General features: G+C 33.9%; 21 protein-coding genes across 33 annotated transcripts; 7 read left to right on the top strand and 14 right to left on the bottom strand.

Annotated features, from left to right (window-relative positions):
• The first annotated feature begins 2,030 nt into the window (after positions 1–2,030).
• Positions 2,031–4,934, top strand: LOC124832276 (G2/mitotic-specific cyclin-2-like). The gene is made up of 11 exons (XM_047306448.2): positions 2,031–2,145; positions 2,262–2,320; positions 2,431–2,533; positions 2,631–2,679; positions 2,782–2,937; positions 3,020–3,142; positions 3,464–3,553; positions 3,644–3,865; positions 3,944–4,042; positions 4,122–4,300; positions 4,413–4,934. Exons 2-11 carry the CDS (start codon positions 2,275–2,277, stop codon positions 4,549–4,551), a joined length of 1,206 nt encoding a protein of 401 aa, XP_047162404.1. The 5' UTR covers positions 2,031–2,145; positions 2,262–2,274; the 3' UTR covers positions 4,552–4,934.
• Positions 4,935–9,804: 4,870 nt separating this feature from the next.
• On the bottom strand, positions 9,805–12,908 carry LOC124832265 (uncharacterized). The gene is made up of 10 exons (XM_047306430.2): positions 12,764–12,908; positions 12,631–12,689; positions 12,517–12,557; positions 12,329–12,360; positions 12,069–12,097; positions 11,594–11,630; positions 11,115–11,171; positions 10,838–10,914; positions 10,622–10,695; positions 9,805–10,080 (listed from the first exon to the last, which is right to left on the bottom strand). The coding sequence occupies exons 1-10, from the start codon at positions 12,845–12,847 to the stop codon at positions 10,061–10,063; spliced, it is 510 nt and encodes a 169-aa protein (XP_047162386.1). The 5' UTR covers positions 12,848–12,908; the 3' UTR covers positions 9,805–10,060.
• Positions 12,909–13,114: 206 nt separating this feature from the next.
• On the top strand, positions 13,115–18,286 carry LAZ1 (organic solute transporter ostalpha protein (DUF300)). The gene is made up of 7 exons (XM_047306426.2): positions 13,115–13,276; positions 13,397–13,658; positions 13,747–14,040; positions 14,120–14,208; positions 15,495–15,756; positions 16,490–16,738; positions 17,615–18,286. The coding sequence occupies exons 2-7, from the start codon at positions 13,458–13,460 to the stop codon at positions 17,969–17,971; spliced, it is 1,452 nt and encodes a 483-aa protein (XP_047162382.1). The 5' UTR covers positions 13,115–13,276; positions 13,397–13,457; the 3' UTR covers positions 17,972–18,286.
• Positions 18,287–20,827: 2,541 nt separating this feature from the next.
• HCF244 (NAD(P)-binding Rossmann-fold superfamily protein) lies at positions 20,828–24,394 on the top strand. The gene is made up of 8 exons (XM_047306445.2): positions 20,828–21,050; positions 21,148–21,407; positions 21,608–21,706; positions 21,790–21,984; positions 22,070–22,162; positions 22,252–22,347; positions 22,419–22,559; positions 24,026–24,394. Exons 1-8 carry the CDS (start codon positions 20,948–20,950, stop codon positions 24,200–24,202), a joined length of 1,164 nt encoding a protein of 387 aa, XP_047162401.1. The 5' UTR covers positions 20,828–20,947; the 3' UTR covers positions 24,203–24,394.
• A 3,117-nt stretch (positions 24,395–27,511) lies between these two features.
• Positions 27,512–28,661, top strand: LOC124832263 (endochitinase). Its single transcript, XM_047306425.2, has one exon. It carries the CDS (start codon positions 27,610–27,612, stop codon positions 28,579–28,581), a length of 972 nt encoding a protein of 323 aa, XP_047162381.1. The 5' UTR covers positions 27,512–27,609; the 3' UTR covers positions 28,582–28,661.
• A 1,898-nt stretch (positions 28,662–30,559) lies between these two features.
• Positions 30,560–36,360, bottom strand: EMB1030 (Alanyl-tRNA synthetase, class IIc). Of its 3 annotated transcripts, none has more exons than XM_088107509.1 (12): positions 36,172–36,360; positions 35,791–36,077; positions 35,549–35,727; positions 35,385–35,463; positions 35,121–35,255; positions 34,875–35,027; positions 34,628–34,738; positions 33,576–34,493; positions 33,202–33,474; positions 32,415–32,624; positions 31,612–31,769; positions 30,560–31,227 (listed from the first exon to the last, which is right to left on the bottom strand). In XM_088107509.1, exons 1-12 carry the CDS (start codon positions 36,284–36,286, stop codon positions 30,891–30,893), a joined length of 2,955 nt encoding a protein of 984 aa, XP_087963635.1. In that variant the 5' UTR covers positions 36,287–36,360; the 3' UTR covers positions 30,560–30,890. The 3 variants fall into 3 exon arrangements, with proteins under 3 accessions (XP_087963635.1, XP_047162380.2, XP_047162379.2); XM_047306424.2 differs by having other exon boundaries at positions 34,875–35,024; XM_047306423.2 differs by having other exon boundaries at positions 34,875–35,024; positions 35,121–35,463.
• A 5,208-nt stretch (positions 36,361–41,568) lies between these two features.
• LOC124832261 (coiled-coil protein) lies at positions 41,569–44,245 on the bottom strand. 3 transcript variants are annotated; one of them, XR_015784478.1, is made up of 5 exons: positions 43,619–44,245; positions 43,431–43,550; positions 43,224–43,320; positions 42,952–43,073; positions 41,569–42,831 (listed from the first exon to the last, which is right to left on the bottom strand). XR_015784478.1 is itself a non-coding variant. In XM_047306421.2 (3 exons), the coding sequence occupies exons 1-3, from the start codon at positions 44,174–44,176 to the stop codon at positions 43,309–43,311; spliced, it is 690 nt and encodes a 229-aa protein (XP_047162377.1). In that variant the 5' UTR covers positions 44,177–44,245; the 3' UTR covers positions 42,922–43,308. The 3 variants fall into 3 exon arrangements, 1 of the variants encoding a protein (XP_047162377.1); XR_007028335.2 differs by lacking the exon at positions 41,569–42,831 and having other exon boundaries at positions 42,922–43,073; XM_047306421.2 differs by lacking the exon at positions 41,569–42,831 and having other exon boundaries at positions 42,922–43,320.
• A 1,045-nt stretch (positions 44,246–45,290) lies between these two features.
• LOC124832259 (RING/FYVE/PHD zinc finger superfamily protein) lies at positions 45,291–60,268 on the bottom strand. Of its 3 annotated transcripts, none has more exons than XM_047306420.2 (8): positions 59,879–60,265; positions 56,184–56,332; positions 55,099–56,082; positions 53,489–53,549; positions 53,302–53,408; positions 46,759–46,849; positions 46,061–46,108; positions 45,291–45,725 (listed from the first exon to the last, which is right to left on the bottom strand). In XM_047306420.2, the coding sequence occupies exons 3-8, from the start codon at positions 55,938–55,940 to the stop codon at positions 45,666–45,668; spliced, it is 1,209 nt and encodes a 402-aa protein (XP_047162376.1). In that variant the 5' UTR covers positions 55,941–56,082; positions 56,184–56,332; positions 59,879–60,265; the 3' UTR covers positions 45,291–45,665. The 3 variants fall into 3 exon arrangements, with proteins under 3 accessions (XP_047162376.1, XP_047162375.1, XP_047162373.1); XM_047306419.2 differs by having other exon boundaries at positions 55,099–56,066; XM_047306417.2 differs by having other exon boundaries at positions 55,099–56,332; positions 59,879–60,268.
• A 6,088-nt stretch (positions 60,269–66,356) lies between these two features.
• Positions 66,357–71,489, top strand: SIG2 (RNApolymerase sigma subunit 2). Its single transcript, XM_047306416.2, has 7 exons — positions 66,357–66,652; positions 66,735–66,892; positions 68,625–69,224; positions 70,145–70,375; positions 70,490–70,630; positions 70,731–70,931; positions 71,033–71,489. The coding sequence occupies exons 1-7, from the start codon at positions 66,574–66,576 to the stop codon at positions 71,312–71,314; spliced, it is 1,692 nt and encodes a 563-aa protein (XP_047162372.1). The 5' UTR covers positions 66,357–66,573; the 3' UTR covers positions 71,315–71,489.
• Positions 71,490–71,643: 154 nt separating this feature from the next.
• On the top strand, positions 71,644–75,329 carry LOC124832257 (chromo domain-containing protein LHP1-like). Of its 2 annotated transcripts, XM_047306413.2 has the most exons (6): positions 72,092–72,447; positions 72,574–72,599; positions 72,680–72,769; positions 72,865–73,488; positions 74,838–74,898; positions 75,034–75,329. In XM_047306413.2, exons 1-6 carry the CDS (start codon positions 72,211–72,213, stop codon positions 75,079–75,081), a joined length of 1,086 nt encoding a protein of 361 aa, XP_047162369.2. In that variant the 5' UTR covers positions 72,092–72,210; the 3' UTR covers positions 75,082–75,329. The 2 variants fall into 2 exon arrangements, with proteins under 2 accessions (XP_087963634.1, XP_047162369.2); XM_088107508.1 differs by having other exon boundaries at positions 71,644–72,447; positions 74,838–75,329.
• A 1,346-nt stretch (positions 75,330–76,675) lies between these two features.
• ROL5 (repressor of lrx1) lies at positions 76,676–78,732 on the bottom strand. The gene is made up of 6 exons (XM_047306411.2): positions 78,062–78,732; positions 77,897–77,989; positions 77,777–77,817; positions 77,632–77,698; positions 77,434–77,545; positions 76,676–77,293 (listed from the first exon to the last, which is right to left on the bottom strand). Exons 1-6 carry the CDS (start codon positions 78,652–78,654, stop codon positions 77,141–77,143), a joined length of 1,059 nt encoding a protein of 352 aa, XP_047162367.1. The 5' UTR covers positions 78,655–78,732; the 3' UTR covers positions 76,676–77,140.
• A 1,229-nt stretch (positions 78,733–79,961) lies between these two features.
• Positions 79,962–81,325, bottom strand: LOC124832251 (Ribosomal protein L3 family protein). Its single transcript, XM_047306408.2, has 2 exons — positions 80,689–81,325; positions 79,962–80,400 (listed from the first exon to the last, which is right to left on the bottom strand). Exons 1-2 carry the CDS (start codon positions 81,200–81,202, stop codon positions 80,111–80,113), a joined length of 804 nt encoding a protein of 267 aa, XP_047162364.1. The 5' UTR covers positions 81,203–81,325; the 3' UTR covers positions 79,962–80,110.
• A 687-nt stretch (positions 81,326–82,012) lies between these two features.
• On the bottom strand, positions 82,013–91,271 carry LOC124832253 (UTP--glucose-1-phosphate uridylyltransferase-like). 2 transcript variants are annotated; one of them, XR_015784477.1, is made up of 20 exons: positions 90,588–91,271; positions 90,401–90,507; positions 90,207–90,297; positions 89,531–89,591; positions 89,298–89,375; positions 89,170–89,220; positions 89,035–89,087; positions 87,129–87,201; positions 86,911–86,968; positions 86,743–86,789; positions 86,597–86,647; positions 86,168–86,200; positions 85,949–85,986; positions 85,791–85,866; positions 84,549–84,632; positions 84,349–84,447; positions 84,176–84,280; positions 82,880–82,951; positions 82,311–82,495; positions 82,013–82,216 (listed from the first exon to the last, which is right to left on the bottom strand). XR_015784477.1 is itself a non-coding variant. In XM_088107507.1 (19 exons), the coding sequence occupies exons 1-19, from the start codon at positions 91,208–91,210 to the stop codon at positions 82,469–82,471; spliced, it is 1,827 nt and encodes a 608-aa protein (XP_087963633.1). In that variant the 5' UTR covers positions 91,211–91,271; the 3' UTR covers positions 82,013–82,468. The 2 variants fall into 2 exon arrangements, 1 of the variants encoding a protein (XP_087963633.1); XM_088107507.1 differs by having other exon boundaries at positions 82,013–82,495.
• Positions 91,272–92,054: 783 nt separating this feature from the next.
• Positions 92,055–97,561, bottom strand: LOC124832249 (MLO-like protein 1). Its single transcript, XM_047306407.2, has 13 exons — positions 97,251–97,561; positions 96,851–97,116; positions 96,648–96,764; positions 96,479–96,539; positions 96,139–96,233; positions 95,586–95,660; positions 95,381–95,469; positions 95,215–95,264; positions 94,727–94,767; positions 93,006–93,215; positions 92,842–92,909; positions 92,662–92,722; positions 92,055–92,567 (listed from the first exon to the last, which is right to left on the bottom strand). The coding sequence occupies exons 1-13, from the start codon at positions 97,432–97,434 to the stop codon at positions 92,337–92,339; spliced, it is 1,548 nt and encodes a 515-aa protein (XP_047162363.1). The 5' UTR covers positions 97,435–97,561; the 3' UTR covers positions 92,055–92,336.
• Positions 97,562–98,943: 1,382 nt separating this feature from the next.
• Positions 98,944–104,269, bottom strand: LOC124832277 (replication factor C subunit 3-like). Its single transcript, XM_088108080.1, has 11 exons — positions 103,274–104,269; positions 101,216–101,329; positions 101,097–101,129; positions 100,845–101,016; positions 100,579–100,757; positions 100,368–100,504; positions 99,862–99,957; positions 99,715–99,784; positions 99,559–99,636; positions 99,365–99,491; positions 98,944–99,285 (listed from the first exon to the last, which is right to left on the bottom strand). Exons 1-11 carry the CDS (start codon positions 104,252–104,254, stop codon positions 99,224–99,226), a joined length of 2,049 nt encoding a protein of 682 aa, XP_087964206.1. The 5' UTR covers positions 104,255–104,269; the 3' UTR covers positions 98,944–99,223.
• Positions 104,270–106,004: 1,735 nt separating this feature from the next.
• Positions 106,005–107,938, bottom strand: LOC124832272 (histone chaperone ASF1B-like). Its single transcript, XM_047306444.2, has 3 exons — positions 107,692–107,938; positions 106,670–106,785; positions 106,005–106,573 (listed from the first exon to the last, which is right to left on the bottom strand). The coding sequence occupies exons 1-3, from the start codon at positions 107,798–107,800 to the stop codon at positions 106,223–106,225; spliced, it is 576 nt and encodes a 191-aa protein (XP_047162400.2). The 5' UTR covers positions 107,801–107,938; the 3' UTR covers positions 106,005–106,222.
• Positions 107,939–109,669: 1,731 nt separating this feature from the next.
• Positions 109,670–114,212, bottom strand: FRS2 (FAR1-related sequence 2). 3 transcript variants are annotated; one of them, XM_047306404.2, is made up of 8 exons: positions 114,058–114,212; positions 110,824–112,940; positions 110,674–110,730; positions 110,502–110,570; positions 110,293–110,358; positions 110,152–110,217; positions 109,990–110,064; positions 109,670–109,907 (listed from the first exon to the last, which is right to left on the bottom strand). In XM_047306404.2, exons 2-8 carry the CDS (start codon positions 112,897–112,899, stop codon positions 109,833–109,835), a joined length of 2,484 nt encoding a protein of 827 aa, XP_047162360.2. In that variant the 5' UTR covers positions 112,900–112,940; positions 114,058–114,212; the 3' UTR covers positions 109,670–109,832. The 3 variants fall into 3 exon arrangements, with proteins under 3 accessions (XP_047162360.2, XP_087963631.1, XP_087963632.1); XM_088107505.1 differs by having other exon boundaries at positions 109,670–109,903; XM_088107506.1 differs by lacking the exon at positions 114,058–114,212 and having other exon boundaries at positions 110,152–110,358; positions 110,824–112,939.
• Positions 114,213–115,128: 916 nt separating this feature from the next.
• Positions 115,129–119,635, bottom strand: LOC124832245 (DEA(D/H)-box RNA helicase family protein). The gene is made up of 7 exons (XM_047306402.2): positions 119,045–119,635; positions 118,713–118,907; positions 118,420–118,607; positions 117,987–118,200; positions 116,136–116,267; positions 115,856–116,031; positions 115,129–115,762 (listed from the first exon to the last, which is right to left on the bottom strand). Exons 1-7 carry the CDS (start codon positions 119,594–119,596, stop codon positions 115,537–115,539), a joined length of 1,683 nt encoding a protein of 560 aa, XP_047162358.1. The 5' UTR covers positions 119,597–119,635; the 3' UTR covers positions 115,129–115,536.
• A 1,098-nt stretch (positions 119,636–120,733) lies between these two features.
• LOC124832244 (uncharacterized) lies at positions 120,734–124,739 on the bottom strand. Of its 2 annotated transcripts, none has more exons than XM_047306400.2 (6): positions 124,579–124,739; positions 124,461–124,492; positions 122,948–123,136; positions 121,650–121,697; positions 121,099–121,166; positions 120,734–121,010 (listed from the first exon to the last, which is right to left on the bottom strand). In XM_047306400.2, exons 1-6 carry the CDS (start codon positions 124,653–124,655, stop codon positions 120,951–120,953), a joined length of 474 nt encoding a protein of 157 aa, XP_047162356.1. In that variant the 5' UTR covers positions 124,656–124,739; the 3' UTR covers positions 120,734–120,950. The 2 variants fall into 2 exon arrangements, with proteins under 2 accessions (XP_047162356.1, XP_047162357.1); XM_047306401.2 differs by having other exon boundaries at positions 120,734–121,007.
• A 2,469-nt stretch (positions 124,740–127,208) lies between these two features.
• LOC124832278 (RPA-interacting protein A) lies at positions 127,209–129,353 on the top strand. 2 transcript variants are annotated; one of them, XM_047306451.2, is made up of 5 exons: positions 127,209–127,369; positions 127,448–127,712; positions 127,985–128,076; positions 128,471–128,581; positions 129,149–129,353. In XM_047306451.2, the coding sequence occupies exons 1-5, from the start codon at positions 127,259–127,261 to the stop codon at positions 129,308–129,310; spliced, it is 741 nt and encodes a 246-aa protein (XP_047162407.2). In that variant the 5' UTR covers positions 127,209–127,258; the 3' UTR covers positions 129,311–129,353. The 2 variants fall into 2 exon arrangements, with proteins under 2 accessions (XP_047162407.2, XP_047162408.2); XM_047306452.2 differs by lacking the exon at positions 128,471–128,581.
• An 807-nt stretch (positions 129,354–130,160) lies between these two features.
• Positions 130,161–132,249, bottom strand: LOC124832243 (glutamate-1-semialdehyde 2,1-aminomutase, chloroplastic). The gene is made up of 3 exons (XM_047306397.2): positions 131,970–132,249; positions 131,714–131,887; positions 130,161–131,444 (listed from the first exon to the last, which is right to left on the bottom strand). The coding sequence occupies exons 1-3, from the start codon at positions 132,141–132,143 to the stop codon at positions 130,377–130,379; spliced, it is 1,416 nt and encodes a 471-aa protein (XP_047162353.1). The 5' UTR covers positions 132,144–132,249; the 3' UTR covers positions 130,161–130,376.
• Between the last annotated feature and the right edge of the window lie 3,894 nt (positions 132,250–136,143).

Genomic DNA, 136,143 nt, shown 5'->3' with positions numbered 1-136,143 from the left:
TAAAAAATGGCAACAACTTTTGGTGAGAGAATTACAAATTTGACTCGTTTCATTGTAGTAAGTTGAATCAAAATGAGTAAAATTGACCTACCACTCCTTATTATAAAAGAATTTTACACAAATAACAACTTCATATCTTAAGCAAAAATCATATTACATTAATGTCTTTTAGTTTACTTAAATGAAAATATAAGACTCATATCATACTTATCTATTTTATACATAAATTACTCTTGACCTTAAATATACCTTAACTATCATAAAAGAAATAAAAAGTAATACAAAAAGTGAGATTAAAATAGTAAAAAATGTAAAATTATTTCAAATCTACCATAGGATCCGGAGAAAATAAATTATAATTATTTATTTTAAAATAAAAATTGAATTAAATAAGACAAAAATATAAAAATGAAAACGAATAAAAAATTTAAATATATATACCAAATTAATAATTAAATCTAAAATCATGGTAATTCTATCTTTGTTTCATCTTCTAACTACTGTAAGAAAAACTGACAGATGTATGTTTTAAAATTAATATGGTTTTCCATCTATTTTATAGCAGAGAAAAATGATTTCTTTGCATTTCGTCATCCAACAGACTAAAACATATGCTCGTTAGTTTTTTATCCTTCAAATAAAATATTAAAAAATTTGCACATGTTTTCCTCCCCAACTACTCACATGCTCATTTAATTGAGAACTTATTGCTTGTAGAAGGTTGACAAATAGCGAGAACTAAATAAAAAAATAAAAAAAATATTAGAATGGACCAAGTAAGAAAAATAAATGTAGTTAGGACCAAGAACTACTAAATTTCCATATTTATAAGACATCAAAATAAAAAACAAAAACATGTAGAATTACTTTTCTTTTGTAAAATTTTCATCTCAACTAAAATAAATAAATAAACAACAAAGACTATAAACGAATTCAAGAAGTTTAAGTATTTCTTTTAATTATTTTAGTTTGTACTGAATTTTAATTTTTAATTCTTATAATATATTTTTTAACACATTATTATCATTAAAAAAAATAGAAGTTATCAAACACTTATCTTTTGTGAATAATCATTAAATTAATTTAATTAATATTAATTACAAAAAGTTATCTTTAAAATTAAATTTAATTGAATGAAATATAGTTGACATTTTCAAGTTAATTTTTGTTGAATGTATTAATGAGATGAACTGAATATATTTTTTCTAAAGTGAGTAAATAATAATGTTAAATGAAAATATGATATTCAACATATTTACATTTTTATTCTTTAAAACTAATATAAATTCCTTATATTTTTAAAAAATGTTTTGGGGTTAAATATTTAATCCTTAATTACGGTAATATTTTTATTGACTACCTGTTTGACTATTTATTCTTTTTAATATATATTGATATTATTGAATTTTATTCACATGAAATATTTTTCTTAAGAGTGTTTTTCTAAAACGGTATTTAGTTTTTTAATATTTTATCTTTTATAATTAATATTTAAAATTCGCAGTTAATATTATATAGAAACTATCTTCAAAAAGTTAATGGGAAAAGTACTCAAAAAGAAAGTTGAACGAAAATTTTTCTTTTTAACTGTTATTTTTATCCATAATTTGTAAACAAAAAAATTGACAGCAAATATTACTCAGAAAAGGATAAGTTAATGGAGAAAATTATAAGTTTTAAAAATGTATATTTTATAATATTATCACACATCGTTAAAATAAATTTATGTTAGTAAAATAAAATTGACTTAATATTTTTAGTTCCCTAATTTTTTCATGAAACGAGACAATTAATCTTAAAGAAAATTATTTATAAATTTTTAATCGAAAAGGAGAGTTAAAAGTGAAAAAGAAGAAGTATGAAATAACTTGTATTTTGTGGTTAAACCTTTAATTTTGAAGTAGCAGTAGATTTTAAGAAAAAAGGGTGAAAGTTAACCTTAATGTTTTTAATTTTTCAAATTTCAACAGCAAAGTAGCCGTTATTAAGATAGGCAACGGCTAGGAATAGTGACACGGCGACATCACCGTCTGAAATTCGCTTTTCATCATTTCTTTTTATTCTGAGTGTTGGCTCAGCTGTCGCCTCCCATTTTCAGATTTCATTTTCTTTTTCTTCAGATTCATACAAGCGTGAGTTAGCAGCGTAAGGGTCTTCCATGTTATCTTGATTTTCGTTTGTGTTCTTTCAACGGATCTTGCTTTTCTTCATCTTCTTCCGACTTTTCTGATTCATGTTTATGGCACTGCACGCACACACAGTATAGCAAAGCCAATGGACGCCGCAAAGGAAAACCGCCTGCCCTCTTCAGATCTTCAAGGTTGGTTCCTTCCTTATCCATTCTTTTCATTTTAATAATAATACTTGGATACGAGGACGAGATTGAGGTTTCGTTGTTTTTAATGTTTCTCCTTTCCTTGAATCACAAAGGGCATCCAAGAATGGAGGAGAATCTGAAGGCCCTCCATCACCGGTTGCCTCTCCGTAGCATCAATCAGAATCTTATGCCTAACAGAAGCCCTGTTCATTCCCGGTACACTTCGAAACCAATCTGTCTCTCTCTGTCACTTTAAAAGTTTGTCAACACTTCAATATACATTCATCTTTTTTGAATTTCTTTGATGATGCAGCAAGAGCAAAGGACACACAGTTCTGCATCACCAACCCCCTCAGCCTCATGTACTCTTCCCTCTCCATAAACCAGATGTCGATCATTTTATTTTTCTTTTATTTTTTAATTTGTTTACTCTCTTGTCTTTCCTATCTATCCTGTTATGTCAGGCAACTAAGAAACAGAACATGTTGGCTCCCAACCCAAGCTACACCTTAGATTGTGAAATCATAGCTATCGACGACAACGATGAGGATGCCAGTGACAATGCAGTTCCAGAATTCGTCAAGCATACTGAAGCCATGCTCGACGAAATAGACAGGATTGTAAGTCTTTGAACATTTTAATCTCATTGTCTGTGTTTTTTGGCACAATATCAATAATGTCGTGTGCTCCTCTGTTTCTCAGGAGGAAGTTGAAATGGAAGATGTGCAGGAACCTGTTTTAGACATCGACGCCTGCGATAGGACAGATCCACTTGCAGTTGTTGAGTACATCGATGATATCTACAGCCTCTACAAGAAAATCGAGGTAGGCTTATGAGCATGCTGCATCATCAACTGTTCAAAATATCTCCGCTGGTTGGTTCTTGTAATAAAAATCTGTTCTTTAAAATTACAAATTAAGTAGAATTTTTCTTGTTGGTTTTGGACATTCATCGGATCCTCTCTCCAAATAATTAAAAGAAAACCTCCCTTGTAGATCAGAACATCATACGGGTAAGAGCTTTCTTGGGGCTTTTGTTTTTTCGGTTGGAAAATGTTATAAAAGGGCCATGATTTCTTAATTACTTGATTGGAAAATCTGGTGCAAGGACTTATATATGATGTTGACCCATCAGTTATTTCGCAGGATTCGAGCTGTGTCTCTCCAAATTACATGACTAATCAATTTGACATTAATGAGAGGATGAGAGCCATTCTTGTTGACTGGCTTATTGAGGTGCATTATTTACATTTCCATGTTAATGTCCTTTTCAAGGGTTGAAATTAAGCTTCTCAAAACTTAATCAAGCTTTACGGCTTCTGACAGGTTCACTACAAATTTGAGCTTTTGGAGGAGACATTGTTCCTTACTGTCAATCTCATCGACAGGTTCCTGGAGCGTCAGTCAATGATCAGAAAGAAACTTCAGTTAGTCGGCGTAACAGCTATGCTAATAGCTTGTAAGTACGAGGAGGTCTCAGTCCCAACCGTTGAGGATTTTATTCTGATAACAGACAAGGCATATACAAGAGATGAAGTTTTAGCTATGGTAACTCAGTTTATGCTTTTTTCTTTTTTTCTTCCTTTAATTTTGGAAAATGCATCTAATCAAAACATACGCCACTAGGAGAAATTGATGATGAACAGTTTGCAATTCAACTTGTCTGTGCCTACTCCATACATGTTCATGAGAAGATTTCTAAAGGCAGCTCATTCTGATAAAAAGGTGAGTAATGCAGCATTGTTTTACGATGATTTATAATACTAAAGTAACTTAACGAGTATGATCTGTAAAACTGTGTCAGCTGGAGCTCTCGTCCTTCTTCTTGATTGAGCTTTGCTTGGTGGAATACAAAATGCTGAAGTTTTCACCATCTTTGCTAGCTGCTGCAGCCATTTACACAGCTCAATGTAGCATGTACCAGTTTAAGCAATGGACTAAGACCAGTGAGTGGTATACTGATTACTCAGAAGAGCAGCTTCTGTAAGTTATTTTTACCAGAGATGTCTTTATTATTGTCAATTGTCAGTGTCTGTCAGTTGATATTGCTGAATTTGTGAAGTGTATAGTAAATATTCCTTCTGTGTGATGTCAGAGAATGCTCAAGGCTGATGGTTACTTTCCATCGGAAAGCTGGATCAGGAAAACTCACTGGTGTACATAGAAAGTACAGTACATGGAGATATGGCTGTGCCGCAAAAGTAGAGCCAGCTCTGTTTTTACTGGATAATTAACGGGAATGGGAACCCGCATGGAGCTTCTGGCTTCTGGGTAGCAATACTTTTGGAATTTCGGAGAGCTTTTTTGGAGGCTTCGCAAAGACCTGGCAACCTTTCAGAGAATTGTTACCTTAACCTTTCAGAGAAGGTTGTATTCAAGGCCTACCTTACTGGTTGTATAGAAACAGCCCTGTTTCTGCTGGATAATTTGAGATTGTAGAATGCAAGTAAGTAGTAGTAGAATCCAACTACCAGTACCGGTTTTTCTTTCAGGTGTTGTTGACAATCACTAAAAGTTACTTTGAGTATAATGTGTGTAGAGTGGATATTCAAGGTATTGTAATAATGGTTGTGATAGTATAATGATAAGATAAAATGAGTAGGATAAGATTATTGCATTAGGCCTTCAAATTACATTTACTATTTCTAAATGGTCACAGTTTTTCAGATTACATTTCCGATTCTTAAATGATCATAGGTCTTCAATTAGTTTCTTTTAGGATCTGTTTGTGCTGTTAGGATGAAAGGAAAAAATGTGAGCACACAAAATTGCACTTGCAGAAGTGAATAAGCACAAAATTATCACCAAAAAGATTTAGTCATATTCTTAAATGATAGAAGTTTTATGTGTGGCTTTCCAAAATGATCCTCTAGTGGTGGGACATGCACCCATGGATGAAAATCAGTGCAAGTAAAATTATGGTCATGGGATTAAGATAAGGAGTTTTCAATTGGAATCGTAGAAGTAATTTCTTAACTATTTATGTAAAGAAGGATTAAAACGAAGAAATGAAGAGAAAACACAAATAATAATAAATAAAAAATGAATACCTTTTTTTAATTTTTCTTCTAACACAATTTGACCTTTTTCATCTAAAATATTGTTTAATAATGTTTAAAATTTTATTTATTTGTTAAGTTATATATATTGATATTTTAATCTTCAATTTCAATCTTTATAATAATATTTGAAGAATTATTTATTTTGTTTTCATTATTATAGAAAAATAAACTAGTTATTAATTTTCACATTATTGTTAGGGATGACAAAAAAATATGTAGCTTACATTGGATAGTTGCTATTTGCAGGTACCGAATATTTTAATATCCATTTATAAATGGGTTGGGTATACGTATTATACTATCCAATCTGCGAGTATCCATTACCCTTAAAAAATAAAATAAAAAATTAATTTATATTTAATTTAATTTAAAATATAAATTAATTTTATATTTAATTTAACTTAATTTAATTGAAATTAAATTTTAATATTTATTTTATTTTATTTTTATTAAATTATATATATATATATATATATATATATATTTTAATTTTATTTTAGAATTGTATAAAATATATATGTCTTAACATTTGTGGATATCCATGTGTTTTTTTGAAACGAATATCATATTCATTTTTGCGAATGAGGTACATTTGTAAGTGTAGCTCTCCTAACTCCTTCGGATATAAAGAAAAAATAAGTATTTTTGTATTATTTATTTCATAAAAAAGTTAACTTTGTACGGTCTCTTTGTATTATTTATTTCATAAAAAAGTTAACTTTGTACTGTCTCTGTAACATCCCGATTATATAGAAAACATATATAATAAAGACGTCATCATGCATAAATAGGAAAGCAGTTAGGAGTAATTAGGATTACAGTCATCCTCAAAAGGGTCTTCAGAATTTAAAACTTGACATACTAGAGTGTTTTGAAAGATAAGGAAACACTTAAATTCCTAATGAACTAAGCAACAACATTGTCTTCCTCCAAAGCCTGCTCTAGAGGCATCTCATCCACCTCTGCTCACATCCAAGTGGATGATCATTGCAAAAGAAAGCATACCCAAGCAAACACAAACACACAAGCAAGGGTGAGCTAGATATACAAAATTAATGTTATACCAATCACACACAATATGCAATTAAAGGCAGATATATTAGACCACGCAACATAACTTCTTACATTTTACACTTGACTCGTCCGGACTAGAATGATTGCCGAGCTATGGCGGGTTATGCACTCGTGGTGGCCTCTACTGCTTTGCAAAGCCATTGCCAATGGGTTTCACCCTACCACACTCACGAGGTTAGTCCGTTATCACTCACCTTGGACCATACTGGAAGCACCCAAGACTAGGACCTCCTGCTACTTCTCACCACATGGATCAATCCTCTCTACTTGAGAATGAAAGACCATTGGAGCGTCAGGAAAACCCCCAAAACTGAGCTACCATGCATTCATTCCAAACACTGAGGGCACCACCATGTGACCTCCCTTGAGATCCATGGAATTACATCCATTACACATACTTGTTACATTCAACCACCAAACATGTCTCATACATTCACATACTTTTAGTATAATAACATTACCACGATCATACTATGCATTTCAATCATTCCGCACACTTAACTCAAACCAAAACAAGAGCAAATGAGCTTGAACCGAACGCATGAGCTTTGGCCGAGCACCGAGAGCTTTGGCCGAACGATATGAGCTATGGCCGAACACCTAAAGCTTTGGCCGAACACTTAGAACCTTAGCCGAACGCTTAGAGCCTTGGTCTAACGCTTAGAGCCTTGGTCGAACGCTTAGAGCCTTGGCCGAACACCCAGGACCTTGATCGAACACCTAAAGCCTTGGCCGAACGCTTAGAGCCTTGGCCGAACGCTTAGAGCCTTGGCCGAACGCTATCAAGACCACCACTAAGACCGATCGTTACCAAGACCACCCACTAAGACCGAACGCTACCTATGACCGAGCGCTACCTGAGACCGAGCACCATCAAGACTGAACACTACCTAAGACCGAGCACTATCAAGACCGAACGCTACATATGACCGAGCGCTACCTGAGACCGAGCACCATCAAGACCGAACACTACCTATGAGACTGAACGCTCAACAGCGCATGGCCGAACGATTATCAGTTCACTTTCGATGAAACTGCATAATTCTGCAGAATTATGAACAACACCTGACATAACCATTCCTAACCATTTTTACTAACTTCTAACACCCTTAATTCTTGTTTTGTACTTAATTAAACTTATCTAAATGATTCTAAACATTCCTACTACCATTCTAAAGTGGTTAAGACTCAAATTCAACTCTAAAACACCAATTTTCCCAACTTAAAGATTCAAAATCCAATCCCACGGCTTTGCACCTAGTTTGATCAATTTAGTGACTCAAACAAGTCACATTACAGTGGCTAAGACTTCCCCAACAGCTCAGTTGCGCTTTAGACCCCAAATGCCCAAAATCACTACCTCACTTCCTCTCAAAGTGACCTAAAAACCACAAAACTCCAAATTTCTATCCAACCAAAAATATATCAGATTTCACACTTAAATCACTTCCAATTGGTCAATTTTAGCAATTCAAACCCATCCAAATCAATTCCAAACAGCTCAACACAGTTTCATGGATTTCACGTATCAACACATACAATACAACATACTCAAAACAAAATACAACTCCAAACAGTGCACCAATTCAGAATCCAATATACATACACTTCATCCAAGCAATTTAAAGAAGTATTCTAGCTCCCCTTACCTTGAAACTTCTTTGCTCAGCTCAAAGACCCGCAACTACAGTACCTCACACGCGAATAATCTAGACAACACCCTACAACCCGCAATGCGGTGATTAAGAACAACTCTTAGAGCTAGAATGAACGGAAGAAAACGTAAATGAGGGTACACTAGGCACATGCAACTTGCCCTAGGTCCCAAACAACGGATAACAGTGAAGAGCTACTTACTCGCTGAAGAATGAAAATCTATTCCGATGGTTGCGAAGGTCTCTATGTCGTGGTCACTTGAGCACCACCTAATCCAACATGCAACCACTAAATGTGAGGGAATGGTAGAGAGAAGGCAGAGAGAAATGGAAGAACAAACTTTTTAGAGAGAGAATGGGAAGCTGAGATAATGAACTCAGATTTTGAAAGATTCCTTCCTAAGGTCATAGTGCCCTTAGCCTTATGGGCCTGGCTGTCCCAACATAAGGCCCAACTGCCATAAAATTTCAGGCCCAGTAAACTTTTGAATTGCACAACTTATAAATTATTTGATTTCTAAATTGGGGAATCCGAAAACTTTTTCCTATAACATTTAGATTACACAATGTAAAATTTATTTTTAAGACAACAATTATTTTCATATTTATATGGTATAGAAAGAAAATATGGAGGTGTAAAAAGAAATCTTCTTTATTTCTTTTTGTTGGGCACAACATTCTCGAACGATAAGTCAAAACCCACATTTAAAATACATTATTAGAAATGTTAAGAAAAAAAAAAGAATGTAGTATGTAGTAGTAACAAGAAACCTTCAAGAACTCAAAATCATAATGACAAAGAGGATCTATCGAAACTCACTTGGTTATCCTAATAATACCAATAAAACTAGGTAGATTAACTAACTATACTCACAATTACAAGGGCTTCAGTCAATCAAAGTAGAATAAGAAATAAGAAATGTAGACGTTAAACAAATTTCCTAATTTGTGAGTTTGTGAGTTTTGGAATATAAGGTTTAAACTGAAGAAGAAAGGGATGGATAAGTCAGGGAGAAAAATTATAAGGTCGGGTTATGTTTTTTTTAACTTATTTAATTAGTGCGTTCTTGGGTTTGTCTATCTTAACCTAACTCAACATTATTCGCAAAATAAAATTTGAACTAAAGAGCACAACATAAATAGTTAATTAGCCTTTTTTTTTTAAAGAAGTTAATTAAATAAGCAAATAGGATACAATGATTGATATGTAATTTTACTTATTTTGTTCTAAATGTATAATTTTTTGTTCTAAACATCTAAATCAGCTAGTTGTTAGTTGAGTTCGGTGTACGAGCTGTTGTAAATTTAGTAATGAACCTTGAACAAATGTTGTAGATAATGATTTTAAACAAAATGAATATTAACCTTGGGCATTTTTTCTAGCATATTATATATAAAATTAACACTATTTAGCTATGAATTAATTCAACTTTTACTAGTTTCCTAGCATGGTGTAGTGATGAAAAGCAATAACCGTCTTATAGTAAAGAGAACAAACCAATTCCTCTTCTGAATCAATGTACAGGTCCTCAAGTACTTAAAAACCCAGTCTGGAAATCAGTCTGTTTGCCTTTGAAGTACTTTTGTTTCAAACGTAATCCAAACAAACTTTTAATTCATCTTCAATTCTTCTTTCTTCGATCTTGTTGTTCTATAACTATTCTAGTTTATCCAACCTCGTTAAATAAACATGCGATACATCAAATTTTATCTTATCATCAAGACATACTTTTGTGGGTGGTAACTGAGTATGTTTCATAACGACTTCGTTTTAAAATGAAATTACATTATAAAAAAAACTGTATTTTGCAAACAGATGACAAGTAGCGTTCCAAACCCAAAATGTTTTCATCTTATTCGTGATCACAAATTACCTCCCTCTAAGATGACTTAATGGTAGTTGACAAAGTGAAGTACTCGAGAATCATCTTCCCAAGCCATCATATGTTCAATCATATTCTGCAATTGGCAGCTGGAGAAGTTGTAAAAGAGAAGAGAGAACGAATCAGAAATTAATATGTCAAATTAATACAATAGCAATGTGCCAAGTAAAAGAAAATGTAATACATTAGAAGCAGCCCAAAGAGCATGGGCAGATGTAGTTCATCTAAAGCAAGAATAAATTACATTACTTTCTACTTCTACCCCTCAACTCAAAATCTTAAATTAGCCCGCTTGATGTTTGTAGTATTAAAATGGAAGTGAATAATTGGATAAATGCAAGTCAATCATAAGTTATTCAACCCAGTGAGATTGTTTTCGAAATTTTTCTTTCCAGTTCACGTGGGCATTGGAGCTAGACCATGTCAACAAAGAAAGTGCATCGTGCCATATTTAAGCAGAATTGCAGCAGAGCAAACACTTTTATATAACTTCATTACTTTAAGGACTTTAAGGACAATTTAAATACAACTCCACTGAGAAAAATATTTTCTAAAACAAAAGTTATTTGGTAGCTAACTCTGATTAAACCGTGGATACTAATTATATAAGGCAGTTTAGTGTGTACTTACTACAATACACAAATTGATTCAGATCGAGAGTAACTCTGCCTTGTTTTGCTGTATCAAAAGAATTAAACAGATTCCTGCAAAAAAAAAATAATAATGAAATATCATTATTATAATATTGTAGTGGATAACAAAATAAAAATTCAATGAGGTTGGAAAAAATGGTGTTAGAAATCTGTGGCTTTCCTTTCCCGGACTTTGTATAAAATGAGAACATACCGTGCTGATTGTAAGAATATACAGATTGATATGAAGTCGTCCAGCCGAAACCTTCCATTTTTACTTTGATCAAAGCTCTAAGAAGGATAGAAAAGAAATAATTTAGCATGGTCTTCTATATTGCATTAATGTGCAACAAGAATTCCAACTAAAATTAAATTTAGATGTGAAAATAATGAAAAATAATTACAAGGCTAACATAACATTATAGGATTCTCCATCTCTATTATACATTCAAGCTATCATTCCAAGAAAGGAACAAAAAGAGATGTTTTACCTCACAGACAGTGTAAAAAGCAGGAGAATCCAGCTTGAAACCAATTTTTACCAAAGCCTGGAAACATTTAAAATTCATCAAGATCAGTCGCAAGAGAGAATGTTATGTGAAATAAGCAGAGTCTTGTAGTCTCTCAACACTGGAGAAAGATAAAGGCTAGGACTACACACTGTAACACACTTTCTCACTGATAGGAAATGATAAAACTGGTAGGTCTCACATCTTATTAATGGCTCTCTTGATTTTGTAGTTTTTAATAATCAACAAAAAAGGGTGTGTCCCTAGAACTCAAGGTAAATACAGATCATGCAAGGACACCACTGTAAGAGGAGAATATGAACATTACACCAACAAAGGACCTTGATATTTTGTTTCTACAACTTGGAGATCAGTTTTAAGAACTATAAGCTCAATTGGATGGAATAAAATAGTTGCAGTAAGTACACGGTATAACTCACAGAATAATATATAAAATATACCTCAAATACATCATCAGGCACAAGAAAACCACGACCCCTGCATCAACGAGAGCCTAACAAATGTTACGACTCATCCATCCATTCTTCATGGAAAGCACACAGATAAAAAAATTACGTAATTATTTAAATTTCAACCAATGAGCTTTACTCTCTAACGCGAATCCCTCACTTTAGGGAAGCCAAAGCGACTACTGCTCTATTTTGCGTGATTCAATAGTACTATCCAGCAATCTACTGATTGGCATTCTATCACATAAAAGGTACTTAGACTTTAGAAGTAACAGGTCAAAAAAGTATTAAGATTCGTACCACCCACAGTCGCATGGTTTACGAACCTTCACATTAATAATTTCTTTCGGAAAAAGGTCGTCCGTCACTTAGTCTAAGTAGATGTAAGGAGAATAGTTTATAAAAAGAGACATGAGGCGACATTGCATAAACTTATAACGGAGGTTAAAATAAATAAAACGATCACCTCTCTAGGTCCGAAAATGCATGTTGAACCTGCAAAGACATTTATTTAAGTGGTATAAGAATACATTGGATGAATATCAATGGATAATTTGAATTTATCGATCGTAATGTGATGCACCTGCAGATAAGGGACGACATGAGTTAGGAGGACAAAAGATGATAATTGAGGTAGTCTTACAAACATGTGATGTGATGTGAATTGATATGATGAGGTGTAGAATGTAGAGTGATTAGCACAAGTAAAAGTAAGTAAGTAGTAACCTTAAGAAGGAAGTTGTTGAGTGCAACAAATTCTGAGAGAAAGAAGTTGTTTGAAGGTTAGAGAGAGTGGAATGTCGGAATTAAAAGATAAAATAAAAAAGGCATGGACAGAGTAAGAAAAAAGGTGGAAATTTGGCGGGACAATGGTAAGGGGATAATAGGGTATTGAGAATGGCGTGTGTATGTACCTTGAAAGCTCATGGTACCATTCCTGTCGAAATCGTACATCCTACGGAACGGAATAGAATGAATCACAGCAGTAAGGAGAGGAATAAAAACGGAGAAGAAGAAAAAGAAGAAACCTGATCATCTGGTGAACCACTGAGAGGGGGAATTGCAGGTTGCCCACAGCCAGAGCTGCCTGAAAATGAGAATGATAAGAGAAAAGAAAGATAAGATCGCATCGCCGCCGCAACCAAAAAACACTCTTTTTACCTTCAGCTGCACCGCCGTAATGCTTCCACTTTTCTCCGAGTCAACGCGGTCAAACCATTCTTGTAATGTTACCCTGTTCTCCATCCTCTTTCGTTCCCCACAAACTTCTTCCTTCCTCCACGCAACTAACAAATGCCTTTTCAACCTAATAAAAACGCCGTCGTTTCATGTTTATCAATTAATAAATGAAAACAATTCCATTTCCTTTTTTATTTTTTGTAATTTATAATTTATAAAAAGAAGAGTAATAAAAACATGGAACAAAAAGAAAGGCAGGGCAGTGGAGAAGAGAGACGTGTAATAATTAAATTGATTCTGATATTATTATGTTACCTATTTTTTTATTTTTTATTTATACTTTAGGAGGGACGAGGGAGAGAGAGGTTGTTGGGAGGATTGGGATGCGAGATGGACAAAAAGGGTTTCCTTTGGTGAATTGAATTGCTTACTTGGTTTGCTATGCTATGCTGTGCTGTGCGATGCTATGGTTCTTGGCATAAGGAGACGATCCAGGTGAGGTGACGCTTCGAATTCACCATGCGTGAATTCAATCCATCGTTCTTGAATTGAATTTATTTAGCCTGTTATCATTGTTGTCATCCACTGATCCAATAAATCTGGTGAAGAGAACAGGTGATGTCTGAGTTGAATTGAGGTATATATAGTGGTGCGTGTGTGTGGGAGTGATTGGTCAATGAACGACACCAGCATTCTCATCCAATTGGTTTCCTCGCCTCCCACATGGGCAACTGTAATCGCAGCCGCATTTCTCCTCACTACCCTCACCCTCTCCATGTATCTTCTGTTCGAGCATCTTTCCGCTTACAAGAATCCCGAGGAGCAGAAGTTTTTGATTGGGGTTATCCTAATGGTTCCCTGCTATTCTATTGAATCGGTAAGTCCGCACTCCCCTCCCATCCCTCATATCACGTATTACATGTTATGTCCCTGCTCACTTTCCGCTTCCCTCCAACCTCAACCAGTTTGTATCATTGGTCAATCCATCAATCGGGGTCGATTGCGAGATTCTCCGGGACTGCTATGAATCCTTCGCCATGTATTGCTTTGGAAGATACCTTGTTGCCTGCCTTGGCGGCGAGGAACGGACCATTCAGTTTATGGAAAGACAGGGTCGTCTCTCTGTTAAAATTCCTCTTCTGCAACATTCTTCTGACAAGGCCACTGTTAACCATCCCTTTCCTCTCAACTACTTCTTTAAACCCTGGAAACTCGGTCATCGCTTCTACCAAATTGTTAAATTTGGCATTGTTCAATATGTATGCTATGCTTCTCTTCTCTTCTGTCAATCATTCCTTTCTTTTTCCTTTATACTAATACTCTCACCAAAACTTTCAGATGCTAATCAAAGCTTTCACTGCTATTCTCGCTGTAATCCTTGAAGCCTTTGGAGTCTACTGTGAAGGAGAATTTAAAGCAGGATGTGGGTAAGATACTCTCAAATTGCCTTGTTCAACCATATCACATAAAAATGTTCCATTTCTTTTTCCCTCTTGCTTGCTTCTTTTGCTGTCTTAAAATAACTTTTTTTCCTTATTATTGCCATTCTTTATTATTCTTTTAAATGATTATTAATGTTCCATGGAACATTCGACCTCTTTATCTACGAAATCATATATTTATATTAGGTAGAGTTTTGTGAAACTATGTTCTGCGATCACCTTTCTCTGTACGGTCGTTGACTCCTACATCTATGTTATATTTTATGGTCATCTTCTTCCAAGTACATATGCATTTTCTATCACTTTTTCCCTTAACTACTTTGCTAGTATAACATAAAAAGAATATTCTGCTTGACAATTCAGAACCCAAATTTCTAAGGAGCTATTTATTAAACTACTCCAATTTCACATGAACAGATAGCCGAGAAGGGAAACAGAATTTTTGAAATAAACACTAAAATCTTGAATTGGAGGGAAACAAGAGTATCAGGCAAGAAAAAGAGGGGAGGAAAAGAAAGAAACTATCCAATCATGGGATATAGATTGTGGATTATTAGATTACATTTCCATTTATATACGCCGTATGAATTTGTCCTTTGACACCTAAACAACTTTAACATAACCTGGTATACCAGAATGGTGGCTTAGATTGTAGTCAGTAACTTGCCATTCAAAATTGTTTCTTCTGTCTTAAAATATTTTTAACTAGAGAAATGCCAAATCATCTTTAAAGATTATCTCAGTAATCCTACTTCCTCCTAATTACTTTTGGAGGAAAGGGATGACGAAAGGGAAGTTTTGAGACTCTCTAAATATTAAATGCACGTGCATTTTTTGTCTTTCTTCACTCTTTATGTAATTAGAAGGATTATCATAATAATGTATTCAAACTCCTCAGATAATCTTGTCATAAAATCTCTTAATTTGGTCTTTAACCAAACCAATGGCATCATGTGATCCATGTAAGCTGGCCTCATCTAGTGCGATAAGGTTTTTGTTGTTGTGATGATGTGTTTAGAGGATTTAGCATTTCTCTTTTGACTATATGTTTTGTACTAGATTCTAAGAAATCTTCCAGCAATTATCACTGAAGCTCTGTCAGTTACTTTCATGCATAGGTGTTGAACTTATTATGTTTATTTCTAGATTTGGTTGTTAAAATTTCATATTTGGTATCTTCATTTTAAAGTTTGTGTTCTCATGCAATTCTAGTGACAGGTTAAGGTTTTCAAGTTATATATAACTGCATGAGCTTTCTGCTACTTTTGTAGGTATCCATATACGGCAGTGGTTCTGAATTTTAGTCAGTCATGGGCTTTGTACTGCCTTGTTCAGTTTTATACTGTTACAAAGGATGAACTGGCTCATATAAAACCATTGGCCAAGTTTTTGACATTTAAATCAATTGTGTTCCTCACTTGGTGGCAAGGTGTGGCAATTGCTCTCCTGTGCACCTTTGGTTTGTTCAAAAGTCCCATTGCTCAAGGCCTGCAGTTCAAGTCAAGTGTCCAAGATTTCATCATATGCATTGAGGTAGACTTCGTCCTCTTATGTTTGCCTTGCTTCATTTTGTTTGGTAGTTGCATTAGGAACTGGGACAGCATTTTAATTGAATTTCTTTTGTATCTATTATATCTTACAGCTGACTGTTGTAAGGAAGCATTTTGTGCAACCATTAACCATGACTAACTCAGTTCCTGGTCCTCCATGGTCCAGAATGCCTGGTGAACATGGTCTGGGAAATGAATTCTCTCTTTTAATCATAGCCTTGGTGGGAAGTAAATTGTGCAATTTGAGCATGAAAACTTATTTTAGTTTGCTGCTAATCGATCTGTCTAAAAGCCTATAGATTCAAGACACAATTATCTGTGTTGGATTAATAAACGGTGTGCTTTGATTGTTTTCATGGAACTAGGTATTTTTTGGTAAATCCAACTTTTAAACTGATGTAGTTTGGTTGATCAGTAGATTGATCATTTAATTAATTTTGATAATAATAACCAGGCATGATGCTGTGGGATGACAATACGCCGCAAGGTGTTAGTTTGTAATTTATATTTTCAGTGTTCTGTTACATTTTGCATGTAATTTGTCAACACTCACGCTCTTAGGCCTCTAGACACTGTTTCTTGAACTTGTACTTGAACCTTTTTGGACTCTTAAGTACATGTTCAACACTTCTTATCTTCATGTTTTACATTTTTATGACTGCTTCAGATAAGGGGAAGAATAGAGTTTAACAGCACTTTGTATTCATCAAGCACAGATGGGAATTGCTTCCATAGTTCACCTGTATGTGTTTCCAGCCAAGCCTTATGAGTTAATGGGAGACCGCTTTCCTGGAAGCGTTTCAGTTCTGGGAGATTACTCTGCTGACTGTTCTCTGGACCCTGATGAAATTAGGGACAGTGAGAGACCCACAAAGCTGCGTCTTCCTACACCAGATGATGATACCAAGAGTGGGATGACGATTAGAGAGAGTGTTCGTGATGTTGTTATTGGTGGTGGTGGATATGTAAGTATGCCGAAGTTTGCTAATCTTACAACATTGCTTCTTTTTCTCTGGGCATGTGGTATTAATTAACACCGGGAAAAATTCCCTACTAGCAAGGGTGAGGAAATAATATTATTCCCTCATTCTTTTGAAAAATGAAATCCTAAGTATTTATGAACTTATCATAAAGGGGCTAATTCGTGGTTGATAAAAAATGAAACAAACTATCTTCTTTTAAATTATTCTAAGGAGAATAGGGTCAAATATTTCCCTTTAGTAGGCCAGGTTCCAGCACCATGTAGAAGAAATTACTTTTAATGTGTCCAAAATTTCAGTACTGTGCATATTTTGCCAAGGGAAAATAAAATAAAAAATTGGCTAAAATGTCCAACTACTTTGCACGTTATTTTTATTTATTTGAACCTGTTTGTACGGTTATTTCCTAATATGTCTGCCAATCTGCAGTTTCTGAACGGAGTCCACAATTCACAATAGGCAGCAAATGTTGTTGTATACAGATACATATGTCCTCTTAATTGAAAACTTGATCGGGAAACACAACAAATGTGCATACCGTGATATTTTATAAAAGAAAATAGAGAAACACTAGATAGGTAATAAGATCTTGGATAAGATTAAGACGGAATCTTAAAGTGAGCTGCATCTATCTGAAGTTTCTTTTTTCGTTTTTTGTTTACTTCAATTTTCAACTCCATTCTTCAGTATTAATTTATTTTCTAAACATGCCAACAAATATGATTTATTAGGAAACTTCAGGACCAGAAAAGATTTAAAAATTCCAAAGTTATTTTTATCAGTAGTAGAGAAATATTGGCTTATTAATTTCAAGTGCCTTTTTTAATATTGTATCTGCTTCACCCTTTCTTTGACACTCAGATTGTTAAGGATGTGAAGTTCACTGTTCATCAAGCTGTGGAGCCCGTGGAAAAGGGGATTACTAAATTCAACGAAAAACTACACAGAATCTCCGAAAATATTAAGAAACATGACAAAGATGGAAGAAGAACCAAGGATGATAGTTGCATTGCCTCATCATTACCTGCAAGGAGAGTGATTCGGGGAATTGATGACCCCCTCTTGAATGGGAGTGTCAGCGATAGTGGCATATTGAGGGGGAAGAAACACCGAAAGAAATCTGGATGTGCAAGTGGAGAGAGTGGAGGTGAGAGCAGTAGTGATCAAAGTTTTGGAGGCTACCAGATTAGAGGCCGTAGGTGGGTTACTAAAGAGTAACCAATTGTTAGGGAACAGCTTATGAGTGGGAGGAATAATTTGTTACATGCTCAGACTGGCTTTTGAAACATGTTTGGTGCATGAGAATTCTGGTTGATATTTTCTTGTATATTCTTGTGCCATTGTATTAGGGGTCTTTCTGTATTTGTATAGAGGTTACTTCTGGCAGCTTCTAATGCTTTGTACCAAACTAGAAATTTCCTGCGGCTGCCAGAATAAGCCATTGTTTCTCGGGGACAATATTATTTGATACTGGCTGGGACGTTTGGAATTTATATTTAAATGATAATGTTAGTTTTATTCATTTCAGATAAATGGAGTATATTTTACTGATGTAAGGAGAGTTGATGGATCAGGTTGGCGTTGTATGTGGTTTGAGCATAGGAGATGAACCAGAGAAAATGAGACACAAAAAGGTGGATAGATACATTTTTGCTGTTTGATGGTGGGTGGGTTGCAAAGAACATGTGGGAAGGAGAGGAAAGTTGATAATCCAAATATATATTTTATTTTCTTCTTTCTTGTCCATTTTGAGATTGAAAAACACATCTAAGTCTCGTAGAAAGTGTTTCATTAGATAATTATCAATCTTTTACTCTAGATACATTTCATTAAAAAGATAATGAATTTTGCCCTTTGTTAGCAATTTATTTGCCAGTGCATTAAAATCATGTCCTGTAGACTTTAAAACATTTTAACCAAGAATATTTAATGTCTATTATAATAGTAAAATTTTAAAAATAATAAAAGATGTGAACAAGTATAAATGCAGGATTTGCTAAGAATAAAATATCCTCTTTTACTATATCACATCACCACTGTCATCACTGTTCTGGCATTTGTGCCGTAGAGGGAGAACGCTGAGGAGTACAAAAAGAAAATACGTGGAACAAAGTTCATTCTGGAAAGCTCTTTCCAAAAGTGCATTTTATGTGTTTCAAAAAATTTATTTTTAAAAAGTTTATTCTGAAAACTTGTTTCGAAAGATATTATATATGTTTTGGAAGACTTATTTTAGAAATTTTATTTCGAAAAACTTGTTTCATTACATTTGATGTGTTTCTATTCTAAAATCTTATACAAAAAGTTTTATTCTTAAATTTCATTCTGAAAAGCATGTTCTACAAAATTCAGGACATTTTCAGAACAAATAATCTAAGGATCACTTCTACACGTGTAAAATATAATTTTGGAATCCGGTGAATAAGAAGATTTTACAAGAAAAATTGTGAAAAGAATATCTTGCAGACATCTGACATAAAAAGAAGTTAAATGCTAATATAAATACTTCAAATTAGAATATCTGTTATGAAACAATTATATGTCATTTAAATAACAATATAAAATACTAAACATTGAAAGTTTGTTTTCTAAGTCTTTCATTAAATGTAATAGAATTATACTGCGAAGTAATTGATAATGTAAACATTTCTATTAAAATTAATCAATTTTTAGCTAATATACTAAAAATGAAAAATTATTAAAAAGTATCTAATTAAAAGATATTATGTAATTTTATTATCACGTTATATGATCAACATAATGAAAAAAAATATTATAAAATTCTACTTTAATTAAGTTTCGAATTCTTCAAAACTTATGAATTTGATAATATGATTGATGTAAAATGATAAATATCTTTTATTGACAATAGTGGTGAGGGAATACTCCTTTGATTGTTGTAGATGATAAATGTTGACCAAGATTTTGAAAAACTAAAATAACATATATTTAAAATTTATATATATTATATTCTTACTAATACAACAAAAACAATACATAAATTAATATAATTATAACTAAAGAAAACATACATGTTAAAAGAAAATGTTCCTTGGTTCAAACTCATCACCTCTCATTAATAATTGAATATAAACTAAAATATTAAGAAATATATTTGCCAAAAAAGAAATTATGATATATGAGTGAGAGTTAAAATCTAGTTATAAAAAAAAAAACTTGTAAAAGTTAAGATTTCATTTTATATTCCTACAAAGAAAATTTTCATAAAATAATTATAAGAATACTTATATTACTATAGTGTAGTAATTTGAAAAATAAAATAAAATACAATTATTCAAATTCTTATATTATTTTTCGTATATTTTAAACAAAAATGTTTTTAATGAGAACAAGTAAAAACTCATTCATAAAAATTCTATAAAGCTAATATTTCATTGTATTTTTTTTTTCAAAAATAAACATAACTAGTGAGCCATGATTAAAAGCAACGAGTTTGTATTCTACTCATTTTTGTTTTCATTTATTTATAGACTATATAACATACGAGTAGAACTAATAAGTTTTATGTTTTACCGCAAAAAAAAAAAAATTAATGAATGGGATGGAATTAATTTTCTTCTCTACACATCTCATCCGATCCTATTTTTATTGTATTAATTTTATACTTTAACATTTATTAAAACTAAATAATGTATGTTATAATAAATTAGAAATTATTCTAATTTAGTTATTATTATATTTATATATTTAATTTTAAAATATTTAAAATTTATCATCCCAATAGTATTTTATTTCAATATTAACACATTAAATCAAGCAAATAAAATAATGAAAGTAAACTATAATGAAACCATTCATTTAATAAAAAAGTTAAATAATAAGAATTTAATTAAAAAATATAATTCTTTTTATAATAATTGGTGAAAAACGTTTAAATTGAAAATATAAATTTATGAAAAATTTAAAACTTAACTAAATTTAAAATTTTGTATAAAAATATATTTAAAAAAAGTTGAAAGTTGTTATATTTATTTAGAATGAAAGGAAAAGAAGAAAAGAAAATAGAAAAAGGTGGATAATGTAAGAGAACGAAAAGAGGCAGTGGAGAGGAGTAGTGATCCTGGAAGCATCCGACGTGGAGGAATTGTGATCAGACGGGGGAGAGAGAGAGAGAATAAGGGAAGTTCTCTTCTTCTCTTCTACTCTTCTTCTCTTCTTCCACCGTTGACAGAAATGAAGATGGCGCTGCTCAAGGCACCCACACCCCAACTGCAATGGCGCTGTAGTGTTGCGCCCACCACGCTGGCGTTTCCCAATTCTCATTCCATTTCTACGGGTGAGTCACTGTCTTCCTTTACTTCCCCCAAATAATCACAAACCAATGGCAATTAGGTCAGCTACTGATTTAACATCAATGCCTATGGAACTGACAGGAAGGGGAAAAGGAAGAGAGTGGAGTTGGAGGGTGAAATGCAGCAGCAGTGCCGGTGCGGAGATTGAGAAAGGGACTGCCAATTTTGGGTCGGGGAGCCCAGTGAGGCCAACCAGCATTTTAGTGGTGGGGGGCACCGGAACACTTGGAAGGCAGATTGTGCGACGGGCACTCGACGAAGGCTACGACGTTAGGTGTCTGGTCAGGCCCAGGCCCGCTCCTGCCGACTTCCTTCGCGATTGGGGAGCAACCGTTGTCAATGTAAATGTCTTGCCATTCATCACCACTTCTATTTCTGTTTTTCAGTTGTAACCTTTATCTTTCTTTGATTTGTATATAAACACTGTTATGCTTCCGCTTTGGAACTACACTATTCTCTTCAATGATAATGAGCATTTTTTTCTCCTGGGCATTTTGTCAAATTCTAGCACTCTCTTCACTTTCTTCTTCCCGTTCTCCAGGCTGACCTCAGTAAACCAGAGACCATTCCTGCTACCTTGGTCGGCATACACACCGTCATTGACTGCGCCACTGGCCGTCCCGAGGAGCCTATCAAAACCGTAACCAACCCCCCTCCACTCACCTTTTCATTTCATTTCCTTTCCTTTACACACATTTATACAATTCATACATACAAACATAGGTAGACTGGGAAGGAAAAGTGGCTCTCATACAATGTGCCAAGGCAATGGGCATTCAGAAATATGTCTTCTACTCCATCCACAATTGTGACAAACATCCCGAGGTTCCCCTCATGGAAATCAAGTATTGCACTGAGAAGTTCCTCCGTGATTCTGGCCTCGATCACATCGTCATCCGCTTATGCGGTTTCATGCAGGTCACCGCCACCTTACTCTCCCCTCAATCCATTCCTTTAATTTCTACCCACTTCCGTTTCATTCATTTACAATCTGTCCTTGCAGGGTCTTATTGGTCAGTACGCAGTTCCCATCCTTGAAGAAAAATCTGTTTGGGGAACTGATGCCCCCACCAGAATAGCTTACATGGATACTCAGGTAATTTATGTACTATAATTCATCTCCTCCCTCCACGCTTTCTTTCCCTCTTTATCTTTCATTTCTAATCGCTCTGCCTCCACCCTTAGGATATAGCTCGCTTGACATTTATAGCCATACGAAATGAGAAATTAATTGGTAAACTTCTTACATTCGCTGGTCCCCGTGCTTGGACAACCCAAGAGGTAATCAACTTATCTTCTTCTGCTGCTATTCTTTTTCTCTACCTCCTCCTCATTCCTCCTTTTACTGTCAGGTAATAACCTTGTGCGAGAGGCTCGCTGGCCAAGATGCTAATGTCACCACAGTTCCAGTCTCCATTTTAAGATTCACTCGTCAGTTGACTCGCGTTTTTGAGTGGACAAATGATGTTGCTGACAGACTCGCATTTTCAGAGGTACTTATTTCTTTGCCCATTACACCTTTAGTAAATTGATATACTGTTGCAAGGAATTGCTCCGTTACCCCCTTTTCCCTTTAGATCAAGCACCCATCCAGTATTCATTCACTGTTGGTTGGTTGGTTATGTTTACGGCATTTTCTTAAAATTATTATGAAACCAAATACACTTTTAATATCCACCAGTGAGCCATACCCATTGGACAATTCCCACAGGGGCTTTACTGATATGTGATGACTTGTTGTAGGGGGTATCTGAATGTTCTTGTTGCCTTATTACTAGCATCTCATAACTAGAATTTTTCACATTCTTCCACTCCACATATACGTTGTCTTTTAAGTGGCTGCCTCTGGTACATAATAGTGGGTGGATGATTCACAAAACAGATAAATGAGTGATGCATGTTCGGTATGCTCACAAACTCGACTGAAATTCTGTTTAGTTCATAATTTGACTTTTATAGAAGATCCTCTTGAACATTTTCAACAAAAATGTATGAGATGATTTTAACTTTTGAGAGAAGTTTTAAGATGAACACTTGGATTAAATCGGGTGGAAAGGAAATCCAATCTGATCAATCTTCGTTAGTGTCTCCATGCAAACTAAAATGAATGGTTGTATTTTAGAAAATAAAATATGAAATTATATCTATTGTTTTAAAAAAATAATGACGTGGATTCTTGCAGTTTTATAGTTTATTAGATTACAATTTAATTGTTGATTTTTTTAATATACTGTTATGATTTCCTCAAACATATTGTTCATTTCATGTAAGTCAAGTTCAAAAATTTAAAATCTTCCAATGATTTAATTGTAAAATTATCGGTTTTATTGATATAGAATGGACACATTTTTTCATGAAGTATTTTTTTTGAGAAAAAATAAACAGAAAATATGAAATAAACCTTTCATAAGATAAATTTAACTTTATGTATAAATCGAAAAGAAGCAGCTGAAATATATAATATTTATAAATTAGTCTATACATAAGTTAATTTTGGTTTATGAAGAAGTTTATTTTACCTTTTTATTTTTATTTTTATTTTAAATACGTTTGAGAAGAAGATGGTCTAAACTTTATCTTTTTGTTAGAAAGAAAAAACAAAATGTGTAATTGACAAAATTAAGGCATATGTGTATCATTGTTCTTCTTGATTAGTACATGTGATCACTCTCTATTTAATTTGATTATGGGTGTTTAATTTTATCTTTTTGGTGTATTGGCTTTTTAATTTTTAATTTTTGGGTTTCAAATTCAAGTGTGTATCTTTCATTCATATGATTTGTTATATTCTCAAAAGTTATAATTTATCATTAATCTTTGTTCAGCAATCATGTATTTATTTGACTGGACAATCACGATTCAATCAGCGAGCCGAGCTATTATGTTCACTAACTTTTCTGTCAAACATTTGTATTTCCTCGTAGTGGTAATAAATATAATTAAATGGGAAAATATGCAGGTCCTTAGCAGCGATACTGTGTTTTCTGTTCCAATGGCGGATACATATAATCTTCTTGGAGTTGATTCAAAAGACATAATTACACTGGAAAAGTATTTGCAAGACTACTTCAGTAACATATTAAAGAAATTGAAGGATCTCAAGGCTCAGTCAAAGCAAACAGATATTTACTTCTGAAAGATTATTTGTAACATAAAACCACTTAAGGGATGTAGATATCTAGAAGTCTCGTTTATATATATTAATTTTTTTTCTTCCGGTTGGTGTACCTAAGAAAGCTGAGGATGTACAATAAAATTCAGACATATTATATGTTTACATAAGTTAAATTATCTTGTGATAAATATAAGAGACAATGCTGTTTCTTAATTGCCAGATTATCATATTTGCATTTAACAGTGAAAGTAAAAGGAAATGAATATAAAAATATAACTCATTTTAGTAAACGTATTATTTTAAACAGTTATGAAATATTAGATAGAAATATAAAAGCAGGTAAGAACAATTTATTTATAAATAGACTAAGGTTGTTAAGGCAAAGTATATAAGTAATAATAATTATAACATGATTAACAAAATTAATAAATATTCGTTAAGACATATTCGTTTCTCAATAAGAAGCCTTTTGGAGTAGTACCAAAAGCAAATCTGTGAGGACTTAACCAAAAACGGACAATATCTTGATTGACAGTGGTTGCACAAACCATATGACCTAGGGAAAAAGTTTTGCTCTAAATCCATTGGAGGAAGAGCAAGTTGCCTTTCTTGTCAAGGAGAACATCACAGAAGTTTGGCACAAGAGGCTTGGGTATTATCATCACCAAAAGCTGCTGAAAATGTAGGCCCTCACAGAACACCTTCCTTAAAAGGTAGTCTCTATTTTATTACCTTTATTGATGACTTCACCAGAATGTGCTGAATTTTTTTCTTGAAGTTTAAATCAAAAGTAGCTCAAGTTTTTTGGAAGTTTAAGACAAGAGTTGAGAATGAAAAGGAGTATACTTCAGCAAAATTTGATAGGTTTTGTGAAGATTCAGGCATACAACATCAACTTACATCCCCTTACACACCTCAACAAAATGGAGTTAGTGAGAGGAGAAATAGATACATCATGGAGATGTCAAGATGCATGTTGCATGAGAAGAAATTGCCAAAAAAATTTTGGGCAGAGGCAGCAAATATAGTTGTGTTTCTTCAAAACAGGCTTCCAACAAAGGCACTGCGAGAAATGACATCATTTGAGGCATGATATGGTTATAAACCATCTCTAAAATTTCTTAAAGTATTTGGTTGTTTGTATTTCACTCATGTTCCACATAGTAAGCGTGACAAGCTTGATAGAAAAGCTTCATCAAGCATTTTTATAGGCTACAATTTGTCAGTAAAGCCTATAAAATTTTCCAGCCACAAATTGGAAATATTATTGTCAGCAGGGATGTTCACTTCATGGAGGATGAAGAGTTGAACCTGGATGATGCAGAAAAGAAGGGTCAGAACATGGCATAACTGAAACTCAAGTTTTCTAGTTCAAGCATTGAAGAAGAATAAGATGATTGACAGAATCAAACAGTGGATGATGCTCCTGTGTGAGGAACAAGGTTGCTCTCAAATGTTTATGAAAGGTGCAATATTGCCATATGTGAACCTGCTGTACAGAAGCAAAAAAAGGATCAAAGGTGGATAGATGCAATGGAGGAGGAGTTGTCAAAGATAGAGAAAAACAAAACTTGGATCCTAGGAAGTAATTGGAGTCAAGTGGGTGTTTAAAACCAAACTTAATGTTGATGGCTCAATCAACAAACACAAAGTTAGGCTGGTGGTTAAAGGGTATGCCCAACTCTTTGGTATTGATTATTCTACACTTTTGCTCCTGTTGCTAGATTGGACACAATCATGTTACTCCTTGCAGCACAAAAGAGCTGGAAAGTGTTCCAATTGGATATAAAATCAACCTTCCTAAATGATATCCTACAAGAAGAAATTTATGTTGAGCTACCCAAGAATTTGTGAAGGAAAGTGAGGGAGATAAAGTCTATCTTCTCAAGAAAGGCCTTTGTGGTCTAAAACAAGCTCTAAGAGCTTGGTATAGCAAAATTGATGAATATTTGCTAAATTTTGGATTTGAGAAAAGTCTATCATAAACAACCTTGTATGTCAAACACAATGACACTAACATTCTTATTGTTTCATTGTATGTTGATGAACTACTAGTTACAGGAAATAATACAGAGCATATTCAAAACTTCAAACAGGAGATGATGAATGTGTTTGAAATGACAGATCTTGGAGTTATGTCCTACTTCCTTGGCAGGGAAATCAAGCAAGGGCAAGCTGAAATTTTCATATGTTAGAAAAAGCATGCAAAGGAAATACAAAAGAAATTTCAAATGGAAGAATGCAAGGCAGTAAGCACTCCAATGAATCAAAAGGAGAAGCTACATAAAGAAGATGGTGCTAACAAAGTTGATGAAGGATATTTTAAAAGCTTGATTGGTTGGTTGATGTACCTCACGGCAACAAGGCCTAATATTTTAAATGTTGTAAGTATTATGTCTCGATTCATGCATTGTGCAAGTGAATTGCATCTCAAAGCTTCCAAAAGAGTGATTATGTATGTGAAGGATACAAGTGATTTTTGTTTTAAGTTCACATGGAACAAAAAATTTAAGTTGGCAAGTTTCTTTGACAGTGACTGGGGAGGTTCTATGGATGATATGAAAAGTATTTTAGACTACTGTTTTACTCTTGGATCAAGTGTTTTCATTTGGAGCTCAAGAAAGCAAGAAATTGTGGCTCAATCCACTGCAGATGCTGAGTTTATTGCAACAACAGCGACAGACAATCAAACTTATAGTTAAGAAAAATTTTAATGGATTTAAGTCTGGAACAAAAAGAAAGTATTAAAGTTTTTCTTGACAACCAAGCTGCCATCGCTATTTCCTATAATCCTGTATTTCAAGGAAAAACTAAGCATTTCAACATCAAGTCCGAAAATCAACTTGTAGATTTATTTACAAAACTTGTAGATATATATATGAGATATGGGAGAAGAAAGATGAATATAGAAGATGAAGATGTGTCGGAAAGGTCAATATGGATGACATACTTTTCTTTTTTAAGAGAAGCACGAGAGAAAAAGATGTGTCAGAGTTACTCTTCTTTCCTAAAATGATTTACTTTTTATAAATTATAGTTATAATATATTAAAAAAATTATTGATTTTGAATGTAATTATATAGTAGATAGAATAGTAATTAAATAGAATGAAATAAATGCATGATTATCCTTTGGTCTTGGTCTTCCTGGACATCACCCTTAGGAAGCCGCCGGGCTGGGCCCCTAACACGTTTCTTTATTTATGTGGTAAACTTCTCATCAGCGCTTTTAGTAAAATAGAAATTTTTTTGCTGAAAACTTGAATCATTGAGTAGAAGGAGAAAACCAAATGAAATAGAAATTTCAAAAAGTGATAATGTATTTTATGTATAAAAAGTAAAGTTAGGAATATGATTTGAATGAAGTAAAAGAAAATGTGGCTATAAATAGATTGATAGGGAAGGAAGGGAAATGAAAAGTATAGAGAAATGAAGAAGAATAGAATGATATGGAGCGTAGGAGTGATGCTGTGGACGCTGTTAGTCGGAGGAAGCTGGGGAGAGCAGTGTGGAAGCCAAGCAGGGGGTGCGCTGTGCCCAGGTGGTCTCTGTTGCAGTCAGTTCGGCTGGTGCGGCTCCACCGACGACTACTGCGGCCAGGGTTGCCAGAGCCAGTGCGGGGGAGGACAGCCGGCTCCGGCTGATCTCACCGCTCTCATATCCAGGGCCACCTTCGACCAGATGCTCAAACATCGCAACGACGGAGCTTGCCCAGCCAAAGGCTTCTACACCTACGATGCCTTCATCGCCGCTGCCAGTGCTTTCCCCAGCTTCGGCAACACCGGAGACACAGCCACTCGAAAGAGGGAGATTGCGGCCTTCTTCGGGCAAACGTCTCACGAAACAACCGGGGGATGGCCCACTGCACCGGACGGACCGTACGCATGGGGATACTGCTTCGTGAGAGAGCAGAACCCAAGCGATTACTGCTCCCCAACTCCCCAGTTTCCCTGCGCTTCTGGACAACAATACTATGGCAGGGGTCCCATCCAGATATCTTGGAACTACAACTACGGTCAGTGCGGAAATGCAATTGGGGTGAATTTGATCAACAACCCTGATCTCGTCGCCACTGACGCCGTCGTCTCCTTCAAGTCCGCCATCTGGTTCTGGATGACCCCACAGTCCCCCAAGCCTTCCTCCCACGACGTCATCACCTCTCAATGGACCCCCTCCGCCGCCGACGTTGCCGCCGGGAGGCTTCCGGGCTACGGCACTGTGACGAACATCATCAACGGAGGCCTGGAGTGCGGCAGAGGACAGGATAGCAGGGTGGAGGACCGCATCGGGTTCTTGAAGAGATACTGTGATCTGCTAGGAGTTGGTTATGGCAACAACCTTGACTGCTACTCTCAGACCCCATTCGGAAATTCACTGCTTAATCTCCATCCCTTCGTCTGAATCTCTCATCCCATCAAAATAAACAACTTATTCACTTTTAAATAAAATTGCACTTGCTGGAAAGCTACTTTCTGTTCATAGATCAGCTGCACAATGGAACTTCTTCTTCGCTCAAATCGTCACTGATTTAACACAATGGTCCGGAAGAAAGTGATGCATGCATAATAAATTATGACAAAACATGTATCCAAATCAGCCTTTTCTACTTCAAATTATTGAACCGTTACTGATAATGCAATATTACACACAGAACTATTCTAAACTAAACAACTACTAAAAAAAATCAATCACAGTTCGTAATGAGCACGGCAACGCGAGGGGAAGATTCAACCTGCATTGGTATATGTCTCTGTCAACTGCAACAACAATCGCTTGAACTTGCAAGTCCTTTAAGTTGTCCATCTCAGTTTTTCAGAAATATTTAATGACTTTTTTAATCTATTTTTGACATAAATTTTTTAACATTTTGATACAATAATAAACTGTCTTAAAATATTGTAAAAAATTTGTCTAAAAAGATATTTTTTCCTTACTTTTTACTTCATCTTCAAAGTTAATATATATTTTAGCCACTTTACTTACAATTTTACATGATAAAGATCAAAACAAATTAATAAGTATGTCCACAGAAAGTAAAGAAAGTAGTTTATGAATATCGGAATCAAAATACAGAATTTGTATAATTTTATCTAGAATTAGTGTCAACAGTCTTTAATATAATTTGAATTCTTTGTTTTATATTTTACAGCTTTTTTCATCTACTAATTTTAAATCTTAAATTCTATCATGCTAAAATTGCCTAACTTTGTTAGTTTGACTTTGACATTCAAACTTTAATACAGTAAAATTCAGAGACATCGATCACTATTTTCTTAAAATTGTAACGAATACATTTAGGATTATCAGATAACAGATTTAAAAATAGATGATGAATGAAAATTGTATTTTCAAAATTTATTGACTATCAATTTAAAATTCTAAACCTCGTAATTTACTTTATCTTCTTTATGTGATACCTAAGTTTTTATTATCTTTTTCACCAGGTAGCTATTAGTGTGCTGATAATAATCAAATTCTACCAATTAGAATTTTGATTTCAGTAGGTTTTCCCTTTTCTTTACATTTTCTTTTTTCTTTTAATATTCTCTTGCATGCATGTAGTGTTTTGGGGTATTTTTGTATATAATAACATGGGAATAACGATTCTTATCTAAATCTGGAATGATATGTTTGGTTTTTTGTTCAAGTTTCTTAAGTGATATTTAGAAATACACCAAAACCCAACCAAGTAGATGATCTAGAAGTGATATTTAATAATTCCTTATGATTTGTTCATGAACAACTCGTGATGAAATTTATTATGGAAAAGATGTAAAACAATTTAAAAACAATGTTCTAGAATTATTTTTGGTAGATTTCTGCAAAGTGCTTGATGAAGAGCGACATTGGGAGACTGAACAGGCTCTTGTACAGGGCAGATTCTGGGTGCTCTGTATTTTATTTATTATGTTGAGGATGTTTACGTTATCAGCAACCCACCATTGTTTGATTTGGGTTTAAATTTTTAATTCAATGCCAACTTCTTAGTTGATTTCACCTGTTTTAATATCTCCACTCATCCTCTTTGCTTCACCGTCTGATTTTCTTGGTGAATCGGATTCCCTTGTTCAATCTTCATGACGGTGCTGTAAATGTGGTCCAGAGTCTAACATTCAGCTTCAGGAGACCTATTAGAGTCCAACAACATTCAGCTATTTTCATCTTAAACAACGTTTCACCCACAACAGTGGTTAGACGTAGAATCACTCATGTACTTTCTTCAAACAGTTTAACCTTTTAAAAAGTTGATTTCGTCTAAAGGCATAATTGGTTCATGACGCAAGTCGGTCTTTCCCATCACCATCACAACGCTTCAGTTCTATGTGATCCCAACATCTTTCAGAGCAATCAATATAGAAAGGAGTGAATCACCTGATCGTCGTTCACTATCAAAACTATCTTTCATGTATATAGTGTTTGCATTTACATCCTGCACCCAATCTTAGATGCGCATGCCAAAATTTACAAGTTGGATTGTGTGAATGCGTACCATACCAGTTTGTCAGAAGAATAAAGTCACACTAATAACCAACATTTTACTAGCTCTATACTATTTTGAAACTTCCATTACATGCCACTGGAATTGCCAGAATACTTTTACTTACGCTTCCAACCCTTTAATCTTGTGATTTGTGATGTATTCTCGAGACAACGAGAATCGATATATTCTGTTGCTTTAGCATAACAAGATTTGGTAAGCGTATAATAATTCAACTCCCTTTTTCACTTAGAGTAGCCATGAGTTCTGACCGAGCCTTATCGAGGGCACTTGACAAATTTTCAGGCTTCCTCCCACCTGCCTGAGCAAAATTGGGCCTTCCACCTCCTCCACCGCCACATAATTTTGCAATTTGTCCAATAAATTTACCTGCCTGAATCCCCTGATCAACCACCCCTGGAGAAAAAGCAGCAACTAGGCTAACCTTCCCCTCACCTGGGCATGAGCCCAGTATCACGGCTGCTGGATCTGTTAGTGTTTCCAGTAAATATTCTGCGGCACTTTTAAGTGATTCAGCATCAACATCATCGAAGGACTCAACTAGCACCCTGCAAATTTTGAACAACAAATAAATAAAAAAGGATACATCTACTTAATGTTTAACAGATTTCTAAAGATAATTTTTTTAACAACATACGGAATATCTGGTTAAAAAAACAAGAAAATATACATACAAGGGACATCCTTTCAACTTAATTTCACATAATTTCTGTAGCAATCACAAAACTATATATTCAAGGGACTACCAACGATGTGATGCAATACCTCTGCTTCATAGTTGTCAGATTTGTTTGGTTTTGACAATAAAAACTTCAACTGAGAAAAGGTTGAAAGACTTAGATATCAAAGAAACATCTTCAGGTTGCTAAAACTGAAGAAATCACTCTCCCCCATATTAGGGCAACATATAATATCACACTGAGAACCATTACCTGTACTGTTTTGAATTCCCCACCAACAATGCTTTGCTCGCAATACCTGAAGCTTTGTAGATTGCTGCCTTTGCACGCACAGCAGAGTTTTCATTTCTAACTACCCGTAACTCCTCCAAAAGGTTTTCGATCCTTGTTGTCACTTCTTCTGGTTTAACCTTAAAAGTATGATAATATTATATAAATTATAACACGTAATTTCATGCAAAAATCAATATTGCAAAGCATAACACATGCCCAAACAGAATTAGAAGTGCTTGAAAGAAATGGTGCAATGTGCTGAAATGACCAAGCCAACAACACCCCTGGAATTTTTATTTTATTAAAAACACTAATTAAATATTATACGCATAAAGGACATACATTATGTATTTAAGAAAGTCCATTCGCTGATATGTTTGATCCATTGCGGAAGAAACTAGACAGGAAATCCTATTAAGGCATACACAAAATGAAAGTCCCAAAGCCAAGTGATAAGCACCCAAAACACTCCCTTCTTAAAACGGAGTTGTTAAAGGGGAAAGAATCAAGCTACTTAAGTATTTTATCGAGTATACCCTACTTCTGAATGTGGGATTTAAGCACCTCATACGGTCCCTGAAAGCCAAGGTGTTGCATATAATTGAATATAATTGACCCAACAAGGTGTATATAATTAATAATTGATCACAATAATTGAATAACGCAGAGATATTGACCCAACAAGGTGATTTTATAATTTCGGTTAATATAGATAAAATGAAAATTAACTGGTTCCCCCGAGGGCAAACTATAACTTTTCAAGCCAAGATCATGGAACATACTTTGAGAGTGGAACATAGCTGCTTTAGATAAAAGTCACGGGCATTGATATATTCAATGAAGGCTTCGCCAGCTACAGCTTCAATTCGCCTGATTCCAGATGCAATACCCTGTTCTGATATTATTTTAAAGCCACGAATTTCAGAAGTATTATTTACATGAGTCCCACCACATAGTTCCATTGATACACCAGGAACCTCTACCACACGTACCTGCAGAACGCCAAATTAGAAACCAAAATAAGCTGCATAAGCATCAGCTTGATAAATACTAACACAAACACAGATTCTTAATCATTTCCCTGATTGATGAAAGGTATAAATATACACGCCTAGATCTGGAACATATAACTGTAATCTGTCATAGAAGTGATGAGCCATTAGAATTTAAACTTTTCTTTTAGTTTCATTAACAGAATATTCTCTTAATAGGATTTACAGAACCTAGTATCTTAACTGTACATGATTTACTACTGTGGTCCATGTGCATGCGCTTGACAGAAATACGTGGATAACTACTAGTATATCATAAATGACAATTGTAATTGGATGTCTTCCAAATTTGCACACTTTTTTTGGAATGAGTAGCAATCTAACAATAGTAAAAAGGGAATTTCAGTCAGAAGTATTGTTTTGAGCATTTGCAGTATTGTAAACCTTCCCTGAAGGTCACCTACTTTGAATACACATTTCATGATAAATGTAATCTACAAGCTTAGAACTACTAAAACAGAAGTAATACAATTAAACTTTAAAGGTCACTACTAAAAGTGTTTGAAGCAAATCCTACCTCTTCTCCATATTTTTCTCCAAACATTGCAATAGCCCCAGCACTTTTTGCATCAGCAAGGGGCATCACTTTGCTTTGAAGTAGCGTTGCATCCTCAATCCATCCATTGATCAGCAGTTCAATTTCAGCAAGCTCACTATCACGAAGTGGTCGGTGGAAGTTGAAATCAAATCTGAGACGATCAAATGCCACCAACGAACCAGCTTGTGAGGTCTCCTGACCAATAACCTTTTTAAGTGCAGCTTGTAGTAAATGAGTAGCAGTATGATGAACCTACAAAACCCAACTATACTTACTATAATCTTGAACAACGTGTAAGTTTGAAAACTGGAAATATACATGACTATAAATGAGCAAATTAATAGTTCTTGTACCTTAGCTCGCTGCCTCAGCTTCAGATCAACTGCTGCTTCCACTTCTTTGCCAACCTCTACAACACCCTTTTGGACTGTACCCTTGTGCACAAATATGTTGCCTAAAGATTTCTGAACATCTATTATCTCCACAACAGCTTTTGGTTGATTATCACCCTCTGAAATATATAGAAAACCATGATCGCCAATTTGACCCCCTGATTCAGCATAAAATGGAGTCTTGTTCAGTAAAACTTCCACATTACTCCCTTCACTGACCTGTACAGCTGGATTTCCATTCACCATTAAGCTTTCTATCATTGCTTTACAATGAAGTCTGTCATATCCAATAAATTCGGTGTCACGTACATTCTCTGCAACATTTCCCCCATTTTCAATGGCAAGTCTGACAGTATTATGAGCAGCTTGAGATTGACGCCTTTGCTTCTCCATCTCAATATCAAAACCATCCATATCAATACTCACACCACGTTCTTCAGCCACTTCTTTGGTTATTTCCATTGGATATCCATAAGTATCATACAACAGAAACACATCTTCGCCAGCCAAGCAAGGAACAGTTCCATTTCTTTCTGCATTTGATAAAGCATCAGAAAGTTTCTCCTCAAGCAACTTTTCTCCTCTCTCCAGTGTATGCACAAACCGAAGCTCTTCTCTCTTCAGCTCCTCAAAGATACGAGGTGCTTTGTTCTTCACATCAGCATCAATCTGTGTACTTAATTCCACTACCTTCTCAGCAATAATCGGTGAAAACGCTCCTTCAAGGTCTCCCCTACCATCACCCTTTATACCAAGCAACCTGCCTGTACGAACAACCCTTCTAATAAGCCGCCGAACTACATAACCTCTCCCAACATTTGATGGGACAACTCCATCAGAGATGAGAAATACAATTGCACGCATGTGATCTCCTATAATCTAAGATAAATCAGAGAAAAAAAAAGCAAAACAAAAAAAATGAAATGACAGATTAAAAATAATAAGAAAGACAGATATGAGTTAAAATAAAGTAAGATTGTACAGCAGCATGTATGAAGAAAATCATTATTTACTTTCAGATTCCTCTTTGTCTGATCATCAGCAAAACCATAAGAAACATTTGCTAACTTAGAGGCCTTCTCTATGATGGGGAAAATCAAGTCAGTTTCATAATTGTTTGGAACCTGCAGAAAGCATTGGCTATATATAAGATGGACTTTAGGAGCATGTGAAATGATAGTTCTAGTGCCCCAGAAATACTTCTTAAAATGTAAACGGTACCTATTACAACAACAAAAAATCAGCATAGTGAACATATACCTGTTGAAGAATACGAGCCAAACGCTCCAGTCCAAGACCAGTGTCTATGTTCTTCTGTTTTAGAGGTTCAAGAGAACCATCATCCTTTTTGTTGTATTGCATGAATACTAAGTTGTAGAACTCTATAAACCTTGTATCATCATTGAGATCCTGCTTTCATCCCCCAGGTCCCAACCACACAACAAAATATAAAATATTGTCCCTGAAATGATACTGAATCCTTCAATCTAAAAATGATATACTTACAGCATCTACATATCCCCTCTCAGGATGAAAATCATAATAAATTTCTGAGCAAGGACCACAGGGACCTGTCACCCCACTAGTCCAGAAGTTATCTTCTTCTCCCAACCTTTTTATGCGTTCAACTGGGACACCAACCTGCACGGAAATCAAGTAAGCAATAGGAACAATAATCCAATGCGCTTTGTCAAATGTTCGCCAGTCAAAACAGAAGTTAGTTACGTAAGCAAATAAGATGACGGTCGAGGAAAACAATTTATAGCTAACCTCATTAGACCATAGCTGAAAAGCCTCATCATCATCTTTATAAACACTAACCCACAATCGGTCCGGGGGCAAACCAAACCTAACAAGGTAAATGAAAGAGAAGAAAAATCATAATATATTTTGTCATAAGAAAGAGGTGGGGTGGAGGGATAAAATGTACTGACTCTGAGGTGGAAAGCTCCCACGCCCATAGAATAGCTTGTTTTTTGAAGTAATCACCAAAGCTGAAGTTTCCAAGCATTTCAAAGAAGGTATGATGTCTGGCAGTCAGGCCAACATTGTTAATATCATTAGTACGGATGCATCTCTGTGCAGTAGCAGCACAAGGTACTTGTCTTGGAACCTGTAATTAGTAAGTTAGAGAGGAGAGTTCGTGATACTGATTGATGGTGAGGCACAGGCATACCTTGCCGAGGAAGATGGGCTTGAATTGGAGCATCCCGGCGATGGTGAGCAGAACAGTGGGATCATCGGGGACGAGAGAAGCGCTGGGAAGAAGCTTGTGACCGCGGGAAGCATAAAAATGAAGAAATCTCTGACGTATGGAATCCCCACTCACAGAATTGGGATTCACCGTGACTTGTTGCTGCTGTTGTTGGTGGTGTTGGGGAAGAGGAACACCATGTGCCTTGGAAAACAATGAAGCGCGAAAACGAAACCCGCGTCGACGGTGCGGTCTGAGAGACAGAAATCCTGAGCACAATGGCAATCACGATTACTATTACAAACACAATCCGAAGCAACTGCGTAGAGTAGAGAAAGCTTAAAATTGAAGGAAATAACGAACCATTGGTATTATTATCATTAGTGTTACTATTGTGTGGACTGGGAATGGCGGCAACCTTTGGAAGCGGTAAGAGGAATTGTGACTGTGCAAATGGAAGAAGCGCCAACCCTTCCATGGAAACGTCGATGCCAACGCGAACTCTCAACGGATAGATAACTCTTCTTCCATTCACTACGCTCCCCACCACCACACCACACAATATTATGTAATATATATATATATATATATATATATATATATATATATATATATATATATATATATATATATATATATATATATATATATATATATATATATATATATATATATATATGTTTATTTACTCTAAATTCATCAAATAAGAAAATAATAAAATAATGAATCAAAAGGAGTATTTAAATCTCGAAAAATTGAATTCTCATACAGAAAAAAGTCAAAATTGTTCATGTGATTGAATTTTTTTATAGCACTAAAGAATAGTTTTTCACAAAAACAAGGTACATATATTTTCTATCACTAATTTTAGGATCTTGTTTTGATTTATGAAACTATTTGAAAACTCATAAATTCTTACAATATATTTCTTACATTAAAAAAAGTTATGTGGTGAGTCATACTTATTCCAGGAGGAATATTGATATTATAAATGAGTTCATCAATTTGAAAATTCTTATTAAGAACAAAATTTTAAAAAAAGAATGAGAACAAAAGTACAAGCGTGGAGTGAAATTACAGAACATATAGTGAATTTATAAATTAGATACACTAGAAACCAATTAAGAAATTTTGTACAATGGGTTTAAAGATGGAAAGGGAGACACTATTCAGAAACAATTCTAAGAATTGATTAAAAAAATTCTAAAATGATTATTTGTACATGTTATAAAAAGAATCTCGTAAAAAAATTAAGTTTCAAAAAGAGTTCTCATGTAAAACATTTCCAATGTAGAGTTGTAACTTATAAACTTAAAATTTAAATCTTATAATATATTTCATTAAGATGAATAAAACTCTAGATTTTAAATAAAATTATGATTTATAAAAATCAAAAATTATTTTTAAAATTTTGAAAAACAAAAGTATAATAAAAAAAAGCATAAGTTTTATAAAACTATTGTAATAAAGTAAAAGTTATAAGAATAGCTTAAAACTAATGTAACATAAGTAAAATTCAAAATAATGTTAGGATATTTGACATGATTGATTTATAGAATATCAATTTAAAAAATAAGTTTACGCTGAGTTTGGTACGCATAGTCCATTTTAAAGCAATAAATATGAATTATTTATTCTAATATTATAAAAAAAATATTATCTTACATACTAAAGCCTTATTTAATAATTAATATAATTGAATATTAAAAGTGTTTCTTTTATTAGTGTAGAAAAATAACAGATCAATATTGTTTTTAAAAAACCTAATTGAACTGCAAGTCTCTTTAAACCACAAATTTAAAAAATACAAATTAAAAAGGACTCACTTCAATTTAAAATATTAATTTTTTAACTTAACCCAAACTAAATCTGGCCCATTTTAATGAATTCATACCGATAAAAAATCTTTATAATGTAAACCAAATTGAAACTTCAAATTCTCACATAAAGTCACCTTCGAATGGAATTTGAAATATAATCTATTTAAGTTAAGCAAAATAAAAAGAATATAACTAGAAAATTAATTATAAAAATGAAAATGAGAAAAAAAGAATCGATGAAGTTAAGAAAAAAATAGTATAACAAATTGTTTTCAATTGTTTGGATTAATAAAAAAAAAAGTGAATGAAAAGATAACAAATAATGTTCAAAACCTTATTTTTATATTAATTGAAAACAAGTTTTAATATAGTGAAAACGAGAAAAGGAACCGAGAACTTTTTTCTTTACTAAACAAATGGTAAAAAAATTAATATACCTACACATTTCATCCCTTTACCATTTTTTTTTTCATTATTTCATAGAAAGAAACCATTAGAGAATTAAAATGAAGCAATTTGAAAATTCTTTCATGAAAGCATTAAGCGATTTGGAGCACAAAATCTAATTATATAACTGCCTGATTTCTCATCCCTTAAATCAACCCCCCAAATTCAACAACTTCAATCTTAAAATCTTTACATGATAGATCGGCAAAATTCTTAATGATACACATTCCTTCAACAAGAACATGAAACTTAAATTTAAAGTCCGAAAAATCACTCCCAACACATACAATCTAGCAGTCTCTCGGACCAACAATACGATAATAAGGCTTAAATTCAAGGTCAATAAAATCTCTAACGATACAAATACCAATAAAAACAATCAAATCAACTCGTTACTTTGTGCTAAAAACAACAATGAGCTATTTGTTAATAAAACCTCAACATTAATTTAGAAATAATCAATGCTTTATTAATTAATTTTAAAATCTTAAATATTCTTCAAATATTAATTATTTATTAATAATTTTATTTAGAAGCCACTGCTAACAAATTCATATTTCTAGAAATGGCATTAGAGTGGCAATCTTTTTCTATATGCTCACAGAATTGTCATCAACCTGTAGCATTAAGTTTAGTGTCAAATTTTCATAATAGGGATATGATCCTAAAATATTTAAGAATATTGCGAATTGCCAAATCGCCATTATTGGACCAAACTGAGATTGAAAAATGTGTGATCATGAGTAGTAACTTTGGAAAGAGAAACCCTATCACAAAATTAGACAGGTTCTGAGCCTTAAAGGACACCCACCCACTTTGCGTGGGTCTTCCTATTCCTGGCCCCAGGTACTTGATTCAAGTGTTTGTGACATCTCGTAAATACTATATTGATTTCAAACAATATTTCCTCAGTGATGTTCCACTTGTTACTGCAACTTATGCCACTATCCTTGCATATGTAAAGCATGGCACTAGTTCCCAAAGAGTTGGGAAGTAACTCTGATCTTCCTCACATAGTATTAAAAGACCGAGAGTAGGAACTGTTTTAACTTAATCCAATATAAATGAACAATATTAACAAAGTTGATATTGCTACACTACATTCAAACAAAAACTCGACTACTTTAACATAAGATCAAAATTCTATCCATATTAAAACCATAGTAATGATGCCTAATGCAGTAAAGCAAATACCTACTACAATCCATGACAATAAGCAACTATGTGCCCATGTTCTCTATCTTATTATCACCTTCATTCCAAGACTTGAAGTTCCTAGCTGTGTAAAGCAACTTTCAAATAAGACACAAACATACATAGATTCTCTGACCAAGTTGATGATGCATCTTAATTGATGATCGAACCCTTTGTTGCTTGATTATCTTGGGGTTGTGCTATCTAGACTTTATTCAAAACTCAATCAAGAGAAATACGACGGTTACATGTCAAACAGATTGGGATATGAACAGGATTTCTCATTTCTTACCACATGAGAATCTTGTTCATATTATATATTCATAAATAGTTGTTAGGGAAATCCTGTTTGACATTAAGCTATCATAATTTTCTTGCGTTGGGTTATTGAACAAAGCCCCATAGTAGCACAATCCAAGACGATCAAGTAAATCAACCAATCGTCAAAATCCAACGAGATGGACCATCAATTAAGACACAACCCAAGATGATCTCGATTGAAAGTTGCTTCAATGTAGTTATCGCTGCAACATCAAATTGTGGACTGAAGGATGAAAACAGAACATGTACACTTCAAAAAGCCTACATAAGTTACCCTAAATTCTAAAGATTACAAACTTCGTTTGTTGTTGCACTGCAAGCAATGCGCAACTTACAAAGGCAGGGATAGTCAGACAATTTGCAGGGACTAGTGAGAAGATCGATAGGATATAATAACTATTTGTTTGAAATCCATATTCAGTATCTACGAGATGCCACAAACCCATTTGTTTCTGCAAGCATCAAGCATCCAGTACCCACGCTAAGAATCAGCAGCCTTAATTAAAGGATGTAACTGTCAAATTTTTTGCAACTTGTAAACCCTAGATCATGCTAGGATTTCTTGCCAAAACATTATTGCAATCTCAGGTTGACCATTGATGATAATTTATCCATTATCGACACACTTGAATGCTTTAATCAAGTTTCCCCAGATGTCTTTTTACTAGAATAGTAACTTCGAAACACAAGAAAAGAGAAATGACAAATATTCGTTCATCTATTCCTTGTACTAATAACTATGAGATCAAAATAGAACCAGCGTCTGTTTCGATCTGGCCTCAAGGTAAGGAACAGTGATACTAACAAAAGCTATTCTGATGTCAAAAAATTCTTTTCTGATGGTCAAGGTTGCGTGCCTCTTAAATGATAGGATTAAGTGAAGGGGTGTAATAGGTAAGAGAATCATTTCATTCAATACAATACCATTTTCACATGGTATCAGAGCAGGTTCTCTGATCTACCTCTAGGGTCTCTACTGTCTGCCGGCGGCCGGCCGCCATGGCCGCCGGCAGCCCCTACAGTTTCCGGTGACAGCCCTCAAATTCCATTTTCTCTTCTTCTCTGCGCACCCGTTCAGACCGAGTGTGCCACTGCTGTCGCCGCCACTTTCCGCTGCCATCGCTGCTGACTCCGTCGCCACCGCCGCCGCCGCTGCCGCCGCCGCCGCCGGCCACCGTCACAGTTTCGACGGGTGACCATCGGATCTGGACCGTCTCCTTGAGCGACGGCCAACCCTACCGGAGACAGGACCAGAATCCTCCGAACGCGCCGCCACGGAGCTCTTCTTTCCGGCCAGTCCGCCGCCGGCCGTCACCGTTTCGACCGGTGACCAGCAGATCTGGAGCGTCTCCTCGAGCGACGGCCAACCCCGCCAGAGACAACACCAGATTCCTCTCAACGCGCCTCCACGCGGCTCCTCTTTCCGGTAGATCTCGGACGCGTATAGCCACGCGCCGCCTTGTCGCCGGCCACCGTCACCGTTCCGACCAGCGACCACTGGATCTGGCTCGCCTCTTCACGCGACGACCAACCCCACCGGTGCCGGCGTCCGAAACCTCCGCACCAGCTGTCACGCGCCGCTTCTTCTCGGCCAGTCTCGGCCGCGTGTTCTGCACGCGCCGCCTTCCCGGTGCCGGAGTTTCCCCGCGACACCTCCATAGCCGTCGTCGGAGCTCCCTCTTTTGTTTCGACCATCAGAGCAGCCGTTGCTGCCATCTTCGTCTCTGCCGTTGGTGTCCAGGCGCCGTTTTGCAACTGTCCGACGCCGTGTGCCGCTGACCAGGCGCCGTTTGCCACTGTCCAGTCATTGTTTGCCGCTGTCCGCGCCGTCTGCTGCTGTCCAGGTGCCGTTTCCGCTGTCCGCGCGGTCTGTCGCTGTCCGCGCGGTATGCCGCTGTCCACGCGCCGTTTTTCTGCTTTCCGATACCGTTTGTCGCTGTCCAGGCCCCTTTTGACCACTGTCCAGCCACTATTGACCGCTGTCCAGGTGCCGTTTCCGCTGTCCAGCGCCGTTTTGTCGTTGTCCAAGCGAAGTTTGCCGATGTTCTTGCACTATTTGCTGCTGTTCGGCACAGCCGCGGTTCGGTGCTAGAGTTAGCCCGATCTTCTTGCACAGTTTGCCGCTGTTCGGTGCTAGAGTTAGCCCGATCTTCTTGTGATACACTGCTACGTATCACCACTTGGGAGTTGTCCAGCAAAGAATTTTGGACCTCCAATTTGGATCTTTGATGCCTTTGTTTCAGTATTATAGCTTAATATTTTGTTTCTATTTTAGTGGTCCAGCAACTGTGATATTCCACATTTCCGCCGTTCACACTAAGGGGGAGTACGTTTCCAAGACACTGCAAGTCACATGTATATGGGTGTAGTCCCTGCAGTTTTGTAGATTTCAGCTACTACTGTTGATCCCGTCACCCAGCCATCATTGATGAGGATTTAGTGTAGTCCCTGCAGTTTTGTAGCTCTTAGCTTTCAGCTACCACTGTTGATCCCGTCACTCATCCATCATTGATTGGAGAATCAGTCCTTGCAGTTTGTCATTGGCCACCAATGCTTTCCTTCATCCACTTTTGAAGTTGAAGTTTCACAAGCTGCTGTTGTCCATCTATGTTTGCCTCACACTCTTGAAGACAAATCATCTAGTTCAACACCGAGTTCATCTATTCCAAGCTTAGTACATACAATATGTATGCTCTAGCTTGAGGGGGAGTGTTAGAATTATTGTATTTGTATTTAGATGTGAGTTGTGAGTGTGCTGTATGTGAGTGTGTGTGAGGTGTGTACCACTCACTTACTCCTATAAGTATAGGATTAAGTGAAGGGGTGTAATAGGTAAGAGAATCATTTCATTCAATACAATACCATTTTCACAGAAACTAAGGAAAAAGTTTTTCCTTGTACAATATCTTTGGTGAGAATATACATTAGAAAAAAGCTTAGTCGATGTATTCTTCTGCATGAAGTATACAGTCGATGCACAAAAAATAAGGACAGTTAGACCAGTAGGTTATGAAGAAGAATATGCTAAGGTTTAGAGCCTAAGTGACAAAGACAATGATCTTAATGCAGTTCAAAGTGTGACTTAGCTTTGCTAAGGGTTGTTTCACAGGCATGGGAGTCATGAGGATCATCAGAGGTAGTGAGGCCAATGCGTACTCTATGGACCCAGTACCCAATGGCTTTGTCAACACCATCATTTGCAAGTTTGTTGGCATTTCATTGCAAGCTTTGTTTAAACATTCTGTTCAATTATTTCCAATTGAAAAATTAAAAATTCTGAGAAAATTATGTGAGATTAAAATCGCACGTGAGAGAAATTAGAAACTGTGTGTAGGTGAACGTACACTAAAGGGAGATATACCATAATTTGTTGAATTTAAATACAATGTAGTTTAGAAACCCCTTATCCCGAGCAGAGCAGTCCGATTCAAAGTTGATGGCAAGAATGTCTGTGCATGTCCAGAAGGTGAACTATTTGATACTCTGCATGCAGCGGGATCAAAACAAGAAAGGAAATGAAGCCTGTGATAACATGTAAGTTTAAGAGAGACAGAGGGAAGAAAGGTACACTATTCCTATAGCCTAATTGGGAATTTGGGGGGACATGTAGATGAGCAGGCATTATAATTTTACCAACTAGAAATGGATCCACCACGCCATGAAAATTCCCACTCGAAGAGGGTGTTGCATCGGTTACAATCCAGCTGCAGCTGATCATTCACTCTGCAATCTGTCCATATGGCAAGCAATTAAAAGTATAAACAAGTAATTTGAAATAGAGTCACTATCCAAAAGAAGACGCAAGGCTAATCGCTGATAAAAGAAAAAAAGATGACTAACTTGATTAAGAGGATTGTCAGGAGATTTCTTCCATAGCTTCCATATCAAGTCCTTGTACTGATTATGAGTAAGACCCGGTTTCTCTTCTTTCAGCTTAGGGAGTTCGGCTTCTTCGAATGCCTGCAAGGTATGGTTAGCGGATCGAATCAAATAAATGATAAAAAGTGAAAAATAGAATGAATTTATACCTTGAAGGAGGCCTTGAGGCGCCTCTCGGGATGGCGATCGGGGGGCAAGTTGTCGGCAACAGTCATCTGAGCGATGGCATCATCCAAAGATCTCGCTTCGATGATAGAATCGTCGCGATTAGTGTTGGACACGAGAACCATTCTTTCGTACTCATCCTCTGCAGCAGTGCGACTCTGCCGCTTCTTCACCTCCTCCGCCTTCTTCTCAGCCTCCGCCTGCTCCTCTTCCCGCCGCCGCCTCAGCTCCACTTCTGTCACCTTCGGCACGGGTATCGACACCCGGTTCGCCTTCTTGTCCACCTTTTTCATCGCCTTTTCCAGCTCCTTCTCCTCCTGCTCCGCCAACCTACGCGCCTCCGCCCGACGCGCGGCTGCTTCGGCCCTCTTTTCGGCCTCGTCCTCCTTCTTCTTTGCTGCTCGTGACTTAGAGCCCTCTGCCTCTTGCCAGTACTGATCCTCCTTTTGTCGAGTCTCCTTCTCCTTGCGATCCGTTTCCGCCGCGCTCTTACGCGCCCTCGCTGCCTCCGCCTTGGTGTTCACCCCCATCTTCTTCGGCATCTTACTTAGGGTTTACTTTTCTTCCGGTGCTGATGCTGCTGTATCAATAATTTGATGCGTGCCGTGACCACATTATATATTCACGAGGGACAGGTAGCTGACGTTCAGTTCCGTTCCTTCCTTCTCGATCATTCTTTATTTCTAGGCCATTTCTTTTTCCACATGTACTTTGCATCTGCACCCATTGGAGGCTTAAAAGACCAAACTATCCCTTTGTCTTTTGCGCAATTTTTTACCTTGTCCTTTACCTTTTACCGTGGATGAAATTGGATTCTGCAGTTTAAAATGTTTAATTAAAAAGAAAATTATGAAGAAAATTAATAAATAAAGATTTTTTAATTTATACAATTTGAAAAACATGTTTAAATTATGTAATTTGAAAGTTTTTTTCTTGAAATAACTACTTTTATAAGCTGTATTTAATTATTTTTATATAAAATATATTTTTAAATCGTGTAATCTACATTTTTTTATACAAAAAGTAATTATTGAGAGTAGAAAATAAATTATGAGTTATACAATTAAAAAAATATACTATTTGATAATATAATTTAAAACTCGTCAAGATAAAATAAGAATTTTCACATGGATGCATAAGAAAAATAAGGAGGTGCAAAAATAAATCTTTTTATTTCTCCTCTTTTTTATGTTATTAAACGCGTTCCGAATTTTTTTTTTTTTTTTGAAATTTCCATTCAGAAAAGCGTGTTTCAAAATATATTTTATGCGTTTCAAAAATTGTTATGGAAATCTCATTTTGAAAATCTTCTTCCAAAAACTCTGTTTTAAAAAAATTATTCCAACAATCTTATTTCAGAAATTTTGAAAAACTCGTTTCAAAAAATTTCCAATCTATTTAGAAATTTGAGGGAGTGGGCGAAGAAATCGAGAAGCTGCAGTTAGTATCCAATACCTTTTCTCATCAGTTTCAATCAAAACTTAGACTACAAAAATTTTGTCAGGCAGACAGCAAATAGAAGGGATTATCCAATATCACAAAATTCGTCTTTCTTACCATAAAACTTGACAAATTTAAAATCTTCGAGAATTACTGACTTGAAGATATTTTTTTCTCTATATTTCAGGTAGTGTTTTAGTCAGATTTCCTTCGGAGTTAAACCAAAAATAGGACATTTTTTTTCATATTTGAATTGGGAAGGAGTACATAAATCCAAATTCTTGCTTCCAGAAAGACAAACAAGTTGGCATAGAAAAGTAAAATTGAGCATCACTCAGATATGGAGCCCCTCAGATGGGCGAAATTACACCCAAGGTTCATTGCACTGTCTCCGCTACCCGCAATACACATGTAAGCAAAAAAGAAAAAAAAAATGGAAATATTATATTGGAAATCCACTATCATCATGTCATGCCTTAAAAACAAAAATAACAGCGGAAGGCATGAGCATGGAACATCGAAAATTGCGTTTGTATGGGAAATAGTAGCATGTACAAGAACAAAATGTCCAGCTCTCTCACCCAAGCGACTTCAATCCATATCTTGTGTGCTATCTGATTTCTTCCGTTTAGCAGAAATTCGTGGCCGTAGCTGTATGAGCATGTAAGTAGGTAAACTGTAAGCAAATGCAATATAGTATGGCAAGTGAGGAAATTAAAAAGAAAAATTTATGTGGACTGTGTTTAAGCATGTAAACAAGAACTTCCATGGAAGCATGTTCAATAATTCTGTAAAAAATTTTAACTATGATCCATTTTAAAAGCCTTTCCTTTGTCCCTTACTAATCTAACCAATTCAAGTCTCGTTAAAATATTAACCCTAATTAGCACACAAACAGAAGTATAAAAACGCAAACTGCCAATCAATCACCAAATATTCCTTTGACATAAATACAATAATGAAAGTTATGCAGTTTGCATACATACCACTTCCACATACTTCAGTTGCTTCAATACTTGATCTGTTTCAAGCTCCTGCAGCAAATAACGGATAGGATTCAATGAAAGATGATAATATTTGAAGTGATCAAAATAAAGGATTTAAGTTGTCGAATTTATTATACGAATACAATGAGCTAAGACCTTGTCCAGATCCATATTCATAGCGAATAGGCACAAAATACTACTCACTGTACCCTCCTATAATTTAAATTGGATTTCAGTATCAACTATTTCAAATATATTTTTATTTATTTGAACATGTCTGACAAATGCTAGCTGTTTTATGCTTAACATCTCAATATTATGTTTTATATAAAATCTAATACTCGTTGATATATTAGTTGTGATGGTATTGTGTCTTGTACTTTTGCCATATATGTTGTGTCCCCTGTACTGATTGCTCTGAATACTTGTATCTGTGTTATATTCATGCACTCCATTGAACACAACAATATGTCTGTGCGAGAGCATAGAGATCTGACCATATTCAACCAAAGTAAAAGGAATACTCCAATCATAATAAATGAAATACTTCAGCATAATATTTCATGTTCACGCTTGGTTAAGCAAATAGGTAGAAAATGAAAAGAAAATGAGTTTTTCAACTCAGAATTAAAAAGTAACACCTTCATGACAAAATAATCAACAGCAAGGAGAAAGATGAAGAGTTAAATATATTTCACCTGAGGTACAGCACAATCAGCATGAGATGGATCCCAATGGATAGCACAAAAGCACTCCCAGGCATTAGTTTGAACTTCAAAAAAAGGTGCCCTGCCAAACAAAAAAATTGGCTAAATTAATGCAATTTAAACACAAACAAGAGACTCTCTCACACACACTACTCCTTTCTCAAGCTTTATTAATTTCTCCCTTCTGCATGTGAAATAAGTAGAAAGAGTACGATTGTGCAACGTCTAACTCTCACCTATTGACCACCTGAATCTGTCAGTCCATTTGATGGTGATAAGTCTAACTATAAAGGAGTTTAGCACAAGCTAAGTTAAAGAAATTTTCCCAGAATAATGGATAAATATCTGGTCAAATCAAGGTGGGAAACGCTTGCAGACACACCACTCTAAGAAACACCTCAGCAGACTCCTTTGGTTCGAAAGGGTGAGTCATTGTAATGAAATGACAATATTTCATCAACTATTCGTGACCACGAATTTTCTTCCAAGCCCTATAGCAGCACTACCTATCCTCCAATCAAGTCCTCTATTACATCAGACCCAATACGAAATACTGCACCAATCTCCTTGGCAGTAAAAGGGTGAGCCATTGCAATGAAATGGGCATATTTCGTCAACTATCCATCGCCACTAATAATGTTTCGAATCCTATAGCACTCGCTATCCTCCAATGAAGTCCAATATTACATTGGACCACACTTATGATAGACTTGGATATGTTGAACATGGATGTACTCAGTGAACTCAATGATAAACTTGGGTAGAATCACGAGCTTAAGTGTGAGTTTGTGTTTACATTAAATTTTTAAATTTGATGACTTCACCCCAGAATTGTCATTGTTCATCGTAATTTTAAAGCCTTTTTCTCTCACGAAACTGTGACACACTCATGCAAAATTCCCAAACCATTATCCTCTGTTATTGTTTGATGAATCCATCATACTACAGTCTGCAAACTCACTGGTGCTGATACTGCTGTCTGCAACCTTGTCAGATGACACTACTATTTGACCACTAGTACCCTTTTCACCTATATAAGATATATTGAAACTCATGGAATATTATATTTTCACTATTTTGATACTATGATCATATATGGATAGTTTTTAGTTAAAAACTGTATGATATTTTGTTACTAACTCCTTATGGTATGCATGAATTTACAGGCCCTTCACTACCTTACCTAAACTCTCAAGTTTAACAATATTGCTCGTTGTTACTGGGAACGATCATGCTTTGATCGAATTCTCACTACTCAACTCAATTTGGTATTTCATTGATAAAGTTTGGTGTTTTAATCTATTTTCCTGGAATTAAAGTCAAGCCTGACTCCATGGGTCGCTTTATCTCACTCAAAGCATATACATAAGAGATATTTCAGAAAAAACCAATATGACAGAGGCCAAACTCATTTCTTCTCCTATGGTAGCCACAAACTTCGAAAAAGGGTTCATCCTATATTTCTTATGTATCCTCTTAGAATTTTGATGTAGACCTCACCCAACTACATAAAATCAACTTGTAAAGTAAGAGTGACCTTCACTCATAATACCATAATTTGGTTATATTATACATATAGTCCACTTAGATCTTCATCACACACCCCTCCCATCAAGTAGTAAATATCTTGTCAAAATTCCCTTATTTGTGCTGCAGTTAATATTTCCCTCTACAGTTTTAATTACATGATTAGGAGACTTTATTGCATTGCATATTTAAGAGGATTAATAGGTTGACAATATATTTTATATTAAATTATTATACAGGATCACTAATCCTGAATTGTAGGGATAAATTATACTCATCACAAATTAGGATTTTCAGTTATTATGTCTTTGTATTCTATTTAAGAGCAACTGCTCCTCTACAAATAATATCAGAAACAGTTTTTCTGACATGGTAGGAGCACTCTAAAATCCTTGAGAGTCTATGTAACCTCTTATGTAGCCTGCACTGCTGCAACCCCACAACCCTTTCTCTATTCTACTATTTTCCTTCTAGGCTTGCATTGTCATACTTCAAACCTTTTTAAGGGGAAAAATTACCTAAAATGGTCTCACTTTGTCCAAACCTTTTTAAAAGGGAAGGGTAAATCAGGTCATCTCACGGACAACCTTCCATAGTCTTTAGATCCCAAATTTGCAGAATGGGACAAGACAAATGCGGTTGTAATATCATGGTTGTGGAATGCCATGACACTAAAGGTTAGTGATGCTTACATGTTTATGAAGATAACTAAGGAGGTATCGGATTGTTGTAAAGCAAATTATTCCAAAGTTGGTGATGCTGCCCAAGTATGAGATTAAGATGAGAATCTCTAATGTAAAACAATGGAATTACTCGGTGAGTGTATGCCCACAAACTACAAAATCTGTGGCAGGAGTTAGACCATTATGAACAATTTGATGCAAAAAGTAATGAAGATGCTGACCTACTCAAAAGCTACAAGGAGGACAGGATCTGCAAGCTCCTGATAGGATTAAACAATAAGTTTGACCCTATTAGAATTCAAGTGCTAGGGAAGGACTTGTCCTCCCTCAATGAGACAATGGTTGTGTTTCAGGCAGAAGAAACCGCAGTGGAGTAATGTTAAATCCCCCATCAAATGAAAGTTCGACCTTGCTTGTACAAAACAAGGGGAAGAAAGTTGGACAAGGGTAGATCACTTCATCTAGAAATGAAGCAAGAGGAATAGATATACCTAAAGGAGATAATAAAGACTCCCTTTGATGTACCTACAGTAAGAACTCACGACACAATCAAGACAAGTGCTGGAAACTTCATGGGAAAGCCTCCAAATCCAAACCAGAATTGGACACTTCATAGATGAAACTCGAGCTTCTCTTCTCCATATGTTCCAAAAGAATATTGGGGAGATGTTGTTCTTCCTGCTACTTATTTGGTTTATTGTCTACCCTCCAAAACACTGAAAATAACATTCTCATTCAACTATTCTACAAATTTTTCCTGGACTTTTGGACGACAATCATCTTGTACCTTGAGTCTTGGTTTGTGTATCCTTTGTCCATGTTCATTCTAATCATAGGGGAAACTTGATCCTCGGTTAAGTGCACTTTTATTGGTTACTCAACTACCAAAAAGGGATACAAATGTTACCACCCTCCAACAAAACGATTCCTTGTGTCTTTTGATGTCACCTTTGATGAAAAGATGTAATATTTTCAACCTTATCTTCAACGGGAAAGCTCATGCATTGAAGATAAGGATAATTTACTCTTAACGGCCCAATATTAAGTCCCATTAATACTCCACCATCTATTGAGTCTAATACTTCCCCATCTACCGAGTCTAGTCTGGTTCCTTCTCCTATTCATTCTCCTTTTATGTCAAGTCCATAGATAACTGGGGAACAAACTCAAAATGCCAACCATCCACTGCAAGTATACTCACGAATGACAAGGTCTGTTATTCAATCACCACAAGTCTATGAATCTGAACCTATACTCAAAATATCTGATATTGATGAAGAACATTATATGTCAACCATTGAAATTCAAGATCTTTCAAGTACAATAACGAAAGGTGTTAGAGCATGTACTCAAAAGCAAAGGTACCCATATTCACACTTTCTGTCTATTACAAACTATCCAGTAATCACAAAAGCTTTCTTGGGCTTCTAAATACGTCACTATTTCAAAAGTTGTTGATGAGGAGTTGACTAGTACAGACTGAAAAATGCTATGATGGTTGAAATGGTTGCTCTAGAAAAGAATAAAACTTGGAAGTTGGTGGATCTACCTAAGGGAGAAAATCTTGTTCGATGTAGTTCGGTATTCACTGTTAAATACAAGTAATATGGGACATTAGAAAGGTGTAAGGCAAGGTTAGTAGCTAAGGGGTATACTTAAACATATGGGATTGACTATCTTGAAACTTTTTCACATGTTGCAAAAGTCAATAGTGTTAGAATTTTTTTGTCTCTAGCCGCTAACTATGGATGAATTTTGCAGCAATTTGATGTCACAAATGACTTTTTGCATGTCAATCTTGAGGAAGAAATTTACATAGAGGTCCCACTTAAGTTTATAGCTGAGGAGGGAAATATGTATAAACTAAGGAAGACACTCTATGGATTGAAACAGTCTTCTAAAACATGGTTTGGCAGGTTCACTACTATAAAGACCATGGGCTACAAGCAAAGCCAAGGTCTATGTTTATTAAGCATTCTGCTTCCAGGGGAGTTACTGCACTAATTGTCTGTGTAGATGATATAGTTGTAATTGAAAATGATTAGGCAGGAATGGAAGCCTTGAAAAGATGTTTGATAACAGAATTTGAAATTAAGGAGTTAGGCAGATTCAAAATATCTCTTGGGTATTGAAATAGCTCATTCTCAATGGTATTTTCATCTCCCAACAAAAATGTACTGAAACAAGAAAATTAGGATGCAAACTAATGGATACACCTATTGATGTCCCAAAATCACAAACTTGATGAATCAATTGAAGATGTAGTCGTGGATAGAAAATCTTATCAAAAACTGTTAAGAAATTGATCTACGTGTCTCACACTAGGCCCAACATTGCCTATATTGTAGGGGTTGTAAGTCAATTCATGCATAATCCAGAGACTCATCTCAGAGTTGTTTATCACATTCTACAATACTTGAAAGGAACACCTAGAAAAGGAATTCTATTTACAAAGGGGAATGAGTTCATCTTAGACAAACTCTGACTATGCAGGTTTTATAGACCACAGGAGATCTACCTCTGAATATATCATTATTCTTGGAGGAAATTTAGCAACTTAAAAGTGCAAGAAACAAAAATGTTGTGGTGAGATAAAGTGCAACAGCAGCAGAGTTTAGAGCCATGGCCTTTGGGATATGTCAAATACTGTAGTTAAAGATAATTTTAGAAGACGTGAAGATTGATTGGAAGAAGCCTATGAAAGTGTATTGTGATAACAAGCCAGCAATGAATATTGCTCATAATCCAGCACAACATGTTAGAACTAAGCATGTTGAAGTAGACAAACACTTCAAAAAGGAGAAATTGGATAATGGGACAATAGGTACACCATTTGTATCCTCTGGAAATCAACTTGCAGTTGCAGATGTATTGACAAAACGACTAAGTGGTGCTACATTCCTGTCTATCGTTGGCAAGTTAGAAATGGATCCACTAACTAAATTGAGGGGAAGTGTCAGAATCCCATGATTTATGTTGCAATTAATATTTCCCTATACAGTTTTAATTACATAATTAGGAGAGTTAATTGCATTCCCTATTTAAGAGGATAATTAGGAGGATTAATAGGCTGACAATATATTTTATATTTATTATACAAGATCATTGATCCTGAATTGTAGATATAGAATCCATCATAAATTAGGGCTTTCAATTATTATATCATTGTATTCTATTTAAAAGCAATTTCTCCTCTAAGAATAATATCAAAAATACTTTTCTGACATATCTTAATCATGAAATTTGTAGAATTGGACATCTGCAAGTGGTCCAATAATGACTTGATACCACTGACATAATAAGCCCAACAACCATCTTTGGGATAGTTTTAGGTGTCACTATAACATGCATGGAATCAATTATTTGATTACTAATGTTAATTTATGCCCCAAAACTCTAAAGGCTCACTCTAAAGCTGTTAAATGAATCCTTCAGCACCTCAAAGGCACTATTTCTTGGGGTATTCATCTTCTCCGAACAACTTCCTTTGGTCCTCTCCCAGTTACTTCCTTTTGTTATGCAAATAGGGCATATAATCCTAATGACAGATGTTCCACTTCAAGTGATTATATTTCTTGGTCCCCAATCTCATTGCTTGGTGATCAAAGAAGCAAACAATGGTTGCTCATTCTTGTACAAAGGTTGAGTATCCAAGTTTGGCCCTTGCCACTACTGAAGTCACCTAGATATAAACTCTTCTTGTTGAACTTGAGGTTCATCACCACATCCCCCGTATTTACTGTGATAATTTGACAATAGCTGCGCTTGCCCACAATCATGTTCTTCATGCTCATTGAAAGCAATTTATTTGAGAAAAGACCATACGCAAACAAATTGAGAATCCAGAGATAAGTGTGTGGGTTTTATAATTAAGCTTTATCTCCTACTCGGTTTAATGGGCTAAGAACCAAACTCAGTGTGGGAGACTCCTCTGCTTCTTCCGCCGCTTGAGTTTGTAAGGGTAATTATTAAAGAAATGTACAGGATGTTATTTTTCCCTTGCACATGCACTATGTTTTATGTATGGGACCAGCCTTTTTCCTGGTCCACTGTTAGACGGGTTCGTCTATATAACTAGTTTTTTGTCTTGTAGTATATAACATAATCATAATATACATTTTAGTTATCTTTTCTCTCTCACATTGAACTTCATCATCCGCTTATAGCCTTAAAGTTATCTTAAATAAAAAAATTATCCTTCAAAATAATAACTTATAACCCCTAAGAAACAACCTTGCATTAAGTTTGAATTGCACCATTCTACAGTCATATTTTCTCCTTGCATAACTCAAAATATTCAAAACAACGATGTTATATGACTTACCTGCGCCATTTTCCACATATAGTTCCATTAGCTCTGTCTATAACTGTCTGACATTGGATCCAATTACCAATGGCACTAAGTTTAGCAGGACTTCGCGTATTCTCTTCCTGCAGAACAGAAATGCATTTCCATCGGCAGGGGATTCAAATTAAAATAAAGATAATAAAATAAATGGAAAAACCTTTACCAGCAGTCTATTGAAGTCTGAAGGATTAATTTCAAATGGTTCAGGAAGGGTATCTTCATCACTGCAAGAAACAACAAAATGATGTTGGAAGCAACTTAATACTGAAATATTCCTCATGAACAATTCATTCGGATACACACACTAAATATGCATAATTTCACCTAAGAAGATTAAACCCAGCAACAAATCAGGAGAGTGATCTCATCAACTGTTTCTATACTATGTGTTTTATTTTATCAAAGGATTTGCTTAAAGATGCAAATTAAAAGCTTAAACTCCCTCTACTAGACTCTCCATTTTGTCCCTTAGGTGATCTATCTAGTAAGTCGGACCAATATTGTTACATGCCTCCTCAAAGAATAGAAAAGAGATAGGGAAAAACGTAGTCTAAGACTGTTAAGAAGTGGACTTTAATTCTAACTCAACCTCACAAACCAGCTTTGTAAGAAAAGGTTTGCACTCACTTATATACTATAAATTGATCTTATCTCTAGTCGATGTGAGACTTCCAACAAAGACTATTCTTATTGTATTATGTCAGCAGTTATCAACTCTGAACACAAACATCAGCTTATAAAGGAAATCTATTCCTTTCACAGAGGGCATTCATTGTCACAACAGCTGAAAAATCTCCTTCCCCCTTACCCCCATAAGATAAGACTAAATACAGATTTTCTCATAAAGTCTCACCCCAACTAACTTCTTAACTATTTATATTTTTTAATTTCTTTTTATAATACACTTTCCATTCCTTCTCGTTACTTCCCTGCCTAAAGTTTCACTCAATACATCTTGGATGTTCTCAAGAACTAAAACACTTCGTATTCACAAATCGATAAGACTTTTCAGACTGTCAATGCTCAATGGGATTTTTGGAAGTCTTATAAGGTGAAGGAAGTATATTGTGATGAATATGCTTCGTTTGATGCATTGTATATTCTATTTGTTTGGATACCATGATTAACTGTTTTAAACATGATATTTGATTTGATTTGATTCAGTAAACTCTTGCAAATTCACTTGTCTGAGAGTTGAATTTATGGACTCTCCATGAGTTTAAATACTCTTAAGTTTGACAACCTTGTTAGATGTCACCATTCCACTTCCATTGACTTACATGCGTTCCAATTTTGGGAAGTTCTCTTTTCGTTAATCATTAGAATGTCTTCCAAAGTACACCAATTCAGCACCAAAAGCCCTACCCTTTTACATAACATTGGGATCCTAACATCGACAATTAGCCTCATCAAAACAATGGACCCTAAATCCACAAATGCACCTTCATAGGGTGCTCAAATCACAAGATAAAAAAAAGTTACCAATGCTACTTTACTTTGACCACTGTCACTCCATGGATGTAACCTTCCATGAGAACTAGCTCTATTACCCCAAAGTTGCCACTCAAAGAGAAAGAACAAACTAGAACTCCAAGAGATTGAACCCCTTTATTCTACTAAACCCCTCAGAATAGTTTTCTACTCAAAACAAAAGTAGTAAAAGTTCATATTTAAAGCATTGTAAAAAAATAAATAAAAATAAATAAATAGATAAACACTACAGAATGGTATAGAAATTTGGTTCCAGACATTTGTGAATAGAATAGAAGTTACCTTTTTATCGGACCTGACCAATCAAGAACTTCTACTTGAAATCCTTTACCAACCCGCACACTAGATGTATATGGCTTGGTGTCTCTCAACATCAAAAGTATGGGATTTGATTCACCCTTGACTGAGGTAGCTCTACATTTGCCCAATTCATTGTGGATACTTGGTTCCTTGAGATTTTTTTGCCTTTTCTTAAGACATGAATGACAAAACCACTCATCAATTGGCAATTTTTTCAAACGTGAATTGTAGCAAGATGGATGATATGCATCTTCACAATGATCACATAAAAGCATGTTCAGTGAACTGTCTACACGATCACATATTTTGCATGACCTGGAACAGCAGTTATTACCCGTGATGACAGTATCTTCCCCAGAAGCCACATTATCTTCAGGAGAATATTCTCCAAGAAGTCCATGGGTTCTTAAAGTATTAATGCAGAAATCCTTTTCTGTCACTTCTTCCCTTGTGGAATCCATGACTATTACACTAGAGGTGGACCATTCACCATTTACATTCATTTCAGTTTCCATATCTGCCTTTGAAGAGGAGCAACTACCATTTACATTGCTAATACCTAAGTTTTTATGAATGTTATCTTTAGTTACTCCATCACACAAGACTGAAGGTGAGGTAGGATTTTTATCCACTTCCATTTCATGATTTACTCGAAAACCAGCAGGTTGTTCCTCAGCTGATAATAAATGTGCAGCAGCGCTTACGACTGAAGGGTAATTTGCACTTGCCAGCATATTAGTTGGCTCTAGTTTGAAGTTTGAGTCCTTACGAAGCTTCTTTCTCCTGTATACCATCTTAGGTTTAGGTGTAGTATTTTCCGTCATTATACTGGCAGTTGATGTCTGACCCAAGCTTGAGCGGTAAGGATCATCAGCTTTCCTTCTATCTGACTCCACTGGTTCAGCTTTTCTACACCAGTCAAGAGGGTACCTATTGCATTCGAGACATACCTGCCAAGTTTCACCACTAGGCATCCGATCACATAGAACATCTTTCCCATCATCAGATACATAACATAGACCAGCTTCAACTGAACTAAGGAGAGAAGTTTGTATTAACATTATCACCTGAAGAAAATTCAGAAAAAATGTAGTATATTGCTACAGAGCCCCAGAGATAGAGTCAAGACAATCAAGTTTCTGTGTTTCAAATTAAAGATTATTGAGTTGTTGGAAGCGTGTCCATCTATCTCATCCAGTCAAAGCACTAATGCCACCTGGTTTAAAAATCAGAAACAGAAGTAGGAAAAAAAATATAAGAAACAAGTATAGGCAAAAACAGACTTTCTATCATACATATACATACCACAAACAACATTGAAACATTTTTTCAATAAATAATTGTAAAATTGAAAGATTCAAAATTTTAGGATGAAGGCCAATGTTATCGTACAAACTAAATCAATGCCTTCTTCATATGCCTGAAAAATACATGTCAGCACAACACAGTATAAACATTGCAGTGAATCATTTGAAGACAAACCCAATTATAGATGTTAAATTTTCTAACCCAACCATAAAATCAGATCAACACCCTGGCACTTGGGAAACTCTCCCTTGGCTAGCTGTCAAGGGAGAACCAAAGACTTAAATATCTAATCAATCATCGTATTCTACTCAACAATGGACTTAGGTGCACCATAATTCCCAATTCATAGATAGCACCACCCAGAAAGCCATCATCCAATGGCTAACACTCCACAAAATTACACTCATCCTTTTGTTAGCCACTTTGTAGGTTGCTCTTTTCGACACACTAGCAACTAGCTCTAATCCAAAGTATAAAGTACAACTTATAAATCTAGAGGAACTACATATTCCTATCAACCACCCTAATTCAAGAGGGTAAGCTTTACCCCTTAAAGTCCTCCATCCACGTAAGGGTTTAAGTCACATATTTCTCCTCCTAGTCTCTCTCCTTACCTCCCATCCAACCACAAAAATTTGGTCCCACTTGGACAAGTTTGGCTTCATGAATTTCCCAACACCATTAATCTAGGATAAGGAGGACTCCTATAAAGTGGACTTAGACCTAACTCAATCTTACATAATTGACTTGTAAGATGAGGATTACTCACACTTATATATTATGTTTTGACTCTACCTCTAGTCGATGAGGAACTTTGGTTTTTCCAAATAAAGACCAACTCTCAAAGGAAATATTCATCTTAAAATTACTCTTAGAAACTTTCTCCAATGTCCTTGCTCTCTCTCTTCAACTCTCCCTGTATTCGTGGGATTAAAAACTATGCAATCTCTTCACTAATGTCTCCATTGACTTTCTTTGTACATGACCAATCCATCTGAAACAATTTTCAATTGTCTTTTCATAATGAATGTCACACCAACATATCCTTGTATACAACCATTTTGTATCTTGTCCTTTCTTATGTGATCACCACACATCCACCTTAAAACTCTCCCTTTCGCAACTCCCAAATTTTTCTGTTGTTGTCCCTATAAATCCTAATAATTACTACCATAGAGTATAGTTAGAAATGTAGCAAAGCAATACAATAAAATTTAACTTTGAGCATAGCAACTACTTTACAATCACAAATAACTTTTGATCCCTTTCTCCATTATAGTCATCCCATTTGTATCCTGTGCGTGACAACCTCATTAGTTTCCCCATCATATTACATCATTGATCCCAGACTTGTTAACTTGAAAATTTCTCTCATCCAAACATGGATCAAAGTCAAGCCAATATAAGCATGAGTGATACATTGATTCCAATTATATATCAATTATCAAGTCCAAATCCTTATAAAACCAAGTAATTCAAATATATAACCAATAATTACGATAAAGGAAAAGTCGCACAGAAAAAATTACCAGCACCACACTGGATCCCCCTAATTTTTTCTTCTCTACAACTAAATAATTGTCCCCCTTAAATGCAAAATGCCAGAACACTTTCCTTCAAAGGAAGTAAACAAAATCTCTCCTCATCCATCTTCTCACAAAAAAAAGAAATACAACACACTGATGCACTTCTCCAATCTGTTTGACAAAATATGGGGGGAGTGAACAATGGGAAATTACTAGGCAAGATAACAGCATGTGCTCAATAAGGCAACCTTTACTCATTAAAACATATAAATATTAATAACTTTTAGTAACTAGAACATGAAAGTCATGTCTCTTATACTTATCCAATGCAATTACATTCCATAATTGTCAATCAAGTGCAACTTTAATTTTACCTATCAAAACGGTGCTCGTTTCAATAATGTTTTTTAATAGTCATGAGAAATTAGCACGGCTTATATAAATGTTTATCTTTTAAAGCTTAGTTTCATGAAGCCATTTACCTAACATGACACAAATTTATTATTACTTTTATGATAAACGAATCAAATCGTGATTTACCTAAAGTTGTGGAAATCAAAAGTACAATAAGAGAGTATTGGCCAACAAATATACATTGCTTGAGTCTAATTAAATTAGTTGGAACCAACGCAACTCCATATGTCAGTGGTAAAAATTCATGCACCAAACCAACAAGAGTAGGACCAAAAAAATCCCTAAGATGTTGTGTCCATAAGGCCAACTCAAGGTTTTAAAACACACTTTGCAGCCGTGATTTTGGCCAAATTGACATGATTTTTCAGATCTTTGCAACAGCACTTACAGTCATGTTGACTGCAATTTCCTGCAATATTAAAGATTGCAACGAAACCATATCGATTGCATTAGTCTGCAATTTCCCAGACATCAAGGATTGCAAGACAACCATAACCATTATCACAATACAAAACCTTGGTCTTACTAGTCAGATGTAACATCACTACTTTATCACAAAATTAATGAATCAGCAATTAAGTCATATAAACTAAATGCAACTAATATTGGAAAATTGAACTTGTATATAAGTCAAGCTTTTGTTATCCCAAAACTTTAATCAAAAGAATTAAGAAAAAACTCCTACTAAGTTGTGGGTGAGGGCCCGACTTCATGAAACTTTATTCATTTTTTGGTAATAAAATCGAAGAAGCCACATATTAAGAATATGTCATTGCCCGAGATAGTTAAAAGGGGCCAAGTTGCCACCCTTGCTTGAAATAGGCCATGAAGATATCATAACCTATAAACACAATAACATTGAATTCATAGAAGACCACATGATACTTTAACAATGAAAAGAAAAAATAAATGTAATAGTTTGGTAATCACTTTTAGTAATGCATTAGAGAAGTGCTTGGTACTGATCTTCCTGTTTCCATATAAACAAGTGACTACAAACCAGAGCAATAAAACCTTCCTTCAAGATTGAAATAAATAATCTATCTTAATCTCTATTTAAGTTTTGTAAAGGGATTCACAAGAATGAAATATTGAATAAGGTTTTTGTAACCCATGAAAACCTTTCAAAGCATAAGAAAACTGACTTCTTGAATTATTAGGAAGGGAAGGTTAAACATTTTCATGGTTTTCCCCTGCATGTATGACTAAACCTGTGGATAATTCCAAATTCAACATCCTTGCTGAGTAAGAAAATATCTATAAAGCAAAGATTTTTCAAATAAATTCATTCAATAAAAATCAATAGCCAAGGTTACTGGTTAGGGCTTGAGCGCAGAGTTAATGTTATTAGCATCTCCAATAGGGTAAAAAAGACAGGCAATTGAAAGCAATAATAAATTAAATCTTCCTAAACCTCTCTATGAAATCAATAAGTAGACAATAATTTGGTGCTTTAACTATGGAAAGAAATGGCAAACAGCAAAAGATATGAGATGAGAGGGACGAAGCATCACCCAATCGGATCAGAAATGATAGAGGCGTTGCATTGAACCGAGGAGAGGCAAAGAGTGGCGAGCGGTGTCATCCCAATACACGAATGAATGGGTTTTAACCTTCACATCTATATGGGAACCATTCAAAGCCTTAATTGTTCAAAAGCCAGAATAACCCCTCCCTTTGTATTTCAGTTTGAGTCTCTTGATGGATCCATGATGTTCAAAAAACACACTGTTATGGCTCACAGTCACTGACCAAAGACCACCCTTTTTCTGCATTCAATTCTATTTCTCTATAGCTTAAACAACCTGCACAATTACACCCATCCTCCTTCACCAATTTCCTCAATCAATTTAAACTCTCCACCTTCTCTTCCCAAATTTTTTATTAAGAAAATGGTTATGTTAATCATGCATGCTAAGAATCTCATAAATTCAATTTATTAAACCATTACCAGCAATTGTAGAACATACTTCTCCATTGTTTTTAATATTCAACTCTTCAATAAAATGTTATTATTTATTATTTCACTTTCTTTTTAATTTCACAATAATATATTTCTTTAATTTTGGATGAAAAACCTTGACTAACATAAGAAACGTATTGACTAATTTTTCAATTTGCTAACTGTCGTTTCCCAATAATCATAAATTATGTCATTCCAATAAAGACCAAAATATATTGTCTATAGAATAATTGCACGTTTAAGAATATTTGTAAGAACAACTTCAATAAAAAAAAATGAAGTTCTAGGAAAATTCAATCACATGGAATGAAGATGTTTTATTTTTTAATATTTTTAAAGTTTATTACTCAAGGGGTGTAACGAGAGTTCAAACAACAAAACTCCAAATTGCAAGATAATTTGGGGGTATATGATATTATTTAGAGTTGCAAATATTAGTTTTAAGTTTTGAATTTAATAAGCATCTAGTATACTTATGTGAACAATATTCCTTATTTGTTAAAATCCATGGTAAAATTGAACATTATAATCGTGCCTTGGATATTTTTTCTACTGTACTTCGAGTTAGGGATATTTATTTGAAAAAATCTAGATTTCAATGTGATTTGAAAAATGGTTTTCTGTAATTAAAAAATAAATAAAACACATATATTTGTATTCTTTATGAAAATTTAAAGAATGAAGAACCTAATCAAATATCTGAAGTTAAAATAAGAAATATTTTATAGTGTGGTTTACTGGTTTACTATGTACATTAGTTACAAAACTAAAAATTGAATCTTCTTTAAAAAAAATTATGACGAGGAATTTAATACAAATAAAGACAGTAAATCTTACCACATATGATAAAGAACTATAATAGACCAAAGAAGATTTATAAGAGATTGAGAAAATATTTCAACACATTGTGTTTTATTAAAGTTATAGTCGTTAATATTTCACCACTGATCTTAATAAATTGAAAGTTGAAGTAATTTTACTCTAATAAATAAAGAACTGAAGTCATTAATATTTTATTAACTATGTTGAAATCGTTAATAAGATTTATAAGAGATGCAGAAAATATTTGAATGCATGTTGTTTTATTAAAGTTATAGTAATTAATATTTCATCAATGATCTTAATAAATTGAAAGTTGAAGTCATTTTACTCTAATAAATAAAAAACGGAAGTCATTAATATTTTATTAATTATGTTGAAATAATTAATAAGATTTATAAGAGATGCATAAAATATTTGAATACATTGTGTTTTATTAAAGCTGGAGTAATTAATATTTCATCAATGATCTTAATTGTCTTAATAAATTGAAAGTTATAGTGATTTTACTCTAATAAATAAAAAATTGAAGTCATTAATATTTTATTAATTATGTTGAACTAATTAATATTTATTAATGATCCTAATAAATGTATTTTTATTTGTGAAATTTTTATAACATTTTATTTAATAATATAAAACTATTAAATAAAACAACAGTTTTGAATATGGTTTAATACTCTTTAGGTTTATCAACTATAGCCTTGAAATGGTTATTTAATTGGATACTTGGTATATGGCATCATATGTCTTATAGTCATTAAAATTAACATAATGAATTATTTACTAGATACCAAATATTGCACTTAAAATGAGTAAGTTCAATGTTACACCGTGAGTACCAACAACTGAATACTATGTTTCCCAAACCAAAGGTTACATTCATCTTGTGAAAAACACGTTATTTGTTTGAGTAGAATGTCGTCTACTTATTCTCATTTGTTAAAAACATTATCACATTAGGTAACTCAGCTAAATATGATTAGAGTTCGCCACAAGTAAGCTAGTCATTGAGCGTATGGGCCAATGAGTCTATAATTGAAGTCCATTCAGGTGAGGGTATAGGGTCACCCAATCACATCTATAAATGTTATTCTAATCACATTTGACTTCTTTTTTGCATTAATCCAACTATGACTATAATCTCTTACCTATAGCACTAACTTGGGTGTTAAAGAATCTTTCACATTTGAAATAAATATTCATAATATATCGATTTAACAATTACACATGTTAAACATACAACATATTTGTACATTCATACAAATAGTTGGTATTAAACTAATTTATCCAAATACATGCCTTTGACATAGGATTTTAACACAAGCGTACACTTGTAATAGTATCCATGCTCTGCAAAGGCATAAATAAAGAGACTACCACTTTACCAGTTAGTGTTTTTCACACCTAGGATCAATTGTATAATGGTTAAGATCTCCTACGACTCTCACCACATAACTCTTTCTACTCTATTTGAATATAAATAGTGGTTAGAGTTCAAGATACTTGATCTTCAACTCCTCATATGTCAATGCATACATAGGACTCAACCACATCACAGATTTTCTCCTTGAAATTATCTCACAATATTTCAAATCATATTATTTATCAATAGAAACAACATCATACATCTTAAACATACATAATAACCATAATAAATCAATATCAAACAAGTAATAATATAAGAAAAACGCAACATACACATTGCCACTTATAGGTGGCGCTTAGTGCAAGACGTCGTGCTCAACAACCTGAAATTAAATGGTTTCAACTTGCAATGAAAAGTGGTGCTCACTGATTCCTGCCATCACTCAATGGTACAAGCTTGACGCTCAACGATCTGAAACTAAAATACTTCCAAACCTGCATAAGGAACTGGCGTTTAGCGCCAACTTGTCACTACTCAATGTCATACAAAAAACCAACAAATGAAAATTCAGTGATTTGTGAAAGTGAAACATATTCAAGTGATTAAATTAACATTCCTTACTTAGTTTTTGGTTCAAAAGAAATTTTTAATCTCAAGGCACATACCAATTTTCTCAATTCATCAAGTTTTCATTTTTCCAATTAAACTTCATTTAACCAATTCAACAATCAACATTTACAACAACCAATCAATCAACAATTCAACCATTATTAACAAACCAAACAAGCAAATTACATTCTTAAAGCATCTAAAACTCTAAAACAATACAATAATATTCTCTTACCTGAAAAATGACTAAACAAATTGATAGATCTATGAATACCTTCCAATGCACAAGATGTTTTATATGCTTATATAAACAACACAAACATATAAAAACACACCATTGGGACCACTGATAAACAAATATCCTTAAAGACAACTCAGACCCCACATGCAAATTAAAACCGTCCACTTTCACACAAAAAAAACTTAAAAAAATAAGAAAATGAATAGAAAATTACTTTAATTTATGAGAAATTAATTGGGTGAGGATCGATATTTGATCTTTAAATTTTTAGTTTTTAAATTTTTAGTATTAAAATAATTGACTTTTATTTTTTAATACACATTATCAATTCTATTGATTTTATAAATTTTTACAATTTTTATAATATTATTTTATTATTTGGCATCTAAAATCTTGTAATTCTTTATTTTATGAATTGATAAATGTATCCTAACAGTAAAAGGTGTTAAACATCGTACTAATGCTGAAATTGTTTTTTTAATGATTTTTTTTTTCATTTGGTTTTTATCTTGAAAAGTATTTTTGAGGTAGTGAGTCTTCTATGATTTTCTTTTTTCTCTTCCAAGATGAATTTAGCTTATTTTTTTACACATAAGAACTCACGAGCTTCCTTTTTAAAACAATTTCTTATTTCTTCTCCCGAGCTTTAAATACGATGATACTGAGAGGTGTAATTGTGTTTTTTTTAATTATCAATTTCAATGTTTAATGATGAAAATTATAACACTTATCATTAAGATACTAATTTTTAATGTTAACGAAAATTATTGTGATTTCGCTTCTTTGTTTAGATTAGAGAGAAGTCGAAAAAGAAAAAAGAAGAAGAATGTGACATTGTTTAAATTGAGAGAAAAGAAGTAAAAAACGTTTGGAAACTACATGGTAGAATTGATTAATGTGATATAATAAGTACAATTGTATATTATTATATTGGACAATATTTTGTGAAATAATTTTTTTAAAATAAAGTTATGTAAAAAAGTAAAATTTAAAAATATAAATTAAAGTTAAAAAAACATTATAAAACATTAATAGATAAATTTTTTTATTTCAGAATAAAAGTATATTAAGATAAATCATCAAAATTTAAATTATTGTTTTATATTATTTTAATATTTTTATTTTAATTATTTATTTTTTAGTACAACAAGAAAATAATAAAATATCATTGTTATTAATACTATTATTTATACTATTATATGATTATTTTTAGTCTACACATTTTTTTCTACTTTAATCTTTAAATATATATTTTTAAAATTAAAAATTCTTTTATCACTTTTATTAATTTTTAAATTTAATTATTTTTTTTATTTAACTGTTTTTTAAATATATTTTAAAAAAATACAAATTACTATCTACAATAAAACTGTAAAAATTATTTACGTTAGCTTTTATAATTACAGTATTAATAATTTTATTATTTTTTTATTTTTATTAAAAAAATTAAACTAACATGTAAGTAGAGCATTTATTTTCACTAATTATAAAAATAAATATAAATAATTTTTACAATTATATTATAGATAATTTTCATTAAACTAAAATACAGTTAAATTAAAAAGAAATAAATTGAAAAAAAAGTAGTAAAATAATTATTTTTGTAAATTAATTATCATTTAAAGAGTAAAATTTGAAAATAAAATATATATAACAAGACAGAAAAATCCTCTTTATAGTTATTTTTAATTTAATTTATATATGGAGAGAAAAGTTAGTTATTATAACATAAAGAAAAGATGTATGATATATAAATATAAATTGAAATAAGAAAAGTAGAAAAACACAACAAGTTACTCACATAAAAGTCGTTAAAAATAGAAAATTAAATACTTTATTTGATTCAGATAAAAGAACATTAAAGGAGTATTACAAAGAAACTGTGTATATTTATGAAATTTATTTAATTGGATATGAATGATTTTTTTACCTGTATTACTCAAGTGATTTTATATGTAATATTTATCAACCATATTAAAAGTATTTTTGGACTATCCTTCCCCTTTATTGTTTGAAATCTTATTAATAACTAATACCTTAAATTTATTATTTTCATTTAAAATAAATAATTGGATTATCCTTATACTATAGTAGTATAAAAAAGCTTTTTATTTTTATATTTGTTTCTAATTTTACTCTTTAAATAACAACCTTTCTAAATTAAGATATTTACTTTCTCAATCTTATATTTTAAGGTACCATTTTTAAAAATTGATACTTTTTATTTGATTATATTTTAAAATCAAAATAATAATACATAACATTTTATATTATTATATAAATATAATTTCTTATTTTGATATATACATTTGGTTTTTTCATTTTTACTATTTAAATAACTATTTTTAGAAATTAAAATAATTACTTTGTTAATTTTAGTTTTTAAGTAACTGTTTTTCAAAATTAATATTTTTCGTTTCACTATATTTGAAATTAAAATAATTATATATATATATATATATATATATATATATATATATATATATATATACTATTAGATTTCTCTTTTTGATATACATATTTGTTTTCTATTTTTCTCTTTAAATAATTATTTTTAAAAATTAAAATAACTAATTAGTTAATTTTACTCTTTAATTATTTTATAAGTTAAACTAATTATTTATTATTATATATTTTTAATAGTTATTTTTTATAATTATATTTAGTAAAAAATATATTATAATTTAATAAAATTTTACTAAAATAAAAAAAAAGTGGACACACCACCAGTATTTATTTAAAGTAAATATGCATTAAACTTTAACTATAATACGAGACTTTTAATGTTTATTTGATGGTTGAAACATGATAGTATAACATAAAACATGGTGAGAATATAACAAAATAAGAAAAAAAAAATAACATAATGTTATCCAACAATTTATTTAAATTCGAAAAATTGTGATAAAAGTAATATAATAAAAAGGGAGAAATAGTTTTTGGTGAATATTAAGAAATTGAAAGGGTAATAAGAAAATAAGGGAAGGAAGCAGGATTTGCGTTTTTGTGAAGAGCCTGAGCCGAGTCTGAGTTCCCTTATCCTCAATTCGTATTCTGTTACAAACACACATTGCTCTCGCTTCTTCTGCATCTTCTTCTTCAACAACAACAATTCCTCCTATTCCATAATTCCATGACATGACACCCTTCACTTACAGTCACAATCTCAATCTCGTTGATAACGTTTTCCTTTGCTACAACCACTAGAATGTCGTGTTTGTTGCCGCACTTCAATTGCCACCTCGACACTTTCAGGAACCATCCATCTGCTCTTCCTACCCATCTATGTAACCCTTTTCTCTGTTCTCTCTCCCATTCCCAATTGTCTCCTATTCTTTCTCACTCCCGTTTTCTCTTCCTCTTTTGCAGCAAGAACAAGATCAAATTTCTGTTTCCAGCCGCAATGTCTATTGTCCCCAACGTCGTCTTCAACTTTGCTTAATTTGGAAAAGAAGTTGGTATTGGATGCTCCTTCTGATCCAAACACGTCTTGGCCCTATGTCACGGCTGTTGCCCCTCCCACGCAGGTTACACTTCTACAACTATCATTTTAATATTAAACATAATACCAAATCAATTTACCTAGACTTATTACTTTGTTTATCCGGATTGAGAATATCGTAATTTTGTCTTCCAAGTTATCATTATGCATGGTTGGTAGCTCAAGTGCAGGTTACCACTTCCCTTCTTTAGGGTTGCATCAGGTTTATAATTTAATATTTATCATCATTTCGCCACTATAATTGAATTTTTGCTTCCAATGAAGGTTCATTGGTTTAAGGCTATTGAGGCTGTCCCCAATCACAAAAGGCTTCCCATTTTTTTCTTTATATTTTTGTAAAAACAAGTTGCTTGTTGCCAACTTGTATTATTAGGCAATCAGTTTTGTTGTGATATGATGTATTATTTGTTGTTAATTCTGTGGGTAATATTATGTAATATAGATGTTGTTTTATATTGTTTAAAAGGTTGTATACTCAAGTTATGGAGAAAATGATTTTGCATCTATTTTGGACTCTACAAAAATATGGCTATTGAACTGCACATGGAGCTTAAATTTTGCAAACACTGTTTGGTCCTTAAAAACAAGACATTCAGCTTGAGATTATTTTCATATTGTTCTTGTTGAGAAGCCTTAATTTTGTTAATAGGGGTGCCATTCTGTGTTTTCTTCATTGTGAATGGTTTGTTGGGTTGCAGTTTAAGGTAAAAAAAGTAGTGTCACTCATTGTAAATTTTGTAACTCTTCTGTTTGTTCTCTGTGTAAAAAATATAGTTTCTCTGATTGTCTGTGGATCCAGGTCACGTTAGCCAAATCATGTATTTCTTGCTTTTTTGTGTTTTTTGTTTTGTCCTCATCTTTTTCCATAACAGTTGTTTTATATACATACGATATCAATATATTGCTTCTATTGAAAGATGTTTTGGATTTACTATAGAATATACAACTCTTTGATTTTTATTTGAAACACAGCCATTTAAAACTTTGCATGATGATGACTTACTAAACTATTGTATCAATCTTGAAAACATTTGAAGTTTTGGTGAACCTTTTGACACTGATGGACTTTATCTACTTTTATAATGGAAAGTATGGTCTAAAATGCTAACAAAATAAAGTTGTCGATCGAGAATTAAAATTACTTAGATTATATTTGAGGTAAACTAATTGTGAGATAACTCCAATGGACTAGCCATATTATTTATGGAAGTGAAATATCCAGATTCTTCTATTATATACCTTTGGTTTGTAATTTTGTTGCTTAGGAAGAGCTAGAAACATAAATTGATGAGTTGCATTGGATTATGCCTCAAACATAAATTTTGCCCAAGGCTCTAGAATTCCTTAAGATAGCCATGTGACGGGTGATAGGTAAACTTCAATTGCCTTGCCCATGACAAAAATGGCCTTCACTAATTCTCTGATTTTGGAATAGGACAACTTTGTCCCCTCTTTCCAAACTTTCTTCCTTCCGAAACAATAAATATAATTCCTTGATCTCTTTTAGACGCTATATTCATCCTGTTTTCATTGTCAACCAATTCATAAGCAGGAACTAATATAGATTCCCATTTGTCTGCTTTTAAACTTTCTTCTCTACCTTTTGTTTTGAAAATTTTAGTAGTGCTTGTACTTTTCATTTTTGGATCAATTACTTTTGGGTTATTTTTATAGTTGTTTTGCCTTGCAAAAAATAAAAATAAAAATAGACATATCAAACTTGCCCAGGAATTAATTATATTTATGGCTTTAATCAGGCAAACTTTAAATCAACCTTATCTACGGAATCACTTCTTACTAATGAAGAGGCTGTAATAGCTGCTGCTGCATCTGAAGCCCTTGCTCTTGCTAAAGCAGCCGTGAAGGTTGCAAAGGATGCAGCTTTACTAGTAAAAAAGAAGCCCCAAGCAGAATCAGAGTATAAATCCCATGTTTCTTCCAAGTCTGATGATTTATTTCTCAAATGGTTTCAACATATGGATGTGGAAAATGGTGTAGCAGGGGAATCCATGGGTGCTGGAGCAGAAATGGTGGAAGGTGTTGACCTAAGCCCCAGCGAAGAGGAATCTGATGTAGAACCTTCGCATGAGGAACTTGAGCGCCTGCAGGAACAGCTTTCCAACAGTATAGCCGTAAGATCTAAGCGCCAACCAGAAAGAAAAGCTAAAAGAGACAGAGCAGCAGAGAAGGCTTCCACAAATATTGCATCTTTTAAGCCGGGCTCCTCCAGCAGAAGAAAGCGTGTTTCTGTGCAAGAAATAGATTATTCAGACCCACTTCGTTACTTAAGAACAACAACCATGACTTCTAGACTTCTCACCTCAACTGAAGAAATCAAGTTGTCAGAAGGAATACAGGTGGGATTTGTGTGCTAGTGACGTGTTATTAGTATTTTAGGGCGACACTGTGTAGAATCATCCATGCACTTCATGCACTTAATAATGCCCTTAATTGCTGACATGCTCCTGAATCAGCTAATAATCAGTATAAAGATCTTCACAAAGTCTATGCTGATCTTTAGATTTTGTGAATCAATATTTGTCATTCTTCATATGACATAAGCCTCATTTATCTGGCTTGTCATTTCCAGCACTACGTGCAACATCACGTTGTTTTATGCTTCAAAAGATACCATTTAAATATAATTTCTATTAGTCAGCTGCTTCAATGTTTCTTCCTATTTTATCCTACTGTATGCTTAAAATGGAAACTCCTAAATTGAATTTTTCACCTCATGGGATTTTTAAATTTTTCTATAACTGTATATAAAAGAGAAATTTCTCATATTTACTTGACATTATCTTGCACTTTTTTTCATAGTTATGGGCAGAGAGGGTTGTACATTATACCCTTACCTTTATTTTATATTTAAGGGTAGGAAGTTTTTATGTTGTTGTTTGGTTGGGATGCTCTTCGAGATTCTTCTTACTGGTTGGTTGGACATTCTTATAGTTGAGAACCATCCAGAAAGGAAAAAGAGTGCTACAAGGAAGTCAGCAAATTGTTCATTCAATCGTAACAACTCAGCTTGTGCATATTGTATTAATCTAAAACATTTTTCAGAAGCATCTGGAATGGAAAACATCATCACAAGTTAGCAAATATTAATTTAATCACAGTGAATCAGTCAGGAGATTGTATAGTTTAGGTGATTTAAATACTTGAGGTTGTAAATATATGCCAGCATACATTTTTTTTTATTAATGTGTATAATTTTACTATTTTGCTTTTATTGTCTAATAAATCATTTGCCCATTCTTCTGCCAATATAATTCAGGACCTTCTAAAGCTTGAAAGACTCCAGGAGGATCTTGTAGAAAGATGTGGTGGTCAGCCCACATTTGCCCAATGGGCTGCAGTGGCAGGGGTAGATCAGAAGACACTTAGGAAACGCTTAAATTATGGTAGATTTTGCAAAGACAAAATGATTAAAAGCAATATAAGACTTGTCATATCAATTGCAAAGAATTATCAGGGATCTGGGATGAATCTGCAAGATCTTGTCCAGGTACATTCTCACCTACCTGTTTCATTTTGCTTAAACAATTAGTGATGGTGGAAAACATGGCAACTATAACTGTTCCAGTAATAAACTATTTTAGTGTTTGTCATTGGTTTACAGGAAGGATGTCGGGGCCTTGTAAAAGGTGCAGAGAAGTTTGATGGTACCAAGGGTTTTAAATTCTCCACCTATGCTCATTGGTGGATTAAACAGGCCGTTCGGAAATCACTTTCTGATCAGTCAAGAACTATTCGCTTACCAGTGAGTATCATGTGAAAAATCATAAGATAATATTTGTTATGAGTTCAAATTGCTCTAATGTTTAAGGGACTTTATGATTGTAATTTTTTTGTTTTGAAAGTTCCACATGGTGGAGGCGACTTACAGAGTGAAGGAGGCCAGAAAACAATTGCTTAGTGCAAATGGAAGACAACCTGATGATGAAGAAGTTGCTGAAGCAACTGGATTGTCTATGAAGAGGCTTACTGCTGTGCTTTTGACTCCGAAAGCTCCCAGATCTCTGGAACAGAAGATTGGAATCAACCAAAATCTTAAACCTTCAGTCTGTCCTAATCTTGTTCAAATTTGTGCTTAAGAAGAAAAAGAAACTCTTTTCTTTCATATGGTTTTCATTTTGGTGAAACTTGTATTTTTTTTTACCAGGAAATAATTTCTGATCCTGATGCCGAATCAGCTGAAGAACAGCTCCTTAAGCAATTCATGAAGAAGGACCTGCAAGAGGCACTTGACAGTCTTAGTTCAAGGGAGAGGCAGGTGGTAAGATGGAGGTTTGGTATGGATGATGGAAGGACGAAGACCCTCCAAGAGATAGGGGAGATGATGGGTGTGAGTAGGGAGAGAATTAGGCAAATTGAGTCGAGTGCTTTTAAGAAGCTTAAGAACAAGAAGAGAACCAAACATTTCCAGCAGTATTTGGTTCCATAACCCTACCAAATATTGATATTAAACCGCTGTATGAGTTAGCTTCTTCCATACTTGTGAGGTTCCTCCATTTTTTCCCCATTCTCCGAAAGAGAAGACAACATTATTTTTAGCATGCTAGGAAATGAATGTACACAAAGGAATAACTTATGATGAAGAGTCCACCATTTTTAATGTATGTGAAGCTATGGGTTATTTTTAAAAAAATTTACTTTTCTAAAAGCTATTTTAGGAAGGGGTAGAAACAGTCATTTATTATGAAACAGTCCAAGAATCAGTGGGAAACACATTTCTATTTTATCGGACACAAGCCATATTATGTTATTCGTGTTGAATAAGTTTTTAAAACTTCGTATTGTTGGTTCGAATCAATTTTTCCCCTGAACGCCAAATTCAACTGTTGCAAATATTTGGAACAGAGCTGAGGCTCGAGTGTATTGTAAAGTGAATATAGCAGTTCCACATGGAAAGGAGAATAGAAAAATAAATGTATTTTGACAGTTAATTATTAACAGCTAACAGTAACAGCCATGCATAGGAAAGGAACTTAAAAGATTTAACACTATACTGGTTTTTTAGGGTTCATTTCGGATGTGTACATTAAATACTTTAAAATGATTAAAGGTTTTAATACCATTCTAAGCTGTAGAAGAAAACGAGAAAACAGATGAAGAATAAAGAGGCAAATAAATCAAGTAAATAGGAAATAGACAAGAGAATGTAATGTAAAATAATTAAAATAACATATATTAAATAGTTATAAATTGTGCAATAAATAAGTTGAGTGTGATGTTATTATTATTGGAAAGTAAATCGATAGAAAAGGGTGGTGCTGGGTCCTATTACACGAAGTAGCAGCATTTGGTGTGTGGCAAAGTAAAGTAAAGATCGAAGATGCAATGAAGAAGAAGATGAAGAAGCACACCAATTCCACTTCTATTTCAGTTCGGGAGGCCTCAAGCAATGATCCATCTTCGTCACCTTCATCACCTTCATCACCTTCATCCTCTGCTCAGTTTCTCTTTCACAAAGACAATGGGAATGGAGAACAAACCCTCGTGCCTCTCAACCCCAACCTCAACCTCGAAGATGGCTTCTATGAAATCGAAACCATACGACGTAGAAGGGTACGCAAGGTAACAAAACCAACCGACTAATAATTATTACTTTCCTTTTTCACTTAATGTGCTTCTATTCTATTATTCTTCTGAGTTGTGACTATGAATGTTGCAAATCGTGATGCGATTCACTGATTATTACAGGGTCAGCTGCAATACCTAATCAAATGGTGAGTTTTTTGCTTTACATGTTAACATAATAATGGTGACGTATTAGGTGTGAATGAGGTTGTGAAACTGTGATTAACAGGCGTGGATGGCCTGAGACAGCCAATACCTGGGAGCCTCTTGAAAATCTGCAGTCCGTTCCTGATCTCCTTCGTGCTTTTGAGGAGGACAGGTAGATGCCTACCCTACCTTCTCATCGTTTCCTCTTCTTCCCTGTATCAATGTGTCATTACTTTTTGTTTCTTACATTTCTTATTTCTTTTCAAGTTTTCGCAAGCCCAAGCGCAAGCATGTCGTTCATCACACCAAGATCAGGAAGCACACTCAACGTTCTACCACTTCTTACAGCCTTAGACATTTTCCTACTCACAACCCCCATTCTCAAACTCCCAGCTTCCCTCACCAACCCCTTCCTCAACCGCAACAAACCAATGAAAATACCTTTGCAGATCATCACCAAAATGATTACGATCCAAAGCTCTGTGAACTTAAGGCAACAACAAACACTGGCCTTGAGCTAGATAACCTTGGAATGCATTTCCAGCAACTTAAGGTTTCAACTGCCATTTGTAGTCACCTGGATTGCGTGGAACCAACTCAAACTGGGCGCTGCAGAGGAGCAAAAAGGAGAAAATGTGGTCCTGTCAAGAGGTTCAAGAGAGAGACGGATGCTGGGAAGCCTGTTGATGATCAGAATGCAATCAGCAGGCCTGTTGGTGCAGTTGAACCAGACTGCATGAGAACCACTGGTTGTGTGGGGAATAATAGTTCTTTGAAGATGGATGATGCTAAAACTGCCTGCAATATTGTCAAGATTTTGAAGCCAATAGGTTATTCATCTTCTTTATCCGACAACATGCAGGATGTTTTAGTGACATTTATGGCCATGAGGTTTGTCACTTAACCAACAACTCCAAATTTTATTGTTTCGCATGCACACTTACACTTTTCACTAAAAATATATAGTTGTATTTATTTTTGTTACAAGTAAGCTTAATAACTAAATTGATATTTATACATATATCTAAATTTAAAGGTTTTGGATTTCATGGTTTAGGGTTTTCAAATGGGGATACGAGTATCTTAAATTGGATATGAATTTGCTCTCAATAATGAGCAAATGATTCACAAAATAAAAAACAAAAAGCCTCAAACAACTGACAAGTGAGTGGAATGAGTATAATTATTGAAGTAACGAAGTTCAGTCTGAAAAGTTATTCTACATTGCTGAAGGGTTCGATCACTTGTGATCATAGTTATCAAAACTTAAACCGTGTGGCACGTGATTTTGCCAGGTCATTTGTTTAGTCCTAGAATGATTTGGTCATTAGTTGAGTTATTTTTCATCAGATGACACCTTAATAGGAAGTTTATTTAGAATTTAATGCTTCGTATAACAGCATTCAGTATCGAAATGAACACACTTTTAACTAAAATATATCCTTTAGTTAATAGAGGTTGAGATAATCACCACATCAAGGTATGGATCGCTTTGGAGTCTAGAATTCAGAGTTACGTTTTATTTTTAAAATGCGTTTGAGAGAGTTAAAAAAGGAAGATATATTTAAATTGACCTTGTTCTCAACACATCAGAATATTTACAATTTGTACAACCAATGAGGACATTGATAACAAAAGACACAAATATTAATTATCAATTGATGAAAACCATCCACTCGACACAGGCAATTGTAAAATAAGGCATTCAAGCATATGGTTATTAGAAAATAGAATATCTGAAAAAATAGAAGGGATGCTAAACACAGATCTAAAGGAATTGATGAAAAAAATTAAAACATAGAACACAAAATTCGGAAGATATAAACATTGAAGCTGTTTATACTCCTTGTACATCTGTGAGAGATTCCACTGAAGAAACTCAGAAAAACATCACGGGGATGCCATAAGATTATCCCATCTCATACCAGATCCATGGGATGATGAACTTTGGAGTCTTTGAGCATTGCAAACTTGTAATAAGATGTTGGTACTAATTCTCGAGTTAAAGAAACCAAGCCAAAGCCATGGTTTTAAATGAAATGCCAGGCGTCCACAAAAGTAGCAAGTGAAAAATGATTTTGGCATAACATTCCCGGATTTTATGGGAATCTTGGATTTCATTTCCTTCACTAAATTTGTATTTTATCCAACTCTTTATGGAAATTGAAGCAACCTGAACTATTTTTCATAATAATACTGCATGCTTGTTCACATAACAGCTTACCTGATTAACTTTACAGGTCTGATGGAACAGAAGTGATGGTGAATAACAGATATCTCAAGGCATATAATCCACTTCTGGTAATCTGCAATCTCATATCCAAGTTAGATTTAGTTGTTTATTTCGTTGTCAATTTTTCATGGGTTCGACATCTCTTGAAAATGTTGTTTTGGCCTCATTTTGACCTAAAGCTAATGATTTTCTTAATTTTTCAGCTGATCAATTTCTATGAGTTGCATCTCCGGTATTGTCCTACATTGTAACTGAACAGGGTAATGAAGGGACTTCCTTATGTATATAGAACTTCCCTTTTGTGTCGCTAATGATAACAATGTAGTTTTGTAGATGCAGCCGATCGTAAAGGTAATACTTTTTGGTTAGTGATGTTGTTTTCAATGCCTGCCTGCTTGTCTTCGTACTATGACAACTAAGTATTAGACATGCTCACGCCTAGGAAATTGTATTTCAATATTTTCAAAAAACCTCTTTAGTCTAAATATTCTACACTCCATTCTATCCTCTTACTGTGAAGAGTGAGACACCAAAACAGTTATGGTGGCAATTAATTTCAATTGAATTTAAGATATATAAAAATTAGGTTATTTCGGTTAATACTATATTAATAACGTTAAATACGTCTTACATATAAATTCGTGGTTTTATTTTTAAATTTTTTAAAAGATTTTTTTTCATGAATTAAGTTAACATTGTGTTACATTGTTTGAATTTCAATTGGGGCTACAGTAGGGATGATAGAGAAAAGATTGGAGTGAGAAAGAGGAAAGAGAAAGGATTGAGAGGAATGAGAGAGATGAGTAATGCTTTGGGGGTTTCTTTTTTATTTTTTAGTTTTGAGAATGAAAATTATTAAAATACCTTTAACCTTAAAACTTAGAATCCATGATATATAAGGATATTTTTGTCTACTAAAACCCGGTACACATTGCTAAAATGTACCAACTGAACCCCTATATATATATATATATATATATATATATATATATATTATAATGATATGTATATTAAAACTGATATTTTTATTAAATATTTTTTACAATATTAAATTTATTTAAATATATATTTTACATTAAATTTTATTTAAATTAAATTATTTTAAAATTTTAAATATATTTATTTTAAATTGTTATAAAATGATTATTTTTAAATTAACTCTAACATTTGTTTAGAATTTATTATATATGTTATACAAATATTTGAAATATAAATTTATAGATAACTACTTGAAAAATGTATTAAAAAAATATTAAAATAATTTTCAAAGAGTTAAATATAAAATATAAATTTAATTTTGTTAAAAATATTTAATAAGAATATCAATTTTAATAAAAATATGATTATAATATTTATATAAAAGTTAAATTTATTTCAATTTGAAAAAATAAAATTGTTCAATTTTTAAAAAAAATCACATATTTAATGTTTTTATTAAGAGATTTGACATTTTCTATTAAGAAAAAATCACATTTTTTCTATAAAAGAAATAAACTGTATGTATGTATTCTGGAATTGGTTTCTTTCAAAATAGATTTCTATACCCCAAATGCCACCGTTTCCAAAGTGTACGTTTTCGGAAATTTTAAAGGTATTAGAACGGTTTGTAGACCTAGTTAGCCACTAAAACAAACTAATCACCAATCAACTTAGACAAGTTTCACGAAGCAACACCCATGAATGAAGGCGTTTTCAATGGCATTTCGAATTAGAGAGGAACGGCCAAACTTGGTATTTCGAAAATTTCGAAGGTGCAAGGGCTATTATAAAGGTACAAAAAGTAAAAATGCCTGTTAAAAAGTTGAATCTGAAACCCCACATCGAGGTGATGGCACTCTTCAAGGGTTAATGCGTAAAATAATGTTAATATGAAATAATCATAAAGCTTACAAATAATAAATCACAATCATTCGGTATATCAATGGTCATTAAATATTTGTATGGAACGGACTCCATGTGGCCTCTTGACTCACCTTCTCTCGACCATACCATTCGTATTCATATTCACGGACGGAATTTGTGTACTAAAAAAATGCAATTATTAACCTTTGAGTTTATCAAATGAAGCCGTAAGTTTCAGACCTCATTCTTTTTATAGGTATTGTTGAGTCAGTTTATGTTGTCAAGGGATCTAATCCAGGAAGCGTGACTTCCTCTTTCACCTATTGCTTGTCATGTAGTTTGGAGATCACCAAGTAGATATACATAATTCCACTGTCAATTCCACTGCCATTGAATTTCTCTTGTAGATAGATGGTTACTAAACCTGCGTTTGATTAAGCACAAGTACACAGACGCCGTAGATTCAAATCAAAAGTCTAGAGTTCCACACTGTTTTCCCTGGATGCTCTTCTCTACTTTACTTTCATTTCCGTTCTCAGAACCACCACGACTTCGTCCAATCCCCAGTTTTGGCAATCCTCTATTCAGTCCGTCAAGCAGAACACAAGCTTTACACCATTTCTGCATATAAAGCAGATATGAATACTGGCCCTTAAGGCTACTTCAACAAAATCATACTCAGACAAACCATATTTGTATATTGAAATGAGGCTTTATATTCACCAGTTTAGGCCAAGTTTCACATTCACGCAGAAAAATACCTGACTAGAAATATAACCACACCGTTGGCATGTTCCCTGTTCGGGCATTTTGGTAGTAGTAGAAATCCTGAAATTCTCCCCCGATTTGATGATGTCAAGAATGGCTCTAGGTCTGCATTTCACGTTACACATAAACCAATCACCAACTCGCCCGTAAGTGCAAGAATAGGAGGTGGCATAAGTAAAGCAACAACTTACCTGATTCTTTCCAAATCTTTGATGAACTCGCGAGCAAAACCTCGATATGCATTTGGGGAATAGATGCCTGCAATTGTAATCATAATGTTTTACCAATCCGTTTGATGGGAAAACAAAGATTAAATAGATAAGAATAGGATATTACATTCGGTGGAAAAGTAGTCGAGCTTCTTGAAATATGCATACGTAAGGAATTTAGTCAAGGAAGCAAAAACAGAAAATGAATCGAAATTATATTGAATTGGGGAAGGTAGTGGAAGGATATATGACGATCTCCTTCTCGTACGTATACTTGAAAGGCTTGCACCTGGGAATTGGACCATCTTCACCGGTGGTAATAGAGGTGCACCTACTCAATCTACGGAAAAGGAAATAAAGGAATGAAAAAGAAGCGGAGTAAGAGAGGGGAAGAATGGAAGAGAGAAGGAACCTGGCAACATCTCCTCTCAAGAGGTTGAGGAGAACGGTCTCGGCAATGTCATCGGCGTTGTGACCAGTAACGAGTTTGTCGACCTTCAAGAGAGCAGCACCTCGATCAAGGGCCTGGCGACGGAAGACGCCACAGAAAGTGCAGTTGTTTTTGAAGCCAATGACGTCAACGATTTGGTCCATGGTCCATCCGTACAAGTCCTTGTAGGAAACCACTTGGAGAGGGAGTTGGTACTGAAGGTGGTTCCGATGAACGGTCTGGAGAGAGTCGTCGCGGTAGCCGGTGATTCCCTCGTCGACGGACAAGAGGAAGAGATGGAGGCCGTAATTGTGGAGGCGGTTGAGTTTAGAGAGGACGTAGGCAAGGACGGTGGAATCCTTGCCGCCAGAAGCACCGATGGCAACGCGGTCACCGGCGGTGAAGAGGGAGTTTTGAATGATAACCTGATGGATCTCAGATTCGAAAGCATCGAAGAAGCATTCCCTGCACATGTGCTGTAGGGTTTTGGGCCTCTTCACGGAAGCTCTTTCCTTGTTGCAAACGCAGCATACACGTCCTCCTCTTTTCCTTTCCCTTTCTCTTTCCCCTTCCATTCTGCACAACAAATCAGAATTAGGGTTTTTACTTATTTATTTATTCTCCTATCATTTTATTTGTCAAACTCCAAAACATCCACTATCAGACTATACGTTTATGCTACTCCGTATAAATCTTATAACCTAATGTTTATACAAAATTAATAGTTGAAAAAAAAAATCAATTTCATTTACATGTTAAGGATTTTTATTTATCATTATATATATATATATATATATATATACACATTATTCTAATATTTTAATTTGAAATCAGAAAAATGTCAACAGTTTTATTGAATGTCCTTTTTCATTTGTTTTAAATTTGTATAAATCGCATAGCTCCCCTTAAACACAAACCACTTTATCTCTGTTTTCGCATTTGTGTTGTGTGGACATTAATATTCTTCGTCTACACTATTGCGTTTATTCTTTTCCTCAACTTCCCCTGCAAAATATATTACAGTATAATAACATAATCAATTTTTTCTAATATTACAGACAATTTAATCATTTTATAATTTTTAAAAATTTATTATATTAATTAAGTTACTCACAATTATTCTTGTCATTCCTTTTCAGTTTTTATTATTTCTATTAATCCACACAACCATACCTTTTAAGTCATTTTTTTTCTTTTCTTTTTCACTCCTCAATATAAACATAAGCTAAATGAATGGATATATTTAATATTTGATTTGATTGCAAACTCAAAAATAATAAATAATAAAAGATCATATTCTGAATTTTAAAGATCCAATCTCTTTGGAAAATTCCTATAACTTGCATAGGGAAAAATTTCCTAAAAGAGAATTTATTTTATAGGTGAAAGGCCAATCCCTTAACATATAAGCAAGTATTGAGTGAGTCTTTCCTATCAATACTTTCTTAAAATATTACCCAAAAAGACATGCTTACGAATTCAAGTTCCTTCCACTCAATCTTAAACATGTTGGTAAAGTAAATCAATAAAATAGAGTGAAGACAAACTAGTCAACAAAACAAAGACAGGCTAAACCAATAAAGTTCTGGATTTTCTCTATTTTTTATATTTCCGTGAGCTTTTGATTTCCCTTCTTCTAATCACCCCGAATCTCCTCTTTCCATGTCCTGTTTGATAATCGATAAGAATACAACAGCGGTGTGCGTGTGTGACGTTACATATGGCATCAATTACATACAGTATTACAAAAAATCTAGTGAAGTTCAGCAAATGAATGTCACTTTTGTGGGGAGGTTGTCAAACACGATGCTGTTTTCATCTGGAAACAAGAAAAGGCATTCACAATATCTTATGTTGAGCAATTAAGATACGGAACCCAAACTGGTAAAGTGGAGTATGATTGAATGGATTGGAAAACGCAATAGTAGTAGGTATACATAAAGTAGCACCTAAGGGCCAACAGAGGAATGCAACAATTACAGACAAGTTAATGAAATGCAGCATGAAGTGAGAACAAAAAGGAAAGATGTGCTAATTCTTTGGAATGTTCTTGCCCACAATCTTGGCTGGAGTTATCCGGAGAAGATTTCCAGGCTTACCAGGGAGAGCACCTTTGATCATTACCACGTTAAGATCTTTATCGATTTTGACAATCTTAAGCTTTCTTATTTTCCTATTGGTTCCTCCCATCCTTCCGGGCATCTTCTTTCCCTTGTACACACGACCGGGTGTGGTTCCAGCACCAATTGATCCCAGTTGTCTATGACTCTTCGAACCATGGGTCATTGGACCCCTTCTAAAGTTATGACGCTTGATTCCACCTGTCAAATGTTTTAATGTTCATATGAGCAAGAGGGAATTCAAGCTCAATACAGAAAAGTGGTAAAAAAAAGAAGCTTCTTAACCCCTATCAACAGAGATCATTTAATTGCATGATTTTTCCGGTATGAAACGTCTAGTATCTATCATTCAGCAACGTCAATTTGGAGCAATCGTTACTGAAAATTTTGCACACGAAATAAATTGGCAAGAATTTGAATCGGAAATTTCATTCGAAGGCCCTAAATATTTGAAAAAGGCAGGGATGAAAGAAGTTGAAGAGAGATGACCTTGGAAACCCTTGCCAATGGTGGTGCCAGAGACATCAACAAGATCACCCTCCTTGAAGAGCTCATCGAAAACGAGGCGTTGGTTAAGCTCGAATTGATCAACGGTTTGAAGACGGAACTCCTGAAGATGACGCATGGGAATGGCACCAACCTTCTCGAGATGACCCATTTCGGGTTTGGTCAATTTGCGGTCTCGGACCCTTCGGTAACCAACCTGGACGGAGTCGTAGCCATCGGTGGCCTCAGTTTTGATCTGTGTAACGATGTTCCCTTCTTTGAAGCCAACGACAGTGACAGGAACAACCTCGCCGTCGGGTTGGAAGAAGCTCATCATACCCAATTTGGTGGCCATGACTCCAATACCTGCTTCCATACTCATCACAACCACACCTCTCACTTTTGCTCTTCTACTCACTTGCAGAGGCTGAGCCGTCAAAGAATACGGCAGCCGAGAAATTGAAAGGGAGGAATGAGAAGAACCATATATTGGCGACGGAATGGACAACATTGACATGCTTGCTCTGCTTCCTTATCCCAGCGAGCGTCACAGACTCGTAACAGTTAGAGAGAAGCACACTGGAATTAATCTTAAACTCTTATCCTTTCTCTCTCTCTCTCCGCTGAGGAATGGAAAGACCAGTTCCTTTTAGTAGTCAAGCCCGGCCCATGTTAAATATTTATCCAAAAACATGTCCGAAATGCAATATTGTAGTCATTAGTAATTAAAATTGTGTACAGATTTAAATTTTATTCCGAAATAACAATATTTTATTTGTCAAATAAATAAATAGTCAAGATGGATTGAATTCAATACGCCTTTTTTTTCATTTATTGGTTAATTCATTTAACATTTTTCTAAGTATGTTGTATAAATTCATTCTCTAAGAGTAATAAATAAATTATAAATGCTAAATTAACTGACTTTGAACAAAATTCTTTTATTTCGGGTAATTATAAAAATGTTCTTCACTTTAGACCTTCATTTGTATAATTGCGTCGAATTTAATATTTGTCCTCCACAAAAAAAAATCTAGAGATAATATATTGCATTTTATATGTTACAATTTCATAAATAAATAATTTCAGAAAAGACAATTTAGATAAACTCAAGTCAATTCCACTGAAATCGACCGGCGCCTAAAAGATCAGTTTGGTATGAGTAAACTTGTTATCCATCATTATGTTATTTAAATCAGTTTGGTAAGAGTAAAGTTCTCCCATTTTTCTTATCAACTCTTATTATGACTTCTACATAAAATATTGCAATTTTGTTTGTCCCTTGTATATGCTACTATGTAAGACAATAACAATAATGATTTTTAAGTTAGAAAAAAATAAACCTGTTTATTAAAGCAAGTCAAGAATTTTTGGAGTAGGACAAAAATGTCTCCTCTGTCTGTACGCTCCAACTCATTGGTACAATAAACAATTGGTGTGCTTCTAATAGTATAAAGGCAGAAGACCAGCAAAACTGAAACCATTCCTATTTCGTGTTCTGCCCTCAGCTGGGACTGTGCCAAGCCTTGCCCTAAAAGTTTTAGAATGAATAGATAGATGAGTAAATTATCTCACCACTATCGTGCCACTTGAAAAAAAAAGTGTAAGGAACTATGTTCTGCAACCTTTTAGTCCTCTGCAAATAGAAAACCTAAAAGATGGCTGGTTGGTGGCTGCTAATATGACAAATTAAATTGTTCAGCACTGCAAATTAAAGTTCAGCAGTCATGATGTATTCACCAGAACCAAATCCCTACAACTTCCACAAACCGTTGATTCATCCTCAGATATCTGCAGGGTCGTTGATCTCCTGTAAAGCAGCCAAATGTGCTTGTCAGGACAACATCATAATATCCAATTATACTAATAATTATGGATTGAAATCTGGAGAATCATGCATAATCATCTTGCTGTGTCATGATGCCAAAAGGCCTCAGTCTCCGTTAAATATGACCTGCCTCAATACTGCTTAGGCTTGCAGTCAGTCAGGCTTATCCAACCAATGATGACAAAAGGTTAAAAAACAACGACAAGAATCCCCATTATACCAGTTCTAACAAAGCAAACTCTTCCAACAAACATCCCACCTACAAACCCTCAAACACCAACAGAACAGGGAAAATAAAACCCATGATATGGTGAAATTTTGTAATAAGAGACTCCCAAAAAGCTCATACCGAAGTTAGTATCATACCTTATTTTCAATCGTCACCCCATCTGGAATTTCCAATTTCAAGTCAGGTTTTGCAGAAATAGTCACTTGCCCCTGAAAATCAGTGCTAATAATCAGATAAATGCAAGAAAATCATAACAAATAAGTTTCTCATATATAGCAGCTCAGACAACAAATTATATGAATCAAAGTTCACTGATTTTGAATGCTTACAATAAGTTATAATGACATTTGTATTATACTCTCAGTTCACCTAATTCCAATCTTCCATTCCATATCAAAAGCAAAAAATTTACCCAAGTTTATAATAAGCAGAAACCTTAGAGTCTAACAAGAAAATTTGTAAAACAGAAAAGAAGAGCACTACAATTTTTTTGGAAGGTACTGTCCGCTGTCAACTGATATCCGAGATTTATCAGTTTCAAATTAAAAATAAAAACTGATTTATCTCTTTTACGAATTACCCAGAAATTTTCCATAGTTGATTTGGGATAAATTTGAGTGTCAGAAATATAAAACCAATTGTGGCCTTCACCCAAAAGTTTATAGGCATTAACGTTGCATCAGAGCCTCTACAGTGTAACGTTCACGAGCCTTCATTTTCTAAAATATAGTTGATTTTCAGAAAGAGTGAGTTATTGTCCAGGGCTCTGTCTCTTCAAGTCCATTGGATTCTGGCATGAGAGGATGTGTTGCAGACGTAAAACAAATATTAGCATATATTTCATAGCTCAATCTTTCAACAGAAAGATGGTTCTTGACCATGAGACCAGAATTATCTTAAGATTTTTCTACTTTACTTGCACATTATAATATAGCTTCTACTCTATTCTGAAAAATACTAAATTATAATTTTTTATTATCAGATCCCCACTCTTCCAGCCCCCCTTGCACAACATTTTCCAAAAAAAGTTGGATACGCTTTGGAGAGGCTATGTGGCTGCCTCAACTCTTATGAGAACAGCTTCATTATTCAAATCTTTACACCACTATATCTGGGTTCTGCAAGTGCATGTCTTATTTCAGTCCAGGTCTCTCAACCCCGTTTTACTCGGTGAGTAGGACGAGCTCGGGGCTTTACTGGGCTGCAGTTTTAGAGTCTTTAGACATATCCAGTAATCCATGTTCAAGTGATTTTAGAGCTTCACGTAAATCTTCAGTAGTTTTGAAAATTTGCTATAAATTGGGTAAGATTAAAATCAATTGGAATATAAAGGCTCCTATAACTTACGACAAAAATCACAGATATTCAGAAAGGACAAAAGAGCAAGTATTCAACGTGACGCAGATGAACAGGGAAAGGAACGTTAATTGTACCTTCAAAGTAATATTAGATCCAAACCACACATCACCTCTCACCCTCAAACTATCCAGCTCAATGATGCTTGGAATGGATTTGAAACGACTTTGGAAGTCATTAATCTGAGAATAAAACACATATATAAGGTAATGACTGTGCAAAGATAAGACAAGAAAAAACTAGATTTCACCTTTTCAAATTCAGGTCCCAAGTCTATGACAGGATTTAAATGATTAGTTCTAGCTGGATTGCGAGTTAAAACACCTTCTCTACAAGTGTATAGATCCGACTGCAAGAATACATAATTGGTGAAAGGGAGTCAGTCATGCATGAAAACACAGTATGTTTTCAGTAACATTATTTGCGTATATACAATGAAGTCAGTGTCACCTGGAGAAGTAATAGATCTGATGTTACATCCAATGGAAAAAACCGAGATTCGGGCACGGATACACCAATTACATTGCCAAAGAACTGATGAAGAAAATACATTAAAAACAGCAATCAGTAACTTCATAGTTAGCAGAACTGATTGTCTCTTTATAACAGTCATTAGTTTATTCTCGCTTTCCCTCTCTCATTTTAAGAAGACAGGCCAGTGTCACACAACTTAATATTTAATTTAATCTAATTAAAGTATTTATAACACTAGTAGTGCTTAATGTTTTAGCAATACAAATGACCTTTAATACATGTAGTCACAATATCACATGAAAATCCTATTAACAAGCAAATGAACTTGCATGGCTGAACATTTAGAAGACATAATATGAACATGCATCCAAGATTGATAATGTGGAGCAGGGTTCAAAAGCTGAAGTGAGATAATTTAAGTCAATTGGAATTATAAAAAAACAGAGAAAGACAAGATAGGTGTAAGCTGAGAAAATTACATCCAGAAAAGCCACTTGCAACGAGAAAGGATTCAGCCATTTACATCAGCTATCTTTAAAGACACTAACTAGACTAACAAATCTGAAAAACTGACTCTTAACTGTCTTCATAATAAGTTAAGAGTTGGATCTGCCCACTCACAGCAGACTCCACCCAGTGTTTCGTGTGTCTCTCCTCAAAAGAGCAGTCCAGCCAGCTACTGTTATCCTGCCTTTACCTTCCACACTCAGTGAAGGATTAATTTTAGATGTTCATTATTAGACACCAGGACAAAGAACCAAGGAGAATTGGAAGTTCTAATCAAATGGAAGCACCTTCCAAATTCGGACAATAGTTGGGAAGGGCCTCTTCAATCAGCAAGGAATTTCCAGATTTTCACCTTGAGGACAAGATCAAACTTCATGGAGGGGGTATTGATAGGTTTGGCATTGTCTATAATAGAAGGAAAAAAACATGACAGTTAGGGCAGTTATGTCATAGCTGTTACAGACTTTATAAAAACAGTCTGTTTAGGTGGGTGGGAGGAGGTTGTGTCTTTTGTATCTAGTTTGGAGGAAAGGTTGTGGAGAGTGAGGTCTCTCGAAATACCTTAGTTGTAATAGAATTCTTGTCTAATTTCCTACTTCATTGGTAAGGAAATAGACCGTGTGGGGATAAAGTGTATCTTTCTGCCTGGACCTATCACATTAATTATCACATTAATAGAATAATGACCTAATGAGAGCTGGAAAATCATACCTTAAAAACTGAGGACTTCTCCTGCTTTAGTTCATCAGCATCAACAAATCTCTTGATGGCTCTTAAACTCACCCACCTGTGGAAAGGACAACACATGGAATTTAGCACTTTTGGTAAATTTTAATACATTGTAGAAGAAAAACCAGCATTTCACTCACATGTTTGTTGTATCGATGAGTTTGAAATTGTTCTTCAACTTCCACACATAAATCAGGAAAAATAAATTAAATCAGAAAAGAAACAGATTGCTGTAATATTCTCATAAGTCTTGTCAGAATTCAAAATAAATCCTCTAAAGCTATTACTTAAAATGATAAAAAAAATATAAATGCATGTAAAAGTTACAAAAATAAAATAAAATAAAAATTATAACTTACATTTTTATCTTGGTTGCGGGCAATCTCCCCAAGCTGCATAGATTACCAAACATATAATGTTTAGCCAAAGCTGTTCAAGTTAAATTATACAAATCATAGCACCATTTTAATAGGTTAATAGCAACCAAACTACCCGATTGTCTTATCAGAATTTAATCAGAATTTAATAAGAGCTACTAATGCACATCAAACAATAAGAAATTTTTTGCCCTATATTATCTCCAATGATAGTGAAAATTCCAACTTCCAACAAACTCCACTTCAGGATGGATGTTTTTGCCGTACATCTTAATATGCTTATATATAATGGCACACGATAAAACTCGCACAAATATTGAAGACAACTGATTAAGTATCACACAAGTCCAAGTCTGACACAAATATTAGTGACTAAAGGGAGATGTAAAAGTAAAGAAAATGAAAATATACCTTAAATTTCATTGCGGTTAAGACTAAGTTAAATGATTGGTTTGGTGTCACCTGGAAAAAAGAAAGAAAATGAAGCAGATAACTCATATTCCCTAAGAAGAGAAATGGTAGCAGTTCATATGATGGACACAAATAATTCTGCTCACCTCCATGCAATATTCAATATCATTTATCATCAAATGATTTAGTATATCTACAAGACAGTTAAGTTTGATAAAAATAAAAACATCTTAGTCTCAAAGCTAGGTTAGGAAATAAAGAGTAATGACTCCAAAAAATGTTGTCATTAATGATAAAAACTATATGAAGGATACTTGGATCAACAATTGTTGCCACATTGTCTGACTTCAACACTAGGATATACTCTTTACCCTGGAAAATAATATGAATAAGTAAGTGAAATATTCAATTATAGTCTTACATTGTCACAGTCGTAAAGTTCAACTTTAAGTCTCATACTTTCTAGATAAATTTTAACGTAACAGGACGACAGCTTAAGGTAGAAGTGCTAAACAGTATAAAAAGTTCATACCTGTGACAATAACGAATCAAGGGTTCCACCAGTCATGAGTGAACGGAACACCTCCACATCATCAAATGGATGCCTTAAAACATAGAATTAGTAGATTAGTTTAAAATGATGAAGTATTTATCATGAAAGCCAATTTGCAGGCAGTGGACTGCTCAATTCGATAGGTTGAAATATGTTAGAATGTAATTGGTCATTAAATACTACAAATTTGTTAATCATTAGGTCTTACAGATTTTAGTAAATTAGGATCATTGATCCCTAATTTTTAGGTAAAAATTTAATGTATTTGATTTTATACACTAGAAAAATACATACAATGTCGTATGCATTAGACACAACATCAGAAAATTTTTCTTTTATATCGTATCGATAGTTTTAGTGTTTTTTATCCCCCTCTGTTTTGTCTTGGACCATTACGTGCCCTTTCCTTTTGTCATTGAGTGCACTTTTTCTCCAGTGATCAAACTACCAGAACTGCCCTACTCCAGCAACCACTAAGCTCAGTTTGCCACTCTGTTCCACCACCTCACACACCCACACACAACTTCCCCGGCGTGTGCATTTTGCGCATCCGTAACAAAAGTAAGAAACAGAATGTAGTAGCTCGATCAACCGCGGAAGCCGAGTATAGGACAATGGCATCACTAACATGTGAACTTATGGGTGAAACAATTCCTTCAAGAGGTTAAATTTTGTGACATCCATACTATGAAGATGTATTGCGACAATCAAGTTGCTCTCCACATTGCATCAAATCCAGTATTTCACGAGAGGACTAAACATATAGAAATTGATTGTCATTTTGTTCGTGAAAAGTTGTTGACTAAAGAAATATGTACTGAGTTTATTGGGTCAAACGATCAACTGCAGATGTATTGACCAAGTCATTAAGGGGTCCTTGGATTGAATTTATTTGTTCCAAGCTTGGTACATACAATTTGTATGCTACAGCTTGAGGGGGAGTGTTAGGATATTTATCCTATTTTATCATCATTATATTGTGTCAAGGGTTACCCTATTTATCATGATTATATTGTGTCTAGGATTACCCTATTTATCATGATTATACTGTGTCTAGGGTTACTCTATTTATCATGTACTTTTGTATCAATTTATTTTTATAAATAGAAGATTGTGAGGGATCAATTAAGCCCTCTAGAATTATTTTACAGTTTAATTCTCAAGTGGAATAATAAAGAAATTTGAAGATACACTTTTTTAAATACACTAATTTGACATGCCTTTATGACAGATAAAAATCTAGGGAGGGAGAACTACACCACCAAAAGTTATTCGTTGTTGTTGGAGTGTCCAAGACCTTATAAACCACACATTAGAATCCCATACTTTAAATTTGGAACTCAAGTCCCATCCCTTGCAACTGGATCCAAACAGCGATCTATGTCACAGGTTCAAATCCTAGAAACAAACTCTCAGACTGCAGTGGAAAGGCTGCACATATCTACTTTCCCTAAAACCCACTAAGTGAGAGTTTTGTTCCTCACGTAACCCTTTATTTTTTACTCTATTTTCATGTCAAACCAAATTGAAATGTGAATTAAAACACTGTAAGCAAAACTGTAACTAATCCATATCTTATTAGTATTTGTAGATCATTTGTGCAGATAAAAAACAATTACGTATGGCCTGTCGCACAATATTTCGAAAGTCAATCACGTAAACAGAGAATGGCTAATCCAATTACTTTGCATTGTTTCCACACAACTAAATTATGGCTATAACATCTAGACTATATCAGGGGTAACACTAATAACAGTATTTTAACATGTCCATAACATAATAACAATACCATCAATTGGAGGGCATTCAAGCTGTATTACTCTATATACATGCACAGCAAGTTTAGAATTGAATTTAATAGGCAGATATTTATTTGAAGACATACATTTCCTCCTTACTGGAATGTTCACCCGATAATTTCAATTCTCCACTTTCACCCTACAAAATGTATATATATTATGATGTATTGGTCATGAGAAATCACAAATATCACTTAATCCGAATTAAAACAAATACAAACTGGCTTCAATGTGTGCACTTCAACACTTGATTTCGAATACTTCTCCAAAACCTATGGAAAATGAAGCTGAAGATTACAACAGTAGCTGAGGTCAACAATTATATACGGAAATTGATACGGCATTTCACCTTTAGAGAACTATCCCCAGTATCATTTTTGTTGAAAAGCAGCAAAGGAACCCTGCATCCATACTTGGAGTTGAGCATCTACCAAATCACAACAGAAAAATAGTAAGAACCAGACCAGTCAATGACAGCTGTATAGTATGTGCAAAATCTAAATAATTCATTAATAAAAAAGAGAATAATATAAGAAAATATGATTTTATCATAAACTCATACATTATGTATAAATGTCTCACCTCAATCTGGTTAATGATCATGTCCAGGAACGTCTGTCCATCACGAATATTAATTGCAGATCTACATGAGTCGAAACATTTTATAGGTGTAAATTAAATTAGTCATCAAGTATAAGGTTTAGCCTAATCCATGAATGGGGAGTACAAATGTAAGAAAGGAAAATAACTTTAAACACTTGATGCATATAAATAGAAACACATGTACTTATGCATGCATACGTAACACAATATAAAGTAAAAAGTACTAAATTGTTTCATAATATTTTTATTACATGTAGAAGAGATGAAAAACGGGTAGAAAACAGCAACAACACATGTACTTATTTATGCATGCATACGTAAACAAGCACATAATATAGTTAAAAGTACTAAATTGTTTCATAATATTTTGATTACATGTAGAAGAGAAGAAAAGGGGGTAGAAAGCAACAACACAAACAGGAGGGAAAATACATATAGAACAAATATGGTGTAAAGAAGGGCGAAACCCTTCAAAACAAAAGATCCAATTCAGACTTGACAAAGAATTGTCTGCCCTCGGCTAGGAAATTAAGTATAAAAACATATTGCTCAAACGAAACCAGCCTTTTTATGTAAAGCACACATTAAATGTAGAAGGCTCCACCAAAACCAAATTAGATGTAGACTAAAGTGAGGTGTTGGGTGAGTGGCTTACTTGGGACCATCAAGATCCATATTTCTTCCTTGGGCACCATTGAACTTCAAAACAACAAACTTGTCCAAAAGCTTCTTAGTTTCCTCTGTATCTGCTTTGGATGTGAAAATTGCTTAGGTAAAACTTTGTAAAAGGCGATAGGAAGAGAAAACAGAAAGCAAATAAGTTTGATTTGCAACTACTATTCAGTTTACCTTCGGGTAAGGGAGCTAAACTAGTACAGGGAACTACGGTTATGTCGACCTTATCCAAATCGCTCTTGCTCTTGCTCTTGCTCTTGCCCTTGCGCAGAGCTTCTTCTCTTTAATTCATTGGAGAATCAATTAAGTAAATACAACGGGGAAAATGAAATGAGAAAGAGAATTAGGTAACGCATGATACCGAGAATCGGCCGCAGCAGCAGCAACCTTGCTCTTCTCATGAAGCAGTGTTTTGGTAATCAAATTACAGAACAGATAAACAAATTGAACAGAATCGTTGGCGGGAACAGGATAAGCAATGCGGTTGTAGACATCGAGGGGCATGGCGGAGTCGACCAATGCAACAACGGGAATTTGAAGCTTGAAAGCCTCGTTGATAACGGTAGACTTGCGGTCGGTGTCGACAATGACGATGCAATCGGGGGACTGGGTGGGGCCGAAGACGAGCTTCTTGTTGCGGGAGCGGAACTTCTTGGGGCTGTAGCTGTTGGTGAGGAAGCCGCCGGTGCGCCAGAGGGAGCTGGTGGAGGAGGAGTAGGAACCAACCTTCTTGGTCATGAGGTTGAAGATGTCATCGAAGAGAGGGTTGGTATTGATGAACATGAAGCGGGCGTTGTGGCGGGCGAGGGAGGCGATGAAGTTGAAGGCGCTGCGCATGCAAATGAGGGTTTTGTCGGAGTCGATAATGGCCATTTTGTTGCGGAAGCCATAGGTGTAGCCCTTGAAATGGTGAGCAGCAACTCGTCGACCCACCTGCGCATTCGTGCTCAGCAGCTTCTGTATCACTATCGAATGGATCGTCATGCTTTTACTCCTTCGATACTCTCCCCCACTCCACTAGGGTTTTTCGATCTCTTTCTTTCGTCTTACAAGTTAAAAAGTAATCTATTCTTAAATTCAAATCAATTAAATTTACATTCATGTGCAAGTTAGTGATTGATATTTGAGATTTGGACATTGGAGTGAAAAGTCTATTATCTCATTATATGAATAGTTACCGTGATTAAATACAGATAGTTACAAAATAAATAAATAAATAAATTTTACTTTATGAAATCGTAATTATATACAACTTTTTTGTATATTTACGTTATAATAGATATTTTTTTAAACTTTTTTCTTAATAAAATACCCTAAAATTTATATACTATTTAAATTTATTTTCTCTTAAAAAAATTACTATTACATAAAGGCAATACACCATTTGTTGACTTTTTGTTATGTCATCCTTTAATTGGACATTTTTACGTAAAAAACAAAGAAAACTAATTTATTTATTTAATAAAAAATAACGGAATAATTCATATTTTAATATAGTTATACAGTTATTTTTTAAAATAACTGTCACATAATTCTTTCTATTTTTCTTTCCCCCATCATGCTTAGCATAACATTATAAACTGTTCTCTCTTGGTTGGAAATATTGTTGTATTTTTTTTAAGTGTTCGATGACTTAAATTTGTTATCTAAGCATCCTTTTTCTTCTTGGAGTTATTACTTACTTATCCAATGGTGGGGTTTAGGTGGAGGCTTGTGGGGGTCCTTCAAAGCTTGTGTGCTGTCATGAAGCATTTTTTCTGGATCGATTGGGTGATGGCTGCCGGACGAGGGTTCTCTGCTGTTCACAATTTCAATGGCATAAATCTCATTATCGAAAACATTTTTACTCATTAAATATAAAATAAAAATACAAAGCAAGAATGTTTCACACTAGTTAAAACTGGAAGATCCTACAGTTTTTTTTGCAGTGCAGGTGATCCTAATCCGATGACTGAGTGCTCTTGGAAATGACAATGGCGCCATCTACTCACACAAATGTTCCAAAATGCTACACTACACTAAGTTATCAAAGAAAATAATATAAAGAAAAGTGCAATTTGTGTGCAACTTTACATAATAAGATAGTAATTGTTCAGTTATACATGCACAGTCAGCTGGTTCCGTCATCTTTGGGGGCAGAAGAAGTGTCGCCTGGAGCAGATGCCTTCTTCGGGAAAATTGAGCCAAGCTGGATTCCTGTATTACCACTCTCCTGAGAACTTCCTTGGGCAGGACGGCCATCAGCTTTTAGTTCTTTCCTCTTCTTCGCCTTTTGTGCCCAACCAACAATGTTGTGTTGCAAATGCTCATTAAATATTGCCCTCTTATAGTGAGTTCCCATCTACAGTGTGAAATTATGGAAGTCAATGCAAAGAGGACACTACTTAAATTCATAATTAATCAGCATTTTAGTTTGAAAAGCTACGCAAGCCTACCTGCGTCACTATTGCATAGAGTGGCAGGGTGCTGTAGCTACATAATACCTGAATAAATACCCTGTAATCCCAATATATAGAAGGAAATGAAAAAAGAAAAGATTCAGCTAAATAGTTTGATAGTCACAAAGAAAGAATTCATATTGCTCAAAAGAAAATTGTTAAATTGTTAACAGTTACCCAATAACGAGCCTTGGAATAATGTATCGAACTTGCCCCATTATACACGAGTCAAACCCATATGTAACCTGAGAAGTGAGCGCCAGGGGCTTCATTATATTCAACACAACTACAAATAATTACCCCCACAACCAACTTATTCTTCAAGAGAATTATTTGCTTACCCATATCCAGAAAAAAAATGCTATCTCAAAGGCATTTTGGAAAAGGATAAAGTGAATTAAGAAGAGGACAACACGGGGCCGATGAAACCAAAAGTGTTCATCTGATGGCTGCACAACTAAGTCACCTTCTATGGCTGCATGTTTTTCAGCCACTTCATGAGCTAGTTGAGTTATTACATGCTCGAGCTTAGTGCCCACAGCAAGCAAAAGCTGAAAGAAATGCAAACCAGAATTATGAAATTATGAAGGGCAGATACAGTACGGGGACAATAAAAAAAATAAGGATATTCCAAACATAGAAAGCCTACTATTATGTCAACTTGCACGAACAAATAGATGCATGCCAGTGCAAACGGATTTAACAAGAAAGCACCAGTAGAAAGCCAAACACTAGCACAAATGTGACCTATCAACAAAAATAATAATTGGAAAATTGAAAAAACGAAAAGTCCCAAAGTAACCACTAACAAATGTCATTCTTAAGGGCATTTGTTTCAGAAGACAAAATAATACTAGTTGTTTCCAGGATCAAAATTCCTTCGAATAATACTCATAGGATAGGTATTCCTGAAAGCCTGTAGAATACTCATAGGAATGGTATTCCTGAAAACCTGTCCTGCCTACAGTCGGTACTCTTATGGCTTAAAAACTGATTGAGAAGAATGCTTGATTACAAATTACAAGACAAAAGCATCGCTAAAATAAAAAAAAAATCCTTCTACCCACCTACATCCCATTTGGTAAGATACGTCACATCGATAACTCCTGTTCCGGACTAAGCAGCAAGGGCCCAATTCACCAAACACTAATAATCGAAAAGCGCTGACAGCACCTCCTTACATTTCACTTACAAGGGGTTCTAGAATATTCAGCCAATAACGGAATCCACATTCTATGACGATTGCCTAGTGGCCACACTCAGCTACCCAGACATGAGTCCCAGTGAAGCAAAACAACAGAATAGAGCCCAAACAGAGACACAAGATACACGCACCCTTCCAATATATTGTTACTGATGCAGGTGTTAAGGTGCCTTTGCAAGTATATCTCCCCCTTTCTCTATCCTTCTTGTCCTAAATAGCAGGTTAAGATCTCAATATCTCAATAGTAATTTTGAAAAAACATCTTAAGAATCTTCCTACTTATTTCAGCATATTTTTGTTTTCTTTTTTAAAGGTTTTGGTGTAATTGATGTGATTGTTATCAATAAAATAAATCTTTATTTTCTTACACAGTTCAAGCCTTGTAAACCAATACAAAAACTCGTCATTAACCGTGAGCAAAAGGTGACCTTCCAAGATCTTTTGGAGACTGAGCTTGATTAACTTTAACCGAAAAAAGACTATACCTGCCTACCTGGTATGATTTGGTGGGAATGACACTAAAAATATGTCCGGAAATAAGTGTTAAGAGGCAGTCTTTTTTCCAAATACTAAAAGATACGATATTATACTAGTTACAGAAATTTTAAGGAAATTGTTGAACCAATCACCTTGTATCTATGCAGCAGTAGAAAATCAAGGTATGACACCAGTTTAATAGAAACAATAGTTTTGTACTGTATAGTTGCTTGATTTGATTAAGAAACTCCTTGCAAAAATGTAAACAAAATATCCCTCCAACAAAATTATTACAAGAAGGGTATGTAAGCCAGGTAAAATGAATGCACGGACATGTAACGTCCACTCAGAAAGGGTCAAAAATTTAATAAAGATACTTACAATGACAGGAACAAAAGCAATCCAGAAATATGTATGCCAACCTGGAAAAGTTAAGCAGACGTCTTAATAACAAGATACCAAGTGATGTTAATTAACATGCGCAAAAAAATATAACTTGATCAATTACTAGCTATAGGCAAATGTATATTGGTCAATATTGTTAACTGGCATGCTTGATATTCATCACCAAGTCATGCAAAATAATAGGCAAAAATATATTGGTCAGTATTGTTAACTGTCAAGTCATAAAAAATAATTCTTAAGCTCATTTCCTTTTCTACACCAGAATGTTATTTAAATTAACTTCATTACGAAATACACGAAGAGATATATAACACTACCACAGTCCATAAACAAGATCATGAGGTAAACATAAAAACATAAAACCGGGTTTTAGATGCCAGTCTTGACATTGTAAAGTGTCAGTCTAGGCAAAGACAATTAATTGATGACATACGAGAAGCATAACTTTATATCTTATAGCATACCATTGATATTGAGCAACAAGAAGATAACCACAAAGAGCCAAAGATACCAACTGCAAACACAAAATGTAATTGTTATTACAAAAGAACTGGCACTAAAGTTTTATTCGCAATTAAATGGTGTATAATTGTCATACACGCATAGAAGCAATAATATAAAAGAACTTACCTTATACCAACAACTTGCTTGAAATCATCTTCAAGGGCGCGAATCATGTACTTGTGAAAATTAAACTTCGGATTTGACTTGCAGTGGGTCTAAACAACAAGAAAAGATAAATTTTACTACTCAAGCATCGAAGCCATTGGCCAATAGCTAGCTGAGACATTACTATTACTAATTTGACAACAAATATGGCACACTAGAGCTTTACCATAATGAAACCATGTCGTAACGTCACATAATCTGATTTTGTGACAGATCCATAAAATTGCTTAGAAAAGGATATCTGAAAGAAGCAACAAATGATTAGGAGAGATAACTAAAAAGAAACAAAAATACTAAAAAGGCACTTGCTTAGCTTTGACTTTCCAAGTTTATTTGTTGTGTGGTGGAAGAAAATAACTACGCGGTGGTGATCAAACATCAGGGAAAAAGTGTATCAAAATTAAAAACAAGATCTAAAACGAACCAATATTTAAAAAACCTTTGATAAGATTGGAAGTATAAGATGGAAGTATACGGATTGAGGTGAAGCAAGACTGGACAAATACAATCATCAGGGATACCAAAGATATATGGTACATGTGCGGTTCCAGTATATAAAGCTTGTAAATGTTAAGGACCCAACCAAAGATGCAGCGGTGTATCTTTAAATTAGCCACAAAAGGCTTTTAATTGCCAAGGACCCAAAGATGACATCAGTATATCTTCATTTATTGTATTCATTAAACTTACAGACTATGGCAAACTTGAAATTTACTTACCATCCAACCGACTATAGCAGAATCTTTCCCAAAACCAGAAAAACGGCCCCTGATAAAATCATGCTGCTGAACATCGGTCACCTTTGGTTTCAGAACTGCATTAAACCAACGGGAGTATAAGTGGGGTAGAGGAAATAAAAAGATTTAAAAAGAACTACAAAATTCTTTGCAAAGGTGTGATGCTTTAGTTGACACAAAGTAAAATTAGGCGATACCAAAAGCATAAAGCATGTTATATTTATCAACAATAAAAAATGCACAGGAATAATAAAAGCAATTGAAGACAGAAAGAGGAGGATGCAGAAAGAATTGAGGAAAGGAAAGAAAAGAAATAATGTACCTCGGTCGGTTTCGTAGTTCTTTTTTGCAATTGAATCTTCCCAGTGTTTCCATTGACGAATCTGTATATAGAAAGAGAGTGATAGCATGAACAGAGAAAAGCGAGGAAAGTGAAAAAAGAAAAAAGAAAATAATTGAGTTGATGATGGGAAAGGGGGCATAGAACTCACTCTGGCACCTCCAAAGACAACGGTGAGTACGGAAAAGGCGACGTGTACGACAGCCAATACAAAAATGAAGATGTGGAGATGGTGCAGTGCTTCCACAGACAACAAAGGCACCTTATGCTGAAAAGTGAAAAGCGAAACGGGCGTGGGTGGGGTAATTCGAAGATGCGATTTAATGTTCATAATAGTTACAATTAGTGAGCGACCTTGCGAGCGCAGAACCCAGTCTCGGTTCCAGTCTCAGTCGCCTCAGCCTCGGAGTGGGGCGGCGCGTGTTCCGCCGCAGTGGCAGCGAGAAGGCGTCTGGGTGTTCCCGGGAAATAAAATGTCTGGAAATGAGATTCATGTTTGGGAGCGAGGTCAAGGCTACACGGAAGCATGTGGCGCGTGAAGGCCGGCGGAACGCAGATTTTGGTAATGCCATTTTGTGTAACCGTCAAAAGGAGGGAAATGAAGCCCAAAAGCATGAGCTCTGAAGCAGTGCAGAGATAGATCGTGAACTCGGATTTGAATTTGATCGAAACATGGGTGAGAAAGGAAAAGAAAAGAAAAGAAAAGAAAAGAAGAGAAGAGAAAAGAAAAGAAAAAGAAAAAGAAAAAGAAAACCTTCTTTAATCTTCTGCAGTGCTTCGTAGAGCGGCTTCTGGTCTTTGGCTTTGAGATATTTTCCGCCAAAATGAAGAAAGCGCTCTGCGGCGAGGGAGATGGCGACGATGACTGTGCATACGGCGGCCACCACCCACGTGGGAGTGAACTCCAGACTCTCTCCTTCTTCTCCTCCGCCACTCATGCTGCTAGCTCTCTCTCTCTCTACCCTTTCTGTCACTAGCAATCACCGTTCATCATCATACCACAAAACGACCCTTACGTTCTCTCTTTCTTTCTCTCGTCGCGCATTACGACAGCTGACCGACAACAATTCTTTTATTTTACATCTAAAATACACCTCTCATTCTAAATTTCAATCAGACATTTATTAATTTATAAATGTCACGTGTTAATAACTAATCCTGTATTAATAAAATAATCGTATTAATTACTTTTTCCCGCTGCACTTTTGTTGCCATTCCAAATCAAAACTTTCTAACAATCTATTTTCTCCCGATGATTGCTGAAATGAAATTTTCCTTAATCTAACTGTCAACGTTTCGCTCACTTCTCACCAACTCACAATCGACGATTATCAGATTAGTTGTCATTAATTTTATGATTAATGGAGCGTTTTAAGTTAATAGTGTTCTAATAATAATAACATTAAATATATTTGTTATTTGGACACGGTCTTATCATATACTACCACACAACACCACTACTGCTTCCTTCTATACTTAAAACGATTATGACTCCTAAAATCATTAAGGCCACAATTTCAAAACAATTACATCGATTCATGTTTTAGGATATATATAAAATAAAGATCTGTGACAAAATTTAAGCACGAATTATACTATTGGTTAAATGTTCTCCGAATTACATAGCTATAAGTGAGATCTACCGAACTTTGTCATTCCAAAATTAAAAAAAAAAAGTATATTCAAATTGCCATTAATCTAATGTTGTTTTAATTGGAACCTTTTCGTTCCTTTTAGTCGTGAATTAGTAATTAGAATTTAATGGAATATCATGTGAATGGGTGTAAAAATGCTTTTAGAAAATAAATACGGTCAGTTTCAATTTATTTTGAAGAAGAAAAAAAATACCTTTTTAAAAAAGTATTACAAAAATTGCTATTTTGAAAATGTAATTTAGCCAAATTAAATAGGGTGACGACGATTGGTGTGGCAAAGGAAAGGTCGTTGTTGCGTGTGATAGCAAAGAAGTAAGTGATTAGGTGTAGAAATGTGTTGCATGGGATGCCATCAAAATAAAGTAAATTAGTTGAAAATGAAAACGAAACCAAATCGTCGCATTATGTACGGCTTTGTTGCCATGTACAAGTGTCCAAAATCATTTTTGTGGCTAAGAAGGGCCATTCTTTATTTCTAGAAAAGATCTACACAATAACAAGATTTTTATGGAAAGTATTTACAACATGTAGAAATTGGTCCATACATTTTCCTTTATTGTAAAACAAATCCTGTAGATGTTACTAATGGAAAAAATAGATTAAAAATTATGACTCAATTTAATTTATTACAAATTTAAATTTAGTTGAGGTAAGAATATTAAATTTTAATATAAATAAAAATGGCATCAACCCATTAAAAATCGTTTCATTTAGATTGAATTCGTGGTATATTAGATTGGTTTATCAATCCGAAAAAAAAAAACTCACTTCACTTCTAATTTAACAGTAAAATTCAAAATAAGATAAAATTGTTTGTATTGAAGTAAGGAATAAGCGTACGACAAAGATACGCCCTAAACAACCTTGGTTTTGTAACAGACATGTTTGGAGTACGCGATAATTACAAAGCTGGCTTCCATCCGAATCTGGCTAGCAAGATTAATAAATGAAGCACTCCAACATTCACCCAAACATATATTGCTGTGTAAAAAGGTGTTCTTGCCACATTTTCGTGACAATGATTATCATTATTGGGTTCATATTTAACAGACACAACTTGTTGCTGCACGCGCTACAGCTTACTGTCTTTTTCAGACCAATTCTTGTACCAGCTCATCACTTTCGCTATAAACTCTGCAACAAAATAATTCCAATCATCAATAATTGAATACAGTAAACGGTATAAATGGCAGAAAGTTAGAAAATGTTTTACCTTCTACTTTTAAGTAAGTTAAGGCATTCTTTTTTGTTGAATCAGTGTTCTTCTCATCAGATTCGGACTGTTTTGGAACATGACAGAAGTGCTGCTTCATGGTTTCAAATTTGATTTCACTGGGTCTCTGAGAAGGGACGAAAAAATTACATCAAAACAGAAAAAAAAGTGAAACAGAGAAAAGTGTTATTTACCATGAAGTCCCTGTCGAGTTTGGCAATCCCTGGGCGTAGCGAGTGATGAACAAGAGTGGTTAATTCTGGTACCAAAGACTGCATTCATCAACCAATTTACGCCTTAAGTTGGAACCTTCAAATTTTATTTTCACTTCAAACAAATAGTTCCTTTACCTTGTAAATAAACTCAGGAGGAACATCATGGCTCATAAGACTTCGTAGCTTTCTACGAATGGCGTACAGCCTAATGCAAATATCATCTTCGTAAAAAACTAAACTTCAATGACAAATAGAAACTAAAGCTGCTGTGAAATTCCTTACTGTCGTGGACTTTGTTCTTGGATTATTTTTTTGGCAATATCCAGAATATCTTGTTCCCAACCAGTTAGAATCACGTCGTTCTCTTTGACAGCATCCCTGCATGCAAAATAGTAAACAATATCTATCCAAAATACCCTATTAATCTTTCATCAAACTAGGCATATTTGGCTTCAATATTATCAAAGTGGACAAATTCAACTGAAATTACGAAAATGAGGAAGTCGTGGGGCCCAAACAACTTCAATTGAAGAAGTCGTGTCCCCTGTACGACTTCACACTGTTCATTAGTGTGAAGTCATGCAGGGGGCACGACTTCTTCAATTGAAGTCGTTTGGGCCCCGACTTCACTTTGGATCAAAATTTGTCCATTTTGATAATATTGAAGTCATATTTGCCTAGTTTGATACAAAAACCTCAATTTATCCATCTCTTGCACATTAATTTCACTACCCCTTTCGACAGTATAGGAAGAGGAAAAAAAATGCTTAAACATAAAAATGACAAACCTATTTCGGCAAGTGGCCTCTAACGAACGAATGGCCTGGCGTAGGTTGTTCTTGGACCTCAAAATTATGGTATCGATCAAGTGGCGTGATAACTGTATTCCTTCTGCTTTTGCAATGTTTTCCAAAATCGTAGCTAGCTGTGAGGTGAAAAGCTTATGAGAAGCATGGTATGTACGTTATGTATTGAAAATGCAGGAAACGAGAAAGGAACCTCTTGGGTTGATGGCGATGAAAGGCGGAGAGTGATGCAAAGTGGCTTCACAGGTTGAAGCTTAGATTCATCAGAGCAACAGAAGAAAACCTTATTACACCCTTCGTACTTCTCTAGCAGCCACTTAATATACAACAACGATTCTATCGACAGCTTCTCCGCCTCGTACAAAACGATTGCTTTCAAACAAACCCCAGAGACATTAATTATCGGAAAACATGTTGTTACCTAACAGCAAACCTTTTCCTTCACTTATTATTACTTACCTTTGCAGTTTTCTGGATAACAAGGTTGCGAGTTATCTATCACCTGCCCATATGTTTCCTTGAATAAATCAACAATTACATGTTTTTCGTATCCATTTGTCTCTGACAGATTCACCTCGACATGATGGAGTGATTTCTTTACGCGCACTTGCACACTATCAATCATTTCTCCCTATATGTAAAATAAATAGTTATATATGTATGGTATTCAGGAAGAAATAGTTTATCATTGATGAAAATTCAAGACGGTACCTTCAAAATGAAGTTTCTATATTCTTCTTCGACCTGTGATGTCATTCATCAGTGGTAAAATTATCAGTGTTTTTTGTGCGCATGAACGATAGAAGTATATTTGAGTTAGAATAGTTTACCTGGACCCTGTCGGAGCCGAATACCTCTCCAAGCATAGCCCTTATCATGGATCTCTTCCCCACGCTTGGTGGTCCTTCAAATATAAAGTGGCTGCACCCACAACCACCTTCTACCTGAGAAAAAGTATCAAAAATAAAAATGGACCATACATTATAAATGAATTTTAAGATAGATTATGATACATTAATAACTTTTTTTTTTTAACAACTTTCTTATAATATACTCTATCATTATTTTATTCCGCAAAAACCAATAATAAATTACCACATATATTATTATAAAAAAGTTGTAAACAAAAGTTATTAAAAAAACATTCTTCTTCCAGAAAATATAATTACTCACAAACTAAAAAAAAAGTCTCAAAATGGAAAGTGTAACATTCTTTTTTTACCAACAAAATTTAGAAACAGACAAATCAATATTTAAAAGCTTGTATACTTTAGTTCTAAAATGCACATACGCCTCTACGTTTCTATTATTTATTTCTTAGATTATTCCTTTAAAAGTTAGTATGTATGTTATCTTTGACCAATATAGTTGCCTATCAATCATATTATCTATTATGTTTTATCTGGACTGAGTTGGAGGTGAAAAGACAAATAAAGTAAGAGATGAAAAGGCAAATAAAGTAAGAAAGAAAAAATGATAAGGATTTGTTTAGATTTAAGAAAACCAATTGGAAATGAACGGAAAATTTATATAATAGATTTAATTAATGCGGTATAAAAGAATTAATTAAGTATATAATAAATTACAAAAGGTATCCTTAGTTTAATTTTAATCAAAATGATATAAATTAAAATTTAAAAATAACCAATATTATAAAATCATTAATTTATAAAAGTTAAAGTAGTATTTTAATTTTTGTTGATAACCTTCTACAAAATTAAAAATTAATTAAATTTTAATATAATTTTATATTTGCCTAATAATTTTTTTAGTATTTATTTGATAAGAAGCAAAACAAAAAACACTAATATTATATTAAGATCTAATTAAACTTATTTTTGTTTCAATTCAAATGAAAATATATAGTGATTAAAAATTGTAAGATGAATTTAAATTAATAGTGAATAAAAATGTCATACCAAAATACTTTTGAAACCTTTTGTATTATATTTAATTTTCACTCTAATTTGATGATATTTCTTATTCAAAGTAAATATAAACTAATTTTTTCTTGATTTTTTTTAGATCAATAACAAATTTTGTTAAATAATATATAAGAAAACATGTTTAGTATTTTAAATTTAAATGATTTATTTCTTAAGATATAAATATAAGTGTTCTTTAAAAAGGTTTTGAAACTCAACTTAAACCAACTTTTTATGTGGTTTCATATAGACGTGTGGAAAATTTTTTTCTTTCAATTTCTTTTCCTGTATAGTTCATCTTTCCAAATTTTTTTCACAACTTTCTAGCGTTTTATTGTTTTTTTCACCCAAACCATCCAAATCATTGTCTTTCTCGTATTATCTATTAAAAAACATTTTTTTGACAATTTTTTTTGTAACAAACCTATGTGATAGTTTGTGATTGGTCTGTTTAAAATATACAGACCAATAAAACAGTAACACGTAATTCATTATAAAAAGTTATTAAAAAAAGTTGTTAAAATATTGAGCTACTGGTCTATTATCCCTCTCTTGTCAAAAGTTTCATTAGCACCACATAAAAGCAGTGAAATTCACGATTCGTCTCTTGACATTCTTTTTCAATTATCTTTCAATACTTATGATTTGTTACCTTATTCAATCTATGTAACAACAGAAGATGCACGAAAACACAGAGATACACAAAGACACAAAGTATATAAGCCACAAATACACACGATAAAGGCTAGTTGTTAGCAAAATATAAAAAGTCTTTTTTAACACATCAAAATTACATGTAAATTTTTATTATAAAGAAAGAAAGAGATAGTAAAAATATTCCAAATGACACAAAGTAATTAAACTTAGGTATATCTAACCATTGTTTTTAGGTATGGATTATATCTTATAGAATTACGAGATGCAATTAAAAAAAATAATTAGATTTAGGTATATATAGCTAACCATTGTTTTGAGTTGACTTGCTATGTCTTTGTTGCAGATGAACTCTTCCAAGGCCATGGGTTGGTATTTGGCTGCCCATGTATAATCAGATTCAGACGAAACAACAACTGCTTCTGATGAAACAAGAGGCAACACTTCTTGCACTTCCTCTTCCTTCCACGAATCCATCTCGCTTGTTTCCGATGATTTCTCCCCCAATGGCTTCTCTTCAACAACATCATCATCACTCATCAACTTTGTATCAAAGATTGCTTCTTCTGACACACCCTCAACCTCATCAGTAGCCTGCTCGAATACACTCTCCCCCAAGGCCTTCTCTTCAGTCATCACCATCTCAACATCAACGTCATTCTCTTGATCAACCACAGCAGCAGTTTTCTCCCCAAGTTCCTCCAATGCATGATTGCCAACTTGAGCAGTTTCTTGAGTAACAAAGCCAACGTGATGAGGATCGAGCATCAAGTCCTTCAAAGTAGGGTTCTTGATGTTTGGAAGGTTTGTAGTGAAAGAAGGTTGAAGTGAGCGTGCATGAAAGAAAAGGGTGTAGTGAGTGAGAAGACCTGCATAGTAAGGACTAGGGGTGTAGGAGAGGGAGTTGTGGGGAAAAGGAAGAGGATGGTTGTGAGGAGTCCAGGGACGAATAACAAGGGAATAGTCCGTAAGGCCTTTGTAATAAGGACTGGAAAGGAGGTAGGAGGAAGGGGCGTGAGGATGAGGTTGAGCACAGGAGGGTATGGTGTTCACAATCGCAAGGGAATGGTCAGTCAGACCCTTGTAATAGGGACTGTTGGTGCCGTCGACGTCGTATGCGCGGAGGTTGACCGATGAGTGGGGGCAAGCAGCGGTGGTTTTCCTCCTTCTGGACCGAAACCTGCGACGGTTGGGTGAGATGTGGTTCTTGGACATGCTCTGATGATCGGAAACGTTAACGTTGGATTGCTTCATGGTTGGATTTGGCAGGTTGTGATCGCCATCCACCATTGTTAAGCCTAAGCCTGAAGCTCAAGCTGAATGCATAGGATGTGATGCGATGTGATATATGGGATGTTTCGAAGCAGGCGATAATGTCCATGCAACAAAACAGGTAGGACCGTTATTCACAAGGTCCTCACCGCGCCGACTCTGTCACATTCCCGTCTCATCATAAAATACTTACGTCGAAACATCTATTACTATTATCTTTATTTTTCTATAATTATAATTTACTTAATTAAGTTTTAAATTTTAAATCTTTTACAAATTTAAATATTTACAGTTAAAAAAATTTATTAAACCATTAAAAATAGCTTAATTAACTTTTAAATTTCCAATTTAAATATTTTTAATTAAGTTTCTATTAAAGAATTTATTTGATTGAGTTTTTTCTTTTAAAATTGAGGTGATGTGAATAAAAAAGTAACTATTATTTTCTTTTCATTATTAAAGTTTAATTTAAAAATAAATATACAAATTGAAAGAGATACACAGTTTATAATCTTTAGTAATACAAATAAAGAAAAAATAGTTTGAGATAGTTGAAAATTTATTTTTCTAGATACAGAGGTGACGTATGCAAGACATATATTGACATAAAACTATTAAAATATTTAATTAAGAAAGTGGCAATAGTCTCATTCTCTGTATTATGTATTTTAATTTATAACGTGAGAATATACTATCATACTTATTCAACATTTTTTAAAATCATTTTATACCAATTATTTTGTAATATACAGACTTAATTATAATGTTTCACACATCAATTAACTGATTGTATCCTCTTCTGTTCGAGCAAAACAATTCCAGAAAGTTTGTAAGGGTTGGAAATAATTATACAATGAAAGATATTGATGTATTGTCTAAAATATATAACATTTAGGCAACAATAAACAAATTATCACAAGAATTTAATGAACATGTAATATCACCATCATATAACATTAAACGAATAAAACTAAAGAACAAAAAAATTCCAATTCTTCCAATGTTAGGTATTGATATATGTCAATGTTAAAATTTACAAACAAATTTTTGGTCCATATCACGTCCTTATTTAGTTTATCAATTCTAATGACATTCACTAGTACAAACAAGAAAAGTTCGTGACTTTTCGAGCATGTTAAGCTCCATCGGTTTATCGAGGCTGAGAAATAAAATAAATCATCAGCTGTTTTTCTAAAGAAAATATGGCAAACCCAGGTTTATGCATAAATGCAATTACATCGCAAGACTTTAAAATTTAACATACATTTTTTTTTCAATTGTAAATTCAAACAACGATTAAAACATGCTAAACTGATTATTTGTTTGATGAAGTTTACGAGTGACAGAGTCCTAGGTACAATATAAGAGAAACAGACCTTCCAATACAAAATACTCCTTGACAGATGATATATACCTTACATAATCTAATAAAAGAAAATAGTAGAATGAACTTCCCTAACAGAAGATATTTACTCTTTCAGGTTCATCAATATTTATATATCTATCAAAGCCCCTCCTAGTCCTAATGGGGTTTAGGGAGGTTAAATATATACAGTCTTACCCTTACAAAGGATGCGGCAATTTCAAAGATTTCAACATGTTTTTAGACCACAAGGTTCCCCCTCGGAGAACTGCCTATCCTAGTTATAATATAATTTTTAAACAAAAAAATTCATAGAACCGAACAAAAGAAAACTCAAAAAAGGACTTAAATATTACGGCGAAACCTCTTGGCAATCAGAAATCATAAAGATTATGATTTGTGAAGTAGACTATCATAAAACTGGGTTTGCATTGCAAAACTTCATTCAAAGAAACTGGTACCTTACAGTCATTTTGAACATAGAGCTCCAAGGCCCCTACTTCAAATCGGCTCACAAATCCCATTCACATAATTGAACAGAGATTCACAAAAACGGCATCATTATCCATACAGTGAATACAATGGAGATTTAGGAATTGAAAGGTCTGTATACCTACAAAATGTTAAGAATCCTTCCTATCTGCAGGATCACGATCAACTAAGGCAAGTGGGTCTTCTCCAGTTTCAGATGGGTGCTCGGACGGAGGGGGTTGCTCTTCATTTTCATTGTTCTCAGGGTGGAAATTGATGGGGAACTTCGTGACCCTGGGTTTATCAGACAAAATGTTCCTTTGAACCCGATCAATTAACACCTTTGGTGGGGGTTCCTCTCTCAGCTGCTCATCATCATAATCATTGTTCACGTAATAGCCAACACGAATAAATTCCTGTCCCAGATAAGAGCACGTCAACAGAAGCACTGTCACACCAATTATATCTTCTTCACGAATCTTTGATGGATCCGGTGGATCTGCCTGCAAACCAAACAGTATTTTCAAAGTTAGAGCGAGTGTCTGAGCAATTGCATGGTGCAGCGCAGAATTCGTAAGATTAGTATTCATATCGCTTGCCTGTAAAACGAAGCGATAGTTTCCAACATTGACAGGACCAACAAGGACACTTTCTAATAATTGGTCATAGGTCTCATCCTCAGCAGATCCAACATATATGAGCTTCCATTCCAAATCTGCACCCACAAGACAGCATACATTGTCAAGAGGTTATGGGAGTGAGATTACAGTGAAGAGGCTAGAAAAATAGGCTTCACAGTGACTTCTAGACAAAAATTCAACATGATAATGTAGACTTTGTTCCCAGAAAATCACTTACAAGAAAATATTTCAACAGGCTTTCATATTTACAAGTATAGATTACAAAATTCAAAATAACAGAACAAGGTCAAACAGTAAGAGATGCCTGATACATTTCTTGTTTATTTTAATTGCGTCTTCTAAATAATTTCACATGCTCAACTATCAATTTTTTATTTTAAATCCATTAAGTTTTGAAAAAAGAAAACATTCAAAACAAGGTTTTAGAAGCAATTAACAGAAACAGCAGAAGATATTTTTTCCATTCAGCTCGTTATCTCAGAGTAATGAATCGCTCAGAGACAATTTTCTGGGAAACAAGAATTTGGTCATACAAATTCAAGAAAAAAGGCTTTCGAATGTGCTCGGCAGGCATACAAATTTTAGGGAAAAAAGAAAAAAAAAACACTAAACAAACAAAGCCTGAGTCATTAAAAAGTACAGTCTTACAGAATCATCTTGCAATGGTATTTAGTTCTCGGTTACTTTGTGAGACGAGTAACCCAACCCATCGTATAGAATGAAAGACAAAGAAAATTGTAATATTAATAAAAAAAAACAGGCTTGTGCGAATGATTAAGCAGGGTTTTGGGTATTAAATTAGACGAAAAAATTGGGGATTGCAGAGATAATGATAAGAAAAGCGGAGGATGAAAGAAGGTGCAAAGATCCGTGAAAGGGAAAGATAGAGAGAGGGGATTGAGTAAGAAGTGATGGAGTGAGGGTTTGAAGAGAGGGATGAAGAAACCCTAAAAGAAAGAGAAAGAGAGAGAATATGTTACCGTCTTTGAGAGCGGTGAGGCACTCGTAGGAAATCTCGAACTGAAAAGGGGTGAGAAAGGAAGCAGGGTTGTCAAGGACGGTGACGTTGGTGATGTTCACAGCACTCATGCTGATGTTGCTGTTGATTCTTCTCTTTTCTTTTCTCTTCTTCTCAGACAATGAATCAATGAACCAATCAAAGAATGTTGGAAACCTCAAGAACCGCACTTTCCTGTTGTTGGCGGGAGAGGGTTTGAAGACACCAAAAAATACCTCCTTTTTCACTCCCACTGTTTATTATTTATTTCTATCTTACTTCAATTTCAACTTTCTTTTAACTTTAAATATTTTCAATTCATTTTTTATTAATTTTTTCTATTCAAATTAATTGTTTGATTGATTATTATCTGTTTGTTGTCTTCATTGTTTGTATCAACTTGTCACGAGGTAAGGTTTTATAAAACAATTTCATTGTTAATGCATAATTTTTTTTTATTATTTTAATTAAAAATATGTTAAATAATAAAAAAATATTTTTCCATAATTTCCATATCATCGTTGTTATTATTAAATGTAGTCCTAATTAACTATCCTGATTATTAAATGTAGTGATGATAATGGTTTTTGTTATACTTTAATGAAAATCATCTTTCATTAATTATAATAATTTTTGTATTAATTACATAACTTTATATTTTTCAACACTTACGTACAAATAATAAGTAAGATAATGAGTCATGATAAAAATAATAATGTAAAAAAAATAAACAGCAAAATTCAACTAAAATATTGGATATTATATCGAACAAAATAAAAGTTAGCAATGACTCAACTAATATAATTATTTATTTCACCAATAGTTGCAGTAACAATGTTTTAAAAATAATGGCCTTGACTAAATTATTAAGTTATTGGATTATTGATTGAATCCATGTTCTGTAACTAAATTAAAGGAACTTTTAGTAAATAATGTACTATTTTTAAAATAAAATGACAACTCTTAGATTTACAAATATCACTAAACAATTAATTGACTAAATATGTAAAATATTATCAAATATATTAAATTAATATTTCTAATTAATGACATTTTTAAAAATATTATATAAAACATAAATATTCATAAAATTTAGTATGGACAAAAATTTAAGGGGAAAAATAATATTTTTTACAATTTGTAAAATCTCTTATATACCATTCTTTTTAAGATATTTTATAATAAATGAGAGTATTTAATAACACTTCTACTAAAACATCAAGTGGCATGCCTTGATGTGTTGAGCCATTTCTTCTCCATTTCCATAATTTTAACCTGAATTATAGTAGATTTAAAAATTTAAAATTTAAAAACTGAACTATAAATTTTTTATTAAAGATTTCCTTAATAACGTCATATATTTTATTTAATAAATTTTTATAATTCACTAAATTTTAAAAATATTACAGAACCACAGGTTATATTATTAACAAAAAAACAAGGATTACAAATTTTATAGTTTTTTTTTTTTTTAATTTTAGCCAATAATAATGAGTATTAAAAAAAATGAAATATTCTGATGGAAAAATTTGCTATATGTTAATATCATAACATAAGAAATGTTATTATATATGCAGAAATACAATATAATATACTGTGATTAAGTATTTAGCCACAAAAACAACAATTGTTGCAAAATTTATTGCGATTTTATACTTGATTTGTTAACAACATAAAATAACAATTGTTTATAATATTATGATTTTTTTTTGTTGATAATATTATGATTTATTGAATTCACTTGTTAGGAACAGAAAATAATAATTATAAAATTTACTATGATTTTTTAATTTCAATGAAAATTAATTTCCTTCAAAAGCATTATAGAGGTAACTTAAAGATTACATTCTTGATACACAATTATTACTCGTCTTCTTAGTTCTATCCTTATTTTATATGTAAACACACACACACACACATTGCAAGCATTTTATAACTGAACTAAGTGTAAACACTTTAAGTAGATGTCTGAAGTCATATTTTTCTCATTTTTGTTGAAGCGTGCAATTTTTCCCTACTCCCCAAGAAAAAGAACTATGTTTAGTACTAGTCTATACTATCCATATACATACATACGTATACATCTTTACTCTAACATGGAAGAAAACTGTATTCTTCCAGATATCAGGGAAGTGATTTATCGGCTTCTAGTTGCTTTGATGCAATGTCATGGAACTGTGAGGCCTTAACAGGTTCTTCCTGAAACAAAATCACATCTCATGAATATACTCCGCAGTGCAAACTAAAGTGCAAATTATAACTAAATCATTTAAATGCATACTATAGCTTCTAGACTATCTTGGAGGTCAAAACACCCTTGTACTGTTGGCGTTCTGAAAGTGAGCTCTCCTTGAAGCTGTGAAAACAAACCACCCAACGCTAATTATCTTGGATTAAAAATTTTGAGCCAACTAGTTTCAAAATGTAAGCCGTAAATCACTACCGGTCTTTGCATCCTGTGCTGCATCCCATAATGTGGACCACGGCTTGCAATGGAATGCAATTGCCCCTGAAGATTGAAACAAAATATGAGATTCAAAACATCTCCCATCCAACTGAAAAAAAAAAAGAGTGCAGATAATACATCTTCAAGCACACTCTGCTGAGTCCCATAATAAGCATCAAGGGTCGAAGCTCTAGAATCTAAGTCCTGTGAGAACAAAAACTTATCTTATGTATCCAAAAGAATAAAATAGAAATTAAGAGGAGAATGAACATTTACGAAAACTGTTACTGTTAAAGTACTATCTCTAGATTCTTTCTGGACTATCATGTGCAGAGAAATATCCGTACCACAGTTTGCATGTTCTGCTGATAAATGTAACAATTATTGAAGTTGTGCGCTCTTGTAATTCTCTGTTCCTGCACATAAAGATAACACTGATGACCCTAAAAAGTATGAGCAATATTAGAATTCTGAGCTTTATCCGTTCATGACAAGGCCAAGAAAGTAATAAAGGCAAACCCTCTTTCTGAGATCATCCATCGTCTTGATATTGATTCTTTCTGGATCAGAGGATTCCTGTAATATACAAAATCTGTTTAAGAAGGTCCACCACTTACTACAAGTCACTACAAGTTCTAGCAGCACCATAACAGTTGATCATCAACTAACCCTTTTACTGAATGACTTCCTTTTCTTAGTAGGTTTTGCCCTGTTGCAGCCATAATTTTTATCTCGAACATCAAAAGCATCAAGAGCCAACTTGTTGGGATCCGAAGTGCTTCTGGCAGAATATTTTGTGTTCACACAGTGTTTATACATTTCTTCCATGGCCTGAGATGCAACACGGTAAGTATCTTCAGATAAAGATCCAATTTGACTTAATACAATTGCCCGCCTACAAAGGTCATTAAATCGTTGAACTCTATTAGCAGTCCTGGTAATTATGTCACCAGAAAATTGATCGGCCATTGAATCTTTTGTCCATCGTTTTAAAATATAATAGGATGGAATGCTGGTTATGCCCGACTTCTGAAGGACAAGCATTGCATGTCTACATAGAAAACCTTTGTATTGAAATAAACAACATGAACACCAGACATACAAATCTGCTTCCTTCCAAGAAACAATAAATTTCTTCCGCTTCTCAAAATCATGAACAAGAAATGTCAAAGTTTCCCTTCCTTCTGTTTCCATCTGCAGATGACAGGACATCATTCCCAATATTTCCAACTGAAAATTTCTAAATATGGCATCAGTAAAAATTGCGGATAGCTGCTTCTCAAAAGGTGATAAAGATCTTAATGTAGGTTGCTTTTGTTTTGTTTCAATGTCAGCTTTGGCTTCAATGTCAAAACAGTCTACAGAGAAAACTTTATACTGTTCAATAAATTCCTCAAAGGTAGAATCAACACGGATATACTTGTCAAAGAAAGATGATACACTCTCAGATCTTACAATTGTTGATAATCCAACCAAAGAAATGTCCCGCATGAATGTAGGCGCCCACTTTTTACGATCTTCATACAATGACCGAACCAATTCATCATCCTTTAGTTCAATTCTATTCATCAACTTCCACCATCTCTCTTCAAATTTCTCATCTGAACAGTAATGATGAATGCATTTGTCAAAATTTTCCATAAAATTATTATTTTCATTTATGATATAATCCAAATTCTTGGTTATTTTACATAAAACATGTGATAGGCAGAAACAGTGATGTTTATCTGGAAACACTTCCATGACAGCTTCTTTCAAGAATTGCTCCTGATCTGTGATAATCACCTCGGGAGGTAGGTTACTCATTGCCTTGAGCCATGCTTGCATTAACCACATAAAAGCTGAAACAGACTCTTCCCCAACCAGAGCACATCCAAGTAAAATGTACTGGAAGTGATGGTTGACCCCGACAAAAGGAACAAAAGGAATTTTATATTTGTTTTTCAGGTAAAAAGTGTCAATCAACACAATATCATGAAACTTTTTATAATCAAATATTCCTTTTGAGTCAACCCAAAATACAGTTCTCAAATGTCTATCCTGATCCAGGTCTATTGCATAAAAGAAGTTTGGATTTTCACACTGCATAGAGATAAAGTATTCGATGATCAACTGCACATCTCCCTCGTCTAGAGCCAATTGCATGCCCTTCTTACGACAAGCTAGATTACTTATTTGTTTGCTACGTCCCGTGACAAAATCATCGGGACAGATCTCATGATTGTGCTCTTTTACAAAATTGTATATAATCCAATTCCCATCTATCTTCTTCTTCATATGCATTCCAGCCTTACAGTCTGTCTTTGTACATGGTCGTGGATTAACAGCTGTACCGGACTCACGCTTACTTCCAAATCTAGAACAAACAATTTTAATATCAATAAATTTTCCAGACTTTTTCGAGCGTCGACTGGCTTTTATCGTGATGCCAAAACCCACTAAGCGAGCATATTCTCTGTAGAAAGAATAGGCAGCCTCCTTTGATTCAAATTCCAAGCCATTTTGTGGTTCTTTAATGGGAAATCTATCAATTGCATCCACTTGATTAGAATTCAAATCCACCGGATCCTGACAGCAGAAATCTTTTTCACTTAAAACTTCCTTACAGTGTGCAGTCATTGACGAAGGATTGATTTTATGCTCCTCAATACATATATCACATGTTGTATCTGTAAGATTATTTCCACTAGATCCAATATTAAGCTTCTCATGCTCACATATAGGTACCTCTAGATCAATGTCCATGGAGGGCACATCAAAAGGAGAAGGAACTTGTGTCACAGTAGCTGAAAGGGAGAGAATATAAATAAGCAACAACAATCTTATAAACGCAAAATACGAGTACAATCCCATGTGCAAGTAATAAGGCCATAAAAACATTTGGAATGATCATATATTAACACACAATGAAGAAAACAAAAGCAAATAAATCTTCAGGATATGTACAATTTCAAGATTCTGCAGTAAACAGAATAATATTTAAATTTTATATACAAATTAGACTGTGACTATAAATTTCATATTTAATTAATACTGATGTAATATTTGATTCTATATATTCGTAAATTGATTTTAACAAGATTAAAAGTCATCTAACATTTCTATTTTACAAAAACAAATAAATGAAGCATATCTTCATGGAATAATAACTATGTAGTAAACAATTCATTGTTCAATCAAGGAATGTAAAACAACTTCTATATACTAGGAACTTGACTACGAAAATAAAAACTAGGACTGCAATTAATCAATTGACAGGTCCAGCCCTTAGAGTTGAGGAAAAGGAAATAATCATAAAATGAAGGAAAATGAAGAAAAAAAAGCAGCAGTATCGGTGTCTCCTAAAAAGATTGGATGAAATGTGTTTTTCTGTATTGAAAAGAGGGGTGATACAAACATTATATACAAATTGTAGAGTATTTAATCCGTCTTGTTTTCCAACCTATTCAAGCAAGATTTCAAACAAAGTTGATACGCACATGGTAAAAACAACAGCACACTGGAGATTAATCCCACAAATACGACAGAGTTTTCGAAATTTAGCAAAACTGTCTGACTGCTGCATTCATTCATTTTGATAAGGAAGAATGAAAATGACATCAAAAGAATCTCAGTAGCAGGAACCCAAAGTCACCATTTATTATCCCATTAGCCGAATATGATCATATGAATTACTTGAAAAATTAACAAAGAATAAGCGACATTGGGTAAGTTCGAGGGTTGAAAGGATGAGTGGTGAAGTGGGTGAGCTAAAATGTAATACCCACTCATCTCAATTTCAAGAAACCATACACTCAAATTGAATAATAAAACAGATACGGTCGTCGAAGCATATGGTAATGAAAAAAAAAGATAGAAACTGCAGGAAATTAAAGGAAATAGAAATTGAAAAAAAGTAGAAACCTAAAGTGAGTTGTTGACAAAGGCGGCATTGCTGAGAAGATGAAGAAAGACAAAATCAAGAAGATGCTTTGCTTTCTCCCTTCACTCCAGTCCAGGCAACGCTACAATCTACACAACCACGCAACCTTAGTTTTTGTTATTAAACTAAAAATATGTATTTTTATTATTTAACACTGTTATAACAAGACATTCTTTTTGAATTCAGACATCATATACAATTATTAAATTAAGGGCACCTTAGGAAAAGATTCTGGCACTCAACAAAAAAATAATAATGAATAAACTGCTATCTTAATTCTTGAAACTGAAAAGTTATTGTCAGTCGCATCTAGTCTTTAAATCAAAGGAAATTAAAAAATATTTAATTGCGAGTTGATAACCCTATTAATCTAAAATTAATATATACATATATACGACTTGTGTAAAAAAAAAAGATTAAATAATAATATAGATTAACTTTATATATTTATTTGATTTTTTTTCATAAGAAAATTTACAGATTTAACATATATTAGTGCAAAAATTAAAATTGGTCCGTGGAAATAGTAGTTGTTTCGGGCTTGAATCCTAATGACACCCCTTTAAATACAAAATAAACTATTTGTAAAGAATATGTCAAGAAAGGATTTCTTTTTTCATAAAATAGCAAATATCGGAAGAGACAACTTGTTTACATTATCATATTTGAATTTTTACCTCAATAATATACCTAATAAATAATTTGGTGACAAATAATCCGATAAGTGATACTATCAAGTGAAATTCTAATTCTAATCAGAGAATACCACAACTAATGATATTATATATAACTTTTATTACGGAAAAAAATGTAAAAATATTGCTCCCCAGAATGTGTCTTCGGTTATACTATTGAAATTCCAAAAGAGAAAAAAATTGTCCCATATTAACCACTTACATGACTTAGATTTTGCTTGAACTGGATTTACATATACCATCATTTTAGTCTCAAAAGAGAGAAAGTTCTGTAGATATTAACCACATCCACGTCTTACATGAAGCCTAACGTGAGAGAGCAGATTTGTTTAGTATTGAAATTAACAGAGACTAAAATAATGGACAAAATACTCTCGTAACGATCAAATTGACCAGCTATAATTCAGGTCCAAAATGACGTCAAAATTTTCTTGTACTACTAGTTTCATTAACAACTAAATGAGTTAATGTTAACATTTTGCAAACTACTAAGGGTGAAAATGCACCTAAAAACTCGCGTAGGTAAAAAACTTTCATTTCATGTTTCAGAGATCTTGATAATAAACGTAAGTCATGTTTTAGCTACAACTCTTGCAAACCACCTTGTGCCTGTGTTACTAATAAGCCACCTATGGATCAGCCAAGTTGCTTTGAATAAGGTGGTTCTGATTAGAAAAGAGGTTAAGCAGCTGCATAGCTCTCCTTTCCATGATTCAGCAGTGAAGTTCAGAGAAACCTTTTCAAGCACTCATTCTAGTTCATTAGCTAATATGCCGTAGGTATATCATGTAGTGGGTGACCCTTCTGACTTCTTTCCATTATTTTGCTTGCAAGGGATACTTGCTTGCCAACCACAAATATAAATGCCTTTCCTACTCCCTTCGCACCTCTGGCTGTTCTTCCAACACGACGTACATATTCACTTGGATCACGTGGGAAGTCAAAGAGTATGACATGATCCACTCCTGCAAAGTCAATACCTCGTGAAGCCCTGTGACAAGTTACCATAATCACTTATTTGGAATCAGAGAATCATCAAAACGTCAGAAAGGCAAAGGTAAAATTAGACTTAACTGACAAATACCTGTCAGTGCAAATCATGAACTGGGAAACTCCTTTTGATGGAGGACGAGTAAACTCTTCCATGCTAGCAAGCCGTGATTCTTGTGTCATGGCAGCATGGAAGGGTAGAACTTGCATGTGATTTCCTTTTCTATCAAAACGCCTTAATGAATTTTCAACTTTTCTGCATGTTTCAATCTGCAATTTTTTTTGTGTGGAGAATTACACCAAAATAAAAGGACAAATGTTGCATAGAAAACTAAAATTATAAAAGATAAGTCTCAAGTCAGAATGTAAAATACCTTGTTGCAGAACACAATTGTTCTTGGAACAGGACTTTCCTCCACAAGCTGCAGAAGTGCGGTTTTCTTGTTCAAAAATGCTGTATCAGGAGTTTTTTCTTGTCCATCTTCTCCACTGCAATCTACTAGAATCTGAACAAATAAGTAGATACGAACCACATCAAGATAAATAGAAACTGATGACTCAAAATACTGGCAGTCTGGCACAGAAGTCAGTTACATAACAAATATTGATATGCATTATAGCTGTCTAAGAATATAATATAGCACCAAAATATCCCAGCACCCTAAAAATATATAATACAGTGTATGATCCCACTTTTCTAATTTGTTACAAGCTATGGTAGTATGACCAAAGCGAGATTCAAATAGTTGTACCACATTGTATGACTCAAAGAATGTGAAAAATAACTTCAAGTATATCATAGAAATGTATACAGCGTTCAAGGTAATAACTGTAAACTAGCATTAGATAAACCAACTTAATCATCAGCCCACATATCAGAGTGATGAGTTAAATCCGAGATTGCGAAACCCCTATTATAGAAGATCGAAAATGAAGCAATGAAACAGCCACAGATAGAATGCACATAAGGAATGAATGACAAAGTAGTGAAGTAGAAAATTTTGGCTTTATTATAAGAGAAAAATACTTGGATGGAGTGCTAGTATCCATGATACAAAATTACACTGATACATTCATAAATCTTAAGATTGAAAGTCATTTGAGATTTATCTTATAACACGAATTGATAGGTAGTCAACTATAGCAAATGGTAGCTTTCAAGTCATGAATAATAAAATTCTAATAGCTATGCACAATACAAAGTATATGATGCGAACATGCAGGTAGAAGAGGCCCAGAGCAGTAGGCCCAAAAGGATTGCTAAACAGAAAAGAAATTCAGAATATGTCTATTACCAAGAGGAGAGGAACAATAAGTTCTATAATTTCCTGTTCGATTTTGTTAGTGCTGAGTTGGCAATTTGTTAAAGTAGTTAAATTGAATTCTTTTAGATAGCCTAGATTGGCTATTAATCATTGAATTTTCCTTGATTGAGTAGAGGTGCTGAATACAATACTGATCCTCTTCCTTCATCCTTTCTTGGGTCCAACCTCAAATACAGAGAATCCTTTCCCCATCAGTGTGTGTGATCGTGTGTAGTAGAGGAATCTACTTACTCCAAGAGTAAAGAGTAACTATAATGAGTTACTCTTAATCTGAACCTTGTATTTTATTTTACATTAACTGCTCAAATTTAGTATTTAAAACTCTACACTTTATTCAAATTTTTCTTTCCACTTTCTACCTTTATCTTCCTGTTCATAGTTATGGAGAGTATTAGGGGATGATTATTACTCACTGCTTTATCAAGAGTAGCCTTTTAAGTATTTATTATGAGCCATTGATCTAAAATAAGATAGAAAGTCCAGATTAAGATTCACCATGGGTAAGTAAAATCCTTCCTAATAGTTTTACATAACTACGAACAGGAAGATAAAGGTAGGAAGTGGAAAACAAATTTCACGTGAGAGCCCATATATATTCTTAATCTGAATCATTAATCTAAAATAAAATAGTAGGATCAGATTAAGAGTAATTACTTACACTTATTCTTGGGATAAATGTATCCCCTCCCCTTCTCTATATATATAGCTCCTAAGTAAAACAATTCAATTTAAATATCACGTTGGAGACAATAAGTGATTATGTTTCTCGTACTAAGTCCATTGAATTTTCCCGTACTGAGTCAACATATTCATAGATAAGTCTTTTGATATTCTGTAATGTTGTCTTCTGCCCAAGAAAAATGAAATAGAAAGAAAAGAAAGTTACAACTGAAACCTGACCTCTTCGAGGCGAGAACTTATTCGATGCATACCAGGCCCCATAATCATTTCGCAGTCGGGAAAAACTTCAACCAATTTGGTGAAAACATTTTTTGGTAAAGTTGCAGTCACAAATAGATACTGTGTGTCAACCGGTGAAGAATTGATCAGGCATTGAAGAGCCATTTCAAAGTCCTCATCACCAAAGAGAATATCTACCTCATCCAACACAGCACTGAAACAAATTGTTGTAAAGAAAAATTTCACAATCAGCGTGAATAGGTAAAATATCCTAAATGGACACGCGTTGAGGAAGAAAAGGGCATGGATAGATAAAATATCCTAAATGGACGCGTAAATTAGTTGCACTGCCCGTTTGATGATAAAACAGAAAATCAATGTAAACATCTGTAATGGTAGTAAACAATTCAATAAATAAGAGATCAAGTTTTACCATCTTAGATTTGTTAACTGCAAGAAGCCTTCATTCATGAGGTACAAAAAACGGCCAGGTGTTGCTATTAAGACATCAACTCCGTGCTGTAAATTTTCCAGTTGAGTCCGTTGTCGAAAACCTCCCGTGACAACCATAGATTTGAATGGAGCCCCAGATTTTGACAAGGATCGACAATTATCCAAGACCTGCGAAGCACGCAATAGTGCATTAGATGAACAGCAGAGTTACACCACTCTCAAAGGGTTCAAACAAGCAAAACAATAAGACAGATTAAGAAAGGAGGATTTGACCTGAGAGGCTAACTCTGCAGTGGGTACGAGTACCAGCACTCTAGGAGCTTGCGAAGAGGATTGACTACGTCCTTCTTGTTCTTCTTGTCTAAGACGCTGAATGATTGGTGCAAGATAAGCTAATGTCTTTCCAGAACCACTTTGGTCAGCTATGACACAAGTCTTTCCGCTAAGAACAGGAGAAAATGCCATGGCCTACACATGCAATACACAATCAAATTACTCATTGCAACGAACTTGTCAGAAATAGCATAAAGCTTAAAGCAACAACAAAAGGAGATAGCATATGAGCATGAGTGAATTATGGTAGGAGCGAATGAATGAATAGGTACCTGTACATGGGAAGGGCGCGTTAAGAAGATTTTTTGGAGGGATTGAATGATGTAGTCAGCGCACCCAATTTCTTTAAATGACTTGAGACTGAAGAAGTTTGTGTCAGTGGTTGATTTGGCTTGTGAGGGAAACCTGGGAATGATATCCCATCCTCCTCGTTTTCGTCCACCTGACCGAGACCCAGAACGAGAAGGTCTTCCTCTTGGGGCTGCGAGATTGTCATAGTAGTCGTCATTATCATCATAATCATCATTATCGTCTTCTTCTTCTTCTTCTTCTTCAACTTGAAGGGCGCGTCTTCGGTCCCTGCTTTTGTGGAGCAGAGTTTTCGGTTTCTGACTCTTGACTCTTCCGAACGTTGAGAAGGGAGAATCGCTTTTTGTAGTGGACGTGTGACGAGTGCGATTGGCGGAGGAGGAAGAGGAGGAGGCGGCGGCGGAAGCGGAGAAAGAGAGAAGACGAATGTGTGGAGGTATGAGGGTGGCAGCAGAAGAAGGATTGTGGAACAGACCGGAGGGAGGATTTGGAACAGCAACTCTCCCAACCACCATTTCTCTGCTCTTCTTCCTCTCTCTTCGACCAAAAATATCTAGATAACCTTCTTTTCTCCATTTAATTAATATATTTTATAAATAAATACTTACAAAATATGTGTTCAGAGAAATTAATTTTACGGACAAAAACACACAATCTTAACAAATTAACTCCTAAATAATGATGGGTTATCTTAAGTTCATCTACAAAAATATGTCAATTTTTCAACCTTAAATAAATTAAAATACTAAATTATTTTAAAAAATAATTTTGTTCTAAGTGGTAAAAAAAAAGTTGTTAAAAAATATTTTCCTACATAAATTATGAATGTTCTTGACTTTCTTTATCTAACCTATTTGAACTTTAAAAATTAATTCAATGTGTTTTTGAGATAAATGTTCGTTATTCTTTAAGGTAAAAAAGAACAGCAAACCAGGTATACATCACACAATTTATTTTATAAGTATGTATTTTTGGTTCAATGTGAAATGAAAAACATTAATTTTAGTTCTTGTAACGAATTTTTCGATTTCTCTAAAGTTTAAACTGAATATTTCTAGTTCTTACCGGTCTTGTAAGTAATTATTATACGAAATAGAAGCTCAATAACATATATGTGACATCATGTTAGCATGTAACTCTAATTTTATTTCTTTTTAGTATGGTTAAAGACGTTATTTATTTTTGTTTTAGAAATATACATTTGATTTAATCACAACATTTAAACTGCTTCATCGTCACTGATAATTACAAGATGGTAACAGATATTAGATATTCACTTCAATCATTGTAACACCAGTAAGTTAAATTTAGATGTTAATACTGAAACAAGACTGTCAATTAAATATTACTAATTTAATCACAGATTTAAAAAAAAATATATATATACAATATTTTTAATCACATGGTAACCAAATTCAATGTAGCAATCGGCTTTAGAAGTAAGAGTGAAAATATTCAGTTGTCAATTTTATGTAACACATAATTAATCTTGGATGTGTTGGGATGTCAACAGAAACAAGGACTAAAATTACTTAGCTTAGATTAATCGAAACCGATACTTCATGTATCTTAGCTTTTTAGTTTCTTTATCTTTTTGGAACTTAAAAAGGTGTATACTGCGGAGGGCTCTCTATAAATAAAGAAATCAAGAGTTTGCAAGAATACTGAATAAACCTTTAAATAGGAATCCTGAATGTGCGACATCCCCAATTTATACAATTTAAATAGGATAATCTGAAATTCCGTTACATGTATTAGTAACGAGTTTGACAAAACAAGAAGTAGCTAAACATGGAAGTGTTCTTAAAGCAGTCGGCTAATCCACGTTCTTCCAAAAAACTTTATTAGACAAGCCATCCAAGTGAGCCATCATGTGGAATTAGGATTAGCGTTTTGCATTTGGCGACGAAGTTCTGCCAGGAAATCCTGCTGTGACACACAAGAGGAAGAAGCACTTATAGATGGCTGCATAACCTGAAAAGGAGAATGTAATGACAAGGTAAGGGAAAGTGATTACCTGCTGAGGAGGTCTAAACTGCTGCTGAGTCCATGCTGACGCACCACTCGAATACATGACTGGCTTGTCTGAAATGGTAAAGTAGCACGAAAATTAAAAGGCAGGCTTCATGCCCTGCTTGAGAGCTCTTATGCAGCACAAAATTTACTATAACTTGTATTTACCAAAGCCGTACATGATAGATGCTTCAAAATAATATGCATATTAATTACATGAGCAGGATTTTTGGCTACTTCGGTTTATATCAGAAGAAATTATCAGAAAAAGAGAAAAGCTATTCAGTCAAATAAACTTGTCCACTTGCCAGCTTATGAAGAAGTTAAGAATATTAGTTTTTCTTCCCTTTAAATTTGTAGTTAAGTACAAATACAATTACAAGAAATCAGTCCGAATAATTTCATATATACAGTGTGACCTCAATTTAATACACTAAGAACTTCTTAGACATACAGAACAAGTTCGAGTTTCATAGTCATCAAATACTGTAAACAAAATGGCAAGTGTTCATAACATGGGAAAAAGAAAATAATCTTTGATGGTTGGGCACTAACCAGATGAGTCTTTGGAATTATTGTAGGATTGCATTGCAGCTGCCCAACCTGAAAACGTAAATTTATGGCCAACAAAGATAACAGGCAATGTTAACCACGGATATGGACAAAACATAATGAGCTTGTAAGTAAATGAACAAACTCCAGCCTCACCCACCCATCCCTTTCTCTTTGCAATCCAATAAACTTAATGTGTTGTGCAAAGCTGGATAGTTAAAATGCCGAGGACAATAAAACCTCTAATGAAACAAAAAGGCATGTAACCATGTAGACAGAATTAAATGGAAAAGATATATTCATAATAAGCAAAACAAAGTAGGAGAATGTTGGCATTGCTTTGGACTTGAGAATTAATTATAATTTGGTACGGAAACAGATAGACTGAACATTGACCATCTAATCTAACTTCGCTTCTAAATTTTTTCTGTCAACTAACATGGCTCTGAATTCAATTATGATCGAGTCATGGATCTAGATTCCAGATGAGGAAGAATCCTACTTGCAATCATAGTCAAAGTAGGGGAGCAAACGTATCCTTGACTAAGCTACTCTAAACTAACATAGCTTTTTCTGAAAATAACTACAAAAAATATTCCAGTTTCGAAATCAACTTTCATTCTATGACTTCATTACCATGTTCCTATTGCTCCAAGATGGATGATGACTGTGTGTGTAAAAAATTTTACTTTTTACTTGTCATGTCATGGACTTTTTAATTTTGAATTTTGTTTTATGATTACATGATATACATATCTTCTCAGTAAAGGAAATTAGGAAACAAAGTAATAATGATAACATGACAAAAATGGTTCTCAACAAGGTAAGAAATTTTATGACAAAGAGAATGCGTTAAACGGTATAAAGGTAATAATTGATCCGAGGACTATTGTATACAAGGGTCTGAATTCTCTTCTAATGACACTTCCTGGTTTTTGACAGACCTAAAGGCTCTGCCGACTCTCAGTTTTCTTACACAATATCCTCCTGACTCCCTCTATCACCTCCTTTTACATTCTTTCCTAGTTCTGTTGGCCTAACTGTTACTACCAACCTTGCACTTAGTTATTCACTAACTGCTCCTGACTATAATTGCTCAACCTCCTTTTATTGAGGATGAGTCTGAAACAAACCTATGGTTACTGATTTTTGAAAGCGATCGTTATTTGCCATTGCCACAGAGGAACAAACAGTAATGTTTCTAGAGAGCTTATAAGGAAATCTAGAAAACATCAGAGTGAAAGAATATTCAATTTCTCAATATATGCAAGTTCTTCAAGAAAAGTTTGGGATACACTTACGATCATTAAGAAGCTGGGAAGCTGCACTGCAACCACACCCTTCTAAAGCTATGAATCTTGAATGGTGATTTTCGTTAATAAGATTACTGCTACCAGCATCTCCATGATCTGGAATGTGAACACTTCTTGAAGAAGCGACTTGATTCTTTTCTAACTCAGTCCCAACACTGTTTGTCCGATCAAGACGATCTACATAAGTTAATTAAAACCAAACAGCTAGAAATTAGAAACAAACTAACTAAAATGGGGACTAACAGAAAATTTGCCTAAAGTTTTTGCCATTACTCAGTGTGAATTATGCAAATGAGATTAGTGGTGTGTTATTAAGGAAAGTTACTGAAACAAGTATTCTATTTTTCTTTCCTTAATTTTAGTTCTTGTCACTGTAAACAGTAAGTACCATAATTGAGAACATAGCACTAATATTAAAAAAGTAAAGAAGTTCGGTAGCATATATGTTTTGCAAACCAGATAGGTAAGGGTAACTCACAATTATTCTCATGTGATATTTCTTTCGAATTTTCTCCGATAATACAATGCCTGAAGGCTAAGGACAACACTGGTTTCATTAGTCTGTTGTCAACAGAGCTGGATCTGAGGGGAGGGTGATTCAATTTATATTTGGCCTTTTAAAAATTCCTTTCTAGCCTTTAGAGTTTTCATGATTTTTCATGACAATATTTTGATATACAGAAGAAGATCATTAGGGTTTGAATTTATTTCATAAAGACTGCAAAAGTAAGATATATTAAGAAAGAGTTTAAAAGGAGTGAACGGTCTTAAGCCTGCTTTTTTTCTTTGTATAAACCCATAATTTCATGCATATGTAGGGCGAGCAAAGCTAAGTTCATTATATTGCGTTGTCTTACTTATATTTGGTTCCTCACCCTGCAGTTTGTCCCAATTTCAAATGTCCAACCCTGTTGTTCAAACTTTGTCAAATTTTCTCCTGAGATTCATTCCATTACCATATAACCAACCTATTCCATTTTTTATATATTCTTTTCGCAGAATGACGATGTGTGAGGGGTGAGGACTGCATGTATGTGTGAAAGAAGGGTAAAAAGGAGTCATTTTTATTTTTTACTTTCCTCAAAATGACAAGTTTTATGTTACACTTTCACGTGTTAAAGATGGATATGTTACGAAATAAAGTTGAAACTACAGTATGGTATTTGAAATCAGGAAAAAACCCAAACTAGAAACACTGGATTTAACTTTTTACCTGCCATTCTATCGAGAAAAGATAAACACTATAGGGCAGTAACTGAGCCATAGCAAATGAAATTTGCAACCAAACGTGACTTGTGCAACTAATTAGGAAGGGATCGACTTCAAAAGTAAAATAAGCACACACATTACTCCCTTTTAGGTGAAAAGGGACTGCACTTATTTGACATTACTAAATACCGATTTGGAATGACAGTGATAAATAACACAAGGCATGTGATTGAGACATCTAAATAGAAATTAAAGGATCAATTGATTGGAAGAAAGATAGGAGTGAACTGACCAGATGATTTGCGCCTGTTGGCAGAACGGTTTCTGCAAAAGAAGGAATGGGAAATATTAGGAATTGAAAAGTGAAGTGGGTAACGTAATTCAAGCAATAATATAATAATAGAAAATACCTCTGGTTGGGAGGAGCATAGCGCTTGACGACTGGGGCGGATTCCGTCGCCGGAACAGCCTGAATATTCTCCAGCATCTTTCTCTAACTGCCTCTACTACTTCCTCGTCTTCTACGAAAGACAGAGAAAAGAGAAAGAGAAGAGTTTAATTAGAATTCAAAGAGGAGAGAAAGCATATATATCATTACTAATTCATAATTAAGATGTGATGGATCGGGTATTCGGGTCACTCAATCTCAGTCGTCTGTCACTCTGCGATTATATTTCAAAATTAGATCTTGTCACACCGAATCTCTCTAACTGTTTTTCATGTTAACACCTAAATTAAGGGAAATAAAATTTAATAGGAGTGCTAAACAGTTTTAAGTTGACTTTTATCCTAGCTTCACAACAATAAAAATTACAATTTAAAATATATACAGAAAAACAATAAATAAAACCTAAATCCAAATAGTTATCGATTGATTATAAATACAAATAAAAAAAAGGGTTAAATATGTTTTTAGTCCCTAAACTATTGGCCGTTTCTGGTTTTCGTCCCTCTTCCAAAGTAAAGTACAATTTGGTCCCCGTTTTAGTCTTCAAAATTTTGTTTTTAGTCCTCCTTTTAGTCCTCAAAACGTTCGTTTTTTTGACTAAAACGAACGTTTTTTAAAGATTGAGGACTAAATTGTACCTTACTTTGGAAGAGGGACGAAAACCAGAAACAATCAATAGTTTAGGGACTAAAAACATATTTAACCCTAAAAAAAATTGTATATTTTTTCTTTGTTCCATATAAACTATATTATTTAGTGCTTTTATACCTATAATATTATAAATTATATTTTTACCTTTTCAATTTAATTAACACTTAATTTTATTTTATTATAATCTATAACATTAATAAAATAATAAATTATATTTATTTATGTATGTAAATTAATATTATTATTATTATTATTTAAGTTTAATTATTTTTTATGTAAAATAATTATTTTTTCATTTTACCTCAACATAAATTTAGTAATATGTTATAAATAATTTAAAGTATTATAAAATGTTATCGCTAACAACAAATAAAAATACTTAAAAGAAGTAAAAATGATTAAATATGAGTCAAAAGAATAACAAAAATATTTTTTTATATTACTTATGCAATTGGATATTTGAAATTAAAAGTCAGATATTTTTAATGTGAAAAAACAAATAAAAACATATAAAAAATAGTATAAATAATTAAATGTAAGAGATAATATTATTTGATTGACCATAATTAATAATACATATTTGAACATAATTATATAGAGATGATAATAAAAAGAAAATTACATTAGTGAATTTCATATCTATATATATATAATAATAATAATAATAATAATAATAATAATAATAATAATAATAATAATAAAATAAGTCAAAGAGTTAAAAGAAAGAAAAAAAAGTGTATACTAAAAAAAATGAAAGATTATAAAACTAAAATATAAGAGAATTAAATTTTTAAGTTATTTAATAACTAAATCCTTTACTAATTTAAAGGAAACAAAATAAGTATCAGAGTGAGTATATATACAAAAATACGATGAGTGTGTAGATATCCATTCCATCGTATCTTTATAATTAATTGAAAAAATTGAGTATTTTCATTATCTACTTAGTACGAAAACTTTCCCACGAGATAATCATAAGTTCAGATAATATTCAGATGGTTGAATTTATTTATCATCTTACTCAAATTTTACCAATTATATTATTTTTGAAGCATTTAATTTAAATCCCTTAAATATAAATAATAGCTAAATTTAAATTCTAATAAAGCGTTAAACAATTTCCCATGATAAAAATATTTTTGTTTTGACGTTTTATTGATGGAGTGATACTTTATTAACTACATTAATGTTAAACTAGTAAAGCGCAAAGTAGTGAAACTCGTGTGTTATTTTTTTATAATAACAAAAAAAGAATAAAATTATTATTATTTATATTTATAAAATTAAATATTTTTATAATTATGTTATAGGTAATTTAAAAGAATAATTTTTTTATTATAAATAGTTATTTTAATTTAAAAGAATAGTTAACTTTTATAAAGAAAAAAGATAAAATAAAGAAACAGTTGAATAAAAAAAAATAGTTAGTTAAAGACAAACTTAGTAAAATAATTATTTACATTAAAAAAAATAGTATAGATTATCATTTGAGAATAGTGTCAATTATTAATAAAAAATGAAATTTAAGTGAAGTGCATATTTAATTATATTTGTTTGTTTAAATAAAGAGTATCAGGCCATGTTGTTTTTAGTGGATTTGAAGAAGTGAATTTTTTGGGGATTTGAGAGGATTTGAAACATAAATTTTTTTTTGTTATTTATTTGAGTGAATTTGGAGGTAAATGAAAGTGAATTTGAAAATAAAATTTGTAAGAATTAGTATAGAATTGTATTGACATTTATTTCCAAATTCACTTTCATTTACCTTCAAATTGAGTCAAATAAATGACAAAAAACATTTATTTCCAAATTCACTCTTATTTACTTTCAAATTCATTCAAATAAACGAAAAAAAAATTATTTCCAAATCATGTCAAATTCACTCCTAAAAAACAATGTCTTAAAACAGATTGAAAATTTAAAATTTGACTGATAGTTTCCTTAAAACAGTGACGGAGGAAGAGAAAGGAAACCTAGCGGGAAAGAGAGGGATGGAGGAAGGAGAAGATGGAAACGAGAAGCAGAAGCAGAACGCAAGCGCCACTCGACCATCTCTGAAATCAGATTCTCCGTTCAACAATTATCATTTATGGAAACAAAAGGTCAGCTTTTCCTGATTCCCTTTTTCAAGTTTCATTCCAAACACGGCTTAAGCGAGAGATGTTGGGTGGGATTGGCAGTTCAGAGAGAACTGCTACAAACGGGTGCGAGAGAACCGAACACGCTTACTCTGGAAATTCAGATGCAACGAACAGCAACAGGATGATACTCTGAAGTGTGCATTGGAGGATATTGTATCCGATGAATTCCACAAAATGAAACGCAGGGACGAGGTGTTATGGGAGTATGAAGGTCCTCCTCTCACCACTTGCCCGGATCAATATGAAGAAATACTCTTAGAAATGCAAAGGATCTTTTACGAAGACCTCAAATCCCAACCACAAGGTAAGCAACTCGCTCCCAATTATATGCAAATCATATCCAATAATGTGTCATCTTCCCTGCTATGTAATATCGTGTTCTATGACTTAGTTCATTGCATAGCACGTGGATGTATTTATGCATCTGCATCGGTGAGCGTGTGTGATTGATTGTGCCTGATGAGTAGATGGAGAAAGAAGACAATGGTGGAAAAGGAGCACCTGTTTTGCTGTTCAAATTGCGTTAATTGCACCTGTTTTAAATATAATATGGTCATGTTACCTCTCTCCCTGCAGAGTTGGAAAGCGATGTTGAAATTTGGGAACATGAAGTGGATGAGTACCTGGCTCGTGCGGTTTATGAGCATATGCAGCTAAATGAACACGAGGTACAGGATTTTAAACATGGCAGTTTCCCAAGTTATCTTTTAATTAGATATTAGCATCTCTCAATAACAGAACTCTTAGATTTTGATTCTGCATCTATAGCTTTCTTCAGTCACTGATACCCAAACATGTTAGGTTTGCTGCCAATATCTGCATCTGTATCTATAACATAAACCAAATTTTGAGTATCCTATGGCCATTTCTGTGCACTGGTTTCTCTGATCACATCATAATCAGTGTCATTTCCACGTTGCCGCTGACTACAGAATTTGTGCTATGTTTTCAGAAAAAAATTGTACTTATCTGTAGTGTTTCTTACTATTTTCGAAGCAACCTTAATTTCTTTTCCTTGAATTGGAATGAAGTCTCTGATTTGGTTATGAAAATTCGTAATAGGCATATGGGAAAGAGATTTGGTGTCCCATTTGTAAGGAAGGAGAGCTTAAAGATAGTCACAATCTTATATATTGTACTCGTTGTGAACTTCAACTAAACAAAGCCAGTGAGGTACTTATATTTGCTACTTTAGTGCTATGCTTTCTATTATTTTTCTGGCCATGAAATAGAACATCAAGGATTCTGTAATTTTACTGAGATCCCATAGCTCCCTTGTTAAGTATACTAGTCATTTAGAAAGCTCAATGATTTTTCTTTTTATTTTAAATTGTTAACAAGATATAAAGAGGAATTTAATAACCTGTAAACATGGGCTAATGGTAAATGTAGGTAATGAAAGCATAACAATAGCAAGTTCCTTCATTTGTTTGATGTAACATCCAAGCAAGAGGCATGTCACAGTCTAACAGCTCATCTTTTGTAGAGGAAAATCGTTTATTTACTGTGAGAGTTGAGTCTATTCAGCCGTGATAAAATATTGAGATATTTGAGGATACTTGGTCGTTGGGATTTTGAAAGAAGTATAATATTTTGTAATCGTCTCAGTTTTTCTTTATTGAATATATGTATGATAGTCGTATCTGCATGATGATATAGGTTATAAGCCAAACTATAGCTGCTCTTATACTTTGGCTTTGTTCAGACACTTAACATCATCTTTTTTCTTTTGAGATCCAGCTTACTTTGGACTTTTTGCGAGATCGGCTGGCTGAAGTCCACACGGAGCATCTTGACAGAGGCTGCAGATTGAAACCCAAATTTTGTATGAAGACAAAATTTAATTTAACTGCATTGTACATTTCATGTGAAGGTTGCGATACATTAGAGGTTGTGATATAAGTATCAGAGGCTCAAAATATATCAGAATTTTCTTTATCCTTCATCTTGTTTGATTTCTAATGTGCATGGGCAAGGGTATTACGCTAGTTGAGGAAAAAAATGCTGAGCGTAGAACTCGAAAATACACAAAATGAAAGTATCTGCATTAAATATTTGTAAAAATAAAAAAAAACGGAACTCTGTTTACCTTAAAAAATTGTTCCGGTCGACATAAAATGCTCTGCACTGATTGTGGCCTTTCTGGAAAACCCTCCGATTAATACAACAGCTAATTATTTTCAAAATCGCTGCCGTTTATCAGAAAAATAAGCAAAGTTGCCCGAAGTTTGTAATAAACATTCAACCTAATGAGTATTGTGGTACATGCACGTTTCAGGGACCTGAATGAGTATTTATAGAACTTGGAAATTGATGTTGGGTGAATTTTAGAGAGGCACTCGAGACTTACAAGAACATGTCAACTATACTTGCTCTCAAACGGCGAATAAAGAAAGAACCCTTGCTAGTCAAACCATTGTGTCTGGGCTCCTGCTAATAATTGTTGCAAGAGAAATGAGTATGCACACCATGAGTATAGTTTTAATGAATAGCTTATGCAAATATGGAAAAATATTCATTAACAGTCCACCCCTGTAGGCAACAGAAAAATGTTGATCGTCCTATCTGTTTGCTTCTTTAATAATACGGACATCTTGCTCAAGTTCATCCATCCATTTAGAAAACAAGGTTCATCTATTATCTTCAATTTAATTAGTAGTAACATAATTCTCTGCCTATTCCCACCCTGAAAGTGTGTAGTCCACAAAGATGTATCCTGATATGTAATGCATAACCAAAATACACGCCAACAACAACATAAAACGTGGCACTAGAATTAAAAGTTAGACAATGATTTCAAATGCTTACAAGCTTCAAATTCAAGTGACTTACAGCTCAAGATAATACACCGGGTAGATACAGGACTGGAAAATAATACAGATACAAACGAAAGCAATTGCCATAACAATAATCTAAAGTGACCTACAAAATCATTCTCTAAATTTTGCAACGAAACAAAATTTATCATTCAGATCTCTCTGAAAACTTTTTCAGCAGCGGCTATTGTCTTTTTAATGTCATCAGAAGTATGTGCCAAGCTGGTGAAGCCAGCCTCAAACTGGGATGGTGCCAAATAGACACCTTCTGCCAGCATTCCCCAAAAGAACCTAGCAAACTTGGCAGTGTCACTCTTCTTGGCATCTGTAAAATTATACACAGGTCCTTCTGTGAAGAAAAAACCAAACATCCCACTAATATGCCCACCACATATTGCATGGCCTGCCCTCTTCCCAGCTTCAATAATGCCCTGAACAAGCTCACCTGTGACTTTGTCCAAGTACTCGTAAGTTCCTGGCTCCTTAATACGCTGCAGGGTATGTATGCCTGCAGTCATGGCCAAAGGGTTCCCACTCAAGGTCCCAGCCTGGTACATTGGGCCAGCTGGTGCCACCATCTCCATGATATCCCTCCTCCCACCATAAGCACCCACCGGTAAACCTCCACCAATTATCTTTCCAAGAGTTGTTAAATCAGGAGTTATACCAAAATACTCTTGAGCACCTCCATATGACAATCGAAATCCGGTCATAACTTCATCAAACACGAGAAGGGTATTGTTCTCTTTGGTGATTTTGCGCAAGAAATTAAGAAATTCAGGTGTAGGAACAATAAAACCAGCGTTTCCAACAACAGGTTCCAGGAAAACAGCGGCAATTTCTCCTTTGTTATTCTCAAAGAGCTTCTCAACGGCCAAGATGTCATTGTAGGGGGCTGTAAGGGTTTCATACGTGGCAGCTTTGGGGACACCAGGGGAATCAGGAAGTCCTAAGGTGGCAACTCCACTGCCAGCCTTAACAAGAAAAGGATCTGCATGGCCATGATAACACCCTTCAAACTTGATGATCTTCTCTTGGCCTGTATAAGCACGTGCAAGACGGAGCGCACCCATGCAAGCTTCCGTGCCTGAATTGACAAACCGAACCATTTCAATGCTAGGGACGGCATCGATAACCAGCTCAGCCAAAGTGTTTTCCAACAAACAGGGTGCACCAAAGCTGGTTCCTTTTTTCATGGTTTCACCCAGAGCTGCAAGCACCTGTCAATGTGATTACAAGTTCCAACATACACGAAGTTTAATTTTCATTCAGCCAATGTAACGACGACCTTTACTGTCAATAAGAAAAAAATATCTAATGGAAAGAAAAAACGTTTGAACTGACAGTGCATTCAAATTAAATCCTTCAATATAACCCAATTCCATTTTTTTCTTTTCTTACGGTGTTTTAAGACTCTCATTCTGAGTGTATTTAACACAAGTAATATATTATAAACGAATGAATGGAAAACGGGAAGATTGGTTCTTACCTGATCATCAGCGTGTCCAATAATGGCAGGACCCCAAGAACCGACGTAGTCAATGTATTCATTTCCATCGATGTCCCACATGCGAGACCCTTTAACAGAATCAATCACAATTGGTTGACCACCTACCGATTTGAAGGCACGAACTGGGGAGTTCACACCTCCAGGCAACAGCTCCTAACATGAAAATCAAAATCGAAATCAAAATTAAATAAAATCATTGAGTATGATTCCAATTGCAGAGGAAGAGGTATCGTACCTTGGCAGCAGCGAAAGCCTCCTCGGACTTGGTAAGAGTGAGTTTGTTGTCGACCTTGTGGTCAATGGAGACGGCCATAACGAGCGCAGGAGAAGTTGTTCTGCGTGTGAGTGCGGGAGAGGAAAGAGGCATCCCTAGGGTTAGCCTCGCTCCAGTGATAGCCGAAACAGCCATTAGAGAAGAATGGGAAGTTGATGAGATCAGATATGCCACTCAGAGATAAGACTTTTCTCAGATTAACAGCAAAACCTTACCCTCTGGCCACAAGATACCAAATTCTCCTCTCTCTCTTTATATATATGTATAAATTATAATTTCTTAAATTGATAAAATATTATAAGATTGTTGAAATGTTAAAGTTACCCTTTCCCAAACAGAAACTACAAGAAGAAACTCCTGTGTGAAAAAACAGCAAAGGTGAAAACCATATTTGTTTTTAAAAAGGAAATTTTATGGATTACCTTTTAGAGTATTTTGACTATAAAAAAAACAGAGCTTATTGAAATATGAATAGAGCATTTAAATTATCTTTTCTTTTTAACAATATTATCTTGTCTAATTATATCAAGGGATAAAACAATATAAACTTGTGGTATTTAAACTATTTTTTTTTTTAGAAAAAGTAATAGAATGGTTAAGAAAATGGTCATAGTGAATATTTTCACAATGTTTTGATGTATAATTTCTTAATTATATGAGTTGCATATCTACAACTAAAGATCACAAAATAAATTTATTAATAATTTCTTATTATACATAAATTATCTTTTAATAGAATGTATATATAGATCCTGTGCAATTAACCGAACAGAAGACAAATTTCTATCCCACAAACTATTCTGTCCAACAGATACTTATAATTCAGATCTCTTATATTTTCTCCCTTAACCATTTACATGCATTAGATTGCTTTCTTATAATTGAAGACACCCTGACAAAGTAAGGACAAAAGAAGTTATTTGTGAACCAAACATAACATAAAAAAAAATTGAAGAAAACATTTTGGCAAATTCTTCCTGCAATCTAATGAATATTAGTTTGTTTTTTAATCTTTTTTAGATTATATAATTTAAAAGTCAAAAGTAATTTTCAAATTTGTGAATTTGGAAATTTTTTTTCTTAACTCTGTCCAACTTTTAAAAATTATTTTTAAACTTTCATGTTATAATATTTCAAAGTTTTTTCTTTAAAAAAGTACTTCGACATTACATAATTAATAAAAAGAAAAAGAGATATATAGAAAGAATTTGCCAATCATACCCTGTTTGCCCAAGACAGGCCACAAGCGTTGCAAAGTGAGGCTGGCCCAGATGGCCCTCGCCGCATCATAGGAGTGCATTTTGAGCTAATGCCACAGTTACAGCATCTATAAAAAACACAACAAATCTGACCATTTATTATTGTTAAAATAAAAACAAAAACAATAAATTTTAGATAAATGGAAACTTTTGGGAGGTATTTGGCCAGTTTACCAAACATTGTTCTTTTTTAAAAGACATTTGATAAATAAATGGCAATGGAATTTTTGAAGCTGGGGAAAGTATCAATAATAAGAATTCAAATGAAACTAAAAACAGCAGAAATTGAAAACAGTATGAAGGGCAGAAAACTCACAATATCTCTGATTGAAAGACATCTTGCTCTGACTCATGGATTTTGGATAAAATAAACTGGCTCTTACTACGATGTACCCTAAGCAGAGTAATCAGTTAATGTGGAAAGGCATATGAATAAGATGAACAGAGAAGAAATATGAATATTCAAAATTCAGAATTCTGATGGATCTCATCTGATCTAACCTGAGAGTAGCTTCTTGGCGTGTCTTGTATCTTATTTTATTAGCAAAACATCGTCGTTTTCTCTTTTGACGGAACCTACTCAGCGAGGCTGCTCGGTGCGCTTCACTACCGTATTCACCTTCGCATCCCATTTCTGCTGCGACCTAGACCAATGCACCATGCAAATTGCAAAAGGGAACAAAAAATGCTATCACATTGAAATTAAAACCTCAGTAACTAATTAATCAATTATATCACCACTTGGTTTTGATTTTGGATTTGAGGCGGTGTCTCCACACACTGTGATATCTGCTCAAGACATGAAAAATTGTCATTTGATAAGTAGTTATGATAGAAAAAAAAAAGAGAGGGGAAAGAACGTAACAGAAGGATCGTCCAGAACACTATGAGTATAAGCGGCTTCTAGTTCAAGGAAACTGAACCAGAGATGGTCCTCTTCAGATATCAAACCAAAATGAGGCGAAGCAGCAACACTCTCATCACCCATGTTTATGCACTTTCACACTCCCACTCTCAATGTAATATCTCACATGTATATATACATACATATATATATATATATATATATATATATATATATATATATATGTATGTATGTATGTATAGACTACATATATGTACATAGATAGATACAAGTAATTTAAAATAAAACCTTCTTCCTCAACCTCTCTCTTTTTCTGCAGCTCATGTGTTTCACAAACTACTCGCTACATTTTTATTATGACTCTAACTATGATTTTTCTCTCTCTCATTATTCTTCATACGATGTTTAAACTATATATCACACTTTTTCCCTTCTTGTATCTGTCTGTAGAAATTTGTATATATATTTATTATGTAAAGGTAGCTTCTCTTTATAATGTTAGTATTTTTGTTAATCCTTTCTTTATAATATTAATATATATGTCATCATCAAACTCATATAAAGAAAAAACAATGAAAAGTTAAAATGGTTTGAGTTTTTTCAACATTGCATTATTACAAAGCAAGCATCCTATTAAATATTTTTAGTTACTTAAAATAAGTTACGTTTTGCCATAAAACAATTTACTTGCAATACGTATTTCATATTTTATTTTTATTAACTAATACGTACGAAACTCGTGGATTTTTACTTGCGTAGATAATTTAAGAAAATTAAAGAACTTTCCAAATTTTATGGATTAAAAACGAATAAAATGAGTGAAAGAAAGCAACATTGAATAAATAAAAACTTAATAAAAGTAGAAAACTCATTTCATAAAATTTAATAAAAGCACACACCCACGTATTTTTAGATATATAACTTTAATGTACATCGTATTTTTAGAGTATAAACCATTTTTTAAGTATAGCTACTCATGATTCTTAACTGAGAATATTTGTTTAAGGAGATTTCTTTTTGCACCGCAAAAATAATGAAAATCTCCACTTTACTTCATGGAAAAATGACTTGTATATTTAATTTTTGACCTTCAAATTATATAATTCAATTTTTTTTACAATTTTTAAATTATTTTAGTACGAGGATTAGTTCTTAAATTACATAATTCAAAAGTCTTTTTAGTGAAAAAGATCCATATTACAAAATTCAGAAATCACTGATCCAAAAGTCACATTCAAATTCCATAATCCGAAAATAATTTTTACGTAAAAAAAGACCTTTTAAATTGTACAATAAAAAATGGAAGGTTACTCCCTACACCACCCCACATTGCTTCTTACACTACCACATTTTTTTTTAAATTTCAAAACTATCTTTTATATTTAAAATATTCTATACCCCACCTCTTTTTTTCAACGGATGTCAACGTCTGTTGAAGAATTATTCTTCAACGAATGTGTCACTGTTGAGTTTTTTTTATTAATTTATTATATTTTAAATTAATATATAAATATTATTTAATTTTTTAAATTTTTTTATAATTATATATAAATTATTATTTTTATTTAATGAAATAATTATTATTAATTTAATTTATATATTATTATTTAATTAATTTTTATAATATTTTTTATATTATTAAGTAAAAGGACACATCTGTAAGGTTTTTTATTTATTTTTAGTTTATTAATTTATTATATTTTAAATTAATATATAAACTTTATTTAATTTTTTTAAAATTTATTATATAATTATATATAATTTAGTTTTATTTTATTTAGTAAAATAATTATTATTAACTTAATTTATATATTATTATTTAATTAATTATTATTATACTTTTATATTATTATTAGGTAAATGGATGTGCCACACATAATGTGACCACATCCGTTATGTTTTTTTCTTTTTTTTTTAGTTTTTAGGTTACGGATGTGGTCATATATGTTGATGAATATCAATATCCGGTGAAACGGATGTTGACATCCGCTGAAAGCAAAATTAAAAAAAC

The sequence above is a fragment of the Vigna umbellata genome, chromosome 2 (assembly GCF_029865625.1).
Source record: "Vigna umbellata cultivar VRB3 chromosome 2, Vumbellata_1.0, whole genome shotgun sequence".
NCBI lineage: Eukaryota > Viridiplantae > Streptophyta > Magnoliopsida > Fabales > Fabaceae > Vigna > Vigna umbellata.
This window is presented reverse-complemented; position numbering and strand designations above follow the sequence as displayed.

Excerpts from the sequence above, each read along its gene's own strand:
- LOC124832276 (XM_047306448.2), top strand. The coding sequence starts at position 2,275 with ATGGACGCCGCAAAGGAAAACCGCCTGCCCTCTTCAGATCTTCAAG. Across the intron at positions 4,043-4,121 it reads CAGCTCATTCTGATAAAAAG|CTGGAGCTCTCGTCCTTCTT; the intron begins GTGAGTAATGCA and ends AAACTGTGTCAG. Across the intron at positions 4,301-4,412 it reads TACTCAGAAGAGCAGCTTCT|AGAATGCTCAAGGCTGATGG; the intron begins GTAAGTTATTTT and ends GTGTGATGTCAG.
- LOC124832265 (XM_047306430.2), bottom strand. The coding sequence starts at position 12,847 with ATGGAGAACAGGGTAACATTACAAGAATGGTTTGACCGCGTTGACTCG. Across the intron at positions 12,361-12,516 it reads TGGTACCATGAGCTTTCAAG|AATTTGTTGCACTCAACAAC; the intron begins GTACATACACAC and ends TCTTTCTCTCAG. Across the intron at positions 11,172-11,593 it reads TGCCTGATGATGTATTTGAG|GCTTTGGTAAAAATTGGTTT; the intron begins GTATATTTTATA and ends AAATGTTTCCAG.
- LAZ1 (XM_047306426.2), top strand. The coding sequence starts at position 13,458 with ATGAACGACACCAGCATTCTCATCCAATTGGTTTCCTCGCCTCCCACA. Across the intron at positions 14,209-15,494 it reads GAATTTAAAGCAGGATGTGG|GTATCCATATACGGCAGTGG; the intron begins GTAAGATACTCT and ends CTACTTTTGTAG. Across the intron at positions 15,757-16,489 it reads ATTTCATCATATGCATTGAG|ATGGGAATTGCTTCCATAGT; the intron begins GTAGACTTCGTC and ends CATCAAGCACAG.
- HCF244 (XM_047306445.2), top strand. The coding sequence starts at position 20,948 with ATGAAGATGGCGCTGCTCAAGGCACCCACACCCCAACTGCAATGGCGC. Across the intron at positions 22,163-22,251 it reads TAGCTTACATGGATACTCAG|GATATAGCTCGCTTGACATT; the intron begins GTAATTTATGTA and ends CTCCACCCTTAG. Across the intron at positions 22,348-22,418 it reads GTGCTTGGACAACCCAAGAG|GTAATAACCTTGTGCGAGAG; the intron begins GTAATCAACTTA and ends TTTTACTGTCAG.
- LOC124832263 (XM_047306425.2), top strand. The coding sequence starts at position 27,610 with ATGAAGAAGAATAGAATGATATGGAGCGTAGGAGTGATGCTGTGGACG.
- EMB1030 (XM_047306423.2), bottom strand. The coding sequence starts at position 36,286 with ATGGAAGGGTTGGCGCTTCTTCCATTTGCACAGTCACAATTCCTCTTA. Across the intron at positions 35,464-35,548 it reads TGGGAGCTTTCCACCTCAGA|GTTTGGTTTGCCCCCGGACC; the intron begins GTCAGTACATTT and ends TTACCTTGTTAG. Across the intron at positions 31,770-32,414 it reads AGCTATGTTCCACTCTCAAA|GTTAAACCAGAAGAAGTGAC; the intron begins GTATGTTCCATG and ends CATACTTTTAAG.
- LOC124832261 (XM_047306421.2), bottom strand. The coding sequence starts at position 44,176 with ATGCCGAAGAAGATGGGGGTGAACACCAAGGCGGAGGCAGCGAGGGCG. Across the intron at positions 43,551-43,618 it reads GCCTCAAGGCCTCCTTCAAG|GCATTCGAAGAAGCCGAACT; the intron begins GTATAAATTCAT and ends CATACCTTGCAG.
- LOC124832259 (XM_047306417.2), bottom strand. The coding sequence starts at position 56,177 with ATGTTAATACAAACTTCTCTCCTTAGTTCAGTTGAAGCTGGTCTATGT. Across the intron at positions 46,850-53,301 it reads ATATGTGGAAAATGGCGCAG|GGCACCTTTTTTTGAAGTTC; the intron begins GTAAGTCATATA and ends TTTGTTTGGCAG. Across the intron at positions 46,109-46,758 it reads CTGATTGTGCTGTACCTCAG|GAGCTTGAAACAGATCAAGT; the intron begins GTGAAATATATT and ends TATTTGCTGCAG.
- SIG2 (XM_047306416.2), top strand. The coding sequence starts at position 66,574 with ATGTCGTGTTTGTTGCCGCACTTCAATTGCCACCTCGACACTTTCAGG. Across the intron at positions 66,653-66,734 it reads TGCTCTTCCTACCCATCTAT|CAAGAACAAGATCAAATTTC; the intron begins GTAACCCTTTTC and ends CCTCTTTTGCAG. Across the intron at positions 66,893-68,624 it reads CTGTTGCCCCTCCCACGCAG|GCAAACTTTAAATCAACCTT; the intron begins GTTACACTTCTA and ends GGCTTTAATCAG.
- LOC124832257 (XM_088107508.1), top strand. The coding sequence starts at position 72,211 with ATGAAGAAGAAGATGAAGAAGCACACCAATTCCACTTCTATTTCAGTT. Across the intron at positions 72,448-72,573 it reads GACGTAGAAGGGTACGCAAG|GGTCAGCTGCAATACCTAAT; the intron begins GTAACAAAACCA and ends TGATTATTACAG. Across the intron at positions 72,770-72,864 it reads CGTGCTTTTGAGGAGGACAG|TTTTCGCAAGCCCAAGCGCA; the intron begins GTAGATGCCTAC and ends TTTCTTTTCAAG.
- ROL5 (XM_047306411.2), bottom strand. The coding sequence starts at position 78,654 with ATGGAAGGGGAAAGAGAAAGGGAAAGGAAAAGAGGAGGACGTGTATGC. Across the intron at positions 77,990-78,061 it reads TTGAGAGGAGATGTTGCCAG|ATTGAGTAGGTGCACCTCTA; the intron begins GTTCCTTCTCTC and ends CCTTTTCCGTAG. Across the intron at positions 77,294-77,433 it reads GTGGTTATATTTCTAGTCAG|AAATGGTGTAAAGCTTGTGT; the intron begins GTATTTTTCTGC and ends CTTTATATGCAG.
- LOC124832251 (XM_047306408.2), bottom strand. The coding sequence starts at position 81,202 with ATGTCAATGTTGTCCATTCCGTCGCCAATATATGGTTCTTCTCATTCC. Across the intron at positions 80,401-80,688 it reads CATTGGCAAGGGTTTCCAAG|GTGGAATCAAGCGTCATAAC; the intron begins GTCATCTCTCTT and ends AACATTTGACAG.
- LOC124832253 (XM_088107507.1), bottom strand. The coding sequence starts at position 91,210 with ATGACGATCCATTCGATAGTGATACAGAAGCTGCTGAGCACGAATGCG. Across the intron at positions 90,508-90,587 it reads GCTGCTGCGGCCGATTCTCG|AGAAGAAGCTCTGCGCAAGG; the intron begins GTATCATGCGTT and ends AATGAATTAAAG. Across the intron at positions 86,648-86,742 it reads ATATTGAATATTGCATGGAG|GTGACACCAAACCAATCATT; the intron begins GTGAGCAGAATT and ends TCTTTTTTCCAG.
- LOC124832249 (XM_047306407.2), bottom strand. The coding sequence starts at position 97,434 with ATGAGTGGCGGAGGAGAAGAAGGAGAGAGTCTGGAGTTCACTCCCACG. Across the intron at positions 94,768-95,214 it reads CTTGTTGCTCAATATCAATG|GTTGGCATACATATTTCTGG; the intron begins GTATGCTATAAG and ends TAACTTTTCCAG. Across the intron at positions 93,216-94,726 it reads TTGCTTTTGTTCCTGTCATT|CTTTTGCTTGCTGTGGGCAC; the intron begins GTAAGTATCTTT and ends CATTTCTTTCAG.
- LOC124832277 (XM_088108080.1), bottom strand. The coding sequence starts at position 104,254 with ATGGTGGATGGCGATCACAACCTGCCAAATCCAACCATGAAGCAATCC. Across the intron at positions 99,637-99,714 it reads CTCCTGAGTTTATTTACAAG|TCTTTGGTACCAGAATTAAC; the intron begins GTAAAGGAACTA and ends TGATGAATGCAG. Across the intron at positions 99,492-99,558 it reads AACTCGACAGGGACTTCATG|AGACCCAGTGAAATCAAATT; the intron begins GTAAATAACACT and ends GTCCCTTCTCAG.
- LOC124832272 (XM_047306444.2), bottom strand. The coding sequence starts at position 107,800 with ATGAGTGCTGTGAACATCACCAACGTCACCGTCCTTGACAACCCTGCT. Across the intron at positions 106,786-107,691 it reads CCTCACCGCTCTCAAAGACG|ATTTGGAATGGAAGCTCATA; the intron begins GTAACATATTCT and ends TTGTGGGTGCAG. Across the intron at positions 106,574-106,669 it reads ACTATCGCTTCGTTTTACAG|GCAGATCCACCGGATCCATC; the intron begins GCAAGCGATATG and ends TTTGGTTTGCAG.
- FRS2 (XM_088107506.1), bottom strand. The coding sequence starts at position 112,899 with ATGGACATTGATCTAGAGGTACCTATATGTGAGCATGAGAAGCTTAAT. Across the intron at positions 110,065-110,151 it reads AGCACAGGATGCAAAGACCG|CTTCAAGGAGAGCTCACTTT; the intron begins GTAGTGATTTAC and ends TTGTTTTCACAG. Across the intron at positions 109,908-109,989 it reads AAGATAGTCTAGAAGCTATA|GAAGAACCTGTTAAGGCCTC; the intron begins GTATGCATTTAA and ends ATTTTGTTTCAG.
- LOC124832245 (XM_047306402.2), bottom strand. The coding sequence starts at position 119,596 with ATGGTGGTTGGGAGAGTTGCTGTTCCAAATCCTCCCTCCGGTCTGTTC. Across the intron at positions 118,201-118,419 it reads CAGTTAACAAATCTAAGATG|TGCTGTGTTGGATGAGGTAG; the intron begins GTAAAACTTGAT and ends AATTTGTTTCAG. Across the intron at positions 115,763-115,855 it reads TTCATGATTTGCACTGACAG|GGCTTCACGAGGTATTGACT; the intron begins GTATTTGTCAGT and ends AACTTGTCACAG.
- LOC124832244 (XM_047306400.2), bottom strand. The coding sequence starts at position 124,655 with ATGCTGGAGAATATTCAGGCTGTTCCGGCGACGGAATCCGCCCCAGTC. Across the intron at positions 124,493-124,578 it reads TATGCTCCTCCCAACCAGAG|AAACCGTTCTGCCAACAGGC; the intron begins GTATTTTCTATT and ends CTTCTTTTGCAG. Across the intron at positions 121,698-122,947 it reads TTCCCAGCTTCTTAATGATC|GTTGGGCAGCTGCAATGCAA; the intron begins GTAAGTGTATCC and ends TTACGTTTTCAG.
- LOC124832278 (XM_047306451.2), top strand. The coding sequence starts at position 127,259 with ATGGAGGAAGGAGAAGATGGAAACGAGAAGCAGAAGCAGAACGCAAGC. Across the intron at positions 127,370-127,447 it reads ATCATTTATGGAAACAAAAG|TTCAGAGAGAACTGCTACAA; the intron begins GTCAGCTTTTCC and ends TGGGATTGGCAG. Across the intron at positions 128,582-129,148 it reads AACTAAACAAAGCCAGTGAG|CTTACTTTGGACTTTTTGCG; the intron begins GTACTTATATTT and ends TTTGAGATCCAG.
- LOC124832243 (XM_047306397.2), bottom strand. The coding sequence starts at position 132,143 with ATGGCTGTTTCGGCTATCACTGGAGCGAGGCTAACCCTAGGGATGCCT. Across the intron at positions 131,888-131,969 it reads AGGCTTTCGCTGCTGCCAAG|GAGCTGTTGCCTGGAGGTGT; the intron begins GTACGATACCTC and ends TTTTCATGTTAG. Across the intron at positions 131,445-131,713 it reads TTGGACACGCTGATGATCAG|GTGCTTGCAGCTCTGGGTGA; the intron begins GTAAGAACCAAT and ends TCACATTGACAG.